This window comes from Poecile atricapillus, chromosome 3 (assembly GCF_030490865.1).
Source record: "Poecile atricapillus isolate bPoeAtr1 chromosome 3, bPoeAtr1.hap1, whole genome shotgun sequence".
Classification (NCBI taxonomy): domain Eukaryota; kingdom Metazoa; phylum Chordata; class Aves; order Passeriformes; family Paridae; genus Poecile; species Poecile atricapillus.
In genome coordinates this window covers 37503585-37647763 of record NC_081251.1, presented here as the reverse complement: position 1 = coordinate 37647763, position 144179 = coordinate 37503585, and positions in this window count along the sequence as shown.

Here is a 144179-nt window from a genome sequence, read left to right as displayed (position 1 = left end):
TGGGATGTGGGTAATTTTATGAGAAAAGTAGGATTTAAGACACCATTCTCCTTTCTGAACATTCAGTTCTGACTAGCTTTGGCTTCATCCCAGTCATGGTGCGCACTTTCTCCATTCGTTGCACAGGGCCATGGGTGCTTTTGGAGTCTGTGTACTCCACTCCTAAAACTGCAAGTCTTCCTAACTCTGCAAGGCTGGTGCTTCTTTGTGCATTTGGGTCTGACTGTCCTTGCTACCAGTTACCTCTCGACTGAACAGCAAAAGCCATTTAACAGACCAGTGAGCTTGGTCCTTTCAAGTCAGTCGGAAATGAGTTGCCCTCAGAAACCATTCTTCCCTTTTGTCCTCTCATCAGGATTTTGCAGTTATCCTTTTTCAGTCCTAACTGTGGCTATTTAGAACTTGAGTCTTTTGTACTGATATGTCACTGCCACAGAAGTGGGCAGATTTGATTATCTTTCTGATCCTTGTGAGTAATCTCATTTCAAACTTTGACCTCCCACAGGCACCTGCTCCTTTTGACATCAAAGCCAGCTCTTTATCACGGAAGTAGCTTAGCCTTATGGCAAAATTATCGATTGCAGATGACTTATATGCTTTTCCTGCTGTGCTTTATCAAAAGCTGATCCACTCTTTTGTTGCTTCTTTTGAAAATTAGGTTGAATTTGTTACTGTCTCAAGTAGCTGGCTCTATGCTGGCTTATAACTTCTCAGGAATTGTCTCCATCTCTCTTCTTTTTGCATGTCCAGCTTCCCTTCCTTACATTCTGCACCACTATTGCTCAGTGCCTCAAAGACAGGCTGACACATTGCCCAGGATCCCCTTTTTTCATCCAAACCTTGTGGTAGGGTGCAACATCTGCCCACCGTAAGCCTCTCTGTACTCAGCAGATCTGCTCTCTGGAAAACAGCCCTCCTGTGTGAGAACAGGCAAGGCCTCCCTCTAAACCTGGACAAGCCACTGGCTTTTTCTCCTTTCTCATTCTCTTTCACTTCTTCTGGTTGCACCACAGGGCAGAGTGCATCTCATCACCTGTGTGAGCTGTCACTTGTGACACAGACATCCATTGCTGAATCTAGTGGCTACTGTGATTATGTTTGTGTTGCCATATACGAGAATGTCTTCTAGAAGGCTCACCAATATCTTAAATGATAATTTATTGCAATTGACAAGTTCCCATTTTTTAGACAATAGGTCTAATTCATCTGGATGTGATCAGTTCCCTTTCCTTGTAGAATGTTCTTCTATTTTGGCCAAAATCCAATCATTCTTTTCTGTGGCTAATGAAGCATTGAATGAATGTATCTGTTTACCAATGCCAACCTCTTCTATCAAATAAAATTACTTTTGCTATCTTCATGTACTCAACAATTTTCTTAGACTTTTCCTAAAAGGGTAATGACAAGTTTGATACTGTAAGCCAAAAATTAAATAACTACCTTATGTTCTAGCTTCGAGATCTTATTTTAAGTAGTCTATTTTTCTAGTTTTAAAAAATTGCTCCTGACAGTCTCTCCCCTTCAGTGCTTTATTCCATTCAATTTCACTTACAGTGTTCTGCCTGCTTCCAAAGTATTAGGGAGTAAGTGACCATTGAACATAGACTCTTCAAATCAAGGTTGAGCTGCAGAGCAAAACACAGAGAAAAGAAGCCTGGCAACATTTTCTACCCCTTTATGTAAAAGGGCTCAACGTGGTGCTTCCCCAGAATTAACTCAAGTCCACATCTCAGAATTAGAATTTTTCTCCAGCTGTAGGATTGGCATGGCTTTATAGGGATGGCTGATGACATTGCACAGGATGAAATGTGAGCTATGGGAACACAAAGCTTCAGTCTGTACATCTGGCAAATCAGAACTCCGTAGGAAAAACTGCCTGCCCAGCAAGTGTCACCTGCTGAGAGTGATACTGCAAACCACGGCCCCAGACTCCCCTAAGTCTGGCAATGACTGCTTAATTTAGTGCCTTCATTATCATCTGCATTTATTGTCAGAATGAGGAGTTATAGCTATTACTGCTTTGACTTTTTTTCTTCTTTTTGTAAAAATGCTGATGATATGGCGCTACAACAATTGAGAATGCTGAAGTTTTAGGACTAAAGAAGAATAGAGTGTAGTTGAACAATAGCTTTCAAAGGTTTTATTTCAAATAAGCCATGATTCTTATGCTCAAGTGCATATAAACAAAATAAAATAGCATGCTAACAGTAAATGGAAACATTATTTCTATCTCAAATCCCATAAAACACATGTATAGATGCCTGCATAAAGCTACGAAGTACCTCATTATCTGAAGAAATGGGAGACATGTTCAAGGGCTTTTTAGCTAAGAATGATATCTATGAAAAATGAGGATATAAAAAAGTTAACATTTACATGTATTTATTTATAGAAATAAGAAGAAAAGTATAAACACACATATGTGCACATTACTGTGAATCTTTCCTCACTACTTTTAATGTGCTATTTGTCTTCACTGAACGTAAGTTCTGTCAGAATGGACACCCTATATACATACAAATACAGCATTCTGAACAGTGTGCCCACCATTTGGTGGTGTTTATGTCCCTGATACATGTCAAATGTAACAAACTGGACACCATTGACAGGAAATGCTGCTTCCAAAACCTGGAAAATTAAAAAAATTCTGATTTCAAGATAGATATTGAGAATAGATTTTGAATCTGTCATACACATTAAATGTTTTGTGACACTGCTCCAAACTTGCTTTTTTTAAAATCAGTTCAAATTCTGTATTTTTTCTTATCTTTTAAATTATGACTAGTATAAATAACCCAGGCAGAAGACATAACCATCCTGCTAGGACCAGCTTTCGAGGGCTATACTATAATCACATTCTGACAGTTAATACAACACACATAATTTGAGACCATTACAATTCTGTGTCATATCCAAAACTGATTTATAAGAAGAAAAGTTAAGCTCTTTGTACATAATTGCACCCTCAGGAATAATAAAAAAAAAAAAGCATAATAAGGTGTAAATTAGACTAAAATGTATATTCATTTTTTGGTTCTTTACAGCTTCAAAGGAAAGACCATTGAAAATAAGGTAAATTTTACTATATTGGGTGGCATTTGGATTCAAAATGATCATAAAATACTCTCTACATTATTTGAATGGAATCAATCGCATCTAGGAATATAAGGGATCCTAATTTTTTTTTAAATTTAAATTTAAATTTAATTTTTTTTTAATTTTTTAAAATTATCCTACCCCCTGCACACAGTTAAATCTGACAAAATGATGAAGTGACATATTTTTTTCTCTTCCTCCCTCCAGGTAAGAAGTTAAGTATGACAGTCATTAAAGGACTTAAATCAGGCACTTGATGGATTTGGGGACAGATACATCCATTTGTATGATTTCCATTTCCCTTTGGATTTTTTCCTGTGGCCAATGATACTAAAAATTATCAGCTCACACTTCAGGTTCCTTCATGACATAAAAATCCAGGCACAACCTGCCAAAGTCTAAAAATCCTATCTTTGGTGGTATCTATTAAAAGGTCCCTTGAAAGCACTCTGAGCATTTAGTATCCATCAGTAGAAATCACCACCAGCACTGCTGTTCCCACTGGTGCAGACATGGAGAGGTGATGCCATCACAGCCAGAATAGTGGCCTGATCAATACATGCTGACAGCACACCTGTGGTCACACGCCCATACTTTGTTGTTGGTCATGCTGGCTCACAAAACCCAGAAGACACTGCCAATTTCAGCTGAAATCTTCATATTTATAGCAATTTTTAAAGCTCTCCATAGAGAGCTGTCCAGAACTGCCATTTGGAGATGGGAAAATTGAAAATTGAAGTCTCATGCCTGCAGAACACCTTCCAGGTTTGCAAACCTGAAAAATTTTTGAATTGCAAAATTCAAATTGATTGATTGCCAAGGGCAGATGGCCAAGCAGAGGGTAGCCCCTAGAAAACATGTGCTCTCATAGTATACATGGGTCAGATCCAGGTGTTTTTTGGATGCCCAAAGGATTGGCAGAGAGGTCCCCTGTGGTAGCTTATTCCCACCACTACAGCCACCATCTCTTGGTCAGGGAACTGCTGAGTACTCTGTGGTAGGACTGGAAGAGAAGCAGTAGGCAAGAAAAAGGTTCTTGTGCCTGAGTGTAAAACACGGTAGGAGCCAGGAGCTGGATGACATTTGCAGACAATGCTCTCAGGATAAAGTAGCTCTCAGTTCCCAGTCTTGCAGAGTGCCATTTGACATCTGCTTTCAGCAAAGCTTTGGTCCCTCAGCATGAGACAGCTGATCCCTGCCCTTGGGCATTTCTTCATGGTGCAGTGGATCACAATGCATGCTGCTGAGGCAGTGAAGTTAAGAGTGCTCAGAGAGCTAAAAGAAAGCAGGACAATCACAGTTATCAGAAACTTGGCTGACCTATGCCTTTGAGCCAGTACCTCTGCTCTGTGCTGTGTGATCAACATTGACTCTGCTGAATAAATGTAGCTGTGTCCTATGCAATTTGTAAACACAGTTGCAAAAAAAATTATATAACACATTTTCATATTTTATGTAGTTTCAGTCAGATAGCAACTAATTGCCATTATTCTTCTGAGTGGGAAAAAGAGATTTCTATACAATGTTACAGAACTTGAGCATATGAATAATGGGCAAATTATGTGTTATCTATGTTTGTTATAGATATATATATACACAAAATCTAATTGTCATGAGAGTTGGGTCTAAAACATTTAACCTATTCCTTCTGCCTTGATTTTCCTCATGAGAGAATTTCCTCTTTTGGAGATGGTATAATGATTATCCTTCAGAAATGCATTCTTTTTTGAACATAAGTTCAAAAAACTGTGGCTTAAACATTCTCAGAGCCCTTGAAGCCAAATAACTGATTCATTCTGGCATTTTCATCATCTTTGAAAACTCTAATGAATGCTTGAATAAAATAAAAGTCTTATATTAGCATTTATTTTATCTAAAAGTGCCTCGGTAGTGGAAATTAGTGACTTCCATTTTATCACTCAAACTTTTCATTAATTCAGTTCCCATGTTTGTCAGCAACATTGAGCCTCCTTATATTGGCGTGAGATGCTGGCTTTTTACAAAATTATTCTGTGATAAAATAGAGTTGCCAAGTTTTTTGCACCTATGTTAAATTGATTATGACCCTTCCTCTCCTTGCACTGAAAACACATTGTTATCCCAACCTAGCCATTCTATCTGAAGGGCAGTACAGCCCTCTGGGATGAAACACTTCCCACAACTGCTTTTCCTCCTTTTTTTACAAGGTATGTCATTACAGAGGCCTCCTCTTCTGTGGAACTTGCACTGCTACTGGAGAGTGACCCAGAGGATTTGCTTGGAAAACCTGATTTAAATTTATGCTTTTATAACACCAGATATACTCTGACAATTATATTTTTTAAAGAGTGCATGTGTGTGTGCACATATGTGTACTTTTCCTTCATTTTCTGTTGTTTACTCTGCAAGAAAGCAGGTGAAGCTAATCTAGTTCACTAGATCCTGTACGTGGTTCTTAGGGTGAACTCTCTGCAAATGGAGCCAAGTCAAATGTCTCATGGATGCCAAATGCCCACTAAATTGACTAAGGAGGATTTAAGAGTGCATTTTAGGGGAGTTATCAGCCAGCCTTCCTTAGCTGGCCTCCTTAGCAGTCCATAAACCAATATTGTGCCTTTGATAGGGGTCGTCAGTCTTTATTTTATTGGCAGACTTAAAACTCCATAATTCACCAGTGATTCCAGGACCACAGGAATCCCAGATCCTCCATCCCCTCTACTTTGACCAAATCTTTTATTAGGAATTTTAATTTTCAAAGAGCAATCAGCAAACAGACCAGATAACCTTTTAAATATTTGTTGGGAAAGTGCAAAAGGATTCCTACAATGTACACATACAGGCACATCTGCAGCAGAATTACAAATATGTGGCATATTTTTTTTTTCAATTTTACCACTCTATTCTTAGTCTGCAGGGATTAGGAAAAGAAACAAAGAGAAAAATTAGTCTGGTATATGTGGCAATCTGCATCTACATTCCTATAATACATTCTGAGTCTTTAAGAAATAGGCTGTAAAGTTTCATCTTCCAGCAATAGTTTTGCTCATTATTTATTATTATAGGCTGTATTTCCTTAAGGAGCCTAAAAGATTTTGCTTTCAAAACGTCAATTAAATTAAGAAAAATGTTTGCACCTAATGCTAGTGATTTCTCTTAAAAATTTTTTTCTTCATACATAATAAATAAGACACTATTAACCATTGGTACCTAACATCATTGTTTGATTTCCCAGAGGAGCATGATGACAGAGCTGACTCTCATCTTGGGGTGACTTTCAAAAGAGGAGACATGGTTAGTGACCTTACCTGAGTGTGTGACTTTAGACACTTAAGAGGCAAGGTAGATAAAAGTTTGTTAAATGAAAAATGGATGGCCTTTTTCCTTACAGACTGGAATGCATTCCCCTTGATGAGAAAGGAAATTGTGATGGGAATCTGGGACATCCTGAAATCTTAATGCAGGAATAGGACTCCTGAGTAGCAACTCATAGCAAGCCAGAACTGAGCAGCAGCTCACTGCTTATTAAAGTGTTAGTGGAGTATTGAATTCTAGGGGCAGAAATTACTCATTTTTTGGACATAATTTATTTCTTTTCTGGCAGCCACTGAACCTGAAGTTCCACTTGTATGAATTTTGGATTTGCTAGCTGAGTGGGACAGCACTGGAGTCTTCTGTTTCCTTAATTTGTGGATTTGGTTTCAGTGATTTCAGTTATGTGTTTATTTGCTTATTTGCTTTGATTTGCTTCAAAGTGTTATTCTCTTTGGGGTCCCTTGACTCCTGTCAGCTGAACAAACCGTTGCCCTGGTCTCTCACTGTAAACTAACATACAGACAAAGTGTCACTTCTCAAAGCCAGCACACCTACAGATACCAACTTTGCCTCCTCCAAAAAGAAACTGTAAAAGGTAAAATTAAGATTCAATTTGCATTTCTGAAAATTATTTCTCAAAGAGCATTGTAATTTTAGGTTCAGAGGTTTGGGGGTTTTTGTTGTTTGTTTTTTTGGTTTTTTTTTCTTTCTGCTATGTACTGGCTCAGCTATCTGGAAATGGAAATAGGAAACTAGGAGGTGGTTCTGCTATTTTCTTTTTTTTTTTTTTTTTTAGTAGACTTTGCTTTGCTGGCAATATTTTCTCACCTTATCAAGTAATCTATTCTTGCAGGTATGCAGACGTCCATAAATTTTCTCTACATAGAGTGAAAGGCTCATTAGTTAGCTGAGTCCTGTCTCTTGGTTTGAGGAAGCAAAAAGAGTAAAAAAGTCCTCAAATAAGCAAGCACTTTTGGACAGGAAACAGGTGAAAAGGAATCTTTAAAGTATTTCAGATTACCTCCAAAAATGAAAGCAATAGAAACCAAGGTGTTTTCTGATTTAACTTAGAAAATAAAAATTGGAAATCTGTTGAGTAAATAAATGAAAAATAGAATCCTGCATCTGCAGTCTATCCATCTGTTGCCCTGTCTCCAGGTGCAGCCACCTCTGATGTTTCTGAATGACATGGAAAAAAATAAAGGTAAATGAAAACATGAGCCCTGAGAATACATCTGCCCAGTGCATGAAGGAAATCTTTTCTCTTCACTAATCCCCTGAAGTCTTGATAAATTTTGGTTGCAGTGGTTGTCTTAACACAGAGTTCCAGGTGTTATGGGCACCCTTGGGGCTGTGCATAATTTATTATCCATTCTCTGGTCCACAGAAAGAAGACATGAATAAAGGATTCATACTTTTATAAGTATTAAGATCAGAAAGTACAAAACAACAATTCCACGTAAATCCCTGGACCTACCTACTGGACACAGAATTTCGTGCAGAGGAAGATTAGATTGTATCTCATAGAAGGATTTATTTATGTATCTCCTTAAAGATCTAAATCCATGTTGTCATCCTTATCCTGTCCCTCCTCCAGCCCTTTTTAGGAGACTGTTACTTAGTTTAATTATCCTTTCTGCTAGCAAGATATGACTAACTTCAAGGCCTAATTTGTCTAAATCTTTACAATAGATCTTGTCAGGTCTTTGTCAACAAGTTCACAAACACCCTGCTCTTGGCTCTCTTTCCCATGTGTGAGCACCTACACACGATCAATCCACCTCTCCATCTCCTCTCAGATAATCTGAAGAGATTGAACCCTTTAAGCCTCACTTAGTACAACTTGTTTTCCAGCTGCTGGATCAAACCTCTCAAACCTTTCATCTCTGGCACTGTTATTAGGCTGCACCACTACCTTGGAATGTGCAAGAGCCCTTCAAAGGATTTTAGACTGACCATCTGATATTCGCACTGAAACACTGTCTGAGGGGATTTTGATATTTCTTTTGATTCAGATCTTGGCTTTAAGAAGCTGATGGCTATGGCCGGTTTAGGGCTCAGTAATGGCTTTGCCACAAGCTAGTGGGAGAGCAGTTCACTGCTATGGAAGGCAGATGTGCCTCCAGGTTTCTTTCTGCTATGCAGAACATACTCCTGGTACCATTTTTTTATTCCCTCTGTCCTAGAAACCAGAGCTGTGGATAGATGAGCATAAGGAACAGCAAAGCTGTGCTTACGCATAATAAAACCCCTTGTACAAATGAAGAAGGGAATGCAGCAGCCCCCAAGAAGTGTCTCTCTTCCACAGGTAACAAGATTCAATTTTTAAAAAAAAGGGGTGGGGGGACAAGAAATGCAAAAATGTGCATACACACATAGTTTGATATTGCAAACACAAACAAGTGTGATCTAGATCAACAATTTTCAAGACACTTTCATACTAAATGAAGGTCCAATGCATTTTTGGCGACATTTCATATCATTCCCTTTTGGAGGCTGTGGCCCAGAGTCCAAAAATACAGAATGTCATTGCATGTTTTTCCAGTGATGTATGTGAGTTCTAATCAGTTCCTCATTCTGTGAGGGTTTAAACTTCTAAATCTGGAATTCAATTCACTACTTACTTTGTTCTATCCTCTGACACCATTCCTAAATTAGGTGGAGTGCTTATTAAACTCATTTTACAGGACCTTCTAGTGAACTATAATCTAATTTACAAGTAAATAATGCTATCATTTAGTTGACCATATATCCCTGCAATGTTTTATACACTTGGGTAAGTAGGCTTGAGTCAGAATAGAAGTGATTGAGAGCATTATGTGAAAATTCCTGTACCTTTATAGGTTTGACACTTAATAAAATTAAACTATAAAAATAATTAATATAAACTAAAAATAAAATCATCTCTGATTTTCTCACACCCTTGTTGTAAATTTCAAACACTGACAAATGGATCAGTTTTTCTCAAATAAAGGCTATGATTACAGATATTTTATGCAAGGAAACAAAATAGAACATCTTCACACAGACTAGGTCCCTTGCTTGACAAGATTTCAATATACTTCTCACATGCAGCTCAGTGCCATGTTTATTTCCTCACCTCACAGATGGAGTACGCTTTTTTCACCTTTCACATGATGCAGCACATCCCAAGAGAGATTTAAACCTCTTTTTCCTGGCTCCCATGTTCATTTATCAGCATCTGACTTCATTGTTTTCTAAAGTCACCCCTGAGAAGGTAGTCTGAATATCAATTTCTAATAAACAGCAAGAATTTGTTGCTGTCAAGGTGTCACAGTGCAAAATAATACATGGTTTTTCCAGACACATCTGAAGCTTAAGTAACCTACCCAACAGACCTCAGCCACAAGGAACGAACCGTGTGTCACCAGCTCTGCTTCCTGTGTTTGGTATCATTCCTCTCAGCCCTCTCAATGCAATCCTTCCAGGTGTTTATTCTACTTTTTGAAGCACACTCCTGAATCTGCAGTATCCAAACAGTGTAATTAGCATGTGAAAACTCAGTGATAACACAAATGTTTTTTCTGAACAAACTTGTGCTGCTGACACCAAAGCCCATTTTGGCACAAAGGAATATGTAAAGAGAAAAGAAAAATTCTCCCTTTTTGTCCAGCAGGATCACAACTTGTAAAGTTCGGTCCATTGCTGCCTCATGAGCAGAGGTCCCAAGGTCTGAGCAGCATGAGGTGGGACTGGAGCAGTGCAGGGCAGAGAGGAGTGCTTGTGCCATGACGAGGTGCAAGACAATCATGTGCCCACAAAACAAACCAAGAACAGAATTCACAAGGGTAGCAATGCAGAGGGCCATGCAGTATTTGGCCATGAGTCTTCTTGGGTTCTTCTCACTGGCCATAGCTTAAAGGAGTACTTGTGCAGCTTCCAGAAAGCAGCTGGAGACCTGACCTACCACTGTCCTTTTAATGAACAAAGGCAAATTTAAGTCCCAAAATCACAGATGACCTCTGCAAGCTCTAGGAGTTCTGAGTCATCAGCTTCCAAAATCTCCCACATACAGTCCTATCTAGTGCTCCAAGTGCTTAACTCATGCTCCATCAATTCCTAATACTATAAATGAAACAAAATAAACCTTTGATATGTTTAGTCTCTATAAAGACTGCAGTTACCTGGCAAACATAATAACAAAGTTAGCTTATTACAGCAGCAGCAACAGCTGCATAACAATTTGCATTCTAGATCCATGTCCTCATTTCTTATAACCTTCAGGTGTTCAAAAGAGGTGCCTCATACTGAGCTATTAATTCTTTATTTAGGCACCTTGACTTTAAATGTACTGAGTACCTCTTGACTCTGATGAATGTCAAATAACATTCAGATTTAGAAGATTGCATGAATTTCTATTTTTTTTTTAAGGTCTCTGGGTCTGTCCTTGAAGGAAAGGCAACCTTTTATATATGTTTGTGCATATGTCTGCATTGTGCTCAATAATAACATTAATTTAACTCTTATAATAATATCGATAATAGCAACATTAAAAGGAGCCAGGAGTATGGTGTTTTAAAAGAAAAACAAACAATCAAAGAAACAAACAAAAAAACCAGGAAGAGAATGGCCCAACCAGCTATTAAAAAGTTATCAGTGTTTGGGTTTCACAAGAAATACAAAAGTTCCTATTGAAAGAAAGCCAGGTTTATTAACAGCTGATTTGTAATACAAGCAAGCAGACAGACAGGTATGAAATTATGTACTTAATGTTTTACATTTCAAGATTTGTCAATCACATTAATGTTTACATATTTAACAGTTACTTTGCTCTTAATGTTTTCAGACTCAGATTTAAAAATACAGGCCACAATTTTTCTGTTGCCTAATGTTTTTATCCCTTTTTTGCACACAAGAAATAGTCTTCTCAATAAACTACAGAGTACTTATGTCGTGGCTTTACAACAACCATTGAAATGTAAGGTTGCACTTTCAAGTGTCTGATGCAGAGAGGCAATCATCATGTGGATGATTAGTACCTGAACATAAGGATGTGGACAAAAATTTGAAACCATTTGGGAGCTAATGGAACTCTTATGTAGCTAGTAGGGGGAAATTCTCAAGGGCTTCGGCACAGGGAAGGAAAATAAATTGCCTGAAGTCACCCAGAGAGCTGTCACTAGGAACAACAGACGAGAACAAAAAATGAGTAGGCAACTGAGACAAGTTTGAAGAAAAAGTCTTTCTTTCTTTCTTTTTTTTTTTTTTTTTTATTGCAAATGTCTTTTAATTGCCATCTTGTCTGAATTCTGACAAAGAAGGAAATTAAGGTATTCAGGGTAATGGAAGAAAGAAAGCAGGATTGAAGGAGGGTGAGAGGGAGGGAGTGTAAGAAAATACCATGTATCTGACAGGGTCTGAGGTGATGACCAGGTAGGTCTTTTGAGCAGTGCAGAGTTCAGTGTGGTCAGACGGAAGATCTCCAAAGGCCTTTGTATTGCTCAGCTCTCAGCCTTGTTTTTTAACTTTTGTTTACAGAAGACATTCAGCTACTGCTCATTTTTCTTTCATTATGGAGGGTACTTTACTCTTTAAATCTGTTCTAAAAAAAATTAGCTCCTAAAACATAGATTCTGTTTCATTTTAGGCACTGCCAGTTCAAAAGTTGAAGTCTTTTGCAACTTAGGAGTTAAATCCAAGTGTTCAATTAATATAAGGCTCAAATTCTGATTAAGTGACCTTCAATTCACCCTTCTGCCCTCATATTTATTTTCCAGGGATAATTATTAAATAAACATCCCTTTTCAACTGATTATCTTTTGACCCAAATATGATGTAGGGCTTTGGTAACTTTATACTTAAAATGAACCCAAAAAGAAAGCAAAATAAAGAACAGTGATTTTAATAACATACATTATACCAACAACATTTCATAGAATTAAAAATTGTAATTTTTGGAAAAGGGTTAGCTTGAAATATATTGTTTAAGCAAAAAGGAGGCTTCTATCTTACAGAAATACTACTCTAAGAACAGAGTAGAAGTCTGCTGTACTTAGGTATATGGCCAAGTCCCAGACATTCAGGATTAGCTTAAAGTACTCCCACAAGTTCAAAAACCCCCACAGAGTATCAAGACCCTCTCAGATTGTTAATGGTAAATTTGATAGAATAGAAAGAAGAAACTAAAAAGACATTGCTCAGGTGGGGAACTCATTTCTTGCATCTTGTGCTCTTCTTTTTATCAAAAAGAAATGCCAAAGGCTTTCTGAAAAACAGAAAATGTGCTATTTCTTTCACTAACATACATCTATGCTTTGTTTTCTTACTGTTGTTGACAGAATCCTTCATTATGCCCTTAAAGAATCATTTGATGTTTATTTGTACTGTCTATACAGATTTGAAGACTTGTTTTATGAATTGCCAGAGAGTGATGTCTTTTTTTAATAAAAGTTTATTACACTTTGATTGATTTTCCTGATATTCATTTTGTGTGTCTGTGTTATGGAAACTCATTTTTGTTCTAAAACCCAAATTACTCTAACTAATGTACCAGAGGAGGGCTGTAACTGTTAGCAATTGACTATGCAAAATGTTTCACAGCTTTATTTGTCAATGCAGATCCCATGGAAAAATCATAGAGGGCGAGTTTGCCAGGATCCTTATTTATTAATTCATGGAGGTTTGCAAGAATAAGTCATGAATGTGAAGCAGCACAAATGTGAGAGAGAGCTCAGCTACCTGATCACCTTACCACAAATTAGCAAATTACTGTACATCTTCTGAACGGTGCTGGGTATGTTAAATGCACCCAATATGCAAGTATTTATTAGCAACAAATAAATATGTATTTAAAATAATAACTTACCTTAGCACATAGCAAAAGACACTTCCATCATAAACGAAATATATTCACATTTTCCAAAAGCTAAAGGCATATGTAAATAAAGTTCCTGTGTCTCTGCTGATGTTTGGTAACCTGCTAAACACCAGTAATTTGAGCACAACTCAAAAATACATGCAAGAATGCCGTTTTTGGATTTTCTCACTTTGAAAATCTATATGTTATTTGCCATCATTTGCAATTGTTCTGGACAACATTAAAACTGCACATGTTTCATCACTCAGTAAGTCAATTTCTTTTTACCAACAGAGTCCCTTCTTTAACTCAAGTAATGTTCTTTAAGAGTGTCAATGTCTTTTTCGTGGGGCGGAATGGGATGAAATTAAATGTTTCAATGAAACCTGAGGTGTGTGCTGTTCCCTCAGTGCTTGAGCTGCTTCTCATATTGCCTATGGGGACAGCTAGATTAGACAAACACACTGAACATACTCCGTAGAGACTTTTAGAGGAGAATCATCAAAACAGCTTTGTCTTGCCTTGTGTTGCTTCACTTACTCTCTGAACAACGTATCACGTCTCAATAGAGACTGCAACGACTGATTATTTCACAGCTAGACATTCATGCTCACTGAAGGACATAACCGAGCTGGCAGGCTTCATCTTGAAGAGAAAGAAATTGGCAACACTTGTTCAGCAACCTTTGGTGAGCGGTGGTGAGGCAGTGTGACTTCAGCTGCTGAAAGGACAAAGCTGCCAGGCCCTGCTAGCAAGAGATAGGAATTAAGCCATGAAACTAATGAACAGCAGAGGACTGGAAAGCAAGGTTACCCTGTCCTTCTCCTGTTGAGATCGTCCTGGATTTTAATTCTCTGTCCTGCCTCCTGTGCAGTCAATAGCAGCCATTACACATGGTTAAAACAGATTTCTGTACAGATGTGCTGTCCTGAAAAAACACACAGTGTGCCACCCTGCTGCCTTCCAGTATTGAATATCAGAACTGCTCTGGGCAATCTAGATTGGAAGTCAGCTTTTCTTTGGGAAGTGTTCAGGCCATGTCATGTCCAGAGGTCCCTTCCAACATAAACTAGTCCACCAATCTGTGAATTTGTTCCAGTCATCCCCCTCCAGCATTTGCCACCAAGAAATGGAAATGCCTTGACCTGCACTACCATAAAAGTACCCCAGCATCAGGAGTGTGGGTTGAAAGATGGGACTCCTTTTGATTAAAGGGTCTCCCTTAGAGTGAAGAAATCACAAAGAATGTTCCTGATAGCGGTGAGATTGCCATGCTACAGAAAACACATCAGATCAGCCAGTTCACTGTTTTCACATAGCGTTGTTTCATTTTCCTTTAAAGGCTCTTTCTTCTGTTGTTATTATTACACCTCAGTCCCCTTTCATACAGGAGGTAATACTCAATTATACAGCATTGCTGTAGGTAGTGCATGCCCATGCTATCATGTGCAGGCACTGTTCTGCTTTCTGGGACTTCCCAGGCATTCCAGAGCCCTTTTTTTTATCCACCAGCCAGCATTTGATACAGAATCTGGAAATTATTTTGCTGCCAAAAGTGTGCAAGGGAGGTGGGAGACAATCTGTCGGCTTCTGCTAGAGTAAACACAAAGAACCATTCTCTCATCTAGTAAAACAATAAGATTAGTCCTTTTATCATTAATTTTTTTCTCTCCTTCACTGCTTTGTAAACACTGCTTGTATGACTTTGCCTCTTATCGTCTGCAAACTGAATCTGCTTTTGTTGAAGCAGTGTCAATCACAAGGGTTTTCCTGCTCATATACTTAGTGATATGACTGATTGAAAAAGAAGACAGGCTTTCATTTGGGTCTGCACTATGTGACATAGTCACTGTTGGAAATGTAAGGGGGGAAGGAAAACAAAGGGAACAATTTGGTAAAATATAACCCAAAGTTCGCTTGCTCTGTAAAAGAGATTAAGATTAAACTGAATGAGGTCAAAGTTATTAACATTTAGACTACAGGGTATATAAGAAGTGAGTGTCTCATTAGATATTGGCTTTCTAATTGGAGAGAAGCTTGTTTCTAACTCTTTAGGTAAACACCAGCATTAGCAAAAGCTTGGGTGGTCTCAACATTGTAACCCAGTGGACATATTTGATCCACATCTGTCTGAAAAAGAAGTCCTCAATGACCAAGCTTGCATTTAAATTGTAAATATGTCTCTTCTTTCCTTTCTGCCAACTGTGACAGCATTTGCAAAGGGAAAACTTCACAGTGATACTCTGGGGTTGCTTTAAATTTGTTTTCCCAAATGCTAAATTCTCCTTCACACTATATATTTAGTTACAATCTTATTTATGTTCAGCTTTTTGGACCAAGCAAGAAGATTACTGCAGCCACCAGGAAGGAGCACAGACATGACTTGATTGTTAATTAACTCCCATAACAGGAGTGACTCTTACACAAAACAGATTATTTATGGAATATCTTTTGCATTTTCAAATCACATTATTCTCTGATTTTATGGTGCTCTCTATCACTTCCTGTCCTAAATCCAATGGCAAGTGAAACAAGGGAAAATAAATTAGATATCAACCAGCAGGGTTAGCCATTGGAAGGTGATTTGGTTCAATGTTTAGTTTCACTGATCCAAACAATAGCTCAGTGGCTGTGTTTTTGCAGGTTTCAAGCAGATCTGGTGTGGTGGGCTGACCCGGTTTGGATGTCAGGTGCCCACCAAACCACCCTATCACTCCCCTTGTCAACAGGATGGAGGGGAAGAAAATAAGATGAAAAATAACCTCTTGGATCAAGACAAAGGCAGTTTAATAAAGCAAATGCCATGCATGTAAGCAAAGGAAAATAAAAGATTTATTTTCTATTTCCCATGAGCAGGCAATGACCAGACACTTCCTGGGAAGCAGGACTTCAGCACACATAGTGTTTGCTATGGAAGACAAGTGTAATAACAAATGCTCCCTCCCCGCTTTTCTCTTAGCTTTTACTGCTGAGCAGGCATCATATGGTATGATATGCCCCTCTGATCAGTTTGGCTCAGCTGTCCTGGCTGTGTCCCTTCCTAAAATCTCTCCCAAACCGAACCTACTGGTCAGGGAAGAATGTTCACAGAATCACAGAATCACTGGGTTGGAAGAGACCTTCACAATCATCAAGTCCAACCCAGCCCTAACACCACAACTAAACCATGGCACTGAGTGCCACATCCAGTCTTTTTTTAAACACATCCAGGGATGGTGACTCCACCACCTCCCCAGGCAGACAAATCCAGTACTTTATCACTCTTCCGGTAAAAAACTTTTTCCTGAAAAAAGTTGGATAGACTTGATGCTGTGTGAGCACTGCTGAGCTATAGCCCAAACACTGGTGTCTATTCTCAACACCCTTCTGGCTACCAATACAAAGCACAGAACTGTGAGGGTTGTGATTGGGGAAATTAACTCCATCTCACTCAGACCCAGTACACCTGATAATCCCCCACTGCATTAGCATATTTTCTGAGGATTAACATGTTTTGGTTTGGTATGTGAGCAGCATAACCAGCAGTCTCATACAGGGGGATGGATGAGTGCAGGAAGAGTGCGCTTGTGGCCTCCTCCTCACTCACTCTGTCATTATTCCCAGTGTGATCCACCAAAGCTTCATATCTGTAAGCCCTGCTTCCCACAGGTTGTACTGCTACAGAGGGACAGGCAACATTCACAGGAAAAGGATCATGCAAAGTTTGAACTGGAAATAATCCTTTGAAATTTATTTTGGCTGCTCTGCTAAAATTTGAGGCATAGGGTTTTTTCTCCCACAAAAGTGTAGATGCTGGAAAGGGCTGTGTGCTGTGATGTGTCCCGCAGAAAGGCCATTACCATGAACCTTCCTGCACTGGCCAGTCTCTGTCATCCACTCAGTGTGATTTCTTGTATCACCAGAGGAAGCCCTAAATCTAAAACTGAGGTTTAATCATCATTGTTTTGAAGTGAATAAATACAGTTCCTTGCTCAAGCAGCTACAGCTCAGGGCTTCCTACAAACCTCTTTGAGCATAGAGGGCAGCCCCTCAGAGTGACACACTTAATAGTGCTATCACCTTAGCTTTTAAAACCTGTTACAGTCCTTTGATATGCGGAAGGCAGTGTGTATGAAATTCTCACCCTCCCTTTGGAGCACAGCCTCACTGAGTAGAGTGAGGGTCATCAAAGCTTTTCAGGCCAAATTGCCTACATGTGGTTGTCACCTGACACTCTCTGTTTTATCTTTTCACCTACCACTGGTCCATCACTCCATGCCTACTCACACAACAATATTGCCACCAAGAAAATCATTACTAGTCTGTCCACCTCTCATTTGGCCAGATGCTTGTGAAAGCAGGAGAGTGTCACTTTACTACCTCATTAGTTCATCCAGTTGGCAATGCTAAGCACAGTAGTCATCTAATGGAAGAGACGGTACAAAAAAATTTCAGGGAGAAGAGTTTTCTTCAAACAGAAGCCTGTTATTTTGGAAGGAGAAGGACAGTTTATATTCAGCTTTTTGAAAGAAACAAAAATATAATGTGGCAGAGACTGACATGTATTCAGGAAACATTTGGCACTAGAGAGCCTACATTTTTCATCAAAAAAGTAATTTCACAAATCTCCATTCTCCAAGAGATGCATTTGCCTGAGCATTTAGAGGCCACAGAAAAATATCTTTTTATTGTTATTAATTGTAGTGACAGTGTTGAAGGAAAAAGGTCATTTTATGAAAAGCAGAGGGTTTTGAAGAGAAATACATTTTTGACAATGTAAATTGACTAATTCTGTTGAACATTAATCTAATATGAAAAATGAAATCATAACTGCACAAAAATTTAATAGGGTTTCAAATTAAAATATATACAAGTGTATTCTAAGTGTTTAACACAGACAAATGAAAGATTAACAGAATCATAAGTGTGGTAGCTTCAAGGTGTTCTTAAAAAGCCCTAGTAGGAAACAAATACAAAGAACACACTCCAGATGAGATCATCTTGCCTGTTTCAGGGCACAAAGCTGGCTGTCAATTCTAACTTTGCTGGTTAACAGTCACAATAGAGCATCAGATCCTAGATCCACCAAAATTAGCAGGGTCTCCCACTCAGGAACCAGTTTCCTGATTTCTAGGGTACATATGATATGACACCTGACTCTCTAATCCATATTACCATCTGGCAATCTATTGATGAGAGCAACAAGAAGGCATGAAAAGATGAGACAGGCATTATGCCCTTTTTAAAATGCCAGCTGGGGAGGAGCTGTTAAACACATTCCACTTGTTATCCATTCCTTTTCCTTGGGAAGGATTCTTTGGGGAGCCAATTCTCTCCTTCTAAATTCCATTTAGTCATGAAAATAGGGCAGAAGAAATATGATAAAACTAGGAAATAGGCTCAAAAACATAAGTAATTCTTAGTCCGTAGACTGGCGTGTTACAAAAGAGGTACAAAAAGGCATGAGTTTTGTGTGTGTGTTATTAATGCCTTCTACAAGTAATTATCAGAAGAAGAGGAAAGCTATCTCCTTAAGTATCCATAAAACAAGAAGAAAAATAAACCATGCAGTGTCAGCACTTCAATACGAATAGCATGGTTTGGAGCTTTCATGCCACCAAATTAATATATCCTTGGAATAAGCCATAAATTATAAGTTCCTTAAAAAGTGCTGCATCCAACACTTTTGGAATGCTGTATCACATTATTTTATCCTTATAGATGAAAATAAAATATCATAGAAGTAAACTTAAGGAATCAGCAGTAGTTTAGATAAAAGTGATCATGATGTGCTTCTGTTTGTTATATATAATCAGAATTAAGTCCAGACCGATAATATGTATATTTGATGGATTGCAAGAGCCAATTTTGCAAAGCTGAAAACAATTATGAGCGAAATCATTTGGGAGAAAGAAATTAGACAGGAAATGTGGATAATAACTGGAGTGTTTTAAAACATTTTACCAGAACTTTAAAAAAAGAATGAAAGCTGGACTTAATGTTGACTTGCATAAAAGTGAAACACCTATGTAAATCAAAATAATTATGTAAAAAAAAGGCATTTATTAGAATGTGAATTAGACAGAAGGTAAGAACTACAGAAAATTAATAAGGATGGAAGCCAGAAGTAAGGTTTTTTATCAGAGTTAAGGATAACAAGAAAGATTTGTGGTCTTGACTACACACAACTGTAGCCATCTTAATATCTTAATATGCAAAAATTGGTATATTCTGTAAATAAATCTGATATCTCTTTGAAGAAAAAAACTAAGCAAAATCAGTCCTGCCATAAGAGGACGATGCAATGCTGTTCATTCCAGTAAATCAGGAGAATGTTAAATAGCAATTTAAATCAGCAGACCAAGAGGTTTAAAAAAGCTGGCTGAAGAAAATTCCAAGCCATGGATATTGCTTTTTGCTAAGTCTGAGTACACTGGAGATGTTCCAAGAAGAACAGAAAAAAAAAAAAAAAAAAAAAAAAGCGCCAATATCTCACCAGTTTTATTTTTTTAAGTTATATGTGTAACCCAGCTGATTGAAGCCCTTTCAGCCTGAGCTGAAAGGATAAAATAATGTAAAAGCTAATAGAGGGCTAGAGGTGTGTATGCAATTAACCCTAAGCAAAATGGTTTAGCAGAAACAAGTTCTTGTAAGCCTTCCTGAAAAACTCAGCAGATTTACTGGCTTTAGGAAGCAAAAAAGGCAAATATTGCCAGGCATATAAAAGACAAGGTGGGCCAGCAAACCAAAGTCCTTCGAAGTCTGCAAAGAACCTGGGAGGCAAAGTAACAAACAGCACTGGCATCAGAAAAGTCAATGTCTGCCAGAGCCCATACAGATGTGAATAACCTAATACAGCACCTTTGGAAAGCAGATCCTTCATCTTTTGTAGCCACACTTTTTAAGCCCCCCAAAGCTGGCACTTTTTGTAAACCCGTCTCTTAATTTCAAATGTCCCCTTTTCCAAACTGATATTCCAGCAAGGTTTTTCTGGCCAGAAGCGGGGAAAAAGTCTTCAGTGAATCTGGTACTGTTTACTGAGGGTCATTCAGCACAAAGATGTTTTTTGTATTAGTACCATTCTGAAACAGTGAACTAGCTCCTAACCAGGTAATGCAGCGAATAATTGGTACAACTTGCTAACTGGTTAGGGTTAACAGTGTGTAACATCTCCATTGATTTATGACTGTCAGGTTCACAGGTTACTTAGATTGTTCAATTTAGCACTTTTCCCCAGCTTTCAATTGAACATTTTGAACCAGGTGTTCAATGGATTGATCGATATGAAGTACAATAGGTCTCCGCACCAGTCCATAAACAAAGCTGATTTTTATAGCCTTGGTGTGATTTAAACCTTTAACACTTTAAACCATTCTGCAGCACTCTTGCCATGTAAGCATATGCTTCTCTTCACTTTCCTTAATTGACATCAGATTGTGATTTAGCAACATGCAGGGCAATGAAAGCTGCTGTGTGCCTGTAGGGCCTGATCCTGCAAGTGTGTGTGCCTGATGCTGCATGCAGGTAAGTAAGTCCTTTGATCCCAGTGAGGCTATTCACATATATAACCCTTTTAAGGTGAATTAGTTGTAAGGCAGGGATTGACATTTGAATATTGAGCTTTGTGGTTAGGGAGAGCTTTCCTAGCACTCAGAGGCCATGGGGAAAGGCAAATCTCATTTCCTCAATGTGACTTATGCAACTTGCATGATTTCTGCCTGTGCCAGGTTCCCTCCTCCCCATAAAAACAGACTCATATGTTCACCTTTGCAGCCTGCCCCCCACCTTGTGACTGTACATACCAGATGCAGTTTTGTAGTGGCTCATGTTCACCTGCCAGCTGAATTTGATTCCTCTAAGGTTCAGGGGGACAAAGCCAAACATCAGGAGAGGAGTGAAATGCAGATGCAACCCCAAGGGTCCTCAGTCTGTAGACCCCTTACTGGAGGCCAAACTCTAGGTCTGCACCACAGCACTTGAGTGAGCCCACCAGATAGGTCATCCCCCACTGCATGATTTGACCCAGTGTTCACCCCTAAAATTAGCAAAAATTAGGGTTTCAAAGCTTTAGAGAATGAACACCTCAAATCAGGTTTTGGGAAGGATGTCACTCTCACTGCTTGGAGTGCAGATGACAGAGCAAGCAAGGCTCTTCAGCTCTGAAGCCAGGGCTACTCTCATGAAGGAGCTGAAAAGAAAAGGGGTGTGCTCCCACTTTCTTTCCTCAGCACACGTCACTGACCTGCCTTTCACACATACACACCCATCACATTGTTCCTGAGTAAGTGCTGCTTGTTTGGCTGACCTTCACTGGAGATTTCTCTAGTACAGAGGGAATCTGTCCGAGTAAATATCCTTCAGGCATGTGGAAAACGGGTAGGGATAACAGATGAAGTCAACACATGGAAGAATTTACTGTCTTACCCGGAGGTAAGAAGCAGATCATCCTTAATATTTAAACAACTACAAATGTTTTCAACTCAGTGTTGGTATTAAATAATAATGAAAATAACCAGTTCTCTTTTCTTTTAAAAAGTGGGAAGAGAAGAGGAGGGAAGGGATAGGGGGAAGAGGAAAGTGAATGGGGAGGAAGGAGAAGGGGAAGAGAAAAAAAAGGATAACTCTCTGAGCTATCACCATAATCCAGCTTTCAGCTCACACTGAAAGACACAAAAAATGTGAAACAGTTGCAAAAGTCTTAAAGAGCAAGTTAAATGACTACCACAGACTGGGATCTTTTAATATCTGTTGAGCTGAGTGCCACAGACTACACATATTTTTGCATTTAACACAGCTTTAAATAGTATACATAAATGCATGTCATTGAGCAGTGACAGGAGAATCAGGCAAGTACTTCTACTTTAAAAACATCTTCCTTCTGTGTTGCTATTTCACCTTGAAAAACTGCCATATTCAGCATCCCAGACCCTGGACCCTGAGCACCTTCCTTTGACATCGATCCCTGTGGATCAGTCTCTTTGAGCCTAGCAGAAGTGTTTGAGAAGAGGTCAACTTTGGCCTCAGAGGGTGTATTTTGAATCAGCATTCTTATGTTCTTACTCCATCAAAACCTGCGAAAAGGAAATGAATCATATTTGGATTTCTGCAAGAAGCTGGGGATTATGCAAACTATTTCTTGATACATTATAAGGAGAAATACTTATTTTCATAAATAATATATTTATCTAAAACTGTTGCCAAATAAAAGGCTCACATTCCTTAGCAGTTAGATACAGAAACTGCTATAATTTAACAAACTGCAAATGAAAAAGTAACTTCTTTTATGAAGCTACTCTCATAAAATAGATCTTGTTACAAGAAGAAGTTGCTGTAAAATAGAGACGGTGCTAAGAGCAGAATTGTGTATATCTGGAATTAGATTTTACCTTAAATGTTATTCAGTAAATGAAAAGACTCATTAAATATATTACAAGCTATTACTAGAACAAGCTATCCAAGTATTTTTTATTGCCGTCTTCTTTTACAAACTCAAAAAAATTGAGGGAAAGGGGCCATAAAATCAAGAAACAGCTAGTTTCATAAGGAATGAACATATTTTTGCTGATGATCTCAAGGCCAATACAGCTGCCACCAATGACCTGGGTGAGGTCCAGTGTTGCCTCTCAGGCGCTGTAGAACTGGACAGCTGAGTCACAATGGATCTTCCTGACAGTGATGTTCACTTTAAAAGGAGAGAAAGTCTGATGATGGTTTAGCCATTTTATTCTTGCCAGTGTCCCAGTCTTAACTTGCTTGGAGTGAAGGAGGATGCTCATTCTAGAGCTACATTTGCACCCGTGCGGTGTTCGTATACTGCTTAGCACTATGGGCTGCTCTTCAACTCTCAGAAATCAAAGTCACCACAGTTCTGCTACTAATTATGATGAGCATGGATATGTTGGTTTTCACGTGGGAAAAGGTTGCTAGATTGTCATTAAGAGAAGCAACAGATGGGAAAAAAAATACCATGGTATTTTAATTTTAAATTAACTTCTAAAATAAAAATCACTGTAATAAAATATAAGAAGTAATTTTTTTATTCTGGTGTACAGACAGTTGCACATGAAAATTATTTATAAACAATTTACACCACTTGACAATCTCATTCTTAATCAAAATTAGAATAATGAAATTACTAATTTAAAAGTTCACAAACTAGGCTGTTTGAAAACTTTTGTACAAACAAATTCAGACCCTCAATTTCTAATGGTTGTTTATGAAGTTCATGAAGCTCTGTTTCATTGTTCGGCTATATCCCTAAAAGAACTCCAAACTATTAAATGTTAGGCCAACCTGTGTCCAGACAACAATTGTGAAATTCTGCAAAAACGGTCATTTTGAAACTCTTCATTATTAGGGCACCTCTGATAAAAAATATCTGCCCTACAGTATCTCAAAGCTATTAATGTCTGTTATAAATTTCCCCTTTCTGCACTGGAGTGAAAGACACAGAACTGCACTTCTAGAAACTGAATTCCATAGCCAGGTAGCTTAATTTGCCAACACATTTCATCCATAAAACACAGTCCACACACATGGATCACATAATAGGGAATTCAAAGGTGAATGAAAAGGAGCAACTGAGTGAATAAGGAACAGAGGATGCAGCCATATCCTGCAAAGCTTTTTCTAAACAAGTACCAAAAATCTTACAATCAACCACCACTGCACCAAATGGTCTCAGTCAGATACAAAATGATCCATATTCAACCATAAGCAAGGCCAGATCTCTTAAACTGGGTGTTAAAGGTCTCAGCTCCAGAAAGAAAAACAGTGGCTTGTCAAACAAAATGAACCATTAGCATTTAGACATAGACATAACGGCCTGGGATGAAAACCTCCAGTAAGTTCATAGCAGCTCCAGACAGAAAACACACAAATAGATGAAGAGCCTATTTTAATTACTCACCAGAAAGCTGAAAGAACAAAGTAACCCTCTTTATAATTGCATTTTCTGGAAAAAAAAAAAAAATCCCATTCAAAGAAAAACTGAAGAAAAAAAATCAAGACGACTTCAGTTAGAAAAATTACAGTTACTACTTTATAAACAGCATTTAAATGGTGTATTCAGAAGGTATTCCTAGGAAGACTGCATCTGCCAGTACATTATTCCAGGTCATCTGTAGAGCACTGGTCAAACACAAGAGCCACAAACTTGATAAAGCCTGGTCAGCCTTTTATTAAGAGAAAGACCTTTTTGAGAACTGTAGAGCAAATTAATTGATTTGTTTTCAGGTAAGACTACCTCAACCCTTGTTTCCCACATTGCCTCCTGCAATGGAAATGTTACCTTGTCATGTATACAGTGCAGAGAGGTTCAGAATGGTAATGAATATCTAGCCAACATTTCTCTTAGTGGCCAGTTTCTAAATGTGGGCAGGCAATCATATGCACATGCACTAACCAAGCTTCCCTCTTTCCACAGGAGGCTGCTTAAAGAGATATATGGTAGTAGGATTTGTGTTATGTTGCTCAGGGAATAGGGAACAGATGGAGAAAATTTAATTCCCAGGGCCTATGGCTGCTAGGGGATTCCCTTGTGCCACTTAAGTCTTTGAAGTAAAAAGAAAGAAAGTTTCTCAAACCACAAAAAGAAAATTTTACTCCCTACTAACTTGCCTATTTATCTTAAAAAAACTCTTTCAGCAGAAAAAACCATTTCTCTGCAGCAGATATAACAGCTGCCCCAGATCTGTGGAGCAATCCCATGGTGTACACTGTGGTTGTCCTGCCAATTTCCTTTTTAACTAAACCACAAAATGATGGGATGCCAACCACAAGAGAGCATATTATTCTGATGTTCAGCACTTACATGTGGAGAATATTAACTGACCCCTTTTATTGATTAATTGCACCTTTTAATGCCATTAGGGAAAGGATTAGGTTATAGTTTTGTACTGAGTGGGACAGGCAAGTGGCACAAAGGGCTTATAAATCACCCAGCTCACAGGGGCTTCAGCAGCCATGTAAGTGTACAGATGTGGACAAAATAGAAGTTAATTGTGCTATTAGTCACATGAACAGAAACACACAGACAATTGTTACTTTGAAGAAAAGAAACATTTTAATAATGGTAAATACAGTTATTATTGATGACAGTTACTGGATTGAAGCATCTCAGGGTGCTCAGTCAGAATTCAGGAAAGCCACTAGGACTTGGCAACATAACACTGGAGTCACCAGCATGAAGGTGTCAGACAAGTGTGGCTGTCCCCAGGTGATGAGGTGATGTCTAGGGACATAGCAGACCACTCTGAGAAACCTCCTGCCAGGGAGGGCTTCTTGCTTATTACACTGTGAGCAACAATGCAAGAAAATGCAAGTATTGAGGATGACTCAAGGAGATGACTGAAGACAAGTCAACTGGAATCAAAATCTTGTTGTCTTTTTTAAAGCCATGAAGTGTCACATTGTATTAGAAAGAGCAAAAAGTGACTGCACAGACTCTCTAGCCTTAGTTGCAAAAGAGAGCACTTTTTTTCTTCCAGATCTTCTTTTATAGACAGTTCCAAGAAGGTCCAAAAAGGTAAAGCTTTCATTGGTCATCAAACCAACACATCACCATCATTGGACAGTTAGGAACAACACCCCTTGACTGTTTCTTGCAAGTAAACAACAAGGCAACAAACAACACCTGCAAAGATTGTTTTTCTTCTCCAAGGACTGTTTGGATTCCTCCTTAAGATTTCTCAGGCCACACTTTCTCAGGCCAGTGTGAGAAAGTTATGTGACTTAGTTTCACACAGACACTGTGCTACCTGCCTGATTGCTCGCATTCAGCATCCATTCAGCATCCATCTGCTTCCCTTCTCTCCTCTGGACTCTAATTTCCAGCCAATCTCTAAAAGAATAAATGAAGATAATATTTGAACTGCAATTTAAGCCATGGTAGAAGAAAAAATTACCAAAGTAGTGCTGGAGGATCTTTTGGCTAGCAGAGTGGTTAGTTTTTTAGCTTTTGTTGACTCAGCTTAAAAGAGTAAAAAATGTTTGTATTTATTTTAGAAAAACATCAAAGGAGCCTCCTTCCAATCCTGACTATAGCCTCTAGGTACTTGCAATGATTACTGCAATAGCAGCTCTATTTTGATCTGGCTGAGCCAATAGCTATAAATTTACTCCTTGGAATAGGGAGTCCAACTTCTTTGGTCTTTCCTCTTCCATCTCATCCTGTCAGAGAGTAGAAAGAAGTTGCATCCCTGAAATTAAAGTCTTTACAAAGACTCATTTATTTGCAGGTTTCAGGTCCCAGTGTGGAGCTGGAAGGGGATGAAGGGAAATTTAATTATGTTATAAATAACCCTGCCAGAGGTGAGTGTGGAAAATTACATAGCATTAAGATATAATCTCTCCTCTATCTTTTGACCACCATCTTCTCACTTCACCTGCTCCAGTCCCTTAGAAAGTGTCCAGCCCAGCTGAAGGAGGGTGTCTGCAGGCTGCATCAATCCAAGGATATGAACTGGAGTTACAACCCCTTTCTGGGAAGCTACCTTGAGGTGCTCCCTGAATTTACAGCAAAATTTCACCCTAGCACAGCCTCCTCACTAAAGTTCCTCCTCAGTGGTTTAAACTGCTGGTTTTCACCAAACCTAGTGCAAACCCCAACTTGTGGCATAGTCTTCTCCAGCTGCAGGTGGGGAGAGTGCTGACACGTATCCTGTGAGATCCTGCACGCTCTCCCTTTACCCACCCTTGTGTCCCAAACCCACAGCGGGACAGACAAATGCCTGGCACTGAGGGCATGCAGCCCCATCCCACCCTGCATGACACAGCAAAGGTCAGGGACAAGGAGATGATCCTCTTGGGGAGAATCTAGGCAAACATTTCATGCAAGGAAGCATGTAGCATTTAACCTTATGGCTGTCTCTACACAGAAATAATATTTATCAAATTGTCCCTTCTCTGGCAGAGCCTAGCACAGGGGCATCCCCAGGCTATGGGGATGATCTGGGCTCAGGAGAGAGGGACTGTGGCCACAAGAGAACTGGTGAGAGGTGAAAGTTGCTTAGTTACTCCTCTTACATGCTGCCCCAATTCACAGGAAAATTAACTTGCACCAGAAAAAGGCAAGTGAAAAAGGAGAATTGCAAATTACCCTTTCATTTCACAAATGTGGAGGGAGAGGCGAGACAAACTATGCTGCTCTCAGGTCCAGTTCCTTTCATGTATACTTCCTGGGGCAATGAAGTTATGTGCCTACCTAATAGCTCAGTCTAGCTCCAGGTAAACAGTCATTAGTTTTCTTGGAAATTCTCTAGCAGTAAGACACAAAAAGTGGGTAAAGTTATTCAGTCCTTAGCGCTGAAGTGTATATATATAGAGAGATGTATAGATAATGCACATAGAGATACAGAGATAAACATAGAGCTTAATAAAAATAGATAGATCTGGTACTGCTTTCTGTATGGTTGGAATGGAAAGAAAGAAAAAGAGGGGGACATATGAATTTAATAATCTCAGGCATAATTGCCATGAATAAATGTTAATGCATAGGGGTGAACTTTTATTTTTACTTTATACATATTAATAGGCTGCCTCTTTGTGAAGGAGTGACATCAGACATTGATAAATTTGACAGAAGTGAAAGGAAAAAATGGTTGCACTATTAGAAACATTCCTGAGGTGGTGTTGAACGGTGTCTTTGATACATCAGCCTTCAGTCTCTGAGCACATTCGTATTAACTTGTGTGTACATCCAGAATTCAAATGAGCTGCTCCTTTAGATGCTGACTTTTAGCTGCAGTCCCACCAGACAGGCTGGAATCAAACCTACAGTTTCAGAATGTGGTATAGTGTAATTTTCTCAGTACAGTTTGTGCCTGCTGACTCTCTCAGAAGATTAGAGAAAGAGGAAGCATATAACAGGTCGTTAAAGATTCACACAAGGCTGAAAAGTGAAAAAAAAAGTCTTCAATGAACACACTGCTACAAGTACATTCTCCTATACCAAGAGATCCATGCAAGGCTGTGTTTATGATATTGCTGAAAGCAGAGAGAGGACAAATTCCTGGGAATGTATTCACTTAAAGGCAAGTGAAGGTTAACCACTGATATCTGAATGCCCCAAAAACATCTGGACACTGGTGCATTGCCCAACATAGATGCTCTTTATAACCCTTCAGGAGACCTCTGAGAAAACAGTGCTACACACCTGCAAGATATGTGTTTGTATGGAAACATCATACCAATACAGTAAGTGTCTGAGAATCTTACAGTAAAGCCAGCATACACAGGTGCATCACATGGCTTAGGATTCACAGTGAGCCTAGGAATAAATAAAAAGCTGAAGCCATGCATCTTTTTCTCATTAGTCCATTGCTTTTAAAAACTAGACATCAGGACGCTGGAATTTTAAGATGTGAGTTAATACTACTGACACACGTTTCTGAGCAGCTTCAAACCAAAGGGGGAAAAAAATAAAACAGGACAGGATAAGATTTGGGAAATAGAAAAGGAGGCAGCCATAGAAAATGAATGCATAAAGAGAAGAAAAAGAGATGAATGTATGTCTGCTAGATTATATACATGAGTCTACTAGAAAATTTTGCCTCTAAAATTTGGCTTTATAGAAATTTAGGCTGTTTATTGTGATTTATGTTATTATGTCTCCTTCCAAAATACAACAGGAAAAGCAAAATTCTTTTTTTAAAAAGTTAACTACTGAATAACCGTTTTCCTCTTCTTTGTCTCATTAGCATGCAAGTACTCTCTTTGGAGACAGAAAATAAGAAATAAATATTCACCTTTCTGTTCATCGCATAGGAAAACACAATTGGGTTTTATTCATGTTTTATCTGGTTTCATACAACAGTTAAAAATATTGGGTTTTTTTCCCTCTTTTAAAAATATCAAAGTCTCCTTTTGGTAAGTAAATGTAGGGCATCATCTATAATTTTACTTTTTTTTTCAGATGTCAACCATAAGACTGTTGGAAAATTAATTCACATGTGTGGCAAGATTATGAGTAACAAACTAGTAACAAACATTAACTCCTCTATGCAAAAAAAAACCCAAGCATTTGAATCTACTCAAGACAGTTTTTATCAGACCCACTGTATATTTGAATCTCTCAATGCCTAGTATCACAGCATGCCTAGTAGTTAAAGATAATTAAAGTAATAATACACCTGTTAACCGTGGAGATATTGTGCCTAGCATCAGATTGCTTAGAATTACTAAGACAAACTGGCTGAAGGGTTGAGGATGAAATTTGCATGTTCCTGCTGGCTAAGAGAAGCCTCACACCTCCATCCTGTTATCAGTGAAATAAGGCAAGAGTCCTACTTTGGAGCAGAGGCTGCAGCCTAACAGACCAACCATCTTACTGAACATTTTCTTCTTCATAATCATGTGGACCAATTTTCCTCTTTTTCACCTGCCAGAAACAAGTGGGTTTTTATTAATGTCCCTCTTAAAAGTACTTCAACTGCTTACTTGTCCTCTGAATTGCTGCTAAGTGTTTAATGCATCTTTTACCTTCTCTTAAAGAAGCCAAATATCTGCAAGCCTGTTCAAGATGGGACTTGTGTTTTCCCTCACCCCATGTTTTCAGCATCATCAACATCAGCATTTTAAGCAGGCATCACTGTCTAAGGAGCAGATTGCTTCTGCATGACACAAGTGCTCAAATACTGTGCTGCTATTCAGCAAAAAATATGTTCAAAAACCATAGATAAGCAGAAAGACTTTATTTGAGTTCCTGTTTCTAGAAAGCAATATGCTTACTGTAAGGAGAGAGGTGTTTTATTTAACTGGCAATGACCACTCTCATACTCTGAGCTGGCAATAACCTGCAACAACAAATACATCCAAGTGTTTTATTCATCTGTGGATACTCATTTTCCTCCTCCTGCAGATACATTCTTTCTATGTGTCCAGTGGCTAGAAGCCAAGAAACTCATTTTACGCTTGATAATTCACTGCTAATCAGTGTTAATCCTTTTGGAAAAACACGTATGGCTCAAGCACAAAGAGAGTCAGATCAGTTTGGCTGCTTCGTTGGTGACAGCTCACCACCAAGACCAGGTCTCTGGCCACTTCCATGGGACCCACGTGGAGATTCACTGATTCATGCAAGTTGTTCCACACCAAGAGGTTTGTCTTTTTGAGACCTGGGCATTTAAAATGAAAGTAACAATGAATTCTGGTGCAATGTGCATCAATTTCACTATTCACGTCTCTGAGAGCAGTAGTCACTACTAATACAAGTTTCCAACTGCAAAGCTTGTGGGAGCCTGGCTTGGTCCAACTCAGACCTACTCAAACAAAAAAAAAAAAAAAAAAAACAAACAAAAAAAAAAAAAAACAAACAAAAAAAAAACCAGAAAAAAATAAATTGAGAGAGCTTTGTAAAGAAGATATACATCATGCCAGCTTCACTTTGAATTTATGGTATTTGAATTTCTATGGGGCAGATATCCATCAACCCAACATTTTATATGGGCAATGATTAGGAGCAAAATTCATATCACAGAATCATGGAATATGCTGAGTTGGAAGGAAGACACAAGGATCATTGAGTCCTACTCACGGCCCTGCATAACACCATCCCCACAAGTCACACCATGTGCCAAAGAATATCATCCAAGCATTTCTTGAGCTCTGTCAGGCTGGTGCTGTGATCGCTTCCCTGAGGACCCTGCTCCAGTGTCCAACCTCCCTCTGGGTGAAAAACCTCTTCCTAATATCCAACCTAAACCTCCCCTGACACAACTTCAGGACATTCCTTTGGTCCTGTCATTGTCACCACAGAGCAGAGATCAGTGCCTGCCCCTCCTCTTCCCCTCACAAGGAAGCTCTAACTGCAGTGAGGCCTCCCCTCAGCCTCCTTTTCTCCAGGCTGAGCAGACCAAGAGGCTTCAGCTGCTCTTTGTATGGCTTCCCCTCAAGGCCCTTCACCATCTGTGCAGTTCTACTTTGGACAGTCTCTAATAATGTCTTTCTTACCCTGTGGCACCCAAAACTGCCCCCAGCACTCGAGGTGAGACCACCCCAGCTCAGAGCAGAGTGGGACAATCCCCTCCCTTGCCCAGCTGGCAATGTGGGGCCTGATACCCCCCAGGATACACTTGGCCCTCCTGACTGCCAGGGCACTGCTGCCTCATGCTCAACTTTCCAAGACCCCCAGGTCCCTTTCATGGGACTGCATTCCCCAGTCTGCATGTACATCCAGGGGCAGTCCACGAACACAACCCTGGAAATTGCAGCTTCCCCATAAAAATAACTGGAGTCTGGGAAGCAAATAGAAACAGATACCCCAAATTTAGTGAAATCTAACAACACTTGGCTTTGAAACTCTGGGAAGACACTCAGACAACAAATATTGATTTTACTTCATGCAAAATAATGTTTATGTTATTGCTGCAAAATTCCGTTCCTGATATTTTCCTGTAGGCGTTGAGCCATATGTTTCTGCATAATACAGCAAAGGCGCAATTAAGCTCCTCCGTAGGACGGTGCTGTGCCAATGCCAGCGCTCTCCCAGGCAGGAGCACTGCAGAAAGGGGAGCCAAGGCACACACAGGCTGCAGGCACTCCTGCGTCTCACCCTCAATCCGAGGGCTCAGTTTTGAGTCGAGGCTGCTGAGACATGTCTCAGCTCAGCTTGACGGATCCGTCAGGTGGTTATTCAAATGCGATGTTGTCCCAGTCTCATCTGGAACATGCCTGCATGACAGCATTTCCCACTCACCTGTTGTTTTTTGGGGTTTTTTTATTCATTAAAAATAAGACAGCGCGAGCCTCTGAGAAACCTGTCTGTAAAATAAAGGTCTGCATTAAAGCCAGGTATGAAAAACTACCTTCCTGACAAGCAGCTGCTATTTGGAGATGCGTCTATCTCTCAGGGAATCAGTTACGTGCCAGCAACAGAGAAACAATCCCATACAAACAGCAACATGAGGGGAATCTTAAGGCTGAAATTTAAGCACTAAAAAGACAGAGTGCTCCTCAGGAAAAGCTAGATTAGCTACCTTATCACTGCCTGCAAGCATATATACAATATTACAGCCCTTAATTAAACAGACATGTTTTCTCTCTGACAGAAAGAATCAGATGGTCTTCTAGATTTTCTGTGTTTAGCATATATTAACAATTTGTCTCTTTACTGTGTGTATTAGCATAAAAACCCCATAGTCCAATGTTCTCTTGGTCATCTTTCTAACATATACTCCTGTCTCAAAGGTACTTATTTCAATAATTTCATCAGTACAGATGTACAATGCATTCCACAAGACATTTTTCACTTTAGAGACAGATGTACCTCTTAGTAGTAATTCATTACTTATTACCTCACAAGCTGTTTTTCAGACAAATAAACTCACAGTTCCATTACCAGTATCTTTTAATGATGTTTCTGTTTCAGATTGCTTTATCATTGGAGTCTAATCCAAATTTCACTGAACTTTCCCATTAATTTCAGTGAAAGCCTCTGTTCTTCATTTTCCAAGCAGCTCAAATCACATCTCAGGAAAATCTATTTTACTATTTATTCAAAAAGACATTTTAAAATAGAAGGCAAAATATTTCTTTAACATTAAATTGCTTCTTTAATGAGAAAAACATCCTGCAGAGGTTTTTCGCTAGTTAGCTGAGAGCACATCCTCAAACACAGTAAGTGAAAGAAACCTGCATGTTGAATGATAAATGGGAGCAGGGTGTTTTCAGAATTACTTCAGAGGGCAGAACAAATGGGTTTCATATGCAGCCTTGCAAAATCATCATGTAGGGAAAATTTAAAAATTTATTCAAAATGGTAATGTTAAGACTGAGAACAGATAGCATCACCGAGGGTGTTAGAGGAATAAGGTGGTCTCTGGATCTCTGGGTTTTGCATCACCTATTATTCCATGCTCCTAAATACAGAAATGAATCTTGGAAGATTTCCTGTTGGGGGACACACCTGAATTACTGCATCCAGCTCTGGGGCATCCAAATTAAGGACACCGACCTGTTAGACAGGTTCAGAGGAGGGCTACTAAGGCGATCAGAGGGCTACAATACCCCTCCTATGAAGTCAGACTGAAAGAGTTGGGGCTGTTCAGCCTGGAAAAGAGAAGGCTCCAAGAGGACCAATGTAGCAGCCTTCCAGTCCATAAAGGGGATACAAGAAAGCAGCAGAGTGACTAATCACGAGGACACATAGTGATAGGACAAGGGAAAAATGGCTTTACACTGAAAGAGGGCAGGGAGATTGGATTAGATATTAGGAAGAAATTTTTTACTGTGAGCGTGGTGAGGCACTGGATCAGGTTGCCCAGAGCTGTGGATGCCCCATCCCTGGAAATGCTCAAGGCCAGGTTGGATGGGGCTTTGGGTAACCTGATCTAGTGGAAGGTGTCCTTACTCATTGCAGGGGAGTTGGAAGTAAATGATCTTTAAGGTTCCTTGTAACTCAAAGCATTCTGTGACTTTCCTACAATTCTCTGTACTCAGCATATTTCTAGTTATTGGAACCCTGGACTTCACACAGCAAAGGACTTCGGTCTTTGAGGACCTTCTGAAAATCCTACCTGATTTTAAGATCTTGTGCATTTCACAACCTCTCCAATCATGCCCACTCATTAAATTGATTGGTACAAACTATGAGCATGTGTGAAAGCCAAATCAGACTGGGATTTCTCTATGATGAACATGGCAGTCAGAAAATGCCAAAGAGGAATAATCCACTTAGGCATGAACCAGAAACGTCAATATCCCCCAGTCCCATGGTCCTCCTTAATGGTTATGAGATTTCACTACTTATATCATTAATCACTCTTGAAAAGAATTCTAAACTTTGTGGAGGATACTGAGAACTGCGCTATGTAGAAAATTCACCCATACCTTACTTCCTGATTTCTTCCTCTCACTTTTCTCTAAAATTAAATTTTCTGGTGTGTTTTGCTGTTAAGTACATTCTATGGTTTTAATAATTTGGAAAGAGTAAGTGGAAAATTACAAAAATTAAGTAGTTTAAACATTAATTTAATAATTATGTTTTATTAAGTTAGGAATATTGAGTACTAGTCTCTCATACTTCATACAAAGAGAAGGGAAGAGTTACCCTAAGGGCACCTCATGATGGGGGACAGCTATGCTTATCAAAATAGTAAAACAGAAAAATACTAATATCTATAATGTGTAATTTTTTTCTATAAGGTGGGACTGGTGATTGAGCCCCAGGATATTAGAAGCTGAGAGGACTTGTTACAAAACTGATTTTCTTTCATTGTCACTACAAACTTGTTCCTTATAGTTTCTTCTGTAATGATTTATTCAGTAGTTTATTAAAACATAAAAAAGAAAAGGAATTGTCATTCTTTCCTGAACTTTCATAAAAGGATGAAGAGATTTAAGCAAGAGAAAAAAATAAGATCCTGTATTCCTGTCTTATCAATATCAGAAACTCATCCTAATAAGGATTACTCCTACACTGACGCCACAGCTCTTCCTGTTTCTATAAAACTATTCACAAGTTGCATATATTTCCATATTTGATCGGCATTAATATTAAAATCCTCCTGAAGTTTCTGGAAAGATTTACATGTTTTATCATCAGATAAATCCTTTATTATCTTGTACCAAAAGTTCATCCTTCTTTAAAATGCAATAAATATTTAATTTGAACAAACAAAGCAAAAGTAATTAAGGAAAAGTGGTGCCCTAAGAAAAAAAGAAATCTGGAGATTGAATTCACAACTGCATTTCCTGCCTGTGTAAGAATTTCTAGAGTCAATACCAAATATAAAAAGAAGTAGCAAACACCAAATCTCATATGTAGAAATCAGAAGAGATACCAGGGTATTATCCTCAAGCATTACATTACTACACTACATTACATTACACACATTATTACACTGCTATATTGGATGGAAGAGTAGCAGAAGAGACAGGATATTGCTGCAGTTGCTGGAGACAGAGTGCAAGAGGCAGGTGGCATGACAGCACTGAATAGACAGCAAACCCTCTGGTAACACTGGCAATAGGAAGTGGTAAGCAAAACTCTGTATCTGTTGGATTTTGTTTCCCAGGAGCTGGAAGGTGTTGAAAGGTTTTATTTATTTACGGTCAATCCTTTGGAGTTGTAAATCTCACAGGAAGTTGCTCAGCAGACCAGAGACTCCTCAAGAGCATCACACCTTGTGTTGCTTCAGCACTTCACATCCACCTTCCAAAAAGTGTACAGAGGGTTGCATGGAGAGAGGCATTAGCGAGGGAAAGGTGGGAAGAGAGGAGGAACAAGCAGTTCTTTTTTCATTTGTACAAACATACTACAAGAAAAGATTGAAGTAGATTTAAAGGGAAATCATTTTAAAAGTGTTGGGACTGGTGTCTGAGGCAAATTTCACTGTGTTTAAACACAGGCCAGATCTCAACTACTATTTCACTCAGAATATACACAGCAAACGTCACTGGTCTCACTCCTGATCCTCTCAAACAGTTTACTCCTACAGTAAAAAAAAAAAATTCATCTTTATCTTATTTGGCTATCTCTCTTTTTGTCTCTGCTGTGGTTTGTGATCCCCATCTCTGTGCCATCTGTCAGTGAGACAGGCCAGGGAAATACAGAACCTCTGGTACTTACAACGCTTGAAACTCCTGGATAAATCATTAGAGAACATGCTATAGGGAACAACTTCACCATGACAAGGAAATAAAATCAATTTCATAATAAGTCTTCTCAAATTCTTGTTTCCATAGGGTCAATCCTCAGTCATTCCCATAGAAAACTCTACCCAAGAGGGAGGGAAAGAGAAAAATTGTCTGAGTTTTCCCTCTGAGAACATTTGACTTCTTCCTCCAAAGTGCGGGAATTTTCTCTCCATGCTCTATGGAGCAATGGTGAGGGGATTAGTCTACAACTCCATTAAATTTTCCCAGAGCCATAGGGGTTGTGCAATCTCTAGCTCTTTTCTAAATGATAGTTTGCTCAAAAAGCCTCCTGTTACTCTTGAAATATAGGACAAGTGTTACCACTATAGCTATAGACCCACACAAAGAGAGAGGAGTGAGGTGGTGCCTGGGGGTCCGCAAATACTCTTACTTCATAAACCATACCAAAAAAAAAGAGTTGGGGGGGGGGGGCAGCTCTCAGGTGAAGATGATATTAAAAAATGTGTTTTCTATTTGCATTGTTGCTTTAGAAGGGTGTTGAAAGTTTCCTATTCTTCTGCATTCAAACTAGCACTAAAACCGTGCATCATGCAGGACAACATTGAGCTTTAATACAGATCTTTTTCTCATGTAAAAAGCCACCAAGCAGCTGTGATTCTAGGACTGCTATCTACAGAACACATAGTCTTTAACCTGTCAAGTCTTCCTTGCTCTCAGAATTTGTTTCATGTGATATCCTTCTCCTGCCATTTCCATTTCAGAGTAAGCTCTTTCACCTCCTCCTGCTCCACTAAAACACTGATGCATCACTGCAGATAAAAGTAAGAGGTAGTTACTGATGTTGTCATAATTTGTGCATTGTGCAGATGACCCACCATGCTGACAACCTGAAGACTGCTTTTTTGATCTGGTACCTCCTCCTTTGCCACTTTCCAAAAGTCAAAGTGGACGTGTCCATGTGTCATTCTCTGTGTGTGATGCTGGTTTTCAGGATTTTTTTTCTATGTGCAAATAGTTTTGACTGAGGTCACTTAGTTTTGCGGTTTTTTAAGACCCCGGGATTAATTTTTCCTTTCATGCCTACAAAGAAAGCAAAGTTCCATATCAATATCATTCATCAAATCCTTGATTTCATGAAGGTAAAATGGTGGGTATGAATCTTATTACCACAGTAGTTCCCTTGAGCCTCTGTGGTGGAAAAAAAGGGCATCAAACTATATATGAATAATTGCTGTGGTTTTTGAGGTCCCTCTGTTCTACTCATATAAATGGAGCATCAGCAGAAATTATTATCAGGTCAGGTAACTCTAAGGGTGAGATTTTCAGCAGATATGAATCACTATCACTCTAATAAAAAAAAAAAAAGGTCACCATTAATGCCACTTTGAGATTTGAATTTAGGAAGCATTTATCTTACTGTGCTCATCTGAATTTATGAGGAACCTGCTCTTAAAAATTAAATTGCATCTGAGAATCAGGAAAAAGAATCAGCTTTACATGAACAATTAAATGTGACAAAACTGCACCAAACAAAATTCAGAGCTCTTGAATTGCTAGGTAATTAATCTTAAAGGACATGCAAAAAGGTGTTTCACTGGCATAAGAGGTTGTCTGGAGATAACATCAAAGCTAACACAATACCACTGCTGATACCATTCAAAAAAAAACTTTATCTGCAGTTAAAAAGACAAACTGGGCACATAAGAAAAGTAATCGAAAATCTAAAATTAAATAGTTTGCAGTGTCCAGTTAAATTCAATGAGTAGCGGAACAATCTAAGGAAATACAGCATTCATTTCATGGCTATTAAATAGATGGCTATCGGTGCTTGCTATGATTATAAAATCACACTTCAGATGCTCACATCTCTGCAGTTTTCAACTCTTCCAAGAGTTATAGCTCTGGAACTTCTCTATAGTACAAAAATACAGCACAGCTTCTTGCAATTTCCTGAGACACTGCACCTGTAATATATTCATGCTAATTGCTCCAAACTCATGCATATAGATGACAAAAGAAGCTGAACGGCAATTCAGCTTTTTCATGCAAAGGAAACATAATTGTTTTATAATATGCTGTAAGTTTTAAACCTGCAGGTTAAGTATTCATTTAATTATTTAGGGAGAGGTTGCACTTCTAGTCCTCTTCATGTAAAAGAGGCAGCCTGCCTCAGTGCCATGCCAGGAGAAGAGTGAGGAGGAGCTCGGATTTTGAGTTTTCCTTCCTGTCTCTCCTTCCTGCATCTCTCACTTTCCCCTTATTAAGGATGCAGTATTGCTTCTACTGCCTCTGCTCATCCACTTACCACTGCTATTTTCAGAAACAAGTTATTTGAGCCAAATATGTTGATGAGCAAATAGAGGAAGAGGAGAAGAAATGTGTTTTCAGCACAGGTGACTGGTTTCAACACAGCTATTAAAAATCTCCTAAATAAGATCATTTACTAGTTAAGGGATTATTTCAGACCCTATCAGCAGAATGGCAGGAAAAAGAATGGTTTTGATGCTAAGTCAAAAGTATTTCAGATTTCTAATGAGAGAACTATTTACCTCTGCAGCAGCAGACATGGTAAGATGCATCGGTAGCTACCAAATATCTCTTTTGGCTCAAAATATTGAAGCCTGCATTTTTCAAAATGGAAGAACCAATTGAAGATTTACATCTGGATTTGTGTGCATGTGTGAACCAGTAGTTGTAATATGTTGTCTGTACCACACAGAGTCATTAACTTTGTCTAAAGGTACTTACTACATTAAACAAATCATCAAATGTTATGAACATGGCTTAAATTTTCAAAAGATTTTAAGTTATTCAAGAGTCCACTTTACATTTGTGCCCCCTAGGTAGTAATGAGACTTACAGATTTAAGCAATGCAATGTCTTCCTCATAGTCCCAATCATACCTCCTACAATACCCACAAATTTTTTCCATGTATAATAGACACATAAGTATGGGGGCAACAGAAACTTGAGGAGCATATGGATCAAACTAGCAAGAAATAAATTTCAGCTAAAAGCAAAAGTGCTCATATATGTCCAGAGAGACAAAGACTCTGTTCAGAGCCATTAAGCTCCTATATAATCTCAGCCAGTTGCATGATAGAAAACACCAGATCTACATTTTTAAGGAGCTAGTGGCAGCCCAGGAGAGCTTTGGAGTTAGATCACCCTGTGAGGGCATGGAGGACAGGGCCCAACTGCTCCTTCTGCCCAAACAACAGCCCAAGCTTGAGTTCAAACCAGCACCCAAGACTGAATTCCAGCAGTCAGCTTTCTCTGGGATGGGAAAATTCTCTCAGACTTTTTTTCCTCACTTTTTCCTTGAGTTTTTCCTCCTCATAGAAATAATTTGATATGCAAAGGACTGAGGTAAGAAAGAGTGTCTTTAACCCCAGCAACTAGGAAATGTATCTAAGATGGGTGTTCAGCTCCATATCTGATACATATCACTGCTCCAGAGCAGGGATCTGAACCTGGCTCTTCCACCTTTCTCTCACAGCTACATACTTTACTTTGAGCATGTTGAGACCATGCTGGTAACATCAGCTCCATAGCAAAGACAGTCCCATTCTTCAAGGTTTTAGCCACAGCAGTCCTTGAAGTAGATCTCAATATTTAGGTGAGTTTGGACAGCAAAATCTTGAGCATATGCAAAACGTAACATGATAAACTAATAGTCAGGAGGTAAGTGACAGCTGAGGAGTAATTATTCCAATGGTACATGAATGCTGGGACAAGGTGATGCCTACATTCTGCACAGATTATGGTGACAGAAAAGCTCTGAGCTGACTTTCACAGTACATCCACAGAGTTCAGCACAGCACCATGCAGAGACAGTCACACAGGTCTCAAAGGCAGCCTAGCCTTTTTGGTATGGCAGAACATGCATTATTAAATTCAATCCCTGTTTCTCAGCAGAGCTAATTAGTTCAGGTGCAGCTCAACACTGCTATAATTATACTCCATCTGCTTCCAGAGCTAGCTAGTTTGGGTGCTGAGAGCTTGGAAATTTCTCTGCAGTACCCCCTCATGGGAGGGGGCATGATACTATTATGTCCTTAGGCGTGAAAAGAGATGGATTGATGCTTTGGTCTCTTTGATGATGCGAGCCTTAGCAGCCTAAATCCTGCTGAGTTAAATCCTCTCAAGGGACAGATTTTTTAAGATGTTTAAATAGCTAAAGCCCCAGGTATGGCCCCAGTGAGATTTTTGAAAAATGCCTCATAAGCACTGTTTGTTGGTGGTGAATGGCTCTGTATGGCAGCGCAGCAGTGAGAGCCCCGTGTCAGACACCCGACCGAGGCAGTCTGTCGCAGCCAGCAGCCCACAGTGCCCCGGCTCTTACCAAAACTTTGCTGCACTCAGGTTGGCTCTGCTGCCTTGCAATCCAGTAACGTAAGTGCTAAGACTCATTTGGCTACACAGAGAATATCAAGTCTGTCTGCTTCTCAAGAAACAGATAGTGACAACTCAGATAAATGCTAATTTAGCACGCAGCATTTGCTGGCTTTAAAATGAAGCCTCGATCCAAAGACTACTGCAGTGAATGGACTATCTCTCCTCCATGTCAATTCATATTGGATCAGGCCTTGAATTTGTGGCATGAAGCAATTAGTACAAAATAGATTAGGCAACAACTTCCTTCATTCAGTTGTACAAGTTTTTTCAAGATGAACTGATTGCCCACATTTATTTCATACAGGCAGCTAAATCATCAATACCAACAAAGCTGGCATTAATCAACAGAATTACCTCCTCACTCTCACAGGCATTTAGCTTTATGTCAGTTTACAAAGGCTGTCAGGGACCGTCTGTAGCTTCAAGTACAATACAGCAGTTCCATAGCATGTTTTTCCAGACACTGGCGTCATCCATATGCATTTGGCTGCAAGCTTTTCAGCAGCACACTCAAATGAGAGCACTTTCAATGACCACATGAACCCTGCAGCCTGTTCTCCCCCATCTGCTTTGTTTAACCACCCATCACCACACTTTGATAGCATATATATGTACCTGTGGATACATATGTTCATACATGTCCAGAGGGTGTGTTCTGCTTCCATGTGTGCTGTGCAGGTGTGACTGACACCTGAATTTAACAGATGTGAATGCTCACATCTACGTGAGCATCTGTGTCACTGCCATTATTACTTTGACACATCACACTGCTGTCAGTGCCAGCTCTCCCAGTACTGTTTTCTCAGCCTCTGCTTTCCTTCTGCTTTCCAGGGGCACTGGCTAAGGCTGCTGAGACTGTTAGACGTTGATTGAAACTCAACGCTACTTATTTAACCACTATGCAGACATTACTTGGTGAAATTATTTTAGGAAGTGACAAAGGGAGCTGCCCCACATCACCAGCTTTTAGGAGAAGAGCTCTGCATCTCTGCTCTGGTTCAGTTATGGCTGTCTCACTGCCAAGCTGCTCTCTCAGAGTGCAGACAGCCTCCTATGCCTTTTCAGACATGAAATAATTACTTGCTATATCCAAAGATTGCTGCCTGTTACTTGTACATATTCAGTGAATTCAGCCCTGCTCCCCTATGTCTCACAGTGCACTGCAGCTTTGGACCCTGTGAATGGAATGCAGCGAGAGGTGGCACCCAGAATCCCTGAGTGAGCCCAGCCCTGTGTCCCAGCTCAATAGCCATCCCCACCAGTACCCTCTGCCACCCCACAGAGCCTGGCGTGCATATTCTGAGGAACTCTGTCTCTCTGACACACTCCGTCAATGGCAGCAGGCTGCCACAAGGCAGATCAGACTGAAAGGCAGTAATTAGTGACTGAGGTGGTAAAGAGCTGGTATAAGGGATTTTTGCCCATTTCTGTGCAAGGCTAGCAGTTTAACTCAAAGCGTTCCCTGCAGTGGTTTGGGTTGTTAAAGCCCGACTGTACTGAACAGAGGGAGGACTCACAGGCAGTCACGGCAGAGAGGCATTTCAGGAAGCTGTCTTCACTCAGAGGCTGAGAAGTCTGAGTGACTCACACCTGTGCAGTGTACATTCAAGAAGGTTAGTTAAAACCACTGACAACTAAAAATAGCTTCCCTGGTTTTGCACTGGGCAGTGGTCAAAATGTCACACAAATGCTGAAGCTCAGCTGAGAACCAGACCAGAACCTAAGAATTGAAAGTCAGGATATGGCTATGGAGTGAACTGGACACAATAAAAAGGGATCAGGGAGTTCTCAGGCCTGCAGCTCAACATTAAGGTGTGGGTCAAAATAAAATTCTTAAACATGACCACAAGTCATTCAAGAAATCTCATAAGCCTCACAGGTTGCAGATCCCCTGATGACCAACAGGTCAAAGGCAAATGCAACAAAGACAAAGAGTTTTCCAGAACTCAGCATTAATATTTTTTTTTGCTTTTTAACTTGGTTCTTCCTTTCCTTCTTTATCATTTTTTAACCTTCTCTCTCTGCAAAGAGAAATGTTGCCTTTCCAGTGTCTGCTTTAGCTTTAAATTTCAAACTTTCGGTTTTGATTTTCCAGTTCTCATTAATATGTTACAGATGACTTATTTTATTAATTACCATCTATTTTACTAGTTAATTTATTTTTCTGGGAAATAAATACTTTCCTGACCTGTTCCAGTCTTGTACTAATGCTTAGCCAAATATCTTAAGGCAGTGAAGGAAAAAACAAACAGCTGAACATCTGCTGAAAAGGTTGCAAGGGTGAATAATCTTTAATAGCTTCTAATGAGCTTCCAGAAATATACTGCATAAGGAGCAATGCACAGATATGAGTTCTTAAACCCTTACTGGTAAGAGCATCCTGCTTAGTTACTTCACTCACTCAGAGGCAGGAGTAAATTCAGATGCAGAATATATTGCCAGATACTTTTAAAATGCACCCTACAAAGACATATCTCTTTCTTCAAGCTACTATTAACTGTAGTCAACTCTGCCCCAGCTTTTATGCTTTACTGGTGCTGCTCACATCAGGGAGACAGGACGGAGTCCCTTATCATAGCTGAAGCTCTCCATCACTTTGGTGCACCACTTTTCTGTCTTGGATCTCCACAGAGGCAAATTGAGAGAGCAAAAATAGGTGCTCACCTGCAACCTGCATCCAAAGGTTCCTTTGGTGATGCAGGTCAGCGCTGCCCCTGGAAGTGAGCATTAGAACAGCAGGCTCAGAAATCAAGGACGGCATCTGATAGCTGTACAGCTGTAGAAAAAAATGTTGCTACTATTCCCCAACTTATTGACCAAAGCAGTAGCATGGAGGTTTCTGAAGAGTGTACCCTTCTCTTTGTCTTGCACTTCAGTTTCTCCTCTTTGGGCTGCCCTCTGTTCAGCCACATACACCTGCTTGTCGTGCTCAGGCAGAGCATATAAGCAAATGCAGCACAAGGAAAGTCAATAGAGTTTCATTCACTCTCCATAGAAGTGAATTTAGCCATAAATCAATAATGAAAAGCAAAATGTTCCCTACGTGCCTGTTCTTGCAGCTGTCCTTCATCTGAAGAGTTCAGCTCCACTTAGGGAATCAATGTATCAATAGCGAGTAAACTGTGTTTTCAATAAAATTGAAGATGTGAACAGATTCAGCACTGTATGATTATTAATTTCCAAAGCTAGACACAAGCTTTTAACAGTTTCCACTAAATCTCAAAATGAAATTGAAGCACTTGGATAATCATCAAAAAATACTGTATTAAAATACTCTCCTCCATCCCCCTCTATATGCAGAAGCCACTTGGCATATTCCTAGGGCAAGCAAGGATACACTCTTGAACTGAAGGCAGTGGTGTTTCACTGCCTCTTATTTCTGGGATAGCCCTAAGCTCATTCTGCCACCTTGTGTGATCAACATATAATACAGCACGGTCTCATTTTCAGGTCCATATTTCTTATTCCACTCCATTAGGTCTTGCCTCTTATTTAGTACTCCTCAAAGCAAGGAGTCTGTTAAACTGTGTGCAGATAACCACTCATCTCTGATATTCTAATATGGACTGTCAGGATGAAACAAATTTAATGTTTCATTCATCCTCCACCTCCCAAAAAGCCACTTAGTTTTATTAGAGCAGTGAATAATTCTTATTAATTATATGAAAGAATGCACATTCTGTTAGCTTATTGTTAGACTGTGGTATTCTTGAACTTCATTGAAATTATTTGCTAAATAATGGCTATGAATGTTTTTAGCTGGTATTATCCATTCAAAGCAATTTGCTGAAAACAAAAATTCCATTTTTCAAAAAAAACCCTGTATGACTAGACACTCCTTCTTTTATGGCTTATTATTTCACCTTTATAGAAATCATTTCTTTACATTTAACCTGACTGGAAAACTCTGAATGTTAGAAAAACATTTGGCTTTCAGTGTAAAATGTCTGTTGAAAGCAAGTACAAAGGTAGTCTTTCAGAAAGTGTCCCCACTGTTTTCTCAATGTTTCTAATTTCTGCTGCTGCATTCAGTCATGACATTATGAAGAAAGAAAATTTTTGAAGAAAAAGCAAAAGCGTTTAATGAAAACCCTAGTTAAAGCCTGTAGGATAAAAGTCTTTGTTTTGATTAGCTGAATGAATTCAAATATCTTGTTCTGGAAAGAGGCAAAGCATTCCTCAAGTTCATCTACAAAAACCTTCTGAAGTTCAGACTACCATGAGAGGCTCCGCAAGGGATCCACACGCCCAGGAATGGCTGCTGGTAGAACGCAAAAATCAATAATGCTGCATGAAGCTGCTACCTACGGATGTCATCTCTCTTCTGAACACCAGCAAATGCCCATGTGCGTCGTAGGTACTGAAACACATAAACGTGACAGCAGCTGCCAGTGCAGAGGGACACTTCACCCTGTTCACAGAAAGGCACTCAGCACATCCAGTTTTTAAATGCCTGCGAGCTTGTGTGCGCTGATCCGCTGATAAGCAAAGGTAGGAGGCACAGAAAACAATTATCAAAAGCTCCTTCTAAATCCTACAAATGCAGATGTTGACATCTTTTATTGCCTTATACTTTACAGATATAGAACTACATTTCTTATCAAAGTGAACTACAGCTCAGACTTAATTAACCAGAACTGTGGTGCCTACAAGATCTATGCTAAAAGCATAGTGAATGCAGTCAAAGCAAAATTCATTGCTGTAGTCTGGTGTTAATGCCTTTTACACAGGGAAATAATTATAGCTAAAAGATTATGTTTTTACTTCATACTTATGGAATACAGTTCCTCTTACAGAATCTCATCATCACCTTAACTTGTGGCTGTGGTCAGAAAACTGTTTATGTTATCATACCGTTTTACTCACCATATATTCTGCAAATAATCAAATCACAGGGCTGATCTTCAGTCCTTCTGTGGGGAGAAGTAATTGAGGCAGGAAGATTCAAAGAGATTTTAATAAGAACCAGGCAAAATATATCTACAAGATACAAACTCAAAAAAATATGCAATTTGCATGTCAGAGACAGCTTTAATAAATTTGGAATTTGGCAAAAATCTTTAGGCCACACGAACACACACCCCTCCACAATTAAAAATGAGGTAATTTCAGAAAAAAATTCTTTTGTTTCTTCAATTACCCTGTACAAAATTTTGACCTTTCTTTTACAAGTTTTTACTAAAAGGATTAATATACATATATATACATATATATATATATACATATATATATATTTAAAACCAAAACTGAAAATTTTGCCTCCAGCTGTATGCTGCTTTTCAGGTTGACCTAAAAAGGAATATCATGAATGAAATAAAAAAGTGTAATTGAAAAGTACAACCTTCAAAACATGTTACACACAGTTCTAATTTCAAAAGGCTTTGGCTCAAGTTCCAAAAGCACAGAACAACCCTACAATGTGCATAATTATCCTGGTATAAGGGAGCATACAGTAAAGGGACCTGTAAAGTTTGAATCCCTTTACAGGTTCTTGCAGAGCCCTTGGCAAGTCATTTCATTCTCTTATATCTCTATTTCCCTGTCTATTAAGTCAGGGCAATAATACCTACCTTCCCCAAAGAGGTGACAGTAATTAAGTCAATGTTTAGCATAGCACTTTCAAGATGCAAATCTCTGCATTAAAGTTCTAAGTACTATTATTATTATCATCATTATCACCGATTATCATTAGGCTAAAGCTACTGTTTAATTCTGTATGTTCTCATTCTGAAAGATACATTCAACTACCATTGTAAGCTAATTACACCATCTACTCTTAAGTATAGGAGTACAAAAGCATACCTTCTGCTGCATTTGCAGTCTGTTCCCACTTTCAAATACTCTTTGTGTAAAGGAAAGTATATTCTTAACTAATGCCTTAAGGAAGTTTGCATGGTACGGCCAAATTAGCTCATTGCAATTAGTATCTCATGTTTCTCTGCAATCCCAGGAAAATAGCAGTAGCCACAAACGCAGTTTATAGTGATGACTTTGTAAAACAGAACTGGAGGCTAATATTGAAAGGGCTGTCAAAGAGCAAAAGGCTGCATTCCAAATGACCTTTAAATCCGCTGCGACTCCCGCAGAGGATAAGAGGTAACATGAGTGACAAGAAAGGCTTTTCCAGCTCACCAGATTTCACCAGGTCAAAGAAGCATTTGTAATGAATAAATAAATAGATAATTCATCCCCCAGCTGTTTCGGCAGCTTTTCCGATATGAGTACAGGTAGGAATCAGGTCTGTGAAGCTGGCTTTCAGAGACCTGAAAAACTTAGAGAACCACAGAATTTAGCCCAAGCTGCTCATTATGCAGGACAGAAAGGAACAGAAATTTGCCCACAGGGCTTCAAAAGCACTGTGTATCTGTGAACGCTAAGGCTTTAAAATGCCAGTGACCAAACTAATGTTTCCTAAAATCACTCTGTCTCAGTTTCCTCTGGTTTTGCTCACAGGAGCGTGCAGCCTTGCCACCCTCCCTGCTCTGGAAAGAACAATGTGTATGAGCTTCCAGATGTCTGGCCACCAAGGTGGCCAGCACTTGGTACACCTCAAAGCCTACCCCTGACAGACACACAGGAAAGAGGCAGCGTGTCACATCTTCACATGCAGCCATGGCAAAAACCACTCTTCTCCCTTTGATTGTTTATGCATTAGGACAGCACATTAGTGCAAATATATAACTAATTTTTAACAGATATTAAAATTTTACAACTGTCATCACTGAAATAACCTCTTTGAGATGAGACATTTTGTAACAACACAGTGTTTTGCATTTACACAATCTTTCTGTCAAACGTTATCAATGCAAAAATATTTCTGAAGTCAAATAAGTAAAAGTGCATTAAAATATCGAGAGACCAAGTAAATGCTACTTTTTATAGGGAAGGAACCTGAAACACGGAGACTAAAATCTGTATCTAATCTTACCCAGCTGGATGAGACAGTCAGTCCTGGTAAATTACAGGTCTACCAACCATTTGAGGAACACTGTAGCTCCAGCCTCATCCATGTGCCAGGGAATCTCTGTGCTGCAGGGAAGCCTTTTGCTGGGGCCTGGGGCAGAGGGCAGTCAAAGGCAGCTGCAATGCTCATCAGGATCCCAAGTGCCAGGCAAGCACTTCCCAGCTAATAATTAAGAACAGTCTGTAGCACAGGGGTCGGTGGGAAGTCTCTTCTCCCAAAGACACTTTTCTGTCAATTAAAGGGACACAATATCCACTCCCTCACACCCTGGTTTTCCCTATGGGAAGACATTCAAGAGATATTTGCTCAACCATCTTGAGAAAAAGAGATCAATGAAGTTTTTCTATGGAGAAGGGGTAAATTACTTCTCTAATGTAAAGATAGGGTAGAGAAATTAATGGACAGTATTAAATGGCATTATTACCTAAGACAATGAGAAAAAAGTCATAAAACACACACATATGTAGACAGTTGTCCATCTGCTCTTTGCCTTTATTAAGGAGGTGGTGTGGAACTGGCTGTTGATATAAATAGCCTTTTATAATTTCAATCAGAAAAGAGAAAGAAAATGCACTGTAAGAGAATTCTTCATATAGATGTCATGTGCATGGTCATCCATTGCTATCAATCATTATCACTGAAGAGAAAAAGGTTTATTGGTGAGCCAGTGTGGGTAGCTCCTTGCTAAAGTTCTATGCAAGGCATTTATTCTTGTTGTTAAAACATAGAAACAGCCTAATTTTCCCTGTATGAGAAATCCAAAGAACAACCTAGAAACATTATTTCTGTCAGGCAGCTATCAACTGCCTCTGATTCTTTGTCTGGCATTCTAAAGTATGTGTAAGCATTACTACACTGTTTTAAAAGATAGAGAAAGGAGGGTAGATTGAGGCTGTTCAATAACATCTCAGATGGTTCTCATTCTTTAAAACTGATATAGCTGAATTTTGCCAGTTGGAAAGCTGTGCAATACAATCAACTTACTGACAAGTTGCAAAATATAATTTATTGTACAATATTGTGTCTTATCATACATAGTATAAAAATATTTATCATTGTAGTTAAAAATTATGTAGCTTTAGTTCCCAGACAGAACACAACTATAATTCTTTATTTTATTTCTTCCCTGTTTCTCTTTTAATTAACATTTGAAAAGGCTCAGAAGTGGATGGAATTTCAAGTCTAACCCCTGCCAAATCTTCAAAACCCCTGGACATTTGTATCTATCTCATTCTGTTACGCAAAGCTTCAAACTGATAGTACTGGAAATTAAATTGACCAATTTATTCATCACTGTAGCAGGGCTTAAACTTCAGCAATGTGATTGCCATCATGTCAGTGCTGCCAATGACCTGAGTCTTGAGTTTCAGAGATTGCCCCAGTAACACTCGATAATAAGTGGCAAAACATTATTACTTCCTTTGGTACTCATTATAAAAACATTAATTGGGGTGAAAGGTAATCCACTTCATATGCTAAGTCATGGATCTTCTCTAAGGGTGGACAAGGGAAATTGCAAGAATAAGTATGTCATCGTGATTTGTTGCCACAAATTTTCCTTGAAGTTTGAATGAACGGACTACTAGAGGGCATCACAACAAGGAAAACCGTTCTTTTGATTTAAATTATCCAGGTCTGGCCTAAAAGGTCACCATCAAAATGAAAACATAACACAGAAATGGGATGAGCTCTGACGAACTGTCAGTACAATTTATGCAGCCCACTTTTTCCATTATCCTGTTTTGAATAGTCTGTTTATTTTAAGGAATCACTCCATGGTTCATACACTGCAACTAGTTAAAATTCATGGTTATTTTACCACTCCATCCCTATTTTCTCTCCCTTTCAAGTACTGTTTTCATAGAAAAAAGAAAAAAAAAGAAAAAAAAAAAAAAAACCAGCAAAAAACCCCACCACCAATTTTCTATAGTTTGACTCCTGTTGCAGAAAAGCATTAAACTCACAGTCAGGAAGCTGTTTTCCCCCTTCTCAAGTGCTGTCACCCTAGCTCTTTAAGCTCTGTTTTATCAGTTGCATAGACTTTTTTTTTCTTCATTTCAAAGAGCACATTAAACTCTCATTAACAGAAAGGGGAATTAAACATGCACAGTTAGAAAATGAATTAAAAAATTCTGCACTAAGTAAAGAAACAGGATTCCCCTGACAAATGTGTATTCACTTAGAAATATCACTGCAGGTAACAAATAAACTCCCTTGGCTAAGTCGGATATCATTTCCAAGGTTTTCTCAAAGCAGGAGCTCTCTTGGAGACATTTCAGCAGGAAAGAATGGGTCTGCTCAGCCTGGGTTTATCTTGAAATTCTGTACTTTCATGTTCACAGAACAATAATGTTTGAAAAAACAAAAATTTAAATTAAATCCCATGCCTCATAAGGAGGCATCTCAGGGGCCAGCTACTGGCAGGGCTGGAGAGAATGCTACTGCCAAATGGAAAATGTGATCTGGCAAGTGGACCTGAAATCTTAGATTTTGAACTTGGCAGATCTGAAAAGTCTTGGCATTTGGTTACAGGTCCTGGAATGTGAAGCTTGCAAACAAAGTTTTTCCCCATAAGAATATAAAAAGCACCTTTAATATGTATAAAGCAAACTTCCATCTACCCTTCTTATAAACAGCCCTGGTGAGTTTTTCTCAGTATGAAGTAGCCTTTAGAAATCATTGATTTTGCCTAGATATCCTATGTTCATTTGTCTCGCTTTGTCTTACATGGGCCTCTATGACTTTTTGACCTTCCCATAAATTTTAGCATCATTCGGAAGGTCAAACAGTCAGGGAAAACAAAAATGGATTAAAAAAAAAAAGAGCTGCAGTGGAGAGAGAATTATCATCATAAGCTTATTATATATTTCAAATGCTGCAGACTTTAATGGCAGCAAGATTTCAAAAGTTCAGTCACTGCTTTTACTCGTACGAAGGGATACTGTTATTTTTTCCATCTGATTTTTAATACCGCTAATACAAAAAGTTACCAAAGTCTTTCTGCAAAGTTATATGAACTATTTAAATTAATTTACATTAATTTATAATATTTTTTTAATTGAAAATATAATTTTTAAAATTTCTTAGTGTTCCCTTGTACCCTTGACGACAGGGAAGAGTCACAACACTACTTGCCTCTGTATGTTCATCTTGGCCAGAATCCTCTCTGCATTTTCTGGTTTTCTCTTTTTTCTTCCCCTGCCACACACACTTTTTTTACAGGGAAGAGAGGGAGCAGACAGTACTGGCAAAGCACAGCTTTGAAAGTAAATAAAGACATGGTTGCCGTCTATTTAATGACAACATATCATCACTATTAATATTGTTACTGTCATCTTTACCAGCATTATAGCTGGAGCCCAAGCATCTAAGAGACAACTGCTTCCATAAGTCACACCTCTCCTGCAATTTGCTTACATGCCATGAGTGAGTAATTTATCCTGTTAATATCTTGTTCAGCTATTGAGAAGTAGGAGTTAGAAACCACAGAAAAGAAGCCAAAAACATAAGGTACAAAGGAATTTTAAAAATTTTTCTGTAGCCATGCCAACCCACCTTGGGCCCCGCATGTGCAGAAAGTCTCCAGCCCATGAATCATCTATATAGCATGTTGTGGTCTGCCGTGAAAGCTGTAGAGAAACACGTGCCTAAAGCTGATCTCCAAGGCCTCAGACAGCTTAGTCGGTATAAATTATCTCTTAGGATGAATTATTCTGTCTTGATTTGCAAATTTGACACTCTCTCTATTTGTAAGTTGTTTCCTTCATCCTTTGCATGTGTTAGCATAGCAGTGGAATACATTTAAAATCACAAGAGATTTGTTCCCACTAGTCTGGAAGGTTACTTCATGTAAGTTTTTCTTTGTTTCTAAGTATTCTTTTGCCCAAGTTTTTTCCCCTCACATATACTGAAAAAGAAATGGCATAAGAACTGTATAGTGTTTCAGACTTTCTTTTTCACCCTTACCTTTACAAGACCACAATATTACCATTTATTCTTCTTCTCATTCACTTGAAACTACATTTTTTTAAACTTCTCTTTAGACTTACTAGATAAAACATACATGCCTTCCAGTCAGAACTGTTTATTGTCAATGAGAATTCGAGGTGAAAACCACAGTTATATTGTTTTTAATAAAACAAAAAAGAAATTTTATTTCACACCCCCATTCAGCAAACCAGAGAAACTCTGTTCTGATGCCTGGTTGAAGCATGCTGTCGAAAACGCACTATGAGCAATGGCTGGGATAACTTCTCTAAGTTTGCCACAAAGGAGGGCACAACAAGCTTCTCACACCAGTCTCCCAAGGATTCACAAGTGATTTAGGATTCAAATCCTTTTCTCCATCTCTCTCCTGAGGATTTCCCTTTCATGAGAGAAATCTCCTGCTGGTGCAGAGCTACTGTACTGGAACTCACACTGTACTCCTCCTGGCTACCGGGCTGGGGGGGATGCTCTCCAGGATGATAAACTGATGTCTCCAAGGAGGATTTCACTCACTGTCTCACAGGCACTAATTTAAAGTAGTGCCTAGCTACTGTATGACATATCAGCAAAGACTACTGAGAAAATAATGGGCTTTTAAAAGAAGACATATTCCAGAAATTATCTGCAATCTGCTCCAAAGTCCTGTTACACTTGACAGATGTTCAGTCAGGCTGTAGGTAAATCCCAGAGTTGGCCAAAGGCATTGGACTTCAGGAAATTCTGAGTTTATTTCTGTAAGAAATAAATAAATAAATAAATAAATAAATTTATCAAGCAATGACTTGCCACCATAATACCAAAAGAAAGTATAATTGCCAGACTAATGAACATCAGGGACAAATGGCCTTGCAGTTAACAGTTTGTCTCTGCTGCTCTTTAGCCAAACCTGGTCCCTAAAAAAGGCATGCCTTCCTGAGATTCCCTGAATGCCAACATCACAGTGAGGGAGAAAGCATAAAAAATAACTGCACAGGTTGGTGTTAGATTACCCAGTTAATCAGATAGACTGCAGAAACTATGACTTTTTGGGAAAAAAAAAATCACAAGTGCTGCAAGACAACTTACTGACACAAAAATAGATAAAGGTACCACAAGAAGATAACTTGGCACTATCACATTTTACTCTTTAGAATCTCTGTACACCCTAAAATATCTAAAACACCCTGAAGCCAACATTCAGAATGGAAGAGTTTGACAAAGGACTGAGTTTGCTCCCTGCTTCAGCACATACAGGATCTTGTACATGACCAACATGAAAGTTGGCTGCCGCAGCAGACCTTTGATGCAGCCCGTGCCCTCCAGTGCAGACACATCCGTGTGCAAAGGCAGCTGCTCTTGACAGACAGTCGTTCTGGACTTGCATGCATAAGTTCAGAGGCAGAAGCCATAAAACTTTGTCAACCACTTCACAAGTTCACACTGCAGAAGCTATCTGGTGGATTTGGCCATTGTTTAAGGCTCTCTGAAAACAGATGGAAACATGATGTCTTCTCACAAGTTTCGTTCCCACATTAGTGCCACAGATGGTGCTCTCACATCTTTGAAGAACAGCTCTTCTTTCTTACATAAGCAATAACAGGATGCAAACTATTCCACATTACTGCTGATATAACTGATCTCAAGCAATTACTGCTGAGACATTGCAATGTTCTACCATTTTTTGCTCTCTGCCCCTCCCAGAACAATATTCTGTTTCTCCATTTAATCCCCTTCAACTCAAAACCAACAACAGGCAAGGACACACACTGAAATATCAAGTCAGCTATTTACCTATATTTCCTTCTCAAACAGTTCATATGCCCTTACTGAGTGACTCAATGAATGTCAATGTTCACCAAAAATTACTGTTCTCTGTGGGAGATTTTTGTCTTTTCTTTTTCCCCCTCTCCCCCACTAAGAACAAGTAACTGTATAATTATATTTCAACTTCCTGAGGGCTCATTCCTCAAATGGATGTAAATAAGAAATCATGCACCAATGGGAGACAACTTGGTCTCAAAACAGGCCTCTACATTTTGGTGCCCAGAATGTCATACTGCATTTGCACTGTTGTTGCTGTACATTTGAACCTCTTAAACAATGACTTCACTGTTACTTTCCACTCATGAATATGGGAAAAATCAGCTCCTGTTTACACAAAAAAGAATTTGAAAATCACCAAGAAGAAAAACACTGCTTCTTAGTCATCATTTACATCGATCATCAATTTGCTAAGGAAGCATACAATGCAGCAAGCTCTAAAAATTAAGCTGCCTTATTTTCACAATAAATAAATCAAAAATTCATACAGTCAGTCAGTCGTGCCTGTTGGTCACCATCTGGAAAACCTGAAGTCCAGTCCAGACAAAGACCTCTGGCCTCTAGGTGAAGTGCAGCCTCTTTGTTATCATCTATGCTTTCCACACCTGGCTGCTGCTGGAGCAGGTTGACTGCATTTTTTAACACACAGCACTTTTCCTTGGTCTCCTCGCGGCCCTCCCATGAGCCCCAGAGGCTGCATGCCATTAGTACACTATGGTTTTGGGGTTCACATCTTCAGGTCAAAATGTCTGAAATGATAGAACGGCTACATTGTGGTTTGCCACAAAAGAGGTTTTGTAGTGAGGTGAGTATGTCAGGGTGTGTCATTGGGAGAACAAAGAGGTCTGAGCACAGCAGACCCTCTGGGATGGTGCTGGAAGTCTACAGAGTGGTGAAATCCAAAACCTCTTTAGTCTTACCCATATTGCCCACAAGGCAAAATATTCTTAAACACTCAGGTGAATATGGTCACAGACAATTGTTTGAACAATCTTCAGAGAGTACCTTGGGTAGAAATGTTTGTGAACAACCAGGAAAGCTGGGCCCCGGAGCATCCTGGAGAGTTATTTTTTAGTCTTCTGGGAACTTTGAAATCAAATGGGGGAGAAGAAATTTTAGAAGGTTCTACTTATTCTGGCCTTGTGACTCATGAGAGTTTCACTACTGGAAAAATTTCTGTTATAATCTGCAATAAAAATGTTATTCACTCATAATTACATGGGTGTATCACCTCTGTGAAGTTCCATTGTACAAAGAATAAATAAAAGAAATAAAATAATCTAGAAGTGTATGAATTTCTGTTGCCTCAGATATTATATATTTAATTACATAATTTTAGTTAGTTTCTTCAAGAATTTCCAGTGTTCCTTTTCTGATTCATGAAGAGGGATATTGTGATTGAATTTCTCCTTAGATATGGTCCTTTCTTGACTTTTGTGACTGATGCCAACTTCTTTAGGGCCCGATCAAACTCCCAGTGATGTTAAAGACTCTCAATAACATCAGTAGGATGAATTGAGATCATATAGTGTTGAGGATAAAAATTTAACTCCAGAGTAAAAAAGTAACTGCACTGTGCATACACCTGTGAAGACAAAATTTTCTGCAACCTTCTGAAAACCAAAGATATATGTCAGATACTCGTATAATTAAAATGATACAGTAAGCGAATATGTATTTCTAAAAATTGACTCTACTGTTGCTAGATAGACAGATAATTCAATAGATACATTGAATTCCCGTGGCTTAAGAGACGTTTTGTACTTCAGATCAAAGATCAATAGAAAAATCTGATTGTATTGCAGACAAGATTAAAAGAAGCATACCCACTTCAACAGGTCCCCTCTCTACCCTCATCTGCACAGAAATCTTAATGGTTTTGTACGGAAAGTTTAACAGGAAAGTCTGAAAACTTCTTCAATTCACACCTGTGCTGGCATGTAGGTCTGAGGTGATAGAAGGAACAGATAAATTTCTTGGGGCAGAAAGCTCTCCAGCAGCTGAGGACTGTCTTAAGCTAAATGGCAGCCTTGAGAAAGACTCGTTACAGAATTATGTCCTTTACACTGGCAGAATTTAAATACATGCAAGAAACTGGAAAAGAAAGGATTTTTAGCCAAATTAAATATACTACTCCATGTCCTAACTATTTGAGGAAAAAAAAAGAAAACGAAGGAGGGTTTGTCTAGATCTTAGAAATTTTAGCACATGTAAACAGAGAAGACGTCCCCAACTCCTAAAGCTTCAGCCATTTGTTGCTGGCCCGTTGTTAAAATTACATTTAACCTTCTAGATGAAAAAGAGACTGATTTTGGAAAATCATTTTAACTGTTCACTTTTAATATGCAGAAGACAGAAGTTTCTTCATGTGCATTTTCAGAATTAGATCACTTTGCAAAACACAAAAAATAATATGAAATGCAAAAGAATAATGAAATGCCACAAAGTCATCAGAAAAACCATATCCAGCTAAAAGAAAAATAACATGGAGACCTCTTGTCCTATGACAAGGAATCAAGCCAAAAGACCTCAATGTACATTAATGTTTGTAAGCACATCCCAAGTGAGGTTCTTTGTTCATTCCATTGTTACAGGAAAGTGCAACTTGGCTGAGAGCAGGAACACATGACAGGCCACTGCAATAAGTTCCAACATTGTTGTGTAATAAAGTGTCCATGTTCAGCATATATGACTCAGTCATCATGCTAACAAATGCAGTCAGTCATGGTGTAAGAGTCTGTTTAGAATAAGACAGAGACATTTTATTCAAATGCATCACTGCTTCAATGAGAAATGCAACATTCCTAAACTTGCATCTGCAAGCTTACGCTGGTTTTCCAGAATAATTTATCAGTACATGAATCAATACACTCGTGTATATTTGTGAAAGCTCAAGAGAAAGCTTGGGGCTTGCCTTTTGAGGAGACAAAAAGTAGAAAAGAACCACAGGACCAATAAAGAGCAGTATGTTTAACTCAAGGAAGGGAAGTTCCAGCAGTTCTATCATCAGGTAGACAATCAATTTCCTGTGAGAAACTTGTTCAAGTGAATAATTTTGGTTTAGATCTCATTCTGGACAGGAACAGCTGTCTAGCATCATGCACTACTCTTGCCAAAATCAGATTATAAGACCATTTATTTGAGAAAGGTGCTTAAGTGTGCCTAACACTAAGGTAAGTTTAATCACTGTCCTGAATCAGGGTGAAGAATAACCTATTTCCTCTTTTGTGCATCTTTACCAGTTTTTCAGTATTCTCTTCTGTTGTTATTATTTTTATTATAATTGTGAAGCACTGGATCACCTAATATCACTAACAGCTGTGTTCCAGTGACACAAACTTTACTTAGAAAATGCCATATGCCTGTTGCCTTCAAAAGATTTCAGGCTCAAAATAAATTTTGACAAACTCCAAGCAGGGGTTCAACCCTCACTAGAACACTGATGGGCTGAATTCACAGAAGACAAAAATAACCCAGCCAGATTCCAGAGCCTCCAGCATCTTCCGTGTTTGAGCTAAACAGTTTGATATGGAGAAACAAACAGTGGGGGAATGAGAGAGAACTGGAAACTCCTCTTAGTCAGATGAATTCCCCATTATCCTAGACACTTCTAGTAAGAGTCGTTTGCTCCATTAAATGTGTTACCATCCATCTATCTTTCCACAGTATTTAAAGTTCTGTTAGCTCCATTTTATAGGTGAAAGAAGAAACACAGAGTGTCTAAGTGACCTCAAGTTACACTGAAAATCTGTGCAATGTATAGGAACTGAATCTCTCCAGTCCCGGTCAAAGCCTTTAGACATGAGATGCTCTTTCTCCAGCTGGTAGCTGGGTTATCAAACACAGCTAAAAACCACTGGACATGTCTCCATCAGCAAATGAAATGAGAGACTGCTCCTCGGCTTCAAGGCCAGCTGACACAGGTTCTGATCGGCACAGCCAAGTTCTTGTACCCAAAACAGGGAATTCACATTCAAGCTCTTTGCCAAGAGCACTAACTCCCAACCTATGTAGACTCCAGTGTTGCTTGTGAGAACACTCCTTAGCACTGGCCAAAATTCTGACAAAAACTGTGCTAACAATGTAACAGCATATACGATTCCAAACCAGAGTCTGAGGCTATTCCCCAACCATGTAGCCTGCTCCTACAGATGTAGCCTTGTTTTCCAGATATCAATTGTTTGGAAGCTTTGTATGTTGAGAACACATAGCATTTTAAGGTACCTGCCAACAATGCTGGACTGCAAGAATTTCCTTTTGCTTTCCAAAGGTTCCTATTTCTCAGTGAATTCTCAGTATTATCACAGTCTACATCAAACATTTACCCAGTTGTAATTCTCAGAAAATGAGATATGTCTTGAAGTTTCATGCCCAAATGCAACTTCAGGAGTAAGATATAGCACTAAAACTCTATTCTGGTCTTTTCTGCCTGCAGCTGGAAAGTTTGGAGACACAAAAATCAATGTCCTATTGTTCAGGGATTTCTTTTTGCATGTTTCTTTGTGCACTGGAGGGAGAATATTCATTTGCTCTCTTGCTTGAAATGCATTATTTAGTTATTATTCATTTACTAGCCTAAGACAAAGCTAAAGTATGACATTAGTGTTCTAAAGTGCTATTGATTACCAGTACAAAATGAAAATATATAATTGATGAAAACATCAGGATCCCATGGGGATTTACAGTTCAAAAGGTTAAAAAGGAAATGCTGATCTCTTGAAAAAAATTGATCTACATGCAGCCAAGCTGAGCTGAGTCTCTAAGCAAGCTGGGAGAGACAAGACAGAGCAGCTCATTTGTTTTTCATCTGTAGTAAAAATACAACGGCTTTAATTTGAAAAGAACGAGTGCCACATTTGTGTAAAGTCTTCTGTTCATTCTTCAGTTCATTGCTAGCGATACAGCTTTCTGTTTTGCAAATAAACTGTCTCTTCTTAGTTCCTCACTCTCAGGATTGTTGGGGCTGTGGCAATCCTGGAAGCTGTATTCCAGTTGTACTGGAGGAAAGTGGAATATTTTGCCACTGGGTGTGCCCTGTTACCACTTGGTAAGTAGTGCTGGCAAACCTCAGATGCAGAGATGCATGTCTATCAGTACACCCAGAAGGATACCTTGCTACAGAGAGTTTTGGGAAGGAAGATTGCTGGGGGTGGGGGGAAATCAGAAAACAGTTTCCTCTCCTGTGAGGAGATAGACACCTGGTAGCTACCAGGTGGTGCTGCTCATTGCTGTGGAGTAGTATACATTCAAATTGTGTCTCGCCTTTCCTCAGAAGTCCACAGTATGCCTGAGGAGCAAAACACTCAAAACACTCAAGGCTAGATTAAATCATCCCTCCCTTTACTGCTGTTTCCAAAATGAGTAACTTCCCTTCTTCTCTGCTGTGGTTGTGATAGCAGCTGGTTTGCACAGGAAAATTAGGGATGTTTTGCTGACTTCTCAGGTTCTAGCTGCAATGAAGAGCCACAGATGAATGGGGTCTGCTTTCTCTTATCAATCAGAAGTAACTGGCCAAGAGTAAGAGAAGGATGAAAGCCATCATGAGAAGGTAGTAGTCTTTAGTCTCCCACTAAAGCAAAGATGGAGTGTTGTGGAAGGTTGTCACAGCTGATTCTCTGGTCCATTGCTAAGCTGGTTGTAAGCATGTTTGACTTTCTCTTAATACTAAACATTCAGTCACTGAAGGAGAACCTGCTCTTCAAAGGGACTTCCTTCCTCCTCATGCTAGGGAAAGAAGATAAAATATAAATGCAAAAATACATTTTCATCCCTTTCCCTTCAGCTGTCTCAGCAAAGGGCACACCTAGCATCTGTCATTGAATCAATGAAACACAACAAAGTGCAGAGAAGAATATATTTGTCTGTATTTGCTTCCCTTTAGAAAGTAAACTTAAGAATGTCTGTGTCAGGAAAGACGAAAGGTCCATCCATCTTAGAATGCTCTCTGATGTGGTCAGTACCAAAAGTATCCAATTTATATTGGGATAAACAGGAGGCAGCAGTTCTCCACACCTTTCTGCAGCCTGATCCTACAGAATTTTTAAACTCAAGGTCATTTCTTTGTGTTCCATAATCCAGAATGGATGTTTCATCCAGAAATTTTTCTATTATGTATTTTACAACCAGCTAACTTTTCTCACCCATAATCCCCTTGGAAAAGGGTCCTGCAGTTTAATTGTATGTTAGGTAAAAAAAACTAAGTCTATGGCAATTATATAGTGAGAAACTCAGTAATTGCTCCCTATTCACAACTGCATTGCTTGCCATCACATCCCCATTCAGACACCTCTGGTTCAGGATGAAGAGTGTTAGTCTATTCAACCTCCCCATGTACAGAAAGTATTACATACCTTTGATCATTTCCATAGCCCTTCTTTGGGTTTGCTACAGGCTTTTTGAGATGGGTTGATCAGAACTAAATACAATAGCAGAAAGGAACTCAACATGAATTCACAGAGGGGAATAATCATATGAGATATTCTGAAACTTCCTAGAGTTGGAAAATCAGCATCCCGAGAGCCTAGTAAGCTATTTATGTTCCCAACACAACTCCAAGATAATGGAGCAACACGACTCCCAGTTCTGCTGACAAAAATGGAAGCCTGGTGAACCAAATGTACTGATCAATAACTTACCACTCATTTCATCAGCAGTGTATTTGTTTAAACAGAGAGAGTTATGTGCCTAAAGACATTGGTAAATTTAAACCTGAGAGACAAATTTGCTCAAGGTCAGAGAGGCAGCCTGTGGTGGATAAGGGAATTGAAAGCTGGTCTCCCATATCTCACATTAGCACCATAATCACTCACCCTCTCTCATCCTGTGTGCCTGTTACTGACATTTAACATTTTTTATCCATTGTAAAAAATTATCTGTCGTCTCTGAAATCTTGATTTCTAGGCAGAATGTAACAAATCCTTAACGCTTTTAAAATCAAAAGGCTATCTAATGAAGAGTGCTTAAATATTTCTAAACTGAGATTTGGGTTAGAGGAATGTATAGATTATGAGCTGCCTGCATATTCATTTCACTGCATTCCTCTCTACGTTGGAAAAAGGGGAAAAAAGACATAATGTTTACTAGCTCTAACACTGTTGCTCTTGCCAACTGAAAGCACTTAAATTCCCTTCCTACAGCTGCCCCTGCTGCAGACTTCTGAAACAAAGAAAACTGAAATAAAAGAGCAAAGAGCATAACGGCTACCAAGTTGCTGCTTTAAAGTTTAGCTCTGTATTTAAAGGTTGTAAGGTTTGAAAATGTGCCATTAAAATATACCACAGGCATCTACTTGAGTAGAGTTCAGCTTGCACTCTCCCTTCTATTGACTGCAATGATCCAGAGTCAGGTTTTTTCAATCAGGTTAGGAATTCACTGTTCAATTTACCAGGTTTGCTTTTGGCCTGAAAGAGGGCATATAAATTAAAAGCATACACCAATAAGACACAAGCTTTGATGTCTAATAGGGTTCTATGAATTCATTATTTTAATATTTTAGATTTATAATCAGAAGGCTAACCATTTTGCTCCACTATACGTAATACGTTTTTCATGGTCCCTTTCCCAGCTCTCTCTGACAAATGTTGTACTCAGATCACATTCATTAATACTGGGGATGTTTTTCAAGCCCTAGGGTACTAAGATCAGGGATGATTTGAAACACCAACTTTCCTAGGTATTAAAAATATAGTTCAAAAGAAGTTGAGGGACCTTTGCATGACTTGAAATATTTATCTTTAATAATGTATCAGCATAAATCTGTTGAAAAAATTACTTTGAAGGGTGTATAATATATAGCAAGGGAGAAATGAAGAAAAAAAAAAAGGCTGAAGAAAAGGGAAGGAACTAGTTTGGGAGAAACTCATCAAGATGAGACTTGATACAGAGCATTCAAGGTTCACTTTTTTGAAGGAAATTACTGTCACAACTTAAAAGTTGTTCATCCTCTACTGTCTACTTGTACAGTAGAGCACTGAAGCATCACATCATACCCTTTTGAGCAAAGCAATGAAAAAATATCCCTCAGATTTTGCTAATCCTAGAAAGCTGGTCCTCCTTTTGACCAGCCAGCCTACATGGGTAGGGCAAATAAAATAGCACGGTCTGTCTCTTGACATGAACTAGTCAGAAAACTAGCTTAGTTGGATAGTTAATATGAGTTTACATCTGCTTTGCTTTGCTGAAGTAATAAAAATCAGTGGGATGATATCAGTATTCGCAAATCAAGACAATCATCAGATATACCAGAGTCACAGCCAGTTCCCAATAAAGTATGGAAATTTCATATTAGTTCTTTCATGTTAAATCCATCACACTCTCAGCTAGATCAGCAGTCACAAGATGGTCATCTTTTCAATTGCTCTGTAGTATTTTGGAATGAATGAATTAGAAATGGAACAGCAGAATCAACCCTCAATTCATTATTTTTTTTTGAGCATTTACTTCACAAATACTTTTTGTGATTCACTTTATTTTTGGAGAAGATATGACATTTATAATTTCCCCTTCTGGTATTTTCACTGTATAATAGCTGAGCAGTGACTGAAAACTACTCCATATATATGAAGCTATACATCTCCCTGAATATCCTTTGTTCATATTCCTACAAGCAAATGTACCCCTTACTTCTCTCCAAAATTTTTTTATTTGCACTGTACCACTTAAGATTATTCTTAATTAGAGAGAAAAAAATTCAGGTGAAATGTTTTTATACATTATGGCTATTTTTCCTTCTGACATCTGTCAAATAGGGGGAAAAGAAAGAGAAAAGCAGGTCTCAGATGAAATCGCTGATGACTTTAGAAAGTTAAAGTCTATCAACAAGATCTTTCACTGAAGGACCTCTCATATTGTCAGTTTCTGATGGACTCATTGTCTTTGTGATACTCTGATCAAGAGATCCAAACTCATTACAGGTAATTGATATTTGGAACACATCCCCATTTTCCTATATATATTCCATATACACATCCCCATTTTCCTAAGTCATGGCTTATGTACTCATATTTGGTAATTTTATGAATGTGCATTTTCACATGAACCATGTTATTGAAGTGAAAAAGCTCCAGCTGAAGTCACAGAATTACAGAATTTTTTGGATTAAAAGAGACCTTTAAATATCATCCAGTCCAAACTCCCTGACATGGGCAAGGACACCTTTTAGTAGTTCAGGTTGCTCAAAGCCTTGTCTAACCTCACCTTGAACACTTTCAGGGATGGGATGTCCACAATTACTCTGGAAAATCTGCTTCAGTGAACCATGCTCACTAACATTTTCTTCCTTATGCCAAATTTAAATCTACCCTCTTTCAGTTTCAAACCATTATCCCTTGTCATGTCACTACAGGCCCTCGTAGAAAAGTTTCTCTCTGTCTTTCTGATAAGTCCCATTAAGTACTAAAAGGTCTCCCCAAAAAGGTCTCCCCAAAAAGGTCTCTCCAGAGCCTTGTCTTCTCCATGCTGGACAACCCCAGCTGACTCAGTCTATCTTCAGACCAGAGGCTCCAACCCTCTGATCATTTTCATAGCCCTGATCTGGGTATGCTTTAACAGGTCCATGTTTTTCTTTAAATATGTCTTTTTAGATATTTTAAAACAATTACCTGGTTTTGGAAGGACAGAAATCCCACAATGATCCTGCTGGAATTATTAAAAGCAGTAAGAGTAACAGTATTAGAGTGGATTAAAGCTCTGTCTGCAGTCTAGGATCTCACTTTAGTGTAGCAATATACTAATAAGTTCTCCAACAATGCTAGTACACTACCTGGTCCTGATCAACTGATGCTAATTGATTTTGCATTTTTAGCAAAGAATACATCTAAAGAGAAAACAGTTCATGCCATAGGTAGTCAGAGGATGCCATTAAAGGCATCCATACTCTTCTCTCTAGGCAGCTTATTTTTAATATTTGGAAATTATTCCCGAAAGGCTGCCATCAAGGGTCAAACAGGAGGGAAGACAAACCATAAGGATATGACATATATCTTTCTTTTAAAAATTAACTAGACAGTTGGGCAAAATGACACTCAAAGTGAAAGAAGTATACCTAAGAAAGGTAACACAGTTATAAGAAATTGATTATTTTCATTGGAATTAACAGAAGTCAAAATCTGAGTGGTTTTAAGGAGCAGTTTTTGGTGGCTTTGAACTTGATTAAGGAGAAGGATAACCAGCAATGGAAATTTTAAATCATAGTCCCCAAGAAATTAACAATATATCATCCAGGGCTGGATCATATTCACATAATGTTTTAATGAAATTCAGTTGTGAAACTGGAGAATAAAGTACAGAAGTATGACCCCTTCTGCTTACAGAAAGTTCTATTACTTTCCAGCAGAGTGACAAAAGACAAATATCAGACCAAGCTTTGTAAGGGGCCACAGAGGCAATTTTGGAAATTACAGACTAATGAGTCTGATTAACACTCCAGAAAATTCATTTGCCTCCTAATTAGCATAAAATATAATAGAAACTAGAACAGGTGAACATATGAATAACTGCAACATGCTGGGGAAGAATCAACATCATTTATATAATTCAAGAGAAAGAGATTTAAAGGACAGAGTGAGCAAAGAGTGTTTCAGTAGGTATAATGCAGCATGCATTCAAAATAAAAGAAAACCCAAACACAGGCTTTAAATTAAGTCCTTCCGCAACAGTTAATACGATAAATTAAAATGGCACAATATAAGAGAGAAGACCTTTCACAGATTAATAATAGTTTGGAAGACAGGAAACAACAGGTTGGAACAAATTATTCTTTCTCAGAAGGTGGGGAATTTGCCAGCACAAGTACTTCAAAAATCAATGCTGGGACCAATGTGATTCAATAAACTAATGAATGAAAGCAAAAGAATAGTGTAGTCTGACCAGCTCTGACATTGACCTTCTTGGCTCTCCATGCTAAATTCAGGAATAATAAACCTGGGACAGGAAGTAGGGGGTCTTGAAGCACATGGCAAGCCATTTATAATTGGTGAAAACAGAGGAGTTAGTGGAAAGAAGGAAAGTTAGATAAAAGAGTGAACAGGACTGGAAGTGCTATCAGTCCTGTCTCAAGAATGGGTCATTTCTAATACATTAGATCATCCTTGACAGATGTGGTAGGAAAGCCTCCAAAGACATTTCCTTCAGCATTAGGAAAACACATGGTTCAGCTGATTCAGACTACCTTCTGTCAGGAACTTAAACATAACATTAACTTTTCTTGCCGTAGTTCATACCTATTGAACCACACCATGAATGCAGAGAACAGGTTACTCACAGAAGGCTTTCATGTCTTACAAGTTTATTGTCATAATCTCACATTTATCATGCAATGGTACTATAGACCAATTCACACTCCTTGTTCGCCACTGTGTCCTTACCAAAGCTAAGCAGAGCAAAAAGATTATATCACATGACTTGCAAACTTCCTTTAGCTTATAGTTCTCGTTTTAAAGTTTGTCCTTGTGTAACAGCAAGACATTGTTGACTCTTGTTCAGGTTGTTATCACTATATTCACAGACTCTTTCCTGAAGGACTCTTGCTTAATCAGTTGTTTCCCATCCCGTATTTGTGTAGGCGATTATCACTGCCTAACTGAATATCCCCATTGATTTACAGGTTTTTATTAGAAACTATTTCATCATTTCACTGAGATAATTTTGAATTTTAACATTGTCCTCCAGAGGATTTGCAGTGCCTCCCAGCTTCATGATAACACCAAGTTCAGAACATTGGTAAAGTTCAGAATAGACACTGACCAGAAAGGGCCCAAAGAATTCTGGTTAGAGCTGGTGTTTCTATTTAGACAATAACCACAAAGAGTTAGCATACAGATGTGGCCATCAACCAATTTCATTACCTCCCTTCTGAACTTTTGGGAAGACCATGTTTATCTAAAGAAGAGATGAATTTCCTGCTTCTATCCTATCCATGTGGATTGTTATCACACAAAGATACTGAATTTTTTTACTTACCTTTTTTCCTCCCAAGTCTTTTGGTTGTTAAACACTTTTTTATCTTCAAGGTAAATGCAGTACAAGTTTGTTCATAAGTTATTATGGAATTTTTCTGAACTTAAATGAAGACCTTCATTTTTCCTGTCCCTTTTTCCCGTTTATAAATAGAAAGATTTTCTAGTTTTTCAGTGATTCTTTATTGTGGTTTTCAGCGCTATGGTTATTATCTATGTATTAAACATAAACACTGGTATTTTCAAGTTCTTTAAATATCCCTTGGTGATGTTGGTCAGTTCCATTCACCTGAAGACCTAACATTTCTAAGACCTAAATTTCTTTCCCATTGTAGACTTGAATTATACCTCTTTTTACAATTGGTATTAGTTAGCTGTAATTTCCTTCCAGCAGTTTACAAACAGTTTTTTACAGACTGTTGCAAAAAGGACATCACAACCCCCTAATTCTTCTTGCCCTCTTCTTGTAGCAGTTTTACTGCATAGGAGAAAAAGAAACTTATTCCATTGGTATTTCCCTTGCTTATTGTATACATAAAATGATTTCCTATTACCCCTATTTTGCCAGGTGTATCCTAATCTGACACATGGCCCATTTTTTGTCCCATTGTACTCTGCTACAGTCATCCTTCAATGCTGAATCTAACTCAGAAGTTTTGTGTGTGTATGCTTACATTAGAGGTCAACAGCAACCCCACCATCTAACAAAGGTGGCTTCTGACACACTTCCTGCTATGCTTTGTCACAGCTGGTTCTTCTGCCCACGTCATTAGAACCATCTCTTCAAACATACTTCTCTGCATTTAAGCTTTCTTTCTTAAAAATATCTGGTTTCTTCTTCATGTCCTTTCCCTTCCTTTAGTGTTAAAAAGCATATGGAAAGGAATACTCCAGAAAACACCTTGTCCCCTGCCTCTTTACACAATTCACCCCTCAAACACCTCTCTGGGGATACAAAGGAAGGCCCCCTCGTGATATCAAGAATTAATTACTAGTTAAGAGCTATAAAATTAATAATATGAAAAATTTGACAGTTTTCATATATCAGGAGGGTAACCAATGATGGTTTACTGCGCTAAAGCTAACGCTCCTCAGCACATTCATGAGCAGGTTACTTAAGTTTTCTGATTATTCAAAATCACTCACTTGTGAGCTGACTGTGAAGAGCTGCAGGAGATACCTGTTTCAAAGTGAAGAGGTAATAACACACCAAATGAAATCCCCTGTCAGTAAGTACAAAGCAAAGAGCAAGAGAGGGAAATAACCACACAATGTAGACACACCAATGCATTCCAAATTAACTATTATCACTTACAAGAGATCTTGCACTCATCTCAGAAAAAGAGATCTCCATCAAAATTATTAGATGCAACAATACAAAGCAACCTTTGACTCAAGGAACCTTTAAATTCTCAAGTGCCACCTTAAGGGAATTTATACATCATTTGTCTAACATTCTTTCCCTCACCATTCACCATATTAAGGTAGAATAATAGGTAGATGTTATCTGATGCAGTGCAACTGCCTTTAAAAAACTGGAAATATATGTTACTAGCCTTTTCCTAATTTCAGCATTGTGGATTGGCAATATAGCGCATTCTACTTCACAAGCAAAACTGCTGGAACAGTCCTTTTTTTATTAGTGCACCATGAGTGAGTTTTCATAGAAATTAGTTGTTCCAGAAAAACAAAAAAGAAGAAAAAAAATGAAATAAAAAAAAAAAGGAAGAAAAGAAAATAAGAAGAAAAAGAAGACACAAAGAGGAAATGGGATATGGAGGAGCCAGGGGAAATGTTAAGACTGCAAAAGCAAACATTTGGGCCAGTGGCACCAAAAGGGTGAAAAACACAGAAGTCAAGGCTGTCTCCTGCACAGTTATCCTCATCTGATGCAGGGAAAAATGAGGGTGGTGGAATAAGAGTAGCAGGAGATGGAGCTTGTGAGGTGAGGACAGAAGAAAGACAAGGAAGGAAGGTGGATACAAGCCGTGGGGCGAGAGTCACAAGCCGTGGGGCGAGAGTCACAGCTGAGTGGCAGGGGAACCATTACAGCTAGATCTGTATACACATAGTAAGATACACCTATTGCTAGCTTGCTGGATTTATACAAATATTACAGAAACATGAGGCTCTCAGTGGAAGAAAAAGAGCTACATTGCCATCTAGAGCAGAAAAAAGGAAAATATAGGAAAATATTATATGAACACAGATGCTTTGGAAGGTTAAAAAAAAAAAAAAATTGAGTTAAAACAGAGAACTGTTCAGAACTTCTTCAACCAGGAAATCCTCAGGGGCAGTAAGGATGCTTTTTGTCAAGACCTCACATGAAGGGGAACCCCCAGTCACCACAAGACCTGCAAATGAGCCTCAAATTATTAGGTCAGGGAGAAAAAGAGCAACAGGAAGAAAATGCTTGATTTGACACGACAAATCTCACTAGTGGCCTTTCTAAAAATACAAGATACTTCCCGAAAAGCTTTGCAAAGAAGACCCATCCACTAATTTTGTTGTTTGTTTTTTAAACTAAATAAATACCAAATAAATCAGTTTGGGTCTTACAGAATATTAAAAAAAAGAGCATTCCATTTCTAAATCAATTTTCATGCCCTTGATATATTTGCATTTTCTCTGCAGCAACATAAATTCAAACCTGTAAGTGTTCATTATTAATAAAAACAAAGATAAATATAATTTCACCCTAAAACAGCTATAAGGAAAAAATGTTAAAGAAATGGATAAGGAAAATATTTCAAGGTATTTTTCACAAACTCAACAGATTAACAAATTAACTTCCTGCCTTGTAAATTTTAACAGATCTCCAAAATCCAAACTAGGACAGTGTGTGAACCCTCAGCCAGCCAAATTGTCCCCTGAATTGCACTACTACTGCCTGAAGCCTTATACCTGTAGCAGAAATGCAGCTGATGGAATGAAGAGAGAGTTTTACTCATCTAATCTGTTCACTAGATCTTAAAACCAGCACACATTTAGTGGGAGGAGCATTAGTAGCAGGGTGGAGAGGACAGCAGGGAAGTGGTGTTGCCCCTCAGAGCCGTTTCCTTACACTGCCACTGCGATGCACAACAAAAGCATGCACCACTTGCAGCATGCCACCAAGCACAGCAATACCTTTAGGTCTCTAAAGCATCAATATCCATGCCAGTCCCTACAACACTCAATTTAAAATATGACAGGGCACCTGGTAACTCCGAATTGTTTTGCGGTCTGTGCAACCCTGTGCAACGTCCACAAATCTGGTAAGTCACAACAGTCAGAACTGTTTGTTTAGGACTGAGCAAGAGCAAAATTGAATTACTTCCTGTTATTAGAGAAATTTGTCCCAGAGGAAGGTGTTGAAACTGCTGAAGCAAGAAAGTGAGAGAGCATTTTATGGCTCACTGCGTTATGAATGGTCTATGAACACACAGACAAAGTACTCTCCAAAGCGACCAGACTCCAAGATATAAGCTCCACATTTGATTACAAGATTATAAATGGTCAGACACACACTCCTGTTCTGTTCTCAAACAGTTTATGACTCCTTTCCATTTTATAATACTCAGTGGCAAAGTTTGCCTAGTCTAGGCATGCACTGGGGCTCCAAATGTTTACCTTTGTTGATTCTAGCTGACATGTTTGAAAATTATTACATCCATTTGTTCTGCTAGATGTTTTGTCCCCCTTGCTTATGCTTCTTAATTTCTCACTTCTCCTATTATTAGCCTTATGACTAAAGGCTTAATTTATTCACCATAAAACTTTTACAAATGTTTTCTGTCATTCATTACACATTGTCTCCTGGTATCTCTAGGGTATAGTAAGAAGAATCAAATATCTAAAAAGTTATACTATATATTACCTCAAATGTCTGCCTTAGACTTTAGCTATTGAATTTCTACGCACTTTAATAGAGCTGATTTTTCCCTGCTGAAATTATTCAATCATTAAACTTTAATAGCTGGTGTGAATCCACATAGCATCAAAGCACACAATCAGGAATGTTAGCAGATACAGACAAATGTAATCAAGACACATCCAAGTACCTCTAAATATATGAAGAAAAAATTAGCAAAGTAAGCAAGTCAATCCTTGCCTTCTTTTTATATCATTCTTCTGCTTTCAAATTCCATCCTCTGTTTTCCTCCTCCAAGTTTGTTTTATGTTCATACTTTAACCTGCAAGTGTTTTTTTATCACTATCCTCACACAGGCATACCCTAATTTTGAGAAAAAAAATTATATACAAATCAATGCATCACTTAATGTGTTCATATTAACACTCCCTCACTTCTGGGCGTAAAAGAAAAACATCTATTACATGTATGAGAAAAGTTTTCACTGTCTTTTCTTCCTAAAAATTCTCAGAATTCTTGTCAGAATTTCAATGGATTTTGACTCCTTTTAAATGCATTTCTGTTACTCTTAAGCAACATTCACTGCAGTTGCCTAAGTTGCTAAACATTCAGATGCTGTCTTAACAACCATCTCTGGTGGATTTTGCTGTCATGACTAGAAGAGTCAAAGCATGATCTTCCCCTCCAAAGCCAATACCTCTGCATACTTGCCTTTAAGACCTGCTTTCTGAAATTTACATCTGTATAAAATTCCCCTGCTGCAGTAGGGAAATAGCCAGCAGGTATCCTCTGCAAATGTTTTGTAAAGAAATCACTTAAAGGAGAATTAGCTTGTTTAGATTCAATATTGAAAGGTATGAAATAAAAAGAGCACATAAAAATCTTAGTAAACCTAAGACAATTGCTATGCATAGTAAAGAAAAAACAGGTAAAAGTCAACAAATCCAAATTCTGACAGCAGGTTCTCTGTTCATAATTTTTTTCAGTGACATGTGGTGTTAAAATTACTTCCATTCACTTTTTAATAGGCATTGTCTAGTTCACGAGAAACACCTGCAGTTCTCCTTCCTTAGCCACTTCTTACAAATTGACAATAATATCAAAGAGCAAATGTTTTGAAAAGGATCTGGAAAAAAAATGGAAGGCTAATTAAACCAATTACAGTCCAAAGCAAAGATTAAAAGACAAGTTTCCTTCTATCCTTATGAACAAATTAGGGAAAAGGGCATCAAAATAGAATGTACACAGACGTGCTACAGTCAGTCAGATTAAAATGCAAGTAGTACATATTAAAAAAAAAAAAATCAAAGCAAAGGCTTGCTGATGTTGGGAAAATGCACATAACAGACATAGAACCTTTCTAACTTATTCCTAAGTATCACTCTGATGAACTGCTAAGACTTTTTTGGAAATGGCTAAAAGTCTGACATCTAAGAGTAGCTCTTGATCTCATTCCCAAGTTCTGGTGCTAGAGAACTGCATTAGGAAAAAAGCTTACCTCCTTCAAAATGTAAACGTGTTTTTCTCACTAAGAAACCACCTAGTTATTTTGATGATTACTTCTAGCTAACCTGCTAGTAGCAAGCTTCTGGAGGCTAATTAGAGAGCATGTCATAGTCACAGCTGTCATAATGAGGCACACCTACTACCTCTTTCTCATTACCTCAAATAGTACTCAGCTTCAGAAATCATTCTTTCATAAAAGGATAGAAAAAACATTTCAGTCTATATTCATATCACTGAGTCTATACAAATGCATTCTAAAATGTTAGTAGCACTCATTACAATCATTTTACCAGCCTGAGCATTTTTTACATAGAGCTCTGAATTAATATCTGCTTTCCACAATCATTCTTCTGCACCTTCAATAACTGCTTTCTGTAGAATTTGTTTAGGTCTTTTCAATTTCAAAAAATGGAATATGGCTCATTGGAAACTAAAATTGCCAGGTTAAGCACCACCTTGTATTTTTATGGTTTGCATGCATGTAATGGGAATGAGATTTATGTCCATAACCTTGAAATATTCTGAACCAATTATTTACTTAATATTTATGTTAAATTATCTATGATTGCAGCACTGACTATGAAAGCAACCAGAAAAAATTCTGCAGGTGGCCTGTAAAGCTAATTTTGAAGTTAGCTGTACTAAGCTCATGCAGTGGTCTTACGGAATATTAATGTAGTGTTATAAACTACAGTACCCTCAGGGTGTTCACCTGCCATGGAATTTAATTTACTTCATATCTCATCTAATAGACTGAATCTCATCTATTAGGTAAATATAATGTGAATATGTTTCCTTGTTTCTCTAAGGAGTTTATTGGTAAAACCTGGAGAGGCATTGCCATAGAATCTTCTACTGCTATAATTAGTTTGAAATTGAGCTATTGTGCCCTTTTCTGCATTAAGCAATATAGGATATACAGCCTAGGTACATAATAACACCAAGCCCAGAGCCAATGCAGCAGCTGCATTGCTCACGCAACAGGTTCGTGTTTATTCTCTTTATTGCAAAGAGGAAAAATTAGAGCAAGCTCTGGGGATTTGAGCCAGAGGCAATGTCTCCACTGTGCCAAGAACTGCGCCAGCCAGGAGAAGCTTTTCCCAGGGACAGCACTATGCTCTGCCCTTGGTAGCTTAAGTGGCACATTCTCCTGTCTAAGGAGAAAGACATCCGTTTTGTAGGATTATGTGAATGGTTAAGTTGCCTGAAAACAAATCTGGTATTGTCTGCAACCAGCGTCTTGGCACAACTTCAACAGTGGGAGAGGCTTCAAATATGCTTTGTCCCTCTGCACTTCTTTCAGTGTCTAATGCCTGGCTGTAGCAGTGCTGTGCAAGTGACATTTGCTCCCAGTGCGTCCAAAGCATCCTGAAACAGCAGCTTAGTGGCAGCCCAATAGGCAGCCCACAGCAGGCACACTTTCTGGAAAAACTTCAGGAGGCTTGTGGTGTAGAGAGAGGTAGGATTTCTGTTTGTCTCTTCTCATATTAAAAACTATCAGGGTAAGAAGAAGACCACAGTAATTTTTGCTCGTATTCTTTTGCATATGAGCCACTGCTGCATATTGTACACATTTGGTTTATTCTTCTCAGCCTGAGATCACAAGAGGGTTGCTTAACCCCAAGTCAACTCCTACAATTTGTTCCTTCCTGCTACTTTGTCTGTCAAATAGACAGACTCATACACACTTCTTAAAAAATTATAAGAGAATATAGCCTTAGCGATATCCCAGAACAAGCCCATTTACCATTGGCCTGTAATTCTGCACATAAAGTTCTGTCAGCATAACTCCCAGGGACTGAGCCTTCACAAAAGCTAGTAGGGGCAGCGAATTTAGACACCTGATAAGGTACGTGTTCTCATTCTGTGTATGCCATTTATGAACTCGACTTAGTTGTTATGTCAGACAGAGGAAAAAACATGCAAGATGCATAAAAGCAGAAAAATGTGTCCCAAAAACAGCTTTAGAGAGGGAAAATGAGAAAAAGATAGAACCCATGGGCAACTTAAAAAATAAAAAGTAGATGTTATAGTTCACTGAATCAAATATGACATTATAGTGCAGAGGAAATTGAATTCATCTGTACTCGATAAGGGTGGCTTCATTATTCACTTGTGTCTTTGCTTAGTTGTGACACTCATGACTGATGAGACCATCCCCATCTCATGAAGATAAATTCAATATCCGTAGTATCATTCTAATATATTCTCTATATATAGAGAATGCATTTAATGGATGGTGGTGGGATATTATTTTTATCTTCACAGACTCATGAAAGGAAGGAGCACAATTTCCTGGAGCTGACACTTTGAGCAAGTTTATATGGCCACCTTTTCACAACTGTGTTGAGGGTGAAAGTGTTGTTATGGGGACATAGGAGAGAGGGTAGCACAGAGGTTAACTTCACAGATTTGTCATCTAAGATCTGAACCCAGAATTAGATCAAAATGAAGCAGAGATTTAGCTATTGTATCCTTATCTTGATATTTGTCTATGTATGGGCATACAGCTATCACAATGTAGTCAATTAGAAGTGACACTGAAATGGGTTGACATTAGCCCAGTTCTGCTTACTGCTCTAACTTTCCTCCTCTTTCTCCATTCAAGTACAGCTTTCCAAAGCAGTGAAATATTTCTCCTTGATGAGAAACTCATGCCTCCTCCCTCCTTTGGTAGCATCATATATTCATACACAGTTGTAGCAGACCAGTTTAGAAATCTTGGAAGATGTTCAGCAGAAGTGATCCCAGAGGAAATGTGATTAATAAGTAAATCATATAGGAGGAGGTCAAAGGTAGCTATCAAAAATTTAATTTACTACATATTTGTAATTTATCACAACTCTCTACAGATTGTTCACATGCCCCTTCAAGAGATAGATTTCTCCTGTTAGATCCAGAGGGAAGAGGGAGAGCTCAAGCCAGCACAGGTTTCTAAAGTGCCTTCTCTGTTCATGCCACTGCTAATGCAAACACACACCTACATGTACACCCAGTACAAAGTACTGGTGCAGCTGGCTGCTCCACAACACAGGACTTTCTGTCAGAAAGCTTCTGTCTAGATTGGGACAGAGGTCCATTAATTCAGTATTCATACGCTCACAACAAGACAAGTGAGAGATTTTACTGACAGGTAAAAGAAATATCGAAGAAGAAAAGCCTGAAATAAGCTGCACACACAGAATTTTCTTTCAAATCCCATCATTTGGCAGCTGGCATACATCCACTGCATAATGATTTATATCACTTCAGTATTGTTCAGTTTGTCACTGTCTTCATCACAGCTACTTTGAGAGTTCCATATGCAACCATTAAAGTCTGCTTAAGGTTGAAACTTGGCATGCTAATGCATAAGGAAGCGAAAGTAAGAAATAGTTACTTTAATTTCTAGAAAAGTATTACATACTGCCTGTCTTCTGGAGTGTAGAATATGAGAAGTTGCTTCAAGTACCATACGCACAAATTATTTACAAAATTTTCTTCTTGTTTGGTCTAAAATTGTAATTACATAAAGCATATATTTTTTCATCATCTACATAACAGAACAATAATTTGTTAAGCACACAACAACATTACTCCAGCAGATAATCAGTATCAAAGAGGTGCTATACACAAAAATATGTGTTGCATAACCAAATGAAATGCAAATTATAAACTAAGGTTTTCAATAGATAACAAGGAAACAAATGGGGGAAAGTCACACAGCAGAACAAACAAACAAACAAAACCTGGAAAACAAATCCTTTGCTTTTTTTTTTTTTAATTCCACAGTTTGCAAATGTGCAGTAAGAGTCTAGTGATTTGGTTTTATGTACAAAAAGCCCCTAACTGATCATCTCAGCTACTTTTCATTGCTTTGTATCCTGATTCACTGAAATACATTATTCTCAGATTCCAGGAGGAACATAGAAAATCTATTTTTATAACCAGAACTTAAAGAGCTAGGTCTTTTGTAATTCAGTGAAGCCAGGTTAATTTACACCCTTTGAAGAACTGCCCCCGTAACTCACTTTGACGTTTCTAGTTGGCTTTAATGAAATTTTATATATGTTTTTTCCCTTCTGATTTTCAATATAGAATTTAATTGATAAGAGAAATAAAATATTATTAGGTAAACTCATTTCAGATGGAAGCATCACTTTGCAAGTGATCAGACGGTCCATCTAGTTGACTCCCCATAAAGCTTCTATTCAGACATGTTTAATATTGATGTTACACTTTTTATTAAAGATTTTCAAGATACCACAGAATTTTGAAATCTTATACACAAAAATGTTTGACAGCATAAAAAAACAAAAGGATGCAAAATGCTTTTTTTTTCTCCACACATGTTGAGTTGCAGACTTCTCCTACTATATGGAATGGACTTTCTACTGCGGTTGAGGTAAAACAAATGCTTAAACTAAAACTTTAATTCTGATCATAAAACAGAAAGGTATGGTTAATACACCACAAACCAGAGAAAAATATATTGTCTCATTATTGTCACTTGGATCAGATTCTTCTGTATTTTCTCATTTAAAAAAGTGTCCACTCCAGAGCAGAGGAAACATCCCCCTTGCCTCCCCACAGCATGCTATTCAAGCTCCACGCACGTTCACTCCCCGAGTGCTACACTGGGAACACAATTGCAGTAATTACGGCATGAGCATGTCCTATGAAACGGATACTAGTTCATTAATTAGAAGATGAACGTAATTGATTATTTCAACAGCAAGGCTAAACACAAGGGTAGTCCCACAGAGAGATCTGTAGGGGGACATCTGTCCAAGGTGTGCCCTTGATTTCAGTTCCTTCTCCCAGAGGGTGGCTTTAACAGAGCACAGCCTAACGAGATAATAATTACAGATTACTACTAGTGATAGTTAGGTCATTCATGACCTGCTCCCCTTAGCAAATTGTTCCAGAAGTGATGTGTATTTCAGAGGCTGTATTTGCCATTTACAGCCATCAGACAGACACTTTGACAGACATCTGACACATGGAGGCCATTGACTCTCTCTTTTGATGATGTTCTGGTCAGATAATCCCCAGATTCAATCTCACCTTTGCTGTTGATATGTCACAGTGGCTTGATAAGTGTGCGTTATCATTTCTCCCCTGGTGTGGCAACAGAAATCTTTTGAACAAAGGAAGACTGAGAGTGAGACAGCCCTGTTTGTGCCACCTTCCTTACCATTGTCACTGAGCACACAGCTTACCTAGAAGACATGTTGAAGATGCAAATCCCCTTGGGCAACTTGGTAATAGATATGCAAACCAATCCCCTACATTTTGGCATTCAGACCCAACACATATTCTCAAATGCCATTCTGTGTTAGCTGACAAACCCCTAATTAGGATCACCAAAGGCCCAATTACAGCAATGGCTTAAGCCAGTCCATTCATGTTTTTAAAAAATGCAGCACTTTTTATGGAAACAAGCCAGCACTGCCAAACTGGAGCAATCATGTCCTGCTTTCTCTCCCACCTTGTCACAGGCTGATTTAAGGGTTATTGCATCTGTCTTGATTCAAACATTGTACTCAGTCCAGATTGTGGTTGACCACATATGGGTGTACTACAGGAGGAGGGAAACCAAGAAGCTTTGCTAGTTATCTCTTACCCTTGGCAGCCACCAGCTCCTGGCAGCTCTCCGTGTCCCCTGAGCACAGAAACAGGTCTTGTGCTGGCAGTAGAGGCACCAGCACCACTGTGGAGGGCAAGGGCAATGACACAGTCTCTTGCCACCTTTCACATGGTAAAAAGCAGCCAGCTCTCACATTGGAACTCTGTATACACCACATCCTCTCAGATGAAGGTGCTCCCTTTCATGATTATTGCCTAGTGAATCAGCAGCCAGAGTTCATCCAGAAACTTACCAAGAGGGCTGGGGGCTGAAGTTTCCAGATAAACCCTGGGCTGCTGTAAGTTGGTATGAGGGCACTGATCTCCATACACATATGCTGATGGATGTGTATTGAGGATTGTCTCTGTAACCTTGCCTGAAATGACTAAATCAATACAGATTCTTTGATATGGACACTGTAGACAATAAAAATATTAGTCTCAATAAAATGATACTGAGAGGAGAAGTCCTTTTCAGTTTCTTTATTTGGTTAAAGCATTTCTGGCTCAATGTCTCCTGCATCGTATCCCGTGATGTAATTGAATAAGGAGATTGAAATAGAAAGCTGTTTCTAAGTAAGTGAATACTTCACTGAGACTTTTGTTCTTATTTAGTACAGTTTAACAATCCCTTCCATTCACTGAACATGGATGCCTGAGAAACCTGGAATACCCACTATGCCTGGCTATGGCTATACTCCATAGCCCATCGTGTTTGGAAGCACCTTTGTAACAGATAAGAATCCAAAATGGTAAAAATAAACACTTAGGTCAAATTCTTCTCTTCCTCAGACACACATATTAACTCCAGAATATTTGTACGTGCCAGTGGGAAAAAAAAAAATCTCTTAGCCATTTTTTATTGTGTCAAGAAGTCAAAGAAAAACACTTGACAGCTTGTGTGCTGCTCACTGTTGAACTCTAAATGTCACTATTGGATTTTCTTCTCTCCTATATAGTCTGCTTTGTTCAGGGTAACTGAAGATAGCAGTGGGAAAAAAAAAAGCAGAACTTCCTCAGTTTTAAACAGCACCCTGTTGAATTAGATTAATATTATATGTTTATTAAATAAACTGACAGCATAGATGAGTATTAATAATTGAAAATTAAACATTATGAATTAAATCCATGCTGTGAGTGAAGCCAGTAAGAATAGGGTCAGGTCAAATACACCTAAGGGAAGCAATGATTTGATCTACTGATCGAAGGGATGCAGATGTTTAAGGATATGGTCTTTATTAAGCTGCTCCTTCAGTCCACAACGAAATCTAACTTACAACACAGATGAGGCTGAAAAGATAATTCTTCTCCTTTTAAGCAAGATGTAAGTTATGTATGTGTCACAAAGACAAAAAACAGCTTGCAGTCACAAAGATAAAAAACAGCTTGCACTTTTTCCTTATTTAACTACTATTTCTAAAGGTCTAGTTTCCGGAGCCTTGCAAATCCACCCAGCAAAGCTGGCTACAACATTTGTTATATGCAATGGGTGATAGATATAATCCTATAATTTCCAATGCAATAATGAGAGGTTTAATTTTCCATTTCTTCCCTCTGTGAGATGGTGTCTGGCTTTGAATTCTCATTTATGTCTGCATGAGTACACAAACCTGATCTACATCATTGTGAAGTCAATACCTGCTCCGACTTCTTTATTCATAGTTATAAAGCAAAGCCTGACCTGTAATTCAAAGATATAAGAAAAAGTTTATCCCACCAGGAGTCTCTCTCTTCTCTACTTTAAATCTCCTCTGATATGAGGACTCATTGAAGGAGCTGTTAAGAAGTGTATCAGTTCATAAAAGGTTGCTTTCTCTCCTTCTTTGTGACACGCCATGAAAGGTTAACAATAATTTTAAACTCTGTAAACCAGCACATTTGCAAACTTGCTAAAATAACATGCGTTTTTTTCCTGAAAGACAGAGAATCCCTATCAAATGTTAGACTAATTCACAAGGGACTTAACACAGAGAGAAGCCAGAGCAGTTCCTCCCCACTGCCAGGGGCTGCTGGGACGTGAGAGCTGGATGATTTCCACCACCAAGGGAGAAGAGGGGGAGGAAAGGCAAAGGGCCAGGAAAACAGTCTTTGTTCTCTCACACAGGGAAGATAGTATGGAGAGTTGCTATTCTCTTTTCTCACTAAGGAGCCTTTCCATCTTCCAGCTACCCAGAAAGAGCTTTCTTCTTTTCCCCTCACTTGTGGGAGTGTGGAGGTAGGTTTCGGTAGAGCTGAGAACAGTAACAGCTTATTGTTCAGTGTTTTCTGTCCACAACAAGCTGAAAACCTCAAAAGCTAAATACAAAACACATTTACCCATCTCATTTTTTATTGTGCTGAGAAATGGTTGTAGTCTTTTACAACACAGAATAAAATGTAATGGCTTATCTTTAATTCTTGGACTCCCTTTGAGTATATCAGCCAATTAAGGCTGTCTGTGTATGCACATGCTTTTGTGTGAACACCACTGCAAAACTGTCCATTACAACGGTGGAACGGGCAGACCAAAACAATTTTTTCATCAAATATAGTTGAATGTGTGGAGAGGTTCTCAAAATATAGTTTTACAATAGTAATGTCTTATTTTAAGTATAATTATTGCTTTTTTGGGGGGGGGTAGGGAGCGTAACCACAAACACGAGAGAGCAAAGAGAGTTTAAAAAAAAAGCAAAAAACACACACACAAAACTATTTTAGCTGAAGGCTAAAGGCTGAAAATTTTGCAGGGAAATACATATCTTTTAACTGAGGCAAAAGATCTCATCAGTCCCATAAGCAAATGCTTCACTTCAGTTCACTGTTCAATATGATCCTTGGAAACTGTCACAACACTTCATAAGAACTGTATTTTTGGAGCCAAACACCCCCATTTTCACAAAGCAACACACTTCCTCTGAACTGCTTTCCAACCACAGTTCCCATTCTGTACTGCAAGAAGTCTCTGAAGTAATCTGTGCCGCAGTGCAGACAGGGAATGCTGACCCATTGAGGTGAATGAAGTATGAGATATTTGCACTTCAAATGGTGGGAAAATCACAGTTGTGCCTTAGAAAAGTACAGTTTAGAAAAAAAAAACCCAAAAACTTATAACCGGTTTTTAACATTGAGCTGTCCCAAGATGATACCTCTTGATTCAGTTAAATAAACCAAGACATTGTAAATCACAATGGAACAATTTGAAATAAATATTTTGTGTTTTATTTTCAATCAAGGATTTTTCATGTTTTAAAGGAAAGAATACAGTCTTCCAAGAAGGGTAGGGATACATTTTAATAATCTCTACTATTTATATCATGGGCCAGAATTTGTACCAGTTTATTCTGGTACAAATTGGGATTAAACCTAGCATACAGTTGTGAAATCAAATTCTGGGCCACTGAAGTGACACTGTATACTCAGATCATAACACTTCCATTCTCAAGTTTAGTACTGTGGCCTAAACAGCCACTACAGGATGTCACACACTGGCATGTCACATAAACTCTCTGGGATATTGTGCTCCTCTTCCAGCTCAGTGCAGGGCACTGAGTGCAGAAAACACTTTCACTTCAAACTCTTTACTATGCCCTTGCTCATACAAAATCTGCAGGGTTTCCAGTTTATCCAGGCATGGATTTTCAAGGAAGAAATTTTGATATGCAGTTGAGAAAATCCAACCATCTCTTTAGGTATGTATGCATGTATGCCAACTACAGTAATAAAAATAAGGACAACTTCTACTTCACAGTTTCCCAGATCTGCATAAGCTTTGTCTGCCTAGTTTTACATACCCATTCCTCCAAGGCAGTAGAGTAAATATATTTATGCAATTTTATATGTGAGATTTCCTCTGATTTGTTAAAGCTGCGGAAGCCGCAAAGCAAATTTTTGGATTCCTGTTCTCCTTTTCTTCATGGGTCAAATGTCTGTTCAAATCCCATAGCTCTTTGTGAGGCAGTTTTGGTATGCTTGGGTGAAACCAAGCACAAGTAAAGTAAAACACACTTTTCCTGAGCATAATAGATACTTGCTTATTCTGGAACAACTCCATACATTATTAAAACCATACTACTATCATAATTAGGTTTCAAAAAAAAAAAAAATCCACCCAGACCCATTCTTGTAATTATGTTTATCTTTATGTAATATCTTGTTATCAGTACAACTGCTGCCCTGCCATTAAATTGCTTGGTCCCTGAAAATTTACTGACAGGCACTAGTGAGGGATGTGTGCACCAACAAAGTTACTCATCCATGCTCCAGGCCCCCACACACCCTCCTTGAATTCTTTCATTATTTCTGTAACACTTTGTTTGCTATTAGGATTACGTGATTTATTTGTTCAGATTGGGGAGTCTCTTCTTGATGAGCTGCTGTGTTCAGTAAACAGCTCCCAACAACAAACAAGGATTTAAATAATCACTGTGTAATCAGTAGGCACCAGCACATCGGATCTCATCTCTTCAAATCCAGGTAGCTGTCTGTCAAATCACATCTATTACATTAAAAGTTAGAGGCTTAGCTGCATCAGAAACATTCCTCTCACTTTCTGAGGAGTTTCAGTGAATTTACTAGCAAAGAGCAATGGACTTCCTGGGTTTGCATGGATTCTGCTGCAATGTGACAGTCTTGAACTTAGCATGAAAGTCCTAAGCAGCACGAGGAGTAACAAGACCAGAGCACTGAGCAGTACTGACTGGCTATACCCCAGCCTGTTATGTGCCTAGGAGGGAACATTAGAATAATCAAGCAATAGTCCAACAGAATTCAGCCCAAATTAAACACCTTTCCAGCAGCTGCAGGCAATATATTTTGGGTTTGGCAGGTACATGTTTATTTGATATAAAGATGCCCAGAAGCTCTCAAGAAACAATAATGAAGGCAACCTCTGAACTGTTAGGTGAGCGCACAGGTCAGTGAGTGAGTCCAGACAGTAGATGGATACAGGCTATTCACCAAGTTATTTAATGTGAAAGGATTCTTACTATTTAATCTATAAGGAGGAGGTGAAGAGTAGGTAGAAGAAAAACATGTTAGATGAGATAAAGAAAATCCTGACTTTCAATAAAGAAAAAATGCACGCTTAAAGTGATCACTCAAGAGCACAGAAAGTGATTTCTAAATTGCTTATCTGATTAGTGGAAGCTAATCTGTCAAGTAGAAACAAATTCCCATAAATATTCCATAAATTAAATATTCTCTTGTCATTGAAGCTGCTTTCGATTGTTGGCAGAGATTTTTTTTCATCAGAAGGAGACAGATTATTACATTGATTTCAGCCTCCAGAATGCATTCTCTAATTATGTAATTTTAATTGTACGGCATTTTTATTTGTATGAATTTCAAAGGTATTGACATGAGTTACAAAGAAAATCCAGTCTCAAATCTGGAAAAAAATCAGCTGCAATCCTCTTAGGCAGCGTACTAAAATACAAGCTGAAGCATTTACTTAAGCCCATATATACTCAATAAAGTGTGTAACCTATGTTTCATCTTGTCCCTAATGGGACTTAAACAAGTGCAAAGCAGCATGTGAACCTACACCTCTGTCCTTGTAGTTGCTGAAGATGTGCACTGTGCATTACCGAGGTATGCAAGAAGAAAGGCTCAGAGATCTCATCTTATTAACATTTCAAGAATTTGTTGCTCAGCTGCTGTTTGTTTTCTCTGACAACCAAATGTTATGCAGAGCACTTTTGCCAGCTACAATCTGATTAGGTATCACCTTTTCCATAACACTGCCAAGCCAGTCAAACTCTGGTACAGAGAGAGCCTAACCTTTTGTAGTTCTCATAATAAACAACTCCAAGTTTCAGGAGAAAATCTCTGATAGAGAGAGCCTGACTACAGCTTGTAAATCAAAGCACTCAGATAAGATGTGAGAGCCAGACCTCTCAGAGCTGATCATGCTGACAGTTGAGCTTTGAATTCTTACTTCATAAATCACTTCTTTACCAGGCATCTGCAAAATTAGGATTTGTAAGCCAAGGGGAAAAAAAGAAGACGTAGTTTTATTTTGGATTTATTGGTATGATTTGTAAATCTGTTCTAGGACTTACAGATCTGATTTAAGATTTGTTAATCCCATTTAGGATATGGAAATTTTTTCTCTGATTTACCATGTACTGAAATGCTTCAGTAAAAACCGAACTAAAACTTACTTGTTTAAAAGATGGTTTATAAATCAAGGGTTTGCAGTTAAGATTTGCTGGCAGGTTCTATAAACTGCACAGTGCATTTATAACTCAGCCTCTTACAATGTCAGATTTATAAATCCAACTTGCAAATTGTCAGACAACTGTTATAGGCTCAATTCTAATCTGAGAAACAACAGACGTGCTTCCCTGTGTTTCAAAACCCTTTTCCATTGCCTGCATCCCCTGTGGCCATCTCACTTGCACCAAGGAGGAGAGAAAGGAGGGAAAAGACCTCCTGTATCACCATCACCGTGCCAGGCAAGAAAGAAAGGATCTGGGAAAGGAAAAACAGGTGATGAAATGAGGGTTACAGTTCCTGCATCCTGTTGCACAGCCTTCTGAAGCAGTCTGAGCTAAAAGCTCCCTCCTGCAATTTTAGCTGGTACCTGGGGGCATAAAGAAAGTGGGTAATCCTACTTCCCAGGCTGCCAGACTTTAAAATTCATATACAAAACAGTGGAAAACTGGACCTAGCAGGAGCAAACTAGAGCAAGCTGAGGATTTTTTTTTTTTTTTCCGACAATCCCAATGATGTCTGTCTATCTCAGATTACAATGAGGAACTTCTGGGAGAAAACCTGGCCCTGTAATGGCAAATATCCCATTGATTTCACAAGATTAGGATTTCACCCTAGAAAAAGGGCATTGGCCAGATTCACAGGAACGCTCCCCTGGCTCCACATCACCCTGGTCACAACAAGCAGCTATAAATTCACATCTCTGCTGCAGCAGCCACCTCTCCCCAGGGAGGAGAACAGGGAGCCAGAACAGGGCTGTGGCAGCATCCTGAGGCTCCAAGTCTCTACCAGCAGCTGTGTCTGCCCTCCCCACAGCCCTGCCCATGGGGAAAGTGCAGAAAGCAGCATTCCTCAGTAATTATAGGAAAATTTACACAGGTACTGGGAGTTAGTACTGCTTCCGTTCAGGCAGTTTTACAGTAGCCATCAGATTTTATCCTGAAGCTGAGGGCAATAACAATGAAATAATAGCACTATTAAATAGCACCATTTTTCTCCTAGAATGATTATTTTTTATACAGTGTGAAAACTGTTTTTGATAAGCAACAGCTACTTCTAGATCCTATGCAGGAGGTACTAAAATACATTAATGTCTTTTCACTTTTTCTGAGTGTCAAGCTTCTTTGACTTGATAGCTCTTGAAAGTGACCTAACATATTTTATTGTCTACTATATTTGAAATTTGGTTTATTCCCTACTATATTTTGAATTTGAAAGTTTCATCACTGACCTCCTGTTCTCTATTATTCCAATGCTTTTTTCCCCTTGAATTGCTTGTTGCCTTGGATTTCTTACAAAACAAAATAAATACAAAGATGCTAGCAAATATAAAATTTTTAATTTCTTCTTTCATACTGGCCAGCATTTTAAAGTCAAGGATCTGATCATTGCAAAACTCAGCAAATATTCATGAGCATATATGTGTGTGTATATATATGTATAGGGAGCTAAATTTTCAGGTACTTTGAGTACATAGAAGATAAACTGCATGTTCAGCTGACTCTAAATACTATTACAAGGGGAATTGAAGCAAGCAATGCAATTAGAAACAGGAAAATCTGCTTCCATAGCTTTGTGCCTAACTGAATATTCAGTTCCACATGCAAAATATAATCTGAAATCGAGGATGGATTTGGGGGAAAATGGTTAATATTCTATAAAATGCTAAGTCAGCTCTTAATGTACTATACATTTAAAATGTACAAAAATCAATTCTCTTGAAAACAGATGTCATTTTTTATTTCACTGTGTATTCTAAAGTATAGAGCCTCACTCTTCCCTTGTGCGTGTGTCTGACAGACCTACAAAAGTTTGGCATTTTCACTTGTGTTTAGCCTAAATGAAAAATAGTAAGAAGAATATATTTTCAAGGATAAATAGTCTGTGGGAGGCCTCTGAAAGTCAGGTCTCATACCAGAGGTGAGGAATTGTAGCTACAGTTGAAGAAACACCATAAGTAATTGCTTTAACAACGGATGGTACAAGTTAATAGAAGTCAAGGGTTTTCACATAATTATCTTGCAGGTGATGAATGAAACAGACCTTTACAGACAGTAGCCCAACTGATCTGTTGCAGTGCTGGAACTCACTGCTATTTTCCTCATTCCTTTTCTCCTCTTCTTTGGGGAACACAAGAACAGTTCACCCATTTCAATAACACCCAAATTTAGAGTCAACTCAGAGACTATTTTTAGATTGATGGCAAAAGGCACTTTTTTAATGTGCCCTGAAATCCCAGTGTTCTGACTGTCCACCTGAGGAGACAGAACAGGTCACACCCACCTTCATGGGCTCCCTTTAAACACTGAGACACAGGAGGGATGGGGATGTCCCCTGAAGAACTCTGTGGGCACAAAGACTGGGGAACTCTGGAACCCAGGGCAGGAGCCAAAAGCACAGACAAGCCACTATAACTAGGGTTCTTTCCTGAGGGTGTAAAGGATCTGTTGCTAAGTTCTCTTGGCAAAATCAAGGAAAATAAAAGGGGTTTTCCATAGCTGCAGTACAAAGAGCGCGTTGCAAAGTCATAAAATCTATAGCATGAGGAGTGGAGTAGGAAGCACAATATTGTGGCTGCAATTGTACAGTTTTATGGAGCTATGAATTTCAGCTCTCCAGAGGACCAAAGACCTAACAGTGAGCATCTTTTATTTAAAGTTTAAGTTGAAAGATTTAGGTCTAAACTTAAACTGAACATTTTCTAAAATTCTGAGTGTCAAGAGCACCATCTGATCTACTCCAGCATCAGCAGAGGCAAAGGTCAAGGGAGCAGAAATGATAGAGGACAAAAGTAGAAAAGATAGTGGACAAAAGAGAGAAAAACCTCCTGGCTTGCCTGAGAAGCAAAGACACACACCTACCAGGCTATCAGCAGAGAAGCAGACCATAAGCCTGTGGTCTTCATTTTCCTGCTGTAAAAATACCAAGCCTAGGAAGAAAAACAACTCTGCAAGGAGCTAACTGCCTTCCACACCTGTCCGACCCAGGCTTTTTTGCTTTATCAGTCCATTTATTTCTCATTTCAGAAATGAGAACGTGTTGTCTTGGTTCTAGAAGACAGGTGTCTGCTAGGGAGAGCAGGAGCTTCCCTTGGGATGAAAGAATGTAGACTCCCCTCTTTCCGAATTATTATAATTTTTAAATCAAGGGGCTTTCAGGCAGATATCTGGGGATAGGAATAACAATTCTTTACTAGTATAACCAGGCAAACAAACAACAATAACTACAGCATTAATAAGAAAACAGAACCAGGGGCCCCGGGACAGCTTTCTCGGCTGAGACGGGATGAAGGAGAGGCTTTGTTTTCACAAACCCCTCGGGCAGTCAGTCCCGGTGCTCCTGCAGGAGTCCGAGGAACAGTCGGCTGGGACAGCAGGGATGAGCTGAGATCCTGGGCTGGTGGATGAGGTGGATCAGCAGGGATGAGCTGAGATCCTGGGCTGGTGGATGAGGTGGATCAGCAGGGACGAGCTGAGATCCTGGGCTGGTGGATGAGGTGGATCAGCAGGGACGAGCTGAGATCCTGGACTGGTGGATGAGGTGGATCAGCAGGGATGAGCTGAGATCCTGGGCTGGTGGATGAGGTGGATCAGCAGCTCCGCGGCGGTGCCTGGCACTGCCACACGTCCCGGCAAGACAGGGAGTGCGAGGCCACCAACAAAGAGGGGAGAAGGAGAAGAAGCAGCAGCTCCGTCTGGGTGATGGCGAAATTCCCTTCTCTCCACCACAGCAGCTCCGCGACCCAGCAAACAAATGTATTTTCCCGAAGCCGAAGAAAGCCACTGTCCCCACCCTCCTTTCCTGCCCCCTTCCCCCCCGGGCCCGGCCACTCTTTGTCCTTTATCAATCACCCACTAAATACCCACAGTTAGGTTGTCCCCGCAACTAATGGGTAAAAATTCCACGGGCAGGCCAGAATGACAAAACAAAAAAAAAAAAAAAAAAAAAAGGACACCTAACCCTCAACACGTGTTCACTACAGTTATTAGCAAAATCTCAGCTCATCTAGGAACAGTAGCTACACAGCACCATATACTTTTGCTATGGAAAAATCCATGCATTGATCCTTATTTAAATTCAATTAAATTCAAAATTAAAAACAGGAGAAATACTAAGGAAAAATTGTAATTTTTTTTTTTTATATTCTTCACCAGCAGTGGCAGAAGTAAACATTTTTATTGAAGGTTTCAAAAGCTATGAAATGAGGCAAAAGTGTCCTATAAAGCTTTGATAAGTTTGTCATTTACTCTGTTAAGTATTTTCCAAAGGTCACTTCAACAGACATGATTAGACTACAGCTCCATGGGAGCAGTGGAAATTAGCTTCAATATTTGTCTCATTGATGAAGTTCTGAGTATGCTGGTGGAATTGCAATAAGCATATGTGCTTAATAATAAGCACATGTGCTGCTTGCCATCTTGAAAGAAACTCTTCAGCTACATCATCTGATCTACTCATTTGCAATCCTCTTCCTCCACAACTGTCTGGATAAATAAAAACAGGTCTCCTCAAAGTGTCTGAACTTCAAGTAAGACCTATAAGGACTTGTCCTTCTTCTGAAAAGCACAGGACATTGCAAGTTTAAAACACCTGATGCCTTCACCTTTACACCTATAGGGCCTCACATGGGTTTGGGAGTAAAGATGCCTCACTGTTCATCAACAATCCAAAGCTGACCAAGTTTTATGGCAAAAAGCTTACTGTGAGCCTGCCAGCTGATATTCATTTTTCTTTTCAGGGCAACACTTAATGTGGAGCACAGGAATCTAACACAGTAAAAACACTACCATGCAAACCCCAAAGGAGCAGGGGAAATGCTCTCCCTTCAGCCAGATATGGAACTGACCCCAGAATCACAAACAAATTCTATGTGACCTGTGATTCTATCCAAACCTCAAACACTAGTGTCATGAGAACATGTGTTCTCATCTTGTCCTTTGGCCCAAGAAAGGAAATTCTGGATTCTGGCAAGACTGTGGCAAGACTGTCAAAGGCCTTGTTATTTATTCTGTACCATGGTTTAAAACAAATGTCCTGTCTTACACAAAAATGAAAGCATGCTGTCAATTCAACTTCAACCCATATCACTACAATGTCATTTCTCTCCTGTTTCTGAAAAACACCTTCTAAGTCAGGTGTGGAAGGCAGATGTACCTCTACATTTAAAGTATTTTGCATGGGACCTCCCATGGACTTAAATACAGCTTTCTATCGCTTTTCCCAGATGTGAAAGGGTGGAAGGACTGCTAGCTCAATACATTTCAGGGTGGGGGTAAAGCAGCAGGTTGGGCTTTGCCTTTGCTGAGGTGATGCCCTGCCCCACATATCCCACTCCTCTCCCCAGGCCTGTATCCCATCCCACAGCAGCCAGCAATCCCTGGAGTGCTGGGGGCAATGCTCCACATCCCCCTCCTGGAGCCCCAGTCCAGCCTCAAAATGGTCAGGTGATTGGAAGTCCAAGCTGGGGAAGGGGGAAGGGCCCACAAAGCCAAAGGGTATTTAACACAGGACATGTGGCAAGCATGTGTTCTGACCCTACCACCTCCTGGAATTTCTATCAGCTGAACACCACTGGAACCAGGAGTGCTACCAACACCTGATCTTTTCTACCCTCTTTCCATCTCTCTCTCTTTCTTCTAAGTTCCTCTTCTTGGAGCTTTAAGTAAGGTAACATCCGAGGGGTTTGGAGTTTGTTAAGTTGAATGGGCTAAGTTAATACCTTGTAAAGCGCTTTATGTTGATTGAATGCTGCTCTAAACTCCTGCCAAAGACCTCTGATTTTATGAAGTTTCCACTTAAGTTCTTTTTGTCATTTTGATGTCTTGAGAATATCTTGTCGGTATTTCTTCTGTTCATCTAACTCAGAGTACATAAAATACCCTAAGCCCCTGTCAGAGGCTCATTGTGCAAGTTTTCTTGGGCCTTACACCAGGACACCAGAGAAAAATGCTGGAACTCTGGCTCTTGATGAAGCATGACCAAATTTCTATGGCTTCATAGGTTACTCTGTCAACTGAGCCAACCTAGTCCATAATGTGAATGCTTTTGGTGCATTCCAGTCACAACTGCTGACTTACTTCTCAGCAAAAAATAGATTGAACTTTGACAAGCTTAAGATTTGGCATTAAACTTTTAACAATTTACATTAAGCTCAGGTGGGCTAAAAGCACAAAGGTAGTTGGGGCAGAATAACTTCTCAGGTCATCATAATTTAATTGTGACTACTTGAGCCCAAATGAGTGATAACTCAAAAGTTTGAAAATACTTCAAAAGTTCCTCTTTATTGAAAATTGAGAGAAAATAATTTAACCATTACAGAGCATAAAATGATAAATGGATCAATCTTTACTAGCAAACAGTAGTAATTAGGTCATACCTCATTTCTCTGTTAGAGAAAGGCTTTGGTGTTTTATCATCATTACATAATCATTTAGTCTTCTCCAATCTCTGTCTTTATAGATATTGTAAACTTGGGCCCTGATGCTTCATATGGTTCTATGCAGGAGAAGCCCCATGGTAAGCTATTTGAATCAACTACATGATTCTTGCTGTATATCATATTTTCATTTTACAGTCTGTGTTCATATGACAACACAGATAAAACTACCTGAAGGATTCTAAGAGAAAAGTTCAAAACTGAAATGTCTTTATATGAAGACACTGCTACAAAAAAATGGGAGAGTCTGAGATCACTAGTAAGACACAAGACAAAGCACAGCCTAGAGCATAATACCATCTTGGAGAATGTCCAATCGCCCTCTATTGTCTGAAGACAGATGTGCAATTCACCAGATGGACCATGTGTTTGCTTTAGCACAGATCAGTATTGAACTGCTCATTTTCTGAAATAAGCCTCTGAAATCCAAAAAGAATGGGAAACATAATGAATGAGTTCTAAGAGAAATAAACAATGTCAAATCCTCTGAGCCTATGGTTTTACTTCATGACAGACATTGTCTTAAGCCCACTTCCTCTTAAAGGAACCCAGAAAGTTCTTATTGGCTGGTAAAAAGCCAGTCAGCAGCCACTTATGAGGTCAGTAATGATAAAATCAGTAAGACACACTAGCCAGAATTTTTCTTTCCCAAGACTTCGAAAATTATTTTGCCTTACAGCAATTACTTCAGGGAGGAAGATGAGATGTTGCCTCTGTCAGCTTCCTTAGTGAGACAAGGCAAGTTCACACTTCACCACCTGATAACAAATAGCTCTCCATGAAACACAGGCTCACCTTCTCTTCAGGGGTGTAGGACTCTACTACTTTTCATAAGGAAAAGGAAAAGCAAGTAAAAAGTGTTAAATGTTTCCAAAAACCCAAAGACATTTTAATTGGAATAAAAACAGCTTCCTGGTAGGGTGCCTTTTCTTTAGGCATTTTAGTACATGTAAAACAAGTTTCCTTCCTAACCACTGGCAGTAAGACCTAAGGCAAACTTGAAGGTCTAATGACAGCCCAACATTATATTTTAGAAGTGGAAATGTTTTACCATGGTCTTTACCTAAGGGTCCCCACTTGAGGAATCAGAAAAATAGCCAAAGGAAACTCAGTGGGACTGCTTTAATAAAAACATGAACATAACCTCCAAACTTTTGTCTTTCTTTCCCACAGTTACCTCCTTTTGTTAAACCTGATGGAAAACATTTGGTTGAGCCTCTAAGCCTCCTTCTGCTCACACAACTAAAATTGCAAAGCCTCCTGAGCAGCCCTTCAAGCCCTGTAAGCTCCCAGCATCCCAGCATCAGCAGAGTGGTGCAACCTCAGGACTCTACACAGTGAAAATCACCTGCCTGATCCAGCTGCTGTGCAAATGTCATCGTTCCTAGGTCATTGCAGCTTCTTTTTCATTTCCTTGGTTGTTTGGCTATAGTTATCACATTTGTCCTCAGGTAAGACAGGGAGCAATGTGCTGTTGCCAAAACGAGAGTTTCTCCTTCCTCCCTTCTGCAGGCACCTTCACTCAGCAACACAGTCCTGTCTTCTCAAGTTCAGCAGTCCTGGTGCACTATGAACTATTCCCCTCTCCTTTTTTCTCTTTTTTTCTTTTTTTTTTTCATGCTTTTGCTAAGCCATCTTTGGCCATTCATTGTGCTGAAGCAAGGGAAAACTGATAGCAGTGGTAGAACAGGGAATGCAAGAGCAAAACTACCCCTTCTGGCATCTGGAAGCTGCTGGGGCAGTACAGTAATCTTGTCAAATAACATCCTTGTATGACATCCTCTTTCAACTTCATTCTTGCTCAGGTTCTACTCACAAGGTGTCAGATAACTATTTGGTAGTTAGAAATTAAAATAAAAAGAAGGCCCCACAAGCTCTGTAGACAAGAAACACTAGAAAAGATCAACAATACTAAATAAGAAGTTGTCAGCAGCCACTGAAAAGTATAACGTAACATAATGGATCCAAACTCCAAAAATTCTCCCTTCACAGGATGATTTTTCACAAAGTTCCCGGTTTTCTGTTTCCTACACCACTGGCTGAAAAAGCACTAACCTTTTGAACTCATTCTGCTAGCTGAGCAATAAAAAGAAAGGAGGGAGGTGATCAGAGCCCTCACAACAGAGCACAGACAACACTCCTATACAACTGTATCAATATGCATGGGAGGATGGTTCCATGCCTCCATGAGTTGGACACAGACGTGTCCTGTAATAAGATTTCTGGAAGAAAATGCCTATCTGAGCAGGAGATATTTCTCATGCACAGAATGAAAACAAAAACTAAACCAAAGAAACCACAGGTCTTGATGGAGAGAATTAGGTATTTTTATAAGCCAACACATCCCATCTAAAGTACATGTTGGAAACCGTTCTTGTCCTAAAATTGCCTATTTTTCTCCATTAAGATAAAGAGAGTCTATCCTGGCTAGCTTAGGTGTAGTGGTTTATATCCCAAACACATGACAGGCAAGGTACAACAATTGTCAAAGTTTGTGACATCATCCTACGGCAAACATGGTGTGACTTAATCTAGGTTGGAGCTCCGTAAGAATACCCAAATACCCTCACTTTGCATTCCTTAGCTTTAGGTTTCCCTTTTTCATTCACATCCCTCTAATGTGTCCTTCACCACAGCTCCCTTTTACCCCATACACTCTTCTTTCCCATTTCTCTTCTAGGGATGCCTCCTTTACCATTGGCTTTCACTGTATTAAAGTGTATTTGGATTGGTTTTGTCAGCCTGTGTGCAAGGAGATGTGAGATATATCTGCTGCAAAGCCTTCTAAATTAAAAATCACTAATCTGTGATGACAGGTGACTAGACTCAGTGACTAAGGCAGTGCCTTCTGTATAAAATCTTTTGTTTCAGTCAGAGAGCAGATTTTTCACATACCAGTTTTCACCTTTTCTGTTACGGAGGGCCAGTATGCACTGCTAAAGCATTGCAGCATTACCAAAACCATAAAAAAAGTATCTACACCTAATGTCCTCTGATTGCCTTATAACTGTAAAAGTAACAAAATGGCATTTAAATGAACACAATGAATGAATTTTGAGCAGACATGATGGAGATGTAAATATAGGTGTTGCTTTCTGACAGCTTCTTATTCTGTTGCTGTTCTAGTCTCAGCACTACTATTCCAATAAATATTCCATATCATAAGCTAAGTGACCATTACAACCTACTCAATATAGGCATTAGTATGTACTCTTTACATGCAGAATATAGAAAACTAGTGAAAGAAATAGGGAAGAAATTGCTCTTGGTTTTGTATTTAATAGAGTTATTTTCTTTATAATGGTTCTCTGGAGCCCATTCATTTTATCATGGGTTTAATTTACATCAGGAGATAGTCAGAAATCATTCTGTTCATGAAGGAGTCCCTCACTGGAATTTTTCGTCTTCACAGCAAGGTGACACTCCATCCATTTTAAAGGGCATCACGGGAGTGCAGAAACGCTTCTCTGCTTCAAGAGAGGCTGTTCTAATGACCAAACTTCAGAAACATTTGACATACAGCTCTGTGCCTAGGAGCACGTGAATATTTTAAATGCTGTTTATAAAAAGCAAAGCTGTGCTAAAATGCCTATTTGCCCCCTGCTGCTTAGCAATATTAAAGATTAGAGCCAATTGTTTTGTAAACTGAAGAGCTTATAATGGCTTCTAGAGAAGAACATGTCAGCAAACTAGATAAGGTTCCTATTAAATTTTTGTTGCTGTGGACTGCTGACTTGGGTCATTATACACTTAAATTGAGTTATTGTCATTGTTATATAACGAAACAGAGAGCTTTTTGCCTCCAGTAATGTAGCATATCTTTTAAAGAATGAGCTCTCCTGACTGATTTATAAAATAGTTCTGTTTGCATTACAGTACCAGGCTGCTGGGTGTTTCAAAGTGATTTAGATGAACTGCCCTAAGAGTTGGTGCATATTTCCAAAGACAAATAACAGAGTCTTGTGTGAACCTGCTTCCAATAATCTTTGAAATTTATGGAGTGACAGTGAAAGACATAGTAAAATTATAACTCTCCTCTCTCCCATAATCTAAGAATGTTTCATTCCAAAAAGAGCGTGCTTAAGGATTTGTAAGGGGTTTTTAATTCCTGATAATTATTTGTTCAGATTTAAAAAAAAAAAGACTCTTCCTGTTTTCTTCATTCCAAGAATATTTGTCTTTCAAAATCTCAGGGTTTTATTCTTTTAAAACAGTTATGCTAACACTTTTAAACTTGAACAAAGGATGTGAACAGTGGAAAGATCAGATGACCATAAAAATTAACTACTTCAAGCTACTTTATTTCTAACTAACTATATTGCTGGGGGACACCATAACCATTCCTTTGTCTTTGCTGGAGCCAGGGTTTGCACATTTTCCACACTTTTTTCCCCTTAGATGCATCTAATGGCAGTTCAAGACGGGATGAAAGCATCTACACATATGCTATTTTACTTAAATTCTTTTAATTCCCCATGCAATGTCTCTGAAGAGCTGCTGCATTTAAGAGAAATTCCATGGTGAGTAGTAAAGGAACCAAAATCAGCAGATGATCTGACTGGAAGAGTTTCATTCCCAGAAGTCTTAGACAAGAATATATTCCAGCAATACAGGCTTATGCTAAATACTTCCTGAGTCTGCAATTTGGCTAAAATCTAGAAGGTCTTTTTGTTTTCTCTCCACTCCCCTCACAATCTTCTTAGCCTTTCTCTGCAGCTTTTCTGGCTTCAACTATCTTTTACAAACATAGGTCACTGGGGTTGTGCAGTAATAGTGAAGATCACATCCAATCACATCCACTTTCCCTCCCTCTGTTAGCAGACACATCCTAGAATTGAATTTTCTTTCCATAACATTGCATGATTTCTGCTCCTTGTGTCATTCTTTGATCAAGCTTTCTCTTCTCTCTGTTCTAATGGTAAGATCCCAAATCACAGCAGAAAATCTTTATATGACATTTGTATTTTAAATTTTAAATTCCATACTCTTTCTGTGATCACAGTTTTCAAGGTCATCCAATTTTTGCCACTGTCATATTATGATCATCTTCTGCAATAATGATATCTCCTCAATTTAAACCATCAGCAAAATTCATTTGGGCTCTAAACATTGAGCCTTTACACAGACATAAATTGAAAGATTGTAGGAGATACATTCTAATAGTCTCTCCGGAGGAAGTCTAACAATAAACTCCCACTACCCTATATCATAAATATATTTTTTTCCTCTCCTGACAGGTTGGGGTCTTTTTTTACCATCCTCATTATCAAGTTTATCCAATAGGAAGTTCATATACTTTTAATTGCAGTTCTGATTAGTTAAATATACTGCATTTGTCTTGAAAATAATTCATCATACTAAAGAAGGTGAGAGGATATGCTTGCAGATTTATATTCCAGTAAATTTTTTTTACATTTTAACCAGTCCCTTGATTTTTTTATATCCTTAATTATTATTTCTCTCAAAATATGTTTTTAACTTTATAATACTCTGCTAAATAATATAGGTTTCTCTGATTACTTTTCCCTACAAGCAGATTCTATACCCAATATAGAACCACTTTGAAACCAAGAAAACCACTGAAAAAATTGATTCTGGATATGTGGCTCTGTGGGTTCTTTTTTCATAATTCTTCAATAACAGTTATCTGTTGCCTTGAAATTATCAATTTCTTTCACTTTGGACATTCCTAGAGTACTCCTTAAAGTGAGCACTGACCCAGCTGCATTTCCAACATATTTCCCTCCCTTTCCTAGGACTGAAATTCTAAACTCATTTTCCACGTTTGACTTACTTATGAGTTTCCTTCACAGAAAAGCCTATGAATATCTCACTCTGCCGCTGTGCTTGGCCAAATCCCCTTCTTTGGAAGCACTTCTCTCCCATTCAGACTGAGAACGCTGCAGGCTCTCCTTTGTCTGTTCTTTCACTCAGAGTGAAAGTCAGAAGAGCCATTTAATGCAAAGTAATTTTGTATTTTAGTATTTTGTCAACCAACTTCACACAAAATCAAGCTTAAAATAGCATCAGCATTTGCTAGTTCAGTGACTATTGAGGAAAAAAATTGAAAGACTGCTTTTATACACAAGGTGGTGATGAACTTCTTCAGAGCATTTTTTTTTAATTAATCCTGGATAAGTTGGGATTTAGTTAAATTAATACATTTCCAATGCTATTTATCATTCTGAAATCAATACCAAATCTACAGGTGCAGCCAAATCAAGGTCTGATGGTCTGTTGCCAATATTACACCTTTTATCACCTTTCTAAAATTTTGACTTCAAAATAGTTTGATCCACTGTATTTGTTGTTTGGTTTGGTTGGAATTGTGTTGTATTTATCACAAGTACTGAGTGAAGGTAATCTCATTGATTCTGATCATCTAGACTCTGAATATATTCCCTAGTCTGGTCATGGCCACCTCTCTCTTGTCTGTGATATTCATCTTCATTCTGTACATTAATGCCTCCATTCTTTGACCCACACTCCTTGCATTGATATTTCATGTATTTCTTTGTGGTCAGCCTCAACCCAGTATTTACCTACTCAGAGTAATACACAGAGTAATTTATTTTTTTTTTTAAATTTATTTTCCCGTTTCCTGATATTCATGTAATAAACTTGTAACTATTGTGTCTCTGGGTCATCATCTCCTGTCATTTGGCAGTTTGAAAAATCTTTTCATTTTTGCAAATCAGAATACATGTATCCTAGTTGTTCAAATGAAATCCATCTGCAAAGAAAAGATTTCTCTATGAATGTGTTCTGAGAATACCTTTCTTTGATTCATGATTTGATCTTTGTTATTTTGTCACTCTTTGAGTGACAAAATCCTTCCAGGGATATTGAATAGACAGAATCACAAATGGGTAAAGTTGTAAAGGACCACACTGGGTCATCTGTCTTAACCTCCCTACTCTAGTGGAATCATCCTAGAGCTTAATTCACGGGAGTGTGAGGGAGACATCACAACCTCTCTGGGAAATCCATATCTCACACACACAGTAAAGGAGCTCTTCCTCATATTCAGGTGGAACTTCCTGTGTGTTATCTTCTGCCCTATGTTTCTTGTCCTGTTGTTTGGCACAACATGTCATTGAAGGTCACTTGAGTCTTCTGGTTTTGATTGTTTTGATCCATTCCTGGATATCTCCAGCTGAATCTGTAGTGGAAAACAGGCAGTCATTTTGCCCTACTGTGTGGAGACTGTTCAGCATGGTATGGAGACCTTAAGCCAGCTTTTTTAAGAGCTTGAAATCTTTGCATTAACCATGTTTGAACAGTGGACAGAAGACCAGAGTGTGAGGGTATTAAATACAGTTTTAAAAGTTTGTCCTTTTCTTTAATGCCTGGACGGGTGCTGGGGTTTTTTATTGTTGGGTTTTGCATTGCTTGTGGGGGTTTATTTATGGTGGTTGCTGAACATCACAAAAATTTAAAATCCTGACATAATCACTGGCATTTGTCTATAGTAGCAAAAATAAACCTCTCCAATTGCTCACTTCTGTGTGGCTTTATATTTTTCCAGCAAGCATTCTCTTCAGTAACTCTCACGTTATTTAGCATTGCAGATTCTGAGGCATTCCCATCCTATTCATGTGACAACAGATATAGTAAGTGGATACATCTGTAGTTTTAAGAAAAGCTTCTGGGGTTCCATTAATGTTTTTGATGAGCAAATGTGAAAATCTTTTGCAAGAGTCAATAAAACATAGCTCACGTGTAAATTTTACATTTACAAAAATATGTAAAAGAACTAAAAGGTCATGAACTAAGACTTAGTAATTAGCCTCAATTCATCAATATCCATTGCCAATGACATCTCCATCAAGGGACCCACTTAAATCAAACAACCTTTCTTCTGGCATACACTTCTGCAGAACCACCAGACTTAGCAGCCAACATATCGAGGTTTTACCAGTCCAGAGGCAGAGTGAATGTGACACAGTTCTTCATTGAGAATGAGTTTTCACAAGAGTGCTGAGCTGGTCTAACAGCTTCCTACCACTAAAAATATGGTTCAGCTTTCCCCTTTTTCTCCATCTCAGCTGTGTGTACTTACCACTTCCTTTGTGCTGGCTCCAACAGTTTGATGACTCAATTCAGCTCACTCAGCAAGCAAAAAAAGGGAGATAATTTTCTGCCTGTTGAATAAGCTGACATGTCTCATCAAGGGGTCAGACTGGCTTCAGAGACAGCAAACGAAAATGTACAGGATCACACAGCCAGAGTGTGATGGGAAAAGAAGGCACAGGATCTCCTTGCTGGTAAATTAGCAAAACCATCTTCAGAAATACATATTTCTTGTCATCCACACCTCAGCACTGAAAATTGGACTGATAACACATGTATTGTGAGATTTATTCCAAGTACTCTACTCTCCATACACCACCTTGTTAAACTCAGGCAAACACCTCAAAAGTTTATCTGAACATAAACAAAACTCTGTTGTCTAACCAGTAGCTGAAACACTCATAATGTTCACATCTTTCTTTCCGACAGGATAATCAGATATAGGTATTCATTTAATAATTTTCTTCTAGCTGGAAGCTACATTCTCTGATGATATGTGAAGAATTTGACCAATCCCGTGACATAAGATCCTGTTTCTTAGCTGCAAATTTCATTAAAAATACTTTAAATATCTGCCTAATATTAAGCATTGTAAGTAGTGTTAGCTCTTATAGTAGCGGTTTCATTTGTCACAAAGACAGCATAGGAGCACACCTAGCCGCCTAGAAGTGGAGGTATTAATAAATAAATGTCCTTTTTGAAATGTGTTACACACAAAAAAAAATAAAAATAAATAAACACAAAAAACTACAAAACAAAACACAAACAACACTAAAAAGTCAGGGAATCTTACTTTAGTGAGTTAATGAAACAGTAATAAGAAAATACACCCTTTAATCCCTATTGCATCTATTACACAAAGCACAAAAGCTGGTCCCTATATGTGAGGCTGTGAATTGTATGTTCATTTCTGGGCCCCTCACTGCCAGAAGGACATTGAGGTGCTGGAGCATGTCCAGAAAAGGGCAACAAAGCTGGTGAAGCGTCTGGAGCACAAGTCCTGTGAGGAGAGGCTGAGGAAGCTGGGGTTGTTTAGCCTGGAGAAAAGGAGGCCTGGAGAGGACCTTATTGTTCTCTACAACTACCTGAGAGAAGGGCATACCATGTAGGAGCCGGCCTCTTTTCCCAGGCAGCCAGGGACAGGACAAGAGGAAACAGCCTTAAGTTACTCCAGGGAGGTTTAGGTTGGATAGTAACAAATATTTCTTCATGCAAAGTGTTGTTAAACATGGGAACAGGCTAAACAGGGAAGTGCTGGATCACTATCCCTGGAAGTATTTCAAAAGGTATGGATGTCACACTTGGTTGTGACATGATTTAGTTGTGGACTTGGCAGTGCTGGGTTAACAGCTGGACACAATGATCTGAGAGGTCTTTTTCAACCTAAATGATCCTATGATTCTATTTTATCTGTTGATCCACAGCTCAAACTATTGTATCTCATGATTTTTCTATTAAGAAGCTGGAGGGGAAAGCTGTCCATTAGATTTGTGAGAGGAGGCTCTCCTCTGGTCAAAGAAAACTCTCTGTAGGGAGTGGGAGTCTGCCCCCAAGCACACTTACCTTTTAGATTCCAGGCTGGAAAAAGCAGAGACTCTGGGGATAAGGAGCATACAAACAACTAGGGTTAAGATCAAAGACCAGAATTTTATATAGTGTCTGCTGTAACCTGGGAAGACACTAAAACTGAAAGCAGAACTGGAGGAAAGGACCTGTCCTTCAAGGAGCAATGGTTAAGAGAAACAGTTGTTTTCAAAGCTTTTCATTTTTGTTCTTCTGTAGCAGGCTTCAGTTATCTCCGTTTCAAAACTAATGTATTCAAAGCTGACCCAATAAACAAGGTTTTTGATACTCGATGCCCTTTCACACCCACTGGAAGAGAAACGTGCAGGCAGTGGCTTATTCTTCAGTCTGTCTCACTTAGATCAGGAGGCTGTGCCCACTGCTAACCACCCCTGCCACCTCCACGCTAATTCCTGACAGGCCAACCTTCCTGCAGAGCAGAGCAGCTTCTGCCCTGTCTCACCTGTCTCACTGCGACTGCAAGCAGCCAGCTCCCTCCGGCACAGGACCTGCCCAGCAGGAACAGCTTCACCACTTTCCCTAGAAGCGGTTCCAGCCTTGCCCTGCGCTCTGCAGTTAAAACCCCAGCCTCTCTGAGGCAGACAATCTGATATTTCACTCCAGCCCAGGGGCTAGGCATAGCCTTTATCTCTGCATTAAAGATGGCTTTATTATTTTTTAATTAAAAACTCTAAAATATTGATTCACGCCAAGCAAAACTGCAACAGACATTCTAAGACTAATTTAAAACTTTATTTAAAGACTAGAAACTTTTTCATGAATAAGCTTTCTGCACACTTGAGAGCAAGATATGACATACTGAACACAAAAGTAATATTAATGTTAGAGAAAGACAAATTTCCTAGTCAGCAAAAATTTGCTGAAGTTGTATACTTTTTACAAAGAAATTTAATCACTGAGCTGCTCTGGAATCCTTTAGAAGCAAATAATTAAAAATCTAAAATCTTCTTTTCATCCTGTAATAAATATAGCTAACAATCAAGATAGATGAGACAAAACTAGAAAGGTCTGTTGGATGATTTAAGTTGAAGGAGTTACTACATCAATATATTGTACTCTAAAAAGGGCATGCATCATTAAAAAAGAAGGCTTTATAATTAATATGTTTTCATACAACCTACCTTATTTCCCCTGAGATCACTAACCAAACCCTTTTAAAAATCGATTAGTTCAAGCAGTTAGCCTAGTACCACTTTAGAATCTAGCAAGACAGATATTAGCTGAATTTAAAATTACAGCAACTTTATTTTTAATTACTTTCCAAAATGCCAGATTTACATATTATCAAATACATTTCCATGGCAGAACTGACCACTAAGCATTTTTGGACAGGGCAAGAGAAATTAATTATGTCTTTTCTAAAAATTCACTTAGCATTCAGAACACCTGCATTGTTGTCAGGGATAATAAATGTAATTAAACTTGTATAAATTTCACTATATTAACCAGTACAATAACTCAATAGCTCTGCTGAACTGGGTTGATGCTACACATTGCAACACTGTAGTACCCAAGCATAATGTAGGGGAGCTCTAGAAAGAGGTATGAGTTCTGAAGGGAAGAATTGCAACCTGCCAAAGACAAATTCACCTTCTTAAGTTGTCAGGGAAATTTCTGAAACTGAGACATTTTAACAAAAGAAGTTTAATCATACATCATGCACTGTTAAGGCATAGCAATACAATTGTCTTACTTGTGCTAATATATTAGTTCTCAGGGTCTGGCTGCTTTTACTGAGAAGAAAAAACTTGTAGCAGAACATGGTTTATGTTCTGAGACACTACAGTTGGCTGAACCTGGGGAAATTGTGCAATATCCCTATGCCTTTCCACAGGAGGCTTATGAAACAGAAGTAATGTTTGGTCCAGGCAACAAAGTCAAACTGCTAACAATTGTTGCCTGCATCCTGAACAAACAACAAAACATAAGTAGCAGTATTTCCAGGTAAAAGGTATTTTTCTTTTATTGAGGTGAAGTTTGAGACTCCAGAGAACTGTCTAGACAGGCAATAAAGCACCCTAAACATCTCTCAGAAACCTGGTACCTGGTGCATGCCACTGGTGAGAGAGGAGGAGCTGGCCCTGGACATCCCTTATGGGTGCTCCAGTTCATCCAGTGGGAATTTGCTCAGTGCAAGAAAAGGCCTGATGTGTCTCTGAAGTTAGTGTGCAAACCAGAATGTCAGGACTCATCTGGATACAAGGGAAGGACTATGGGTACCTGCACAGGAGAATTTCTTCTGCTAAGTCTTCTTCTTCACGAAAAAATAAACCCCTCTCTCTGTTGTTTATTTCTCTGTCTGTGACTACAGGTGAAGCTTAGATGAGGAGAAAAGGTGATTTGCCTGTATTTAAATAATACTGAAGGAGACTTCACTCTGAACTAGGTTTTGCATTTTTCCAAAAGGCTATGCAAGATTCACTGGAGCAACACCCAATCTCTCTACCTTAAAAACATAGTCCTTAGTAGCCAGAGAAGAGTGCTTGAGAACCTCACTGCTCAAGTGCATTGTGGATGATGTGCAAACAAGAGCTAAGAGTGGGGATACGTGGTCCTTGTGATTGGCCTAGTCAACAAGAATGCATAATTTGCAGACAGTGGAGTCAAAACGGAAGAATGAAAATGAAGTGACAATGTGCTTATTAGAATGTCTGGTCAAACTTGCTACATCTCATTACTCATTCCTAGATAATGTTCAAAGATTACAAATATCATGAAGGGAGAAAAGTACCCAGGGACCTTGGGTCAACTGATACAAAAAGGGTAAGTTATTGAAGGAGGGTTGGAAGTAGAAGAGCATATGCAATGATGTCAAGCAATTCAGAGGTTGAGGCAAAGGCTGTATGAGAAAACATTTACAGGAATCTGAAAGAAATTTTGAAAGCTTTTTATCCTTTTAAAAAATCCATTAGTATAATACCCCTTCGAAGTGCAACAGCAAATAATATTTTGTGGTGAGGCAGACTCCTGCTGCTATCAGAGGGGGGACTGTTGGATGATTTCGTTATTTATGTCATGGCCATGAGGAGGGAAATCAAAAAAATTTCCATTCACAGGCAACACACCCTACATTAAGTTACAACACAGCCATTTCTTAGGCAAAACATTCAAATTGCCTTGTAAGACATGGTGATGCTTTATGGTAATGCAGTAATTGAAATTCTAGGGATAACTGAAATAAGTTATTCCAGAGATTAGTTAAACTATAGGAAACTGATAAAAATAAGAAAAAGATTAAGTATTGTATTAGTCTACCCAAGCAGAGGTTCCTTCATTCTGTTTTGTATGGAAGACTGATACATATTGTACCTATCAATGTTGTAGCTGAGATCTTTTATCATAGAGAACTTGAATACAATATTGGCAGAAGCAAACCATTATCACCAAATCTTTGTCCTGTAACCAGAACAAGGAAGGTCCTGGTTTAAGCCTTAGATAAATCCAGATACTTTGGTCCTGTGTCTTGATGCACTCATCATGTAGTTCCTCAGCTCTGAGGAAAATTAAAGCCAAGGAGATAAACTCATCTGAGTAACAAAGTGACTGGAAAGTCAAAATACCTGTCTCTTCCTCCCATGTGGTAAAGATTCCCTCCGTTCTTTTTTCCTATCTCTTTCCCTTCCAGCCAGAGAAGAAGAACACAAGAACAATTTGTTCCCTTCTCAAGGAGTGAGTAATGTAAGGTACCACAGGAGGACCCATGGAGTAACAATTCTTGGGTGCTTAAAGGTAGGCAGATAGATGGAAATGAGACTACAAACCAGCACTGCCTTTTCCTAAACCTGTGGTGAAGAAATAACATTATTTGCAGAATTACAGCCCACATGCATGCACATACATGCACACACACACACACACACAAAAACCAAGGCAAGGGGCAGAGGGAGTTCAAAAATTAGCAACAAGCCCAAAACATAACATACTCTTTTTAAAAGCAAATATTCACATTTGGGGACCAGTCTCAAATTATGGGGCCTGACTCATGATTTTTGAAACTTTAGTATTAGCAGCACAGCCCTTTATGCTGTAATTACTGCACTCTTAATTAGATTGGGAGATTGCTCCAAGATTCCTGAGACAACTTCTGTAACAAATATAGACACCCTCAAGGCAGTCATATACATTTATGGAAACAGCAATTTAAATAACAGCTATAAACTGATCAAGTGGATATGATGACATCATCATCAGCATGAAAAAGAATTCTTGACACCACCATATGAAAAATTATTTTAAAAGTGAGTATTTTTATTTTTTTTCACTACATCAAAACACACTGATGTGATATAAAATCACCCTTGAGGGAAACAGCGGCTGCTCCCTCACTTGTCCAGTACAGCACACTTTCTGAATAGAAGTTTATAAAGAAGTTGTCTTACACCAGAAATAACTCTGCACACCCTTTATGGACCAGTAAGAAGCTATTAAATACAAATCTGACATGGCATTCTTTACTTCAGTTGCTTCATGCATGAGGTTACCAGTTTATATGATGAAATTTTAAGCACATTCCTGTATGCTCTTCTTGTTTTCCACTTCTTTCCTAGTGTCTGCTTTGCTAGACAAATATAACTTGGTTTTAGCAAATATGTAACAAAGATTGCATTGCCTTGCCAAATTCCCTCCTATCAAATTACTGAATTACTGAAGGCAATCCCTGTTTCAGTAGACCTTGGTTGTTTTGCTTGACCTCCAGCAGGTGTCCAATTAAGTCTGAAAAATTTATAGGATATTCTCTTTCCATTGATAGTTCTAGAATTAGAATGATGAGATCTCTAGAGAAGGATCATCAGTGTTACACCTTTCATCTTTAATTACACCAGTTGAAGATGAATGAATGTACCAGAAGGATCCCAGCTGGGAAGTAGCACGCTTATTAGATAGTTGATAATTTAATATACATTCTGAATTCTGATTATTTTCTTAAAACATCTGAAGAGCTTTCAGTATATCTTATGACAAAATCTTAGTACTTATTTAGCTGAACATTGACTGTGCTCTTTTCCTTTTAAAAAAATACTGCTCAGATGCAGGCAAAGAACTGTTACTGGCATATAGAACAAAGAATTTTAGGCAAGGTGAGTTAAAGGTCTTGGCTAATGCATTCAATCTGTTCTAACAATTGTATATACATCTAAGAGAGCACTTAGAGAAGCAGAGCAGAAGACTCCTAAGGAACTCCCTGGAATCCCACCAATGAAGAAGACTCAGTCCCTCTGCTCCAGCACTGTAGCTCCAGCTCTTCCTCATGTATTTTTCTTCTGAGAATGCTTCATTGAAAATGAAATGCTAAATGAGTTCAACTTCAGGGTGAGTCAGCAAAACAGACTTCCTATATACAGTCTGTGATATAGACACCTAACATTCTCAGCCACCGAAGGTTGAGAGCTATTTGTCTGGACTTCTTGTAGACTGTTGAGAGAAATAGGTATGGAAATACCTCCTTTCATCTCCAGAAAGAGGTAATAAAAGAGATCAGATAATACTGCAAAAGTACCATCCTCAGCAGCCAACATGAATGTCACTGAATTATTTCAGTATTATACTCCTAAAAAATACTCAAGTCCTGTCCAAAGCCAGACACATTTAAGTACTAGATTTTGTTCAGCTAGCTCAGACTAAGAACATTTTAGCAGGATGCTCTGCCTAAGCAGGGACACAGAAGCTCAAAACTTGTATTTTTTTTACAAGTTGATGGCTTGAGCAAGGAGAGTTTGCCCTTTGTTGGAGCAAGGAGGGTCTGCTGATTTTAGTGTTGGTAAATGCTGAGATCAGTTTGACCAAACCATCAGACCCCACCACAAGGATGTGTAAGGCAGGCTCCCAGAGGCTGGGACCAGAGAGCACGGCTACAAAAGTTAGACTGAGAAGTGTTCAGCAGTAAAAACCAAAGAGCTGCTAATACCTTCTTTCAGCACAAAGTGTTTTTGCTGAATAAATCTGACAAAGCATAATCTTAAAAATGTGTATGACTGACAGTCCATCACTTTATACCATAAAAGGCCAGTCCCATTTTACATGGTGAGGCCCTCAAGCATACAGACCTAAGGTGTGTGATGTCCTTCCCTTGAGTGGGGGTGCCCCTCAAGGTTACTTCTTGAGGCTGAGAGAAAGAGATTTGCCCACAATCATTAATAATTGTTTTTTCTAGTTTTAATAGAATTGCTTCAATATAATTGAGTTAATATACTTGCTTCAATATTGCTTCAAAAATAGCACAATACTAGTAGTTATAGCATACTGCATAGTAAATAATTCTGATTAGGCTCTTTTTTGTCTAATCATTATAACTTTTTAATTAACTCAAATAAATAATTCATATTATTTATAGAATTATATCTGAGTGTCCCTCTTTAATCCTGCAGGACAAAGTTTTATGAAAGATCCTTTAAACCAGTATAATCACTTAGACATGAACAGTTGACCGAGCCTGGGGAGATTCAATCTCACCCAGGCTCCTTTCTGAGAGGAGTAACAAAAGCAAGGAGGTCCTTTCTGCACATTGTGACTCAACAGGAGGACTTCTCTAACAAATTTTGTCTGAAGCTCCCACTCTGCCCACGACAGTCACATTGATTTGTTTTACTTAAGTAAATTCACTGGCGTATGAGTTCAGCTGTTCAGGGCTTGCCTTGGAAGGGAAAAGGTATAAATGATAGCCTGGCACCTGTGCTGTGTCCTTCTAGGCTCCAGTGCAGTCAAACTGAGCTGCTGCAGAAACAGAAACTAAATCTCAGATCTTCTATTTACTTCTCTTCATGGGTAGGCACAGCAGAGAGCAGAGATGATTTGAAACAATTCTATGGGAAGTTTGAATAGTCCTTCCACTGGGAATATTCCTATGCTGTATTCTTATTTTCTTATTAATTTTCTGCTTCTTGTTCAAAAATGAGCCAACCCACAATACCAGGCAAAAACCTGCTTAGAGATCACGTACATGGAACAGAAACATATCTATTGGGAACTAAAAAGAAAGTCATGGGTGATAGTACTAAGGTCTCACAATTTTTTTGATAGGTTGCATGATTCTGTAAACATCAAATCCAGCCACAATATTCTTTTAGTTCTCTTGTGCAGAAATTACAATCTTTTCTATCAAGTACTGGTTAGTAGGATTGGCTAATGGTAAAAAAAAATTATCAGAAAACATTGACTCTTCTTTCTGCCTCTGGAAATGAAAGAACATTGTGACATTTCAAAAAATATTGTGATGATTGCTTTTATTTGTAGAATTTGAATTCTGAAGAATTTGGAAGTAGATATTGTCTAGTGCCAAGTTCAAAGTAATCTGACATAATATTCCTAGTTACTTCGAGAAAGATGAAATGAGACCCTACACAGATGTGCAGCAAGATTTACAGAAACATGAACACAGCAACAAGTGCCTTACACTCTTTCTTTTTCCTGTACAGAAAAAATCTATCCTGCTATTTCGGATTCAGTCTGTTATCAATTAAAAATGTTTTACAGCTCAAACACAAGATCAGTCAACCAAGGGCTTAGTAAATGTGTTATTTATATAGTTATTTGTTAAAATGAGCTTCATTGCATTATAGAATGTTAAGACAAATTGTTGTGCCCTTTAGATTCATTATAGATGACAAAATACTAAATAAATCTTAAATAAGTATTCACCTTTCATCACACAGGAACATAAATAGTTAGATCTTATCAACAGGGGAGTCTTTTTAATCTTCCTTTATTAACCATAGACAAAAAAAAAATTGTTATTTTTCCTGCCTTCATTCTAAAAAAATCTGATCATTCTTGGCATGGCAGGGGAGAGTTAAAGTAGATCATCTTTCAAGTAAGGAGCAAATCAATCTCAGTGAAGGAAAGCCTAAACAGCCTTACAGACTCTGGCCTACCAGGTACTGTCTTACAGAGAGACTTCAGTGAAGTGTCAAAGGCAAACCAGCACTTTATAAGTGTACTTTATTGTGCACAAGCAAGGAGTGCATTATCTTATCATCTGGTTTTATAACTTCCTGCTTCATTGTGCTGCAGATTAATAATAAAAAAAAAGGATGTAAATGTCATCTTCTGTGTCATTAACCTAAAATCTATTAGAATTTTATTAGAAAATAAGTAGCAAGACAGTACAGCTACATTTCCTCCCTTATGCTGTGCTAAATTGCTTGTGAAAGTGATATATTATGACTCTCACTCTACATCTATTGCAAAACATGAAAGAGAAGCCCACATACTGTGTACATTAAATGGTAATGTTAAACTGGCAATGAAGCAATGAACATCACCCTAAATCTCCAAGCAGGTTCTACAAATTTCCCCCTTGACGGATAAAGATAAATAAATTGTTTTCACCTAGGACCAAAAAAATTATACTAGTAAGCTTCCTTGTGGATATACCCAGGTCATAAGCTAGTAAACTTTTTTTAAAGGTACCCTTTTTTGAAGAATCACCAAAAAACAAAGTCGTCTTGTATTTCTCTGCTTGGGGCAGGCAGTTCCTTCATTATTACAAGTCAGAAGTCTTCAGAAATAAAATAGATTTCTGAGCCAATAATTTAGAGGCTATGAAAAGTTATTAAGGTTTCTGCAAAACAAAAAAGGTCTCAGTTCATTTCGGTTTTTAAATTATACATATTGGAAAGCAGAATTCAGGAGGGATTCAATTTATTCCTAAGTAACTTGTCAGCACAAGGTTAAATAAAGAGGCAAGTTATGTGTGGACTTCAGGCTCCCTCTTTAAGGGTCAGTTTTACCCTGAAGAGAGCACATGACGAAACTGCAAAGGGTAGATCCAAAAAGGCAAAACAATACATCAGCCAGTAGCAGGCTTAAGCCCCTCTTGGGAGCTCTTTGCTCACAAGTAAACTTGGCACCTTGAAATTTAGCCATTTTCCCAAAAGGATGCAGGTAGTCTCTGTAAAGAGCCCGTTTCTAATTTTCCTGCCCCTGTGGCTATGGATAGCAATGACGGTCCATAAAGCATTCAAGCTGCACAAAAGAGCACCAGGAGAAATTAAAGCTCTTCAGGCTGGAACTGAAGTTGCAGAATATGACTGACCCATCCAGCACTGGCTGCTGCTTTCCAGCCTTTGGAGATTTGAGCATGTGTAGTGGGACAGGGATTTCAGAAATTGAAGCAGCCTGCAGGTACAAGCTGAACCAGCACATTTTCAATCCAGTCTTAGTTCAGTTTAAACTGGGACTAAAATCCTTCTAGTCTGGGTCCAAGTTCAAGTCCATAATTAACGTGATTGGGCCCAACAATACCTCAGAGCACTTAACACTGAAAAATGTGGTATTTAAAACTAGGAATGTGGCAAAGGTAAAGCATCCAGGCCCAGCTCAGTCAGAGGGATAGCCCCTGCTCCCCCTGCAGCACAGGCACTCTTCACACTTGCAGCACAATGCCACAGGGTCCTCCTACCACTCACATCTGACTCTAGAAGATGGAGAGGTGCTGCAGCGCTGCATGGGTGAAAATCAAGCAGAAATCAAGCAGAAGCATGAAAGAAAAAAACCTCTCTGCTACCTTATACACCCTAGATGTACTCATACATATTTTTACAGTGATGCACCCGACAGGACTGCCAAGGTTCAAAAGACATATGAAGGACTTTGCTGTATAAAAATGCATTGTTCCCTGTTGTAAAACAAAGACCAAAAGAATAGAGCCAAGTGAGCACAAGAACTACCTGAATTGATAAGTACCCAACTACCAAGCATAATGGCCTTGTATCATGGTGCAGAAATGAGAGGTTTTCCTGCCCACACCAGGACTGGGGAGAGGCAGAGAAGGGATATGAGCAGGACAGGCTCTACATGATGTGGCCTTGTATACCCTAGAAAGTTCAGACAGCTCCTGTGCTCATATAGCACCCAGCAGAGATGTCACTTCATGGTCAACTCAGCATTTTGCAGTGGCTGCTTGCTGGTTCAGTCCCAAACTGACTATAATGACTTCAAAGTTAAAGTTTTGTGTCTGTCTCTATCTCAGGTAAAAAAATCCCAAGACTTGAACCAGTTATATGCTTAGAATTAGTGCTATGTTTAGTTGATTGTGAAGGAGATAAATACCCCCATATATGGAAAATTACATCAATTTTTCTTCACAGTTAACAAATTATACCTGATTCTCTTTGTCCAGAGACAAAAAAATAACTGGTGTTGCTGCCACCGTGGGAATGGCTGTTGGTGAGCGCTCTTCATCGAAGGACATTTCATGTCTGCATCCACACCCTTCACATTCTGCTGCCAAAGCAATGTCAGGCTGGGTCATATACCTTCAAGGCAACTTTAACTTGGGCACATTTCTTCAAAAGACACAAAAATTAATTTACATTTTTCCTTACTAAATCAGCATTTTTGGTATCATTTGTGTCAGTGCCAACATCCTCTCATTCTTCACCTCTGTTCTGGCCTGCCTTTCCCCTCCCTTGTGTGCTCCTGAATACCACTTGCATGCCAAGAAACCCATATTGATGAGTGCAAAGTTTGTTTGGCTTATTAGAGAGAGCTATATTATACAGCCTCCTGTGTAACCTACACATTTTTTTTTTCTAACATTGGCTTCCATCTTTCATGAATAGGAGTAATTTTTCTGAATAGGATACTTCCTTTACAAATGGCACATACCGCAGATTTGGGCTATTTTTTTCTCATTACATTTTTTGACTCAAGCAGTTAATGGCAGGATGACAGAAAGTGGCACACTGTGACCTCTATCCTGCCAGGAGGAGGCTGAGACTTGATGCAGAATTTTGCACCTGGAAAAAGCACTCAGATACTGTGGTGATTTTCTTCACACTGATTACTGTTCTTTACTGCTGATATTTTCCCTGACTGGTTAACTTTTCCCATCCATGTGGCTCTTCCATCACAGTAAATTATTAAACAATTCATTTAGTTTGCTTGAGGGCTGTTGATTTGGTTTGGGGTTGTTTTCCCTTTCCCAGAAACACATTCTATTTACCTTGCAGCAGTGTGCAGCAGAAATTACAGTGCAGTTTCAGGAGGAGTTAACAGGCAAGAACTGCACATTATTCATATCTCACAGAACTTGATAATAAGTTATTATTCCTCACTCTCAAAGGGACAAACTGAGCCATGAGAAGTGATTGCTGAGATATTCCAGTGCTTCTGCAGGCACAATGGTGTGAATGTTTCCAGTGTGGCTCAGCATACTGTCTTTACTTACATTTACTGCCAATGCCAAGCCCACAACATGAGGGCACTAAAGTCCTTTCAGATGTGGATGACTCACACTCTTTAAATATGTCACATGCCCCGACAAATCCACCTTCCCCTAGAAGGCACCAAATGCCATTAGATGAAGCAGATGTTTCTAGGCAACCTGACCATGACCGTGAAGTGACCCTCATCTATTTTGGATTTATCAAATCATCAAAGGCTCCTGCTCCTGCCAATAAGACTTGGGACAGGAGATTCAAAGAGGTCATTATATAATGACCAGCTGCCTGAGCCAACTGAGGCAGAAAATACTGCCTACAGGGAACTGGGGCTCTTCCTGAGGGAAGAGGAGCCCCCAGGAGCCAAGGGGACACAGAACAGCTGGTGTCCTCTTCTACCAGGGTGCTGACCCACCACATCTGAGAGGAGGGCACCCAGTGACTGTGGCAGCCATCAACCAGCCGGGGACCATCAGGCAAGGTAAATGAATCACACCTGGGGTCTGTGCAGGAAGATCTTCTGGGATCAGGAGGAAACAGGGATGGGGATCTGACGGGAACATAGGTCTGAGATCCCTCCAGAAAATCCCATCAGGAAGTCAAGACGGAAAGACTCAAAGCAACCCTCAACATTTCTCAGTCAGGAGTGGGGACCTGTAGTGAAAAGGAACTCTGTATCCATAGGCAGGGCATGGATGGGTGATAATGGCAACAGAGGCATTTGGATGCTCTTATGGCCCTGACAGCATCCTTCCCCTTTTAAAGGACAGTAAATACCGAGGTTAACCAGCCAGCTTCCACAACACTTTCTTATTGTACACACACCAGGGCACAGATAATCACAAACATCTGGAGGGTAGCAACTCTACTCAGCCACCTAACACATCATACTAAATCAAATACCAGATATCAACCACAGTGTCAAAAACAGACATTAAAGCAAAGAAAGGTCATTCAGCCTTCACAATTTTATTAAAAAAAAAAAAAAATCTGGATCCCCAAGATCTAGCAATACAGCATTTTGCCATAGAAAATCCATAGCCCACTTACAAAGTGGCAAAGATGCCTGAGCTGAAACCATGCATATTGTCAATGTCAATACCAATTGACAATGTCAAAATGACAATGTGGAACACAGGAGGTAGCACTCCCAGACATTTACTCAGTAAGCTATCAGGAGTGTTACATATGAATTATGTTGTGAAACAAGAGGTTAGTGGTGAAGAAAACTAGCTGATAAAGAAGCATTGTAGCAGTTTATTAGAAATGTGGGCTGTGTTAAAATCCTTGTTGGAATTACAAATGGAACAGTTTCTATAGCTATAAGGGAGAAATGAAAGCAGATGATTGCACAGAAAAGACTCTTTATGGAGTGCTCAGGCACTAAGAACTTCTCAGCCAACAGTCCTTTTCTGCTTGAGTGCTATTTCCAAGTGCTTTATATTTTGCTCTCAGAGACATACACAATCAAAACCTGGAGTTAAGATGATGGTGCCACATCAGGCAAGTAGCTAAAGGTAGTTTTCAATCCCTGTATTAGGTACATTCTTTTCCAAAATGTATTGATCATCTAGTATACCAAATATTCACCACAAACAACTCCAAACTTTCAGAAGGGAGGAAAATGTTTTGATACCTAACATAGCCTGTTGCCTTTGAGAATTTTATAGTGCTATGGTACCTTACCAATTCTGGTGTAAACAGGGACAGCTCCCAACATGAATAAATAAATAAATAAACAAATAAACAAACAAACAAACAAACAAATAAATAAATAAATAAATCTGCAATTAGCTTGGGCAACAGACTATAAAAGTGCAAATTTCCTATAAAATCAGGACCAATGCTGTTACTGTGGAGGAAGGGTGAGACTGCCTGGAGCAGGTAACTCTGCAGGCTTGACTGCTCCCCAGTCTCTGCTCTGCATTTAACCCTGCTTCCTCACCCTCCCTTGCCCATCCTTTCTCTCTCTTCAGAAGCCACCTGTCCTCCCAGGGGCAAATCCTGCTGTGACTGGTGCTGTCCAGAAGACCAGAGCAGGTTCTTGGAGTGACAGGCAAGAACCACTATGCTGAGTTTGGTGGAAATCTGCTGATGCAAAAGCAGCTTTCAGTGATGCCACGCAGCATGCTGCTGTAGCTCCAGTAATAACTGAATTGGCAAATTTCTTTTCCAGACAATCTAGCTCAAAAATGGCAAACAGACTCTCTTTCTGTGTTGTTTACCTGGTAGGAAGCAGGGAATAAATGAAGCATGCATGTGCATGTGCACAACTTTTGTATATTGGGAAAGTTACCTGTCCTTCACTTTCTCATTTATTAAACTCTTACTTTGACAGGTTCTTGCACACATGCTTGGACAATTTTTAGAAGTATCATCAATCTAAGTACAGCTGAGTTGCTCTCTCACCTCCCTATTCAGACTTTGACTGAACAGTTTCTTTTAATAAATGAGTGATATGGCTGGGTGTTATCAACCTACTGTAACATTTAATAGATATTCATAACATGTATTAATCATGAGCAAGTTTACAAAGGATGAAATCCTGCAAGGTGTGGAAAACACTCGATTCTCCTTGAAGTCAGTGAAAGCAGAAAGGGTGAGATTTTTGTCCTTCAGGTTCTGCATTACAAGTGCCAAGTCTTCCTTCAGGACCTTAAAAAAGTGCAGCTTTCTGAAGCACAGCATGTGCCATTTGGTCAGTTTGTTTTACCAGTACCCTGTTCTTTGTGGACAGAAAGATCTATTTTTGTTTTAAAAGTTGTACTACAAACAAGAGCCTTCCATCAAATTTATCCCAGGTAAACAAGTCTGCTCTTTAGCAGAACTTTCTGCATTTTCCCTATTTGCTTTGAATCACAGCAATACTGCTTGGCCTATAAAGACCCATATAGAAAATGGCAGTGTTCACATTCCTTTCCACGTGCAGAACTCAGAAAAACTTCATGAATTAAAGTAATGTAATGTACGTAAAAATTACATACAATAAAGTACATAAGAACAATAACACAATAACACAGCTTCCCAAGGTCTAGCAACCTATTAAAGTGAAATAGAGAATTACAATCAAGATTCATGGGAGATAACCAGAATGAATTTCAAACAGTTTAATTTCAAATGCATGTGGGATCCTGTTCATCATTTATATGAAATTATCAAATCTAACCTCATTACTGTTATTTCTTCCCTATATTGGGGTTTTAAAAATAAAGTTCCAATTCCTAACATAAAATAGTAGGGAAAGAAAATAAGAATGTTTAGTTCCAATAAAATACTGTTTGTTGAGATTTTTTTTCATAACAGGAAGATGGCACAGCTGCAATGCACATAACTGTTCACTAGATGTCCACCAATTTGTCTGGTTTGTTTACAGACATATTCTTGCCCTGACAGCTGTTCAGCCACTTCTTGGCATCATATTGTAATGTTAGATATTCCACAAAAGAGTACAAAAGATGCCATCCAAATTCTGTATACCACAGAGGATAATGTTCTTTTCCTCCAAACAATATCCCAGTTCTGTAGTTCATTTCCACCTTGAAAAAAAGTGATTTTCATTACCATCTGCAGACCTGCAGCTTGGGTGTGGTAGTCTGCTCCTTCACTTTCAAACTGAAAAGGTTACAGGTAAGGTGTTATATCTCCACAGATTATATTGAACAACAAGTCTTTTATCTGAGAGGACATCTTGACTAGTGGACACCTTTGTCATAAGCAGTACTGAGTCATAAGCAGTCAGAAAATCTAAGTGATTTTCCCGCTTCTTCATTCTTCTGAACATTTCTGAAAGAATTTAATCATGACAAGAAGTATATACTCTCTCTTACACCACCAGTTAGTCAACAATCACTGGGAAGCAATTGTTGTGTCTTAGGAATGGCACTCCCCAATTTAGTACTTTCTCCACCCCCCAGATAAGACTCTGAAACCAGACACCACCTGCTTGCTCCCCACCCCATGCCCTCTCCCGTTCCACTTGGGGAATGGAGTTCAGAATTGGAGGCCCAAAAAAGTGAAATTTACAGGCTGACATAAGAGCAATTTACAGGAAACACCAATGAGATAATGAACAGTAACATTAACAACATTAATAACAAAAGGTATAAGAAAAAGAAACAACTTGCACAGAAAAATCACAACCAAATGCCAACCTTCACCCCCCAAAATGCCAGTCCCTAGCAAGTGGAAGATAGTATCGAACAAGATTATGCCCCTCCCAGTTACTACTAAAATATTAACTCTGTCCTGCCCAAAACTAGTTCACCAACACAGCTGTTTACTTTTTCAGAGAGCAGAAGGTTGAACCTAAAACTAGGTGCAAGCTTAGGAATGGAATACTTGGGCAGCTGAAGGAGGATACATTATGACCCCTGACAAGTGTGACTAATTATATTCAAAAGCATTTTATTTTTGTTTTTTCTGTAATCATACTTTGGGCTCTATGTTATAATTGTTTTGCCTCCATAGCTCATGATGAAATGTCAAATTAGATGGTACTGTAAACTGGCAGAATATTTAACAGCCATAAAGATTTTCTTCACCCTCTTCTGGCTTCTATATGTAAATGTCTCCTTGTCTTCTTCAACATAATCTAGGCTATTTTAGAGGTTCTTTACCTCTGGACATACTTTCAAATCTCATTATGCAAATCCAGTATGTGACACATAAGCAAAAAAAAATATTTTCAAGTTCTTAAATGCAAAACCTGAATTCTTTTCAAGAAAGCGTTAGATACCCAGTAATAGAAATTAGAACTGTTAGCTGAGAATCAATTTTCCAGCTGTCAGTTTAACAAACAACAATGAAAGGTTTTTTAAATCAATTCAGTTGGCTACCTGATGTTTCCTTCAACAAGAGGCATTCTTCCCATGACAGTTTATTGGGAGAAGAGACCACAAACCCCATATACATGGTCAGAATGCTGTAACAGGACATATCCTGCTAGCAACATCCCCTGCAAGATGATTGCAAAGGGGTCAAGCGGGAAGTAGAAGGTGTCCAGTGCTGAGTGAGAAGAGGAAATGGGGGAACTATAGTCACAGTGAGCAGAAAAAAAAACAGATGGTGCCAGTAGGCTGTAGGATTGTTGATTTTGGTTTGTAATTACAACTGGCAATCATTTTGAACCACTGCTGCTTTTTTTAATTATTCCACTTTGATTGCAATTACCAGCCAAAATCAACAATCCTAGTAATAGAGCTCAGAGTCTTCTGATGAAATGGTTTAACTCCCAAGGGTTTGCAACCAGGCCTTACAAACCTGCAATTTAACAGGAAAACTTATTAACAAGAAAACTTTTTGGATCATAAATTGTATGCCAATGTATTCATAGCCTAGAACCATGAGAGTAACAAGGTTACAGTGAGGACAGTCAAAACTTTCATTTGGAAGCTGAATTACAGTCAGCAAAGGCAACACTTACCAAAGTGCAGACAATTTCATGCACATTTTGCTGTAGAGCATAGTTTAAGGCAAATGAGTGTCTCAGGATGAGCCAAAGTCTGAGGTTCTCCAAAGCAGTGAGATTTTTTTAAAATATCATGTTGACTTCTAACTCATTGGAAACTGCACCATGTATGCACTAAAACTCATCAAATTTCTTAAGCATGTGCAAATGGGGCAGGGGTATTTTGAAGTCTACCTACCAGGCTCAGCCAGCACCACCAACTCACACAGGATGCAAAAAATCCATTTTGAGCATGTCAGAGATGATCGTCAGCACATAAGTGGAAATCAAGTCAAATTAATCTCTTTTTTCTGCTAAATAACATCTTTCACCTCACACTTGCTCTTGTGAAGGAATCTCATCATGAAAGAAAGACAAAAACAGACTCAGCAAAAAAGTTATAGAAAATAATATTGAAATGACATCAAGAGTACATCTAATCCTTCTCCTCACTGAACTATACCCAAGCCATGCCTGACAGACAAGTTACTCAGATGGAGATTCCACAGTCTTTCACAGATTGTGCTGAAATTTTTCTCGCTTTGTTCTCATTATATTATTCCTAACTTTCAGTGGGAATTCTCATTACACCAGTTAAAGCCTGTTATTTCCTGTTCTATCAGTAGAATGTGAAAGGAACAGTTTTCCACCCTCCTTTAAGTTGTGCAAAGACTGTTATATTTCCTGCTAATGTTTTTCTTTCTTTACTTAACCATCCCAATTTCTTAAGCCTTTCTTAATAAATCCCATTTTCTGCTCCTACAATTGTTGTTTTCAGCAATCTCTCCAGTTGAGCCAGGTATTTGTAAAAAGTTAGTACTCAAAACTGGGCATAATATTCCAAATGAACCTTTACCAAAACTTAATAGACCAGAAGATGATTTCAAATACCCTACAGGTAATACTCTTGTGTAGCTATCCTATTAACTCACAACAAAATTACTTTTTTCTTATCCTGTTCAGTAGGTGATTCACTGTGACGGGAGATTCAGCCTAACCTCTTATTCTCCAGTGAGGAGGATACTCAATTACCCAGCCTCTTATTCTCTCTCTCTGTGGATGTAAGAAGATTATTCCTGTCCAAGCATAATATCTAAAAATTCTTCTTGTTGAACTGCTGCCTTAGACTGCATCTTTAATATGTCAAACTCTTTCTCAAGACTAATCCTGTCCTACAGTATGCTCCTTAAATGCTGGTATCTTATTAAAATTCACAAAAAAATACTGAAAAGTGATAGTGCATTTAAAATCTTTTTAAATGCAGTTTTCCAAACAGAGTGCAACTTAGTCTTATTATAATTAAATCTATAGGGTGCTTTCTTAGCTACCTTATGAAATGTCATGAGAGATAAAATCTGAATTTGTCAAGAGAAAGCAGCATGTCATAGTCATTTCTTTCCTATCTGTAAGGGTATTTATTATTTAGTTCCAGAAAGAAATTAGATGACTGACAACCTGATTTTGGAAAATCAATAATGGCTGTTAATTCATCTCCTCATCATCCTCCAGATCTTTAAAGATACTTTGGATATTTGTTCCAGTATTTCTGCAGAAGCTAAAGCCTAGCAGATGAAAGCATTAATTCAAACAGCTGGTGTAAGAAGTATGAGGTATATCATGGTACTTTGGAGTGCAATTCTGGTCAGCTGGAGTGAGTAGGTGCACAACAGCCTGACTTGCAGCAGCCACTGGCATTTAGGGGTTATAGTGGAGCTCGTGGTTGAAAACGTTCACAAGTGGAATGAGAGCTGTGATCGTGCCACATGCCAAGAAGAGCCACCATCAAAGACACCAGAAGAGCAGACAGCACTCTAATGTAAGTCACAGCACCATCTCCCTTCTCCTCATGTGCACTGGAGGTCAAATGTAGACTGAAAAGTGGGGTGATGATGCATTCAGTGGCTTAGTGCACCCTGCACCTTGTGAGACATCCCACCCTGTTGTACTTACCTGCAGCTGCCCTTGCTGCACCTGCTGATGGCTGTCATCAAAGCCCCAGGCAGATGTAAAGGTGGACCAAATGGCTTCTTTTCTCTCTATTTTCTTCTCAGTTCCTTGGTCTGTAAATAATGAAATCTCTCTCTCCACCATGCCTCTCCCTTTCTCTGAGCAATGCAATTGGAGCTGTGTCAGGGCAGCTAGTTCTTTCTTTGCTCTGATTGAATAATAATGAAAGGATGGGAAGCAGAGACTAGCAGCTTTTGAGATTAATCCCCCTTCTGTTCTCAGCTGTCAGACTTACTTATTTTTTCCTTTTTTCCGCTAAATCAGGTCATTATACTACAAATCTTTACTCTGAATGAAAGATTAAACTCAGGTATTTTATTTTCATCAGGGCATAATATTCAGCACAGAATAATTGGCTAGAGTTTCATCTGGATATTTGTATGGGGCCTCCTATCAAATTCCACTAAAACCTTACTGACTCTTTCCATTTTTTTTTAATTCCTTAGGATCTTACTGTAGTAGACTCCTGGCAAATGGAATCTTTCAATCAATTATACCTATCTCTGCATCTGAGATGTCATGTTTTCATGAAGCCCCTTTAAACAATCAAGAGAATTAAAAAGTCTTCAGGGTTACCTTGTGATAAAAACAGTAATAGAAAAGAAAAAATCTGTAACCTAAGTGTCCTTGACACAGTATTTTTCTTCTACAATGAGAAGGAAAAAATAGGAAGGAAAAAAAAATAAAAAATAAGAAAAGGTTTTAAGACTGAGGTTTTAACTGCTTTGAAGCCAACAATAAACTTACCACAATTAAACCAGAAGGCCAACAAGGCATAAGGTCATCAAAACCAAGGCTCATTGAGCCAGTGTGTTTGGATAGACGCCATTTCCACTTTGTCAGTACAAAGAGGGCTATATTGAACAGAGAAAACAGAGCTCATGCTGACATAAAATTAAAACGAAAAACCATCAGGTCTGTTGTGGTGATCTCATGAGAAGCAGGCGGGTTTACATTAGTAAACTCTCTGGTGTGACTATTAGATCTACCTTGATGTTTCTTACTTTACTGATTACTTTATTGATAGTGTCTTTTTAAAAAAGACATTATCACAGAATGAATTTATTTTCTCAACTGAGAAAACCTGGCTTTATGCCACTTCTGCTCTACCCAAAATCGACCCAACAGTAGCTTTGGGATTTAATTTAAACAGAGAGAGACAGAGCATAACAAAAGCATAGGGCATAACAACCCAACATGGGCCTCTGCTAACACACAAATTTTTGCTGCTGCCACGAATCAAAATATTTCTAGACTTAGTCCTTCTATTCATGTTTTGCTTTGTTTTCTCTTAAAAAATATTCTCAATTTAGAAGTAAAATACTACTATAAAATTCTTCTTAAAATCTAATAAAAGGTAATGGGGCTGGCTGATGTTTGTAGCCCTAGAAAAGTTATGCCTTATATTAATGCTTAAAAATATTTATGAAGCATTTCAGGTTATTTCTCCCAGAGGTATCAGATTTTCATGATATAAAGGTCATGGGAAGAGTTCATATCAGAATAGGTCCTGCAAAGGCTATTTTGTTGATTCCTTTGCTCTTATGAATGGATAGCATTTCAGAGACATTTTTAGTATATGCAGTGCAAAGACAAGTTTAGTCCTTGTGCTCTATGATACAGGCAGTCCATTGACTTTGGGCAGGAGAATCCTAATGAGAATTGCCAGAAATACTGCTTGAATCAGCAGTGGCACTAACAAGTTTGAAAGGTACAAGGCAAGCTGTGTCCTCTGAATGTGGAAATTTATAACTCACCTCTTCTTCGGGTTACTCATGTCCTGTCTGATTAATATCCTTCTGGGGTTTTTTTTTTCAGTTTCCTCCTTTGGTTGAGCTTAGTTTCTCTTGCACGTACCACTGCTGGGAAACAAAATATTCTATCAGGAGAAACATACAACTAGGAAACAGAACAAGTGCAATGTCCCAGTGGCAGCAATGGCAAAGTGTTGCTCCAAGGGTGATGCTGGGCAGAGGCTGGAGATTCAACCATGGCACCTCAAAGTCACTGCTCAGGTAGGACTGGGGAAAGCCTTCCACACAGACTACCAGCATGCATGATCCTAAAAAGCCAAACCAGCTTTTACATCCAAAGAAATGAGGGCCTTCATCACCAGTGAGTGAACCACAGAGGGAAATAAATGAAGAAACCGGGATGGGGTTCTGAGCAACTGGGTCTAGTGGAAGGTGTCCCTGCCCATGGCAGGGGGGGTGGAACAAGACGATTTTAAGGCCCCTTTTAACCCAAATTATTTTATGATCTTATATTACTCTCAGCTGGCTAAAAGCCACCCAAGATGTCCTCAACCTGAATGAGCACTCTTTGGTTAGAGCAAGAGCAGGTTGCCCTGTTTTCACCCTGTAGGCATATCTATGGACAGAAATTTAAATTCAATTGCAGTTTCCCATATACCCTAGAGATCACTAGATTGCAGTGATATTAACAAACAGCCCACCAAGCTCTATATCCTATAGAAACTTGTGGGATTTGTCGACCTAAAAAACTTCCTTGCCTTTGAAGGCAGGCAGGCAAACATGATGCCACTATCAAAAATACTGAATCAAATTTAAATGTTACTGAAAAGTTCATAAAAGTCAGTGAAGAAATCCTTTTTCTGTTTATTATTAATGTTTGCAAGATAACCTTTATTTATAGTGCCTTGGGGACTTATTCAATAGGATGTAGTGACACTGATGAGAAGGATTATTTATTGTTTATACAGTTGCTTAAAGATGAAGGCACTGCCTAAATACCCTGGAAAGTATAACTCCATGAAAAAGCTCTTCATAATGCATCAAAATACTTCCTGCATTAAAGTTATTCTGGACTCACTCTTTGCACCACAAGCCACATTTGCAATACTCAGATGGCCTGACTGTATCCTTTATCACACAGTATCTGATATGCAGTCAGTGTAAGAAAATCATAGTTTCTATCTGCTATTCCTGTAGTGCCAATAATCTGAAAGGCATATTGACATCTTCTGAAAAACCAAGGAAACTGTGGGCTTGTTTGACAGAATTTAAAAAAGAAAGTTTCAAAAAGTACATTAATGGGCCATAGAACTTGCATTTAGAAGTGATAAAATGGTATGATAAGGACTACATGAGCAACAAAAACCCATTTTGTGTAAGCACATTAAAATACACCATGTTATTACTAGGTTGTGCATAAACTCAGAAATATCTCAAGTAATAAAAGATACACTTTTGTCCATAATTTCCAAAGCAGATGTAAAAAGGAACTTTATGCACACAAGAGGTAGGTCGGATAATACAGAACATGCTGCAAAACCTCTGGTTATCACCTTCAACTCTTACTTTTTCACTGTTGTCACTGGCACCCCAATATATTGATCACAGAATTTACACCAAGACCACCAACAATAATGATTTAGTGATCAGTTAGACGTGTGAACTATTCATATGACCTGTAACAGAACAATTCACTCCAGAAACCACTCACACTGGAAGCACCTGCTGTTTGCCCCATGAGCCCTTTTGTCTTGTGTTCTGTGTGTTAGGCTTCTGAGAAAATTTGGCTATTCAATTCCTTTATGTCTACTGAATATGAATTTTTATATATTTGAAGACTGTTATACCAAACACAACTGAAATCATTCTCCATCATGTTTCTTTTCTCTTTAAGCTCCAGGTCCCAGGTTCCAACTTTTCCCAGAGGTAATGTGCAGTCTAAGCTAGTTTTCAATGAATCAATAACCTCTAATCAATAGAGCATCTCTAGGGATTGATTTTAAACACCTAAAATAAATCTGTCTCAGGAGGCACCCATTCCTCTCTGTCCACTGCAGAGCTGGCTGCTCAGATCAGGCACTAAGCTACAGCAGCATTTAGCTCATAACCTATTACTGTTTCATAAACTGAAAGTTTGGGAAGATGAAATGCTGTCTTTCTGAAGCCAGTAAATTATTCATAGAAGCACAGAATGTTTAGGAGTTCCTATGGATCTTAAAGATCATTTACTCCCAACCTCATTGCCAGGTGCAGGGACATCTCCCACTTGACCAGGTTGCTCAAGGCTTTATCCAGCCTGGCTTTGAACACCACCAGGGTTGGGGCATCTGCAGCCTCCCTGGGTTCAGAGAGGTTTAGACCTGTTCCAGTGTCTAAACACACATCACAGTGAAAAATTTATATCTTTTTTTAATGGACGATTGAGAGAAAAAATGTCTTTATCTTGTGGATATCATGGAAACAGAACAAAGAGCCTTTTCAGCTTTTTCTGCAGATAGCAATCCTCAGTGATATAACTCCTCAGAAATTTTTTGTATGCTGAAAAAGATTTTCCATTAAACTTTTCTGGGCAAATCCATCTGGGGTGTATTAAGACAAATCTAGTTATACTGATCTATTACTTCTGTCTGAGCACTTAGTTTTCTTCAATTTAAAAACAACGTAAGGGAGTAGGAAAATCTTTAAGCAATGAGACATGACATACTATACCATGCTGTACGGTTGATTAATGTGTATCCCAGGTGGATGGGGAGTAAGAAAAGTGCCTACACCATATGTGGTGAGTGCATTAATCAATATTAATGTGTATTAACAGGTACAGAGAGAGGGTACTGAAGAAGAGCTGGTTTTGGAACACAATCCTGCTGTGATAGCAATGGGGGATTGAATCTTGTTGACACGAGGAGTGAGACCGACTCTGAGATTGTGATCTTAGAAAAGCACATGCATTTGATGGACTCCACACCACAGGACGTTGCCAAAGCTAAAAGCTTACAAGGATCCAAGGGGAGGCAGGGCAAGTTCACAGATCAGAAATTTTTTCAGGCTGTAAATTCAAAGAAACATCTCCAGGTCAGAAAGTCTCTGAGCTGCAAATGATTGGAAGCAGGGAGAGTACCTAAGTACCATGTACTGTGCACCCTATTTTTAGCCTATTTCCCACATACCTCCTTTTGATGCCCAGAGGGACTGGGCAAAGAGCTAGAGAGCCATAGAGTACCACCCCATTCAGTGCTCTTACTGTCTGGTGTTTATGTCCTAAATTCACAGCGTATAACGAGTCCCCATTAAGTCTGTGCAAATTATTGAACATTCAGAGTGGAGCAGTGTATGCAGCTGCATGCGTACCTCCACTGATCCACTGATCCACTGAACAGCATTGAGACTCAAGTAACTGCCCCACTGCAAACACTGGCAGGAATTCAGCATGCTCTTCTACCACAGATACCTGATACCATCAAACATGTGCTGCCAGTGATGCAGCATCTTCCTTGTCAAAGCTCATGGAGCCCTGAGAGGTGCTGCCCACCTGAAGGTAGAAAACCAGCCAAGAGACACAAGTCAGTGCAGTACAGGACACATCAGGAACCCCACAGCACCACTGCTCCAGACACAGGAGAGGACTGGAATTTTCAGGAATGAGGCAGCAGCTCTTGCTCTCCGCTGGGTTCAGAAACATCCCCATTTTCCACCCTGCCAGACAGAGACATTATAACACAACTGCCGTGTTAGGGAAACCAAAGAAACAACAATAACATATTGCTTATTGGAGCATAGTAACATGCCCCACAGCAGTCTCATTATGACTGGTAAACTTTTACCTAAGATACTGAATTAAACATCTTCTTTATTTATGGCCCCCTCTCTAGGCTCTTTGTTACTTCCAGCCCCTCCTACCAGCACAGGAACCAGACTCGTTCAACAGTCCAACAGCCAAACAGTGCTGTCAACTGCCTACTTTCAAATTAAATTAAGCTTCTCTAATGTTTTGAATTTAATATATTAATGCACATGACAAAAGCAAAGATTTTGGGTTGGCTTTTGTCTGATTCATATAGTTCTGTGTTTCAAATATTTTTTGAGATGCTGAAGTGGCTTTTAAATTATAATTTCAACTGCTAAGTTAACATATTTGAATGCTGATCCTTTTCCAGCACTATAATTTTGAATTTAAAGAACCTTCCATTTTAAAGGTGAAGAACTCTAAAAACTGCACACAGTAGTAAAACATCTCAGCTACGTTTCACCCTTTGTCTTCGTTCTAGGCAACATGAGGGAGCATCTGTAGCTTACATCCAGCTATTAGGGTCTGGCCCTGTGTTGATCAATAAAGACCTCACAGCTTTACACTTCAGTTCCAAGCCTTAACTACTCAGTAGACAGCCTGTAATTTCAGCAAGGGAAGAGAGCACCTGCAGGTGTTGAATTAATGCACCATGAAAGCAGAACTCTGCTGTGTTGCAATGGAGTTAAAATCAGGCTTCTCTGCTATTGCTGGCAGTATTCAGCTCCCAGTATATTTCTGACTTTGGATACATAGGCTACCCAGTAATTTTGTCACATCTTGAAAATAGAGCAGAGATAAAAATCCATTTAGAGTCTTACAGCCATAGCTCATATTTACCATTTGCTAACAGACTATTGTGTTGTGAAAGGAACCTGCTTCTCCAGTCCCACCACAGAAAGTTTCTTTTGTCTCACTAAAACTCCCAGAAAGAAACTCAAAACCAAAAAAAAAGTCGCTGATTTCTGTGGAAAATAATACAAATTGTGATGTTAACCAGAAAAATATCCTCGGTAAAAGCCAAACTTTAGGGAAGAAACGTATTAAGAAAGAAAAGTGTTTTCATTATAATTTTTATTTTTTAATTTTTAAATCAGCGCTGAAACACTGTACTGTATATTTTCAGTGCCACTGATCCCACTGACTTTGGATGAGAAAACTGACAGAGGCAGTGAAGAAAAGCCATCATCAATGCAGCTGTTTTTTAAGCAGACACCTGCTCAGCTATGCCTCTGTGGGTCACATCTAGTTGCCAGTCCATATGTGTGACATTTCTGAGGCCAGATTGCAGCTTCATCTCCCAGTACCTCAGTAAAGCTGAGAAAATTTAGATGTCTCACTAAGGCCATGTTGACACCTGTCTCTGCTCCTAACCTGTACCACTGAGCCACCCCATTGGGAGAAAGAGGAAAACCTTCAGTACTGAGGTGGAGATGAAGACGCCTGCTCAGTATTTTGAGTACAGCTGCTCTGTTCCCCAGAGCAAGTTTGCAAGTCCCAAGTAGAGCTAGTTATCAAGGTGAGATGATGTAGGCAGCTGCCTGAGGCAGCAGGCTGCCAGGTGGAAATCAGCCTTTCCTGTGAGTACAGCTGGAAACATGAAGGGCAGCAGCTTCTTCTGGGTGGGACAATGAGGAGCCTTATTCAAGAAACACCTACCATTGCCCTCTTCCTCTCAGCAATGATAAATCAGGCTCCTCAAGGGTCTCCCTCTATTTTCTCCACTTCAATTTTACCTTGCTCCTTGCTAAAAAATCTCAGATGCAGAGAGTCAGACTCTCCCCAGATAACTGCTACAGATCTTGGTGTCCCAGTGAGTGATACAGCTTATGTTACCTGTGACCTGCAAAGCCAGGCCAGGCCAAATGTTCTAGTTAACAAATCTACTCATTATGTCAGTCCCCTAATATGCACTGGAGCTCACAGCCTTCTGCAGTCAGAACAGTGCAGGTTGGAATGGGTCTCCCAAGGTCACTTTGTCCAACATCCCACTTGAAGCAGGGCCACCACAAGCACCAGACCAGCTTTTCCCAACTAGGGCCAATATCCAACAGTAGAGGTCACACAATCTTTCTAAGCAACCTGGTCCAGTGTGGTGCCTACGGCCCAAGGTTTTTCCTAATGACTGCATTCATTTCCTGAATGCAGTCTCTCACTGCTGCCCCTGGCTGTATGACCCGCCACCACTGTAACACACTGCACTTGTATCACCTTTGTGACTGGCCCCCAACCAATCTACCTTGGTCTAGGTACAACATCACCAGCATGGACTGGGGAAGAGTTATTTTCCTTAGTCTACCCACCACACTCCTCCCAAATACTTTGCATGATGTGCCTCCCTTTCGGTGAGGCTGCATTGTCACCTCTTATTCATTTTGGTATCCACCCAGTCCTTTTCAGCAGTTACCACTTGGACAGTCAGCTCTCAATATTATTGGTGAGCTTATTTTAAGAAGAGGAGCAGATCAGGAATAAAAATATGCAAAACACATCCATAGGAGTTCAAAAATAACATGTTCAGTTCCCATTATCTGCTTGTTCTCCCTTCTGTATTTGCACTGCCCACACTAGGCTCTGCCCCATGTTATTATTATATTCAGCTGTTGGAACTGCCAGTACCAAAGCATTCACAGATGCTTTTAAAAACAGGCTTAAAATCATGATGTTCCCAACTACCCAAATAGGACAACTACTATTGGTTTGATCATTATTTATATATGTTCATATAGCCAGAGTGTATCAGGGGATGTAGGCAGGGCAGGGGAAAGAGCCCTCAGTACATTTCCCTGCTATGTCCAAACAAGCAAGAAGTGCAGCCCAATAAAGGGGGATTTTTTGAGTGAAACAGTGAAGACTCAGCTTACACTTTACCAGAATGTCAGGGCATTTTATTTCTGACTAGCTCCAGTCTATTCCTATGGATTTGATCAGCCATGAACAAAGTGAATTAGGTACAAACTGAGAACACACCTTTCATTTTACTTTCATGTATTCCAAGATGTCTCTACAATGTGAACCAAATATTGTAAACAGTAAATATTATGATTTATGCTCCAGAGATACTCTCCTGATTTGAAATGAAATTCTAATGCAGATGCAGATGAGTTTCTTATTTGTGCACTTCCTGACCCTACTCCTTGTCTCTCAACAGCAAGAAAAATATAATCACTTAGATTGGAAAATCATCGAGTACAACCTTTAACTCATCACTACCAAGTCCACCACTAAACCATGTCCCTAAATGTCACATCTACACATCTTTTAAATACATCCAGAGATGGTGACTCCACCACAGGGCAGCCTGTTAAGGGAAAGGACAAAGGCAGGTATTGCATGAGAAATACTTGTGGTAGAACACAGGCATTCTGACTGAAAAAAATATCTCATGTCTATCAATGTGTGCTTCATTTTACTTTCCCCAACTTGAGCTTGGTTTGTGCCCAATTATTTATTTTGCATCATTCAAACAGAAACAAAACAGGTAAGAATGTTAAATATATCAATATAAAATGTCCTACTCTGAGGCCCTGAGAATCACTGTGATTACAAGAAAATTACAGATGTTCAATACCTTTTTCTTTATCTCATGCCTTCAGTTCAAGAACTATTATTGTTTCCTTCTCTGCCTCACATTTCTCACTTGCCCCTTTTTTTGCAGCATGTATGCAAACTTAAATCCTTCCTGAAGCATTTGAAGGTTGCTCAGTTTATTCACATCCAGTAGCACATTAATACTTTCCACTGTGCAATATGAGGTCTTAGCTAATCCTCGGACACTAATTTAATTCAATAGGATAGTTACAACTCTCTGACATTGCTTAAGCTAATGATCTGATACTTTACAAGACAAGACATTTCAAATGAAATTGATTGTATTAATAGTTTTATTGAGCAATATTAACAGAATTGTGTTGTTCCACAGTGTCCTCAAGCAAAGCCTTTATTGGCACATTAATGGTGACATAATGTCCAAATCCATAGTAAGAGACACTTTTTATTTCTATAAAATACAATTACTGATAGCCTAAAATTCTACATTAGAAACTGATAACCATCCCACTCTGCTTGAAAGCCCTGTCTACTGTGGGAATATATGGATAACTGCTGCATGCAAATCACCCCATTTTATTGACAGATTCCTTGAGTTTCCAGCTGTCCATGCTAGAGAAGAGGAATGTCTGGTGGAAATGGGATGAATTAATTTGCTTCTGAGGTACTGAAATATCTGGGAGCCCATTTGATATTAGGAAGAGGGGAAGGTAGCCAGTGTCTTAAAAAATAAGACTTTTTCAAGGCAGATGTATGAGAGCATTTCAAGTCTATGTGATGAGTGTTGAAGAAAATCTGGTGAGGAAGACCAGAGGGAAGGGAGCTGGGAAGGGCAGGTATACTCTACTCAAGAGAGTCAAAATAGGCCAGTTTCACAATCATGATTTCACAACTCACACCCTACTTACTATCTCAGTCTACTGGATCTACAAGAACTTATTCAAGTCAAAGGTTTTCTCAGCTAGAGGAATGCTGCACTGGCTCTCATGCCTATGGATCAAAGGACCAGTTTCTCACACAGATCACAGCCCAAATTCAAAAACAAACTTTTCTTCTCATAATGACTGTATCATTTAGGTCAAGTTGAATGCCAAGTATCATTGAAAAATTGCAGAATTTTCAATTTTAAAATTTTCTCCATGTCTTATGGCCAAGGGATCCAACCTGTGTTTCCAACTCATATATGCAGACACCCTTTGTGAATCTGCATATCATATAAACAGCTATGGTTGATCAATTAATGTCATATAATTTGCAGCAGGTGCAATAGTTTATGTGGCACAGTTTAAGGTATATTGATGAAGAGAGAGTATCTTCTGCTACATTTCTTTAAGCACCCAAACAACAGAAAGCAGAATAGAGTACAGTTCAACAAAATCTTTCATCTTCACCTGCCCTTAGCATTGAATGTATTTGCCTAACATAACACATCCAGGGAAGAAGACTGAGGTCATTTATGATGTAATAATTTATTCTGCCTGCAAAGTGCTGTGTCAGACCAGCACTCAGAGGGTTCTACCTCAGGGTCTGTGATTGTTTTCCTCTACCAATGGCATTAGTTTATCTCTACTGATAGCAACTTGAATTGCACAACACTCCCCCAGTGTTAGACACCATAGTAGTCACAAGTCATCTAAGAGGCAAACACACCAAGCAGTCTGATTACCACAGAATCATAGAATCATAATATTGGGCTTGGATTGGAAGGTGACCTTGAGCTTCATCTATGTCCAATCTCCTTGCCATGGGCAGGGACACTTTCCACTTGACCAGGTTGCTCAAAGCCCCACCCAATCTGGTCTTGAAGACCTCAGGAATGGGGCATCCACAAATCTGGGCAACTTGTTCCAGTGTCTCACTATAAAGAATCACTCATTATAAAGAATGTCTCACAAAGAATCTCTTCCTAATAGCTAATCTACATTTATCACTCCAAAAATATATTTTGGATGAGATTTGGACCTTGTAGCAGTGGTCAAAACTGTGGCTTGCAAGGGCTTGAAGTTTTCAGCTTGTCATCTTTTACAGTGTTTTCAAATAATAGTGTCAGACAGTCTGTGGAATGTGGTGAGTGTGGCCATAACCCAGTGAAGCAAAAGGCTTGTGAGACATTGCCTTGGAGGAGTAAGACTATCAAATCATCTAAGCAGCCTATAGTTACATAGAGTTCTGGCACCCTGCTACATCAACAAATGGAAAAGGCAATAAAGACCATCCCAACTAATAGGGTAAGGAAGCCTACATGGAAAACACTTTGCCATTTCTTCTGTGTTTTGCTGCTTTCTCCCCAGGTACAAATGATTTCCTGTGCCTACAATTTTCAAGAGAGAGCCTTGGAAACTGTGTACGGTGCAGCAAAGTTTGACAGCAATCCGGTGAGGTGGGCAGCTGAGAAAGGAGGCAGAGGCAATCAGGAGAGAACTGCAGACAATTGTTCCACAGCTGAATTGTAAGCCTGCGCTTGTGAACTAAAAAATCTATCTCAGATAATTGACATTTATTTGATTGAAACAGCAGGGTGCCCTCCATCAGAATGGGAGGAGACCATATGGAACAACAGTATGAGTGGAGATAATGTTTGTCTGCTGAGTGTGTCAATGTGTTTAGAGATTATTCAGCGGGCTCTAGGGATTCCAGTATGGTAATGTTTCAGCTAAATTAGAATCAGATTAATTGCTCTAATCTAATGGAAAGACAATGTTTATCAAATTATTGCTCCTTCACCACATGATATTGTGGTGTCATTACTCTTTGTGTTAAAATAAATAAATAAATAAAAAGGCTCTCTTGTATCACATCTGCTCATGAGTGCTGATTTCTGCACAAGAGAGTTAGTGCAGTTTGTAACTCTATAAAGAAATTAATGAATTAGAGTGGAAGTTTGGTAGTAGACAAATTCTTCATACTGTGGGTAGACCTGAAATTACACTAATTGGAATGACTTTGCCTTGTTATGTTGGGCTTGTTGGGCTTTTTTTGGAGAGACTATTTTTGTTCAAATTTTGATTTTTTTTTTTGCCTGTTTTAAATTTTATTTTAGTGGCATGAGCTTGATTTTTCATAGTAAGTAGCACTAAAACTGCATCATATATTAAAAATTATGTTTTCCTCATTTTCTTCTATCTACTTTAAGTTGTATCTGAAAATTGCAGTGAAATGACTAAAAAAATTGAGTGTGCAGATAAGATGCCTGAAATTCAGATATACTTGCCATTATTTAATGCTTAGGGTCATTTTAGATCACCTGTCAAATGCCAACCCAGAGGAGATACAGAGCTCTTCAGCTACTTTAAAATGAAATGGAAATCTGCAGTTCTGGTAGCACTACACTGCAAGTGCTGAGTGCCTCAGAAAGTCAGATACTCTTTTAATCTTTCCACAGCCAGAATCACGCAATAGCCTGCAAAGATGTCTTTTAAAAGCTGATTCCAGGTTTTTTACCCTTGGCATTTTAGAACACTTCCAGTATATGTTATACATGCTAAAACACAACATTAAAATATTAGCCCTTTTAAAACTTTATCTAGTAAGCACAATCCTCAAAAGGGGTAGAAGCATGACCTCTTCTCAAAAGTGCTAATAAACCCACCAGGAATACCCCTCCAATCTGATTTTCCGCTGTGTTGCCCTGACTTGATGCTACAGAAAAGCACTGGGACTTTTTCACAGGACTTTGTGTATCACACCAGAGCAATAAAAGACAGGCACTTTGTCTCAGCTTAATTTATAAGGGTGACACTGTGCTTGTGAGGCATTCAGTCCACATGCTTAAGAGAGCACTGAACAAATATTTTCTAGGCTTCTATAGTAACTAATAGTTTTTCCTGCTTTTAAAGGGCTATATATCCTCTCAAGATATATTTCACTGAAATTATATTTAATAAAAGTGAATACCTTTGTTAGTCAAGTGTTCATAATGCCTGTTAAAACACAGTTTATAATAGTGGCTAAATGCAACAGAAAAAGTGATTGAACACTGTGCAGAAAGCACTGCTTATGCATTCTGTCCCCAGTAGCTTTCTTTCCCTGGTACAATTTGGCACAAAGATGCCAATTTTTTAAGGCCAGGACTTGTGCTGGCAGGATATTTGTTGTGCTAATATTCTAGGATTCAGTGTTTCCATAATCCATTTCCCTCCATATACATTTTTCTCAGACATATACAGCTAAGTTTTCTGGCCTTCTGGAGAGACAAACTCTACTTCAATCTTTCTTATTTGTGAAACATTAGAAGTTCATGGCAACTCTCCCACATAAAGCTTTGAGTTTTAAGCCTTACTTTATAAAACATAGATCAAAGGTGATGTGGCATGTGCAATGTAACTTGGCTGCACAAACCAGATGCACTCTGAAGCCATGGTGACAAAGCCCTAGGCATTTGCTTTTTTCCGGGTTTCACTACAAAGCTGTTGTTAAACCCATTTTGGCTACCCAGTTTTTTTATATATCTGTTTGAAACTAACAGACCATCTGCCCTCTTTCTCAGAGTCTTCTACTTTTGAAATTAGTAGGCTTCAGAAAGAGCCATGGTGGATGGCAGAGACTTATTCTCTCATCACTTGGTGCTTGGATCTCACGTCACATCTTTTATTCCAAGAGTTCCAGCAATAGCTTCCCTGTTGTTTGCCCTGCTGTAAGAGCTGTGCAACGCCAGCCCAGCCACTCCCTGCTGGGCTCCTGAGCTCTGTACAGCACAAAGATTCACAGTCACGTCGTGCTGGGCACAGAAACACACTTCTCACAGATATATATAACTTAAGGATGATGCAGCTTGCTGAGGAATACTGTGACTCACTGAATAACCCACATCATAAAAACACTACGCAGGAAAAATGTACTAGTTTAGTACAGATCTATAAGCTTGGAAATACAGAAGGCTAATCTAAATGCTTCATTTAAATAAATGACTTATTCATGATCTTTAAATTATCCACTACCATTATTTGGACATGATTTAAAGTAGCTGTAGTCCCACACAGGAGAAATGGTAACATGCTGTCGGGAAACCTTTGTTGGTAAAATATACGGATTTATCTGTTTTGAAGCAAAAAAATGTTGTACACATAGGACACTCTATGTGGTAATGAATTAGAAGATTTGCAAACTAGCAGCAGGGGATAGTGTTTCTGAAGAAAAGTCCTTTACTAGAATCGGCAGGGTACTTCAAAATTGCTATTATTACTATCTATTAAAAATCGCAGTGTTAAAAATGCATAGAATGTTCTACGAAAAGATTAATGTTATAGTTTATTCCTTGCTCCAAAGAATTTAAAACACAGTTCTGCCTCTGGAGACATTGCCATAATCACAGAAGCCTGAAGGACCCAACAAAGTCAACAGAAGTTGCAGCCTCTGATAAAGAACATGGCTGGACATTAATACAGTCAAAACAAGAAAAAAATGTAAGAAAAACAAGATATTCAGATATGAGAATTTTGACCCTGACTCCTCTTATACTCTGGTTTCATTGCACTGTATGAAATCCTGCTTTCATTGGGAGTCAGTACAAGTTTCATCATCATTTATCAATACAAGTTTTGTATAAATGCAAATTCAATTGACTTCAAGGAATTTTCCCCTGCTTAGTATGTGTATGTGTGTGTGTGTGTGTGTGTGTGTGTGTGTGTATGTGTGCTTACACATATTTTAAACATACATGAGTAAATCTTAGAAATCGAACTGTTTGCTTTTTTGATCTTGGCAGTACAGTTTTCCTGCACCCAATCTTTATCCAAACAGTTATGCACTAAGAAATTACACAACTTATACCTCTTTGGTTTATATACCCAAGCAACAATATAGGAAGAATATTCCCAGATAATTAATTTTGATTACAGTTTTCTTCCAAGCTGTCATTCATACATGCATAGAAAATTCATTAAAAAAGTGGTCTTCTCAGAAAGAAGAAGTCAGAGATAGCTCTAGACCTAGAAATGACTGCAGTGAGAGAAGAGAAAGGTCTACTACCCTACTTACTTTCCTGTAATATTTCTTCATTGCTTGGAAGCTGTACCAGCAGAGCAGAAGCCCGTGCTGGCATGACTTGGTAAATAACTCACAAGTTCAGTATTCAACCATGGCATCTGCAGGGTCATCACAAGCTGTTGCATCAATGTGTATGAGGACGTACATTTTTAATTACATATAATTTTTTTAATCTCTGACATAGATAAGTAAAGTACTAAGGGAACAGGTCTACACTGGCAGCAGAGTAGTTTTACAGCACAAGGGCAACTTTTCACTGTTCAATAACTCAATTTTTATCTAATTATTGCAAATTATAACACAATTTCTGAGCCAACAACATTGTTGTAACTGATTTTCTGCTTGAGCTGTACAAACACTAAAAAACACCTGAAACTGGCAAGCTCATGTGTGTAATTGGAAAAAAAACAGTTTCTGGTAAACAAAATGTGCCAAGGTTTTTCACCTGGAGCAAATTATTACAGGTGTTAATAAAACCTATTTAAATAGCTTTCCTAATACATGAGAAACTGCTCAAATAGCTCTGGATGCAGCTCTTTAGTTTTGTTTTATGAGAACCTTGTAATTGCAGTAGAAATAAAGTAACCATAGAATTCAGTATTGCAGGACTGGTGGCTGCTGTAAAGGGATAAACACTGATGTTTATCACAGTTGCAGACTTTGAAAGACCCACTTGTGCTTCTCATCTGTGTCTCAAAAAAAAAACAACAATAAAAACAATAAATAAAAAGACTAAAAAGAGTCCACAACACTTCTTCAATTGATTTGCCCTTTGTGACTGTCACAGATATGTTTTCCCTATTTTGACAGGTAGTTGTAATTCTATTAGCAGCCCATTGACTGCTCCAGTGAAATCAATCTGTGTTGGGCTAGCTGGATCTTTTAAACTAGGTGATTTATTGCTTCTGCCTGCTTAAAAAAAAAATTAAAAATAAGAAAAAAATAAGATTTTTTTGCCTCCATGGTGAACAAAGTACCTAAAGAGTGTCTGAAAATGAATAATTTTTAGTTGGCTACTGGCTGTCCCAGTGGCAGAAAAACTGTGAACTCTTGCTAGCAGCTTTACTGAGATGCCTCCTGATACTGGCATGTATAAATGATTGTCAATTTCCCTTATTCATTTACCTGACTGTCTCATGTATAAACAAGATCTCATTCACCCAAAATGTCCTCAGCATCAATCTATCGTGTTTACCTAATTTTAAGATTTCTCACTGGGCTGCCCAACTGCCTGACACTGGAGAACCACTTGAAACCTATTCAATGCCTACTCACTGCTGCAGACAGAAAATTGGGGCACACAGGTGCATTTACCATTGTTGCCATTCTAGTTTAGGTCAGAGAAAGAGGTTAGCATCACACTCGTCTTATGTGGTGGCATCTGACCTACAATTTACCAGGGTCTAAAATGATGTTCTGGAACTTTAGATTATGTCCTGATATCTGCCTTGATTGCACTAATTCTTTCTTCTGGGTCAGAAAAATAAAATCCTTTTTTACTGGCCAAAAAGCAAATTTATGTTGTTTCAGGTTGTTTTGTGGAGCTTTTCTATTATCTGAAAACATGAATTTTTGACTGTGGATACAAAGAGGTGAAGAATACTTTAATGTACTTGGTTATCTTAACCAAAAGTCAGTTTCTAGCTGCTTTTTCTAATAGGCTGTATAATCAAAGCACAGATTTAAAGAAGGAGAAATACTTTTTTTCCAAATTTAGTATCCCTGCTTTTTACATAATGATAGAGTCACTAATTTTTTCATCAAGCACATGCAATTTGTTAATGAATCCTGAATTATTTTTATCGTGTACTAGAAAGGGTTACAAAAGTACAGAGATGCTGTATTGTAGGTGGTAATCAGGAAGAAAGCTGACACACACAAAATGTTGTAGTAGTGAATTCTTTTTGTCCCAGTCTTTTCTCTTTCTGACTCATTTTAAGGTCCATTACGGATCTAAGAGAGCATCTTAATGCTGACTCAAAAGGCCCTAGGGGCAAAAAAGAAAGTAACCCAGCAGCTGTGTGACTTTAAAAAAAGAGAAAGATGCCTAGAAGAAAGTACACAAGGATGCACTGAAGATAAAGGAAGAAAATTCAATAATATCCACTTGAAACAGAGCAAAATAATACTGCTGGAGGTGGCTATTATAGTTGATACACTATACTTAGTAAAGAAAGAATATACCAAATAAAAGACTGAGATGAGTAGGGAAAGAAGAAGCTGTCTTGCAATACCTACATCAGAAAAAGGATCTAGGATGTCTGAGCTTTATTTAGTCCTTTCAAATATTAAAGCCTAAAGAAAAACACAGATCATTGCTGAAGATAATACTTTTTAGAAAGATACCAGCAGAAAGAATTTGAACAAACTAGCAGAAATTTCTCAACTACGATTCCAATGAAACATCTCAGAACACAGTGATCGTAGTACTTGCAGCTAAAGGAAACTACTAGTGAAAAAAGCAGAGCCTGCAAACCAGCAGTAGGCAAAAAAAGGGGTGAATTCAGGGCAGGTTTAGGACAGGACCACATTGTGGACTTGCATCCCACAAACACAGAGCTCCCTGCTGGCAAGACACCCCCAAAGACATCAAATTGTATGGCAAAGCAACTTCCTGAATAGAGATGAAAATAGGATCTAGACCTGATGACCTCCCACTTTTCTGGCCTATTCACTCCCATCACGATTCTCTTCTCTGTGGGTGTGGCCCAGGATATGATTTTGTCAAAAGACAGGAAGACATTTCTCATTCAGGATGTGGGGCTGGGGTGAGGGTCCTCAAAAAAGTCATCAAACCCCTACTTATTTTAAAACTAAGCATTGACCTTCTTCCTTGAATTTTATATTGCCAGGTGTAATAGTAATTTTGTTACAGAACATGTTGACTACCAGAGATCAATCAGCGAGACATTCTGGATTAAACTGAATCAGGTTATTCATTACCACAGGAGAAGCTGTCCCTTTGAGAATCTATGGAATCCAATATTACTTGCAGAGGAAACCTTTTGTAATAATGATAAATGTCAACCATACATAGGAGTCTCCACAGAAAACAAGGACCTGCTGGCCCTGGCAGTTGCCCAGTATGGCATTTGACACCGATTTCTGCTGAGTATAAATATAGAATAGTGTATAAAGGACATTGGCCTCTCACAGCTTGGCAACTCTGAGTTGAATTTAGTTATACAAAAACAGGTTCCAAGGGAGATGGTGTTGCACAAAAAAATTCTTCTTCCTTCCTTCTCTTTTCCCAAAGGATGTGACCATAAAGCAAACCTGTGTTTTTACCTGTCTTGGAGGTGTATGTAAGGATGGTAGAATGGAGAAATGTAGTGAAGAAAACACAATTGTGAAGACACCAGCAAGGGTTGTCAGCCCAGGGGGTAGAAGGAAACTGTAAAGTATCAACTTTACAGAACTAAAAGAGGCAGCAAGTTCAAAATGAGTAAAAGACAGCAACAGCAAACTCTACCGATACTTGAGACATGTCAGGAAAGTAAAAGGACTCCTCTGTCTCCTTTTTGGACATAAACTTCTGGTGTTTGTGCATTAATTTTCCTGACAGCCACAAGACAAATATACATCCCTGAACAAGAGGCTCCTCTTATGGTAGAGCTTAAAGAGCAGTTCTACCTAACTTGTGTATCTGACTTTCACCCATATTTTCTGCACCAAAAGTGTCATTCATCTCTTACTCAAGTCTACATAGCATACATACATCTGAGTTTATCAGAGGAGTTCAGAAAGTAACTTGTTTGGCCTGCTTTTGGTCACATGGATGAACTCCACTGATGATCTTGGTTAGATCATCAGTGACCACAGCAGCAGACTTGACATCTACTCAGTCATGGACATTCCCACCTAAAATCAGATCAATTAGTCAGGCAGTTCTCTGAAAGAAAGTGACAAAGCTCACTGAGTAGTGGAGATGTATCCTCTTAAGGGATTTTAGACTTAATTTAGCAGTCCTAGAGAAAAAAATTGTTAGGACTGGTAAAGAAACAATGCAGAAAGTGATTAATGGGGAGCTATAATCACAGTGTGCTTGATTCGCTTTGCAACACAGAACAAATCCTCAAGTTAGAACTGCAGTAAACGTCATCCAGCTTTTGAAGGGAATACAGTCTGTTTGTCTTCACTGAACTGAATCCCCAACATACAACAGCTAATTAAAGACTCCAAAAGTCTGTAAATACTTTGACAAATATTGATATATAAGCCTGCGATGCTCACTTGACTATTTGGCAAAGTCCTGCCTCATTTACTTCAGTGATGCTGCAAATGACTGTGGTGATCTCATCATCTGAAACTCCTAATAAAACTGCTACTCCAAGATGTATGAAGAGGATCTTCCTGATATAAGAATTAAAGAAATTACTTTTGATAAATGAGGAAAAATGTAATCACTCACTATACATGCCTACTGTTGCAAGATATCTGGGAAGAATATTGCCCAAAACCCTTTTCATTAAAATGAACAATGAAATTATTTAATTCAGAGCTGACTCACAGCAGAGAAATAGTATCAAAAATTGGACTCTGCCAGAGTCAAACTATTTACACCACTTAGACCAATCTGGCCTAAAATACTTAAAACATGGTTAGTTGGATGCTTACAGTCTGATGCCTCACATTTTAATATAAGATTTACATCCTGATGAATATTTTTTTCTATGTCTTTTCCTAATTCACAGTGCCACTGGCAGCAAATATCTAGATACCAATTTTTCAAATTACACTAAAGTCTAACTATGATATCAATTTTTATTATTTTCATATCCACGTTATAGGTTTACCCAAAGGTTATAAACATAACACAAGTCAGCAAGCAAAGGTACATAATTAAGATGCATCCAAAATACCCCATGCAGCAAGTAAATATTTTCTTTTTAATTATATTATTACCTGGGTTTATGTAACTAAATTGCTACACAATTTCATATATAATTGATTTTCCAAGAAAAGTATTACTGAAGTGATTCTGTAGTTCAAAACAGCATGAACCTAATAATACACAAACAATTTCTATCTCACAACCTATAGTGCTGCATGGTATTTGTATGCTGAAAAAAAAAACATTCCTTCATATTAACAGTAATTTTGAATGTAACATAAAACTCAATGACTTTTTTTCTCTTTATTTGTTAAGAAGAATACTAACAGTGCCTCCTGTGAGGATATATTTTGTAGGTTCTTTTGCAGATTATGAAAATAGTTGTGAGGAAATATTTGGATAGAGGAAGACAAAGCTCCAGGTAGCAATAGGTTTCATACTGAGTTGATAAATGCAATTAGGGATCAGAAGGATGAACAATTACTTCAGGGGAGTTTTGATACCAGAATGCAATATCAAATTATTAGAAAACTGGAAAAATATCATCTTTTTCCTATCGCAGACACATCCAGCAGCCTCAGCACAAGTGAGAAAACCACTGTGCTATAGCAAGGGATATTGCATGCCCTGAAGTGTTCACAGGCTCAGTAATCAAATATGAGCCTAAAGGAATACCTTGAGATCTTGAGAAACTAAAAGGCTACATTACCCTAGCACAATGCAAGGAGTACTGTGAAGAGTTAAAATGAAGAAGATTTGAGGGATATCCTCTTTAGCCCAGAGAATTTGAGATGGGTGAAAACATTCCCCCCCATGCAGGAGAAGAGCATGGATGCAGATGATACCACTACATTTCTGGTGAAAGGCAGATGCACTTCACAGCCACTTTTAACTGTGAATGTACCAATGTTAATATCTTGCCAAAACAATTATAGCAATATCACAGGGTTTGTGTAACTAATTCCCAATATTTCATGTCTAATTGCCTCTCGGAGAGCAATATTTCCAGCAGCATTCCACCACTGCTGTGAGATGCTGAGCACCTGGGCACTGCCAAATGAGTTCCTGACACCGACTGAGGCTGCTCAGTCTCCAGACTGTAAGGCATGGAATGGGTCCCTACAATCCTTCAGAGCTGAAGCTTTTGTTTTTGAAGAAAAATTAAACTGAACATGGTAACTTAACCTCTGATTTGGTCTCTTACAACTTGAAGAAAAAAAAGAATGAGATAATAAAACCTGTGCTGATTAGCTAAGCAACACTAACTCGGTTTTTGTTTCCATTATATGGATAATAGTCTCTTCTGAACAGGTTTGATTCTTTTATCTGTTTGCATTAGAGTCAATTTGTGGTATGAGATTGGTATTATTTATTGAATGCTACACCCAGCTACAAAGTTAAAACTATGAAAAGCTTCTATGAATTTAATTACACTATTGTGAGACACAGTCTTGTATAGATGCTATAAATTAAGTTTAGCAAGTATGATTGGTGTGGTGAATGGTTAAATGGAGGTACCAGATCTATGAAGTTTCTCAGTCATTTCAAAAACTTTGTGGACTTTTGTTTTGACCTGCATTGACCAGACATTTTGAACTTGCTTATTTTATGCAGGAATGCATTCAAAAACAAGTCAACTTTACCTAAATATGTAAGGCTAACCTAAGCCTGAATATGTTCAGGCTTGGAGGCAGGTTAGTATTCAGTATCACTAACAACGTGATTGCATGTTGGTGACTCCTTAATATATTTGATGCTGCAGAATTTTTTTTTCATTACAAAAACACTTAGTATTGTGAAAGGCAGAATAAATTTGATAGCATCAAACATTAGTGACTTTTTCTATTTTGCCTAAACCCTTCTGTTCTAAGTGCTACAGACAATTTCTCTCTTCTTGTTCCAATATGTAATTGACAGCTCAGCCCAGTGTCCTTCTCTACCTCTTGATTTTTCCCTGGCTGCTAATAGCATACACCATTTTATGCAGCCTCAGTCTATTAACCAAGTGCCTGACCTTGTGAGATTCTGAACACCTGCTGAAATACACTCAGTGCCCGTAATTCTCATTGATTTCATTAGGAGGAGAGAGAACTTGCTCTCTCCCAGGTCATTTGGGCTGACCTGACTTGTAAAGACAGAGCTCATGGTGGACTCCTGCTGTTCCAGAAAGTCATACCAACATCAGAGGTAGCTGCTTCCAGAGCATCCAACTTGGAACTGATGCCAAACAACATTAATTGTCAGGAAAAAGAAATTCGGAGCACAGCTCCTTTTCATTCCTTACACAGTCAGTGGAAGGAAATGTTAAGAAGTGACCCACTGGGTCTCAGCAGTAATCCATTTACCCCAGTATCATGATTCTGACTTGCACAAGAAGAGAGACACTACTAAAGAAAACACACAAGCCAGGCTGTTTCTACTGCCTTTTTTTTATGTAGCCCCAGCACCAACTGCTGTTGCGGTAGGTGTGTCAGAAGGAATGTTCCTACCTGTGGTACTGTCCTCTAGATCCAACAGTGGAGGGGTTGGTGAATAGCAGCAGTTCTGTCTTTATCTTATCTAAAAACCTTCAGAAACCTCAGTGACTTCAGAAACCTCCATTTTACCCCCACCTTTCCCTCTCCAGCTGAAGTATCCCACATCTTCTAACCCCTCCTCACCAGTCAGCTGCCCCTGACTATTAATTATTCTACTCACCCTTGTCTCCATTGTCCCTATCCCCTGCTATGCCTTTCTTGAAACCGGGCCAGAAGTTCTCACAGTGGTCAAAAATGGGGCACACCAAATGTATAAATGCAAAATGGTGACTTCTGCTTATTCTGAGTGACGGAGGATCTGCAGAGATTTTTTGTTTATATAAGTGACCTGCAGCAGCCCTGTACATCCAAGGCAGTTACATCAACCTTCTCTTAGGAAGTAGGTCCCTTCAGGCATCAGATCTCTCATTTAAATTTTCATCTATTCTAAGATTAAATAAACAGTACCTTCTAGGTGCCTGCTTCTTCCTGCTGCCTGTAAAAGTAGATTACACCAATAAGGCAGTTATGGAAGCCTGGGCTATGGCTGTGTTCTGTTGACTGTAAGAACCTCTTCAGGTGTGCCTCTGATTTCCACAGCCACTCCCTGCCTCCTTGCACTGCAATATGGGGAGAAGCAATCTAAGAAATGGGATCCTGAAGCATCCTGCAGTGAATTAAAACTTGCTTTGACCCAGGCAGATGTTAGAAAAAAAGGGGGGATGTTCATCTAGGCTACAGGTTTTCTGAGCAGGTGTGCCTTGGTCTGGGATTGGTTAAAAGGCAGGGGTTTTGGCAAACAGACAAACCCCTTCATTTGAAGCAGTAAGTTTGCAGTGATGTGAATGAGAATATAAACTACTGATAAAGGAATACTGAAATATTCTCTAATGAGGGCTGTGACTAAGAACAATGAAAGGAGAAAAGACAGATAAATAACATTTTCTTTTGTTTTGCCCTTTTATGGAAAGTATGCTTTTTGTTTCAGGAATATGACTAGTTTATAATAAAGTGTAGGAAGTGCCAGAGAGAAAGAAAAGTTGAGTGCTATCTGCTATACCACCTATTATTTTATGTTATATTCACTGTTGAACAGCGACTCTTTCTGCTTTAGTTTACATACATAAATTTGGCATTACTCAAGAAAATATTTTTGAGGGTTCCATTTAAAAAGCAAAAGAAGAAAGAATTCACATCTGAAAAAATAAAAAAACTACTTCTACACTCCAGTCCAGCATTGTTTAAGCATCTTTTAAGCTTGAACAGTGAATTAACCTCCAGAAAGCCATTTCTAGTGTGATTTATTAGGTACCTTGCTCTGGTTTTAGTGAACTTTCCTGTGAGGGAGCACAATATAATCAACTTGGAACACAGAGTTTATCAAAACCTCTAACTATGGAGACATAAACTTCCCTTAATAACAGTTAGTTACTGGCTTATTTATTTGCAATTCACAAGGTAGTAAACTAATAAGCTCCCACGAGGCCACTGAAAGTGATAATATCCTTTCACTGGCATTACTAAATCATGTAATAATTAACTGTAAAATTTTAAAAACCTAGAAATTTCAAAGATCAAAGGTGAATGCTAAGAAGTACATATTAGAAATAACAGATGACCCCAGAATGAAAACAGATGAAAACACAAGGAGTTTGTAGTTTATGACTTAAGAGAGCCCTTCCAGAGAAGTAAAATCTTGTATTCACTATGTAGTCATCATTTGGACCAAGCTCTTTTCAGAAATTATATCAAATTCTAATAGCAAAAAATAATTGAAAATTTATTTGTTGAAATTTAAGATGTAGTTACTAGCCACTATTTGCTCTCCACCCTGTGGTTTGTTAGCTATGAACCTGTAAAACAGCATTCACCTCATAATATAATAGCACATGTGCCAATATTCAATCACAATTGCAGTGGTGACATCTAAGCTGTACAGTACTCCTCCTTACCAGGTCCAGACAAGCCTGTTGCATCCTTCCCAGCAGTGAAATAAGAAATTAAAAATGGATAACAATATGGCTTATGCCAACTGCTTATGCTCTTTTCTCTTCCCATTTGTAATTGATCAAGTAGCCAAAAGTCAACAAAAGCAGTACAGCTGCCCGCTGCTTTTCTGTTCCTTTTTTTTGGGGGGGGAGTTTCTGCTCTGGCTCTAGAGAGGATTAGGTTGGAACTTTATGCCACAAAGAAATGTATTGGCTCACTGTGCACTAGAAGTTATCTCCTGTAAACTTCAAGAATTTCCAAGATTTGTTCATCACAGCAGTATTTTTCCAGATGATGTCTGGGAAACTGATATCTCCTATAAGGACAGAGGCTACTAATTCAGAATTTTTTCCTAATTGTCAATAGAATCATCAGTGCTTTCATTCTGGCTGGGCAATCAGTAGTAGGCACCCACTACAACATTTCCTTTGTTTTCCATCTCCCTAATCCTCACACAGAGCCCCTTCAATACAGCATCACTAACTGTGAGGACTGTGCAATCAAACCTCTGACATGTAGTGCAAAACTTGCTTGCCCTGCCTATTCCTCCTGAACAACCTGTAGCCCTCCACCCCAGCATTGCAATCACAGGACTCATTCCACTAAGTGATATCACTATCGCCAGTTATAGCATAGCTCAGGGAGCTGACAAATGTTTCCAGAACATCCTCCTTGTTCCTCAAATGCACTCCTAAACATTCACGCCATGTCAGTAGTACTGCTTTTTCCCATCTTTTTGACCGATGAATAAATATTTTAGGGAGTCTCCTCTTCAAACTGTAGCAAAGATGATGTGGACAGTATATAATTATTGTGGAAGAATTGAGTGATTCCTATCAATCTGTCTTTTGGTCTATAAACAATTAGAGTAGTGAGTGAAGCTGCTGAATCTGCTAATCATATGCTAAGTATTCACATTTCTCTTGTTTTCATGGGATTTTTTCCCCCCAATTGTTACCTGAAATCAATAGGGTTTTTCCACTGACAATTGAAAGCATTTACTCCCTGAAATGCCCTGAGCTGCTATGCAGAAATTTCTTGCTATTGAGAAAGAAGAGAAATGCCAAGCTGAGTAAAGAAGCTCATTTTGTTCAGACAAGAAACAAAGTGCACTTTTTCTTTCCTGAAACAAAGCATTTTTAAGAGCAGGATAGAGGACGCTTAAATCAATAACCATTAAGAAGCACAAAGCTGCTAAAAGAATATATCTTTGGAGAAAGAAATTATCAGGCTCAGGACAGAAATTACTGGGTGAAATTCTATTTATGCAGGAGGGATCCAAATTAGATGATCCTAATAGGCCTTTTTGACATTGCAGTCTGAAAAACTATGAAACATGAGAACAAAATAAATATTACTCATCCCTGTCACAGCTTTTACAGAACGCTTCCCCAGTGACAAAAATACTTCACTCATTCGCTTACTGCATTGAATTTATTGTTTCTCTCCATACAGTTTATTAGATTAAGTTCTTCAAATTGTCAAAATCATGTTTTTGATGACTTAAATTCCAAGTCCTTCTTGTTCTTTTCAAAATGAAACATTGAAGAGAGTAAACAGAACAGCCACACCAACTGACAGCTTTGTCAAGAACGTGAAACAAAGAGGATATAGGAGCAGGGCAGGTAAACAACACTACTGGGAGTAAAGGATGTTCAGTAGACATTAGAGCCTGGAAGCTTCCTCAGAGGCAAAGGAGAGCCACAGTCAACTGAGAGTACCCAAAGCCCAGGAGGCAATAACCTGATCCTACAGATGCCCTTGGGAGTTTTGCTGTTCATTGGGATGAGCTTTATACTGTTAAATACTGCATAGCTACTTTAATTACCGCATGAAAAGTCTTAAAACATGGAACTGGATCCTGCCTAGGTCACTACTAAAAGACTTATATAGTCAAGAAAATATGCAGTCTCAAACATCTGGAAATCTCACTCTCCATTAGTGACTGAATTTCCAAGGTCTTCATAAAAATCCTGTTTTTCTCCGAAAGATGGAGGGACCACCCCCAGATATCCCTCCTTGGTAAGGTAACATTTCTCTTTCTGCCTCATGTGGTTTCTCTAGAGCTGCTACAAGAAAACGGGCTATAGCATCCTACATGTTGTAGAAGAGACAGACAATGACACCTGTTTCTTCTTCCATCATAGCCAAATCTTTATTGCCTCTGCTTATATTTCTATGGTTATCAGAAGGCACCGTGTTTAATTCCAGTTGGTTAGCAACTCAGTTCATTGGTTTGTAATGGTGAGTGTACAAAACTTTTCTCTCTAACGATCTTTATATATTTGTCTCCTGGGTAAGGAACAATTTCTCACAGGTAAGAATCTTTCTCTACTCAGGTGCAACCAGTTCCCACAGGAATAGATTGATATGCAAACTGATTCTCATTGTTAAAATTATTTTCTCACAGGAACATATCAAGCTAGCTGTTAGCTACACTTAGCCAAAGTAACAAGGCTAGTTGAAGTAACAAGGCCTGAACCGTGATTTTACAAGGCCTTCCTTCTGTAAGGTTTTACCTATATGTGACACCTACAGCCTGGCCTGTAGAAGAAGGAAGAAGGAGGAATTACCTCTGTGGTGGCTGTGGGTTACCATGCTCTTGCCTCTAGAGCTAAGCAAATACTTGCAGGCCTACCTCAGGAAAGGCCGTTTCATTTCCTCTGGACAATCCCCAGAGGATGCACAAACACTCCATATTTCCACTGGAAGTTCAGGAGAGCATTTTCCAGGAAATGCTCTCAGTGCTGTGCTTCTGTGTAGCTGACCAAGCATCAGGAGACTTATATCAATGTACAGATATCAGTTTAGCTTCTCTAAGTGCCTCTGCATCTTAGGGTTAAGAGTAGTATGACATAAGCCTCACATTTCTTCTTAAATTCCATAAAGGATATCTAAATACATGTAATCCCTCCAGAACATGATGATACAAAAGATATTGCTGTGCTCAGGGTCTAAGAATATATTTCTTCTCTTCACTGGTAATGCATCAAAATCTTTAGAATTAGAAATAAATGCCCACA